Below are 121,896 nucleotides of genomic sequence, written 5' to 3'. Positions count from 1 at the left end.
ATTAATTCATGGGTTCGAATGGTTACGGGTAAGGGTCTGCTCGGCAAGGTGTTCTATAAGGGACGGCGGTTTTGGAGTAATAAACAGGCAAAGTTAATGACGAGGTCAGTTATTAAAGGACTATAATTCTGGTTGAAGTATAACATGCTAGAAAATACCGTAAAACCCCTTATTATTTCTCTGGACTACAACGATTATACGTCGTCTGACAATTCGGAACAAAAAATTTAAAATGAAGTGTTATTGCAAACAGTCGATTTTTGTAAATAACAATATTTATTACAATTTATATATTTTCATATTATTCATATTTCTATATAAGTTTTTATTTGCTTGATGTTAAACTAATTAACTTCTCTATTATCTACTCATCTCCATAATTATAATTGTGTATATCTATTATTATATTAATTATTCTAATAAATACAATTATTATTATTATTATTAAATAGACACAGCCTTTTCTAAATCAAATTTTTTTTCTCTTTCCAAATGCGCAAAATATTTTGTCCCTTTAAAATTATCCTAAACCGCGAAATTTCTCCGACGCCGCCATTAAGAAAATTAAAAGGGTTTTCATCTTGCGTCGTTTTTTTTGTCCAAAGAAACATCAGCCACCGTAACGGGGGGGGGGGGGATACATCGGGGTTGATTGAATTGATGAGAAATATACATAGTGCAAATCATAGAACCGACGGTATATTGGAAATAAGGTGTCTGACATTGATGGATTGCCTTGGTAGCGAAAACGGGGGCTCGAGTGAGTCATCCAACCCTGAGAGCGACGCTTTTTATCCCTCTTCGGGTGCTGTACGCATCAGCTGATCGTTGATAAGCCGGGTAGAGGCGGTAGTGGGGAATATTCTTATTTACATGAAGATATATTTTTAAGTTTTAGGTCTCGTTTCAAACGTGTTCCTTCTTATTGGTAGTCCTGTTTTGGTGTTTAATAAATACTTGGTTTATCAATCAAATAAACAATACCAAATCGTCTTTAATAATAAAACTCACGGCAAAAGCTAAATTCGCATATATTCGAGTCAAAATGCTAAATCATAGGTTGCTAGTCGTACTGTACATCGTACAGAATCATTACACTCATTTTAAAAATATTTACATATAACAACGACCTATCTACCGGATCAATAGTCTTTCTAAAATTACAACATATACATGCTACATACATTGCACCAAATGAGTTTTATACACAGAAGGCGTCGTCGTTTAGAGAACCAAAATGGAAAATAAAGGTGGTCTGTTTATATTTAATCTAACTTAGCTTCGAATCCTGAATCAAAATAGGCCCAAGTATTTAGTTCAGTAAACTAGAGAGCTTTCTTTCACAACAAAAACGTCTCGTAATCATCTGGTACATTTAATTTGGAAAGAGTACCAAAAGAGCACCCCCTACTTACATCACGAGGTGCAAATTTCGAATTATCTAGTCAGTGAACAGCAACCAAAACACGTCGAGGCATGACAATAAATAATACCACAACAGAAGTGTTTATCGTTGTATTCGAGTAGTTAAATAAGACGAAGGTTTCAGCCAGGGGTGCATGTTTTGGTACAATCTTTCCGCGTCGTAATCAATATTATATAACATTTATACAATACTTTCTGGCGAAATGTTTCTTTGCAATATTGGTAGGTATAATATGTAATTGATTGTAGTAACGATTGTTAATATCAATTAACGTTATGTTTGAGATTGTCTAATGAAAATGTATTATAACGTGAAAGGTTCTACGAAAACCGTGAAAAGTACTGTACGTAACAATAATAACATTAAATGTAAAAAAAGACATTAGTTTTTAACGAGATATAACTCAATAATAAAAGCAAAATTTAACAACGAAATAATTAACAATGAAGGATTAATCGCAAATTTGTTTCCAATATCGACATTGAATTTCAGTGCTATTTTTATGTTATTAATACATAGTTAAAAAATGTTATGATTCTGGATGATCACGGATGTTGTTATCTCCCAAATTATTACAAAGTTTTGAATATTAAAAAATTCAAGCTTGTCCATCATTAGCAAGCCTTTAAAACTGTAGTAACTGTACTACTTCCAGCTTGCCTGAAAAAGGTACCAATTTTTTCCGATTAGAATTTTGTTTATTTTAAAAATGATTAAATTAAGCACTCGTCATACTCAAAGAAAAAAGTGACTCAGCAAGATAAAGGAAACATATAAATGTAGTAAATTTGAGAAAGATAATTAATTCAAAATAAAAATCCGCCGATTTGAACAAAATTTCAAGTGGAATTTACGTAAAAGTAAAAAATAGGAGCTAACACCATCACACATCCAGCATAAAAAGTTTTATAGTTTTGCCGTATGCCATACACCGAATTTGCCATAACCGGCAACTGTGGGGTAACTTGCATTTACAAATCAGTATAACACAATTTATTGGTATTGGAAACAAATTGTCATTTGACAAATCGAAAATAATAACACACATTTTTCAACAAACTGCGTCAAAGTCTATTGCACTGAATCAAATTTGGTAGTATTCCGGCGTATAATCGTTTGCCAAATTACTCAAAAAGTTAAAGTCCGAGGAACTATTGCTAGTTTCGGCTGGAGGGGCCACTTGGTTACCTCCTGTTTCGTTCGAATAGAATTGGTGAAAGCTGTTGTAACTATCACCGTTATCAGCTGGTACGCTGGAAGGAGGTGTAATAATTCCTGCCGGGTGGGCGGTTCCTGTCGTGAACATCTCCGGCGTCATGCCGGGGTAAGCCGATTCACCATTAACGGGTAGCTGAGATGGATAGCTTTCATAGTATGCCATCTTGTTTGAATGTTGATATTCTTGACTCTGAGTTTGGGGCCCTTTTTGTATGTGATGAAGAGTATCGTTTGAGTAATAGTGGGTAGTATCCGGAACATTTGACATGTGATGCCCTGGTACCGAATCAACATTTTCGTTTCCGTATACGTTAGTACCAGCAGCTCCATATCCATAGTGACCATACGCATTATGTTCACCATGATATCCTTGATTATAGTTATTGTGTGCTGACAATGGATAATTGTCGGCACCATGGGCCTTATTGTAAGAAAAATATTGATGCTGATTGTACCCCGTTTGATAATTTTGCCGAGAGTTTCTGCCAGATACTCTGGTGCTGATTTCTCTGGTAGGTGCTTGTTGTGGTAAATTGGCGTGGCCTTGAGCTCGAACGTATGGTTGACCGTCATTTACTGTAGGATGATCTGGATTATACATACCTGAAACAATCACTACAATTCATCTATATAATGTGGATACTTTACACTCACCATCAGAATACATCTGGTGGTGCATTTGGTAGTGCTTATTTCTCCCATCGCTGGTATTTCTGTACTCCATCTGGTTATTCGCGGGATACTGATTGGGATAGTGGGATCCATTAGAACCTCTAGTTGCAAAATGAGGTATTGAATTTACCGGAATATTCTGTATGGTTACCGTCGCCGATGCCACTGCAGTTGCAGTTGTTGGGGACGGTCGTTGAAGATGTGGAGGGTATAACATATTTGAAGGCAGTCCTAACAATCAATTAATTGAAACAACTTAACAAAACCCTAAATACTTGCTAACCTATCGTGCTAGTGTGTACTGTCGGCGTACTCGGCATCGATGAATTTTTGGGAGACATTTTTGTGGAATTATTGCTATCTTGCTGAGCAAGCGCCACAACGTTTTCTTGATGGCTAATCCCACTAGGAGACATTTTGCTTAAAGCTATTTTTCTATCACATGAATTTGGAGAATTTCTCTTACTTTCAACCTGCAATGGAAATTGGGAATATATTAATTGCATCTACCATAATTCTATGCTACCTTAACATTAGATGTATTCGGTCCGTTACTACTACCACTGCTTCTTTTTGCTACCCTTGGCCCGCCTCCACCCCCTCCACAATCCTCGTTTGAACGGGAATCTTCCTCTAACAGTTTGTCGAAGGACCCGGCACTTCCTACGCTGCTAGCACCCGTGGAGTTGCCGCTGCTAAACGCACCAGTGCTGTTGTTGTTGGTCGCACTAGGGGTGTTGTTATTGTTACCCCTTGTAGATGCTATATCCGGTATGTCTTCATGGGAAACACATAAACCTAAACACAATAAATTGTAGTTTAAAAAACACGTAACGGTATACATAGAATTGAGGAAAGGCTTTTAAATTTCTAGGGCATTGGTACGAGTTTTAAACTTCATTTGTTTAAAGATTGTCTCTATTTAGAAGAGCATCAGAGAGATTCGGCCTAACATTTAACTTTAGATTTTAAAATTGCGCTTGGGCCGCTAGCCTAGAAATTAGATTCATTCATTAAAGTACCAGAATCAACAACTTTTTCTCGGTACTCATATTATAATATCTAAATACTGGATATTTGTAGGGCTTGAGTTTAATCAGGATTATTCTAGCTACCCGACGTACGGTTGCTAAAATTCCACCTAGGAGACTGGGGACAAAATAAGTAACTGTTTTAACAAGGTTAATTATATATAAATCTTAAGGTTGCGAAAATAATTTAAACTTTGTGAAAATTTAAGATAAATAAAATATGGATAGTCATAAAATGTCAATTACATGGCTTGGGAATTTTGGAAATGTATTATATGTTCTTGTAATGTAATTACAGCGCTGTGTCGCACTCGTGGTATTATTTATTTATTATTTATCTATTTACAACCACCCACAGGATAATCCCCATTACACAGTGTAAAACACGAAAGGAAAATGGTATTTCAAGTAGACAAGACGCAATAAATTTTAAGAAAAAAGAAATTGACCAGCAAACTGTACCAATAGATAATTTTTGATAATTTGATAATTATAGAAGTTGTTGTTGGTTGCTATTATTTGCTATTATGTTGTGGTATTGCTTACTCAAAATGAAGAAAAAGGAGAGCGATATTGTTTTTGTTTCTTGAGTTTGTGGTTAAAGTCAAATTTAAAGTCGTGATAATTAATAGCAAAACAACATAAATTTGCGGCAAAGCCAACATTTCACAAATTAAATTAGGAATATGCACTTCGAATATCAACGGTAAAGAAAATACTTTTATAAAACATAACTTATTTAAAAAACTTAAATAAATAAAAAAGCTGCTTTGGAACTTTCGTCCCATTGAGATAACATAAGAATAACCTAACAAAGCTCTAAAGATAAAAGTGCTGTATTTTAAAAACAATATTCAATGAGTTACTAAAATTGTAGAATATGGGATTCTGGTACAACAAATATAATAAAGCTATACATTGAAACATTTTCATTGCGACAGTAGATTCCATGGACAATTTCAAGGTACATAAGAATATGAAAACTAACCAGCAGATGGCATTTCGCAACCTTGACAACTTTTCTTCGACATTTCGTCATCCAAGAATTTGTCAGAAAGTTTGGCGCTTTTTCCACCTTCGCTCGTTACTGAATCTTTGTCATCTCCGTCTTCTCCTTGCTTACCAAGCGTTTGACGTTTGTGTTTCATTCTCCGATTTTGGAACCATACTTTAACCTAAACCAAAGAACAAAGCATTTTTAAATCTCAAATAATTTTTCAAAAAGAACATTATTTTGATGGTCCAAAAAAGTTGCATTTTAAGAATAAAATTTCTCAATTAAGGAAAAAAACTCTTAAGTAAAGGTAAACCGACACGAAGGAAATTAAGTTTTCCTTTTTCGTATCTACCTACTCAATTTAATTAGAATCGGGGTCTTTTTGTTCCAATTAGGCAAATGCCTGCAAGAGAATTTCCAATTATTTCCAGTTTAAGCAAAACCCACTTAATATCTTGGACGGACATTGGTTCGTCTTTAATGAATATACCGCCCTGATTAATGGTTAAATTTAAAAGCATTAGAATCATACGTAACGAGTAAATTTTTTGTTTCCTTTTGCGTTTCGATATACTAGTATACATACAGCGTAATTAAAGTCGGTAAAGGAAGGAGAATGATATAAGTAGAAGTTCAAAATAACAGGTGACTAAAGTGTTGTTTATCAAACTTCTATAATATGCTATTATTCTGTATGATTGCTTGAAGTTATTAATTTGAAAACCTTATAAAGGGACATAAGTACAGCGAGTTATTAACAAATTTTGTGTAGGATCTGAACTTCTAATACATATTATAAATATTATCTTTGACACTAAATATTTTATAATGGAAACCCGCTGCACTCGCTATACATGTTTCAGTAATAATAAAATTATAAACAAATAAAATGGTATTTGGTGCATTATTTATTACCTGTCGTTCCGTTAAATCCAAAGATGCTGCAATTTCTATCCTCCGAGGTCGGCAAAGGTACTTATTGAAATGAAACTCTTTTTCTAACTCTAAAAGTTGGGTATTGGTGTAAGCCGTTCGGAGCCTCCTTGGGAGTCCATTCTCTGAAAAAGAAAAATATTAATAACATAAAATTAAATAAATAACAATAAAGTTGTAGATACAAAAGACACCATGTGGCGTATTCATTATTTCTGTTTTATTTTATACATTATACGGAAGGCGAAACAGACCAAAGCTAAAAATTCCTTTCCAAAAATGATGTGACTAATAAAATCGTATATCATTAAAAAAAATTTTTACTCACCCAATTTTTTCATTTGAAAACAAGCAATAAATAAAAATAGCGATTATACGCATAGTGCACGACAGACAATCTATTGAATTTTGTGCTTGTGTTTGCCCACACAGCTGCGTTTTTCTGGATATTTTAGTTTTTTTATTGTATGTATTTTTTATATATTTTGTGAATTACAAATACTTAACGCTGTTGCTATACCACCCAACGAAAAGTGTGGTGTGAATTTCTGAAACATTTTCGGTGTCTCTGTCAAAGTTTTCCACACAAATTTTTCCATTTCTGATGCATAGTTTATAATTTTGCTGAGATTGGTAAATTTTCATAATTTTAAATACGTACTATGATAAATAAGCATAACCAGATATACACTAAAATACAAAAATTGAAAAATAAAATGAAGCATTTTTTTGTTAACATTATACATTTTTTCTATTAGCTTAACAAATTATAGTCAACGCAAAGGTGAAAAACAGGGTGACAAACATATTGGTCACCTTCTCTTTGTCAATAATTAAGCAGGTTTGTTCTTTTACTGTTTATAGTTACTTGTTTACGAAAAATTCGATTTTCATATATACGCGTTTGACTCTCGGCAACGGTAGGTCCTAGGGGACCCCCATTAGTACAGACATGATCAGCGTGGAATTTTTTTTTTTGTTATTTTGTATATCCGCTCTCTGTTTCTCTGTAGACGTGGCATTAATTGGCCATAACTTTCGAGCGGTCTAACTTGAAACTTGGAAAGCAAATACTGTTTGAATCCTTGACGAAACCTATTGGGTGTCTGGAGAGTAGGGAAGTATTTAAAAAAAAATAAAAATCACGTTTGCGAAGGTGTAAGAAGAAAATTATATCTCGAAAATTGCTTGCGAAATCGTAAAAATTTTTGGACGAGTAGATGCAAAATAATTTTTCGCAAAAACCGAAAAATATGTCCTATTATTATGCAGGGTGTTAAGGATATTCTGTGAAATATTCAAAAAAGTCATAAATGTTCCAAGTGGGCAGCTATCGACTTCAAATTTGGCAGGAAAGTAGTACCTACATCTAAAACGTAAAAATTGGGCAGATTCAAATATCGCAAAGCATTTTTCAAAAAATTATGAAATTGTTTTTTGGGTTATTTTGGTTACCAGAAAGAAATTATTTTCTCGAAAACTGGTAACCCAATTAGCAAAATTTGTGAACCAGGAAACGCAGGAGATCCGAGACCAAAACTTTCATTATAAACATTGTTCCGATTATATACAGAGATTTGCAATAAAATGTGAGGTGAACTATTGGAAAAATAAATAAATGTTGACATTGGTTTTGTATATTTTCAGATACTGTAAAGTTGAATTCAAAATAACTTTCAATAGAACACTTAATGGGAATTAAATATTTAGAAATCTAATTTTAAATGGCTCTCGTTTGTTAGTTATTTTGTCAGGGACGAAACAGGATCTACTCTTTATTAATAAAAAATGTTATTTCTCCCTTAAAACATTTCTATTGTTTTGTTTTCTGACTTTTTCCACGTTTCCCCAGTATTTTTTTTCTTGCCCAACTTGTTGCTTCCTTCGCGGGGTAAGCAATCTTTTGCTAGTTTGGTATCGAGTGCGTTGTTTCTTTTTATCATTTTGTAACATCATTGTTACGAAAAGTTACAACGTCCGAAGTATACAAATTTATTAAAGCACTATTTCCCTTATCCCATGCGCATTTTTGTTTTTTATTTACCATAACGAACGAAAACAAATTATATCTGTCCAAATCTACAATTTCATGCTGTTTGATTGTTTTGACCATAACAAAAAAGTTTTCCATAAAGTATAATCATCCGCTCAATTGCGGCAAAAATTGTCGTCATTATTTTAATAACACCACATGACACCGACATTGGTTCAAAGGATGCCCAGCATTGTTTAAAAAAATTTATAAGCGACACAATAAAAATCGTGGAAGTTCCTGCGCGCTGTCTACAATATTGCTGTTGCCGTTGTTTTGCCCATAACTGGTATAATTTTATTCATTTTGCAACAATGGCGGATAAAAGACATTGTTTACAAAAGAATGCATTATGGGAATTCGGATGGGTGATTTTGCTCTCACAGCCTGACTTGCTTTGACAGTTTTGTTGAAAGCTGCTACTCGCTCGTTATAGGAGTCAATGATCCATGGTGGATGTTTTATTATGAAGTTGCGCATAATTGCTGCATTTTAATGTTGTGCTGCTAATTTCCCATTTACATACGTTTAGAGGTGATTTACAAATCCTAACAATATACTCTTGAAAAGTGGTTAACGAAACATTTGATTCAACATTTTGTGAATCTTAGGACTTGGTTTTTGTCTTCGTTGTGTCTACAAAAAAAATTGACAAATATTTATGAAAATCCAATGGTTTCATTGACTAATAATAATTTCTCTAATTTTTGTTACTTTGTCCGCTTGTAGTAAAAATGGATCAGTTTTATACAGTTTGCATTAAAAAAAGTCTTCTTCTAATTGATCTTATTAGAATCTATTTAATCCAGAGCGTCTTTCGATCTTTTTCTTGGCGACCACGTCTTCTCTTTCCTAAAGGGACATTGTCATGAAATTGCCTCACCAACTGATTTTCATTCATTCTCAATACTAGGACACTCCACACTGCCCTCTTTTTTGGACCCATTAACTAACTTTCTGAATCTTATAGTTTATTCTTAATTCTGTGCATGAATCTCTTACCTGCCCTGAATATTTGTATTGACCGAACCACGCTCTTATAGATGCGGATTTTTGTTTCTTTTGGCAGAAACATGTTTGACCAGACGGTATGGCTGAGACATTCAGATACAGCGGACGCCATAAAAGTTTGAAGTCTTGATGCTTATTATTTGGATGCCGAAGTAGTTCAAGAATGGCTTGTGTTGCAAAATGAGTAAATTTCGAGTTGTTATCTTTTTAGAATTTTAAGCCGCAATTTTTCACAGTGCAGTGCAAATTAATTTCGAATTTTCTAGATAATTTCTTATGTTTCTGCAACTAGAGGTGTTTTCATCTCGAATTGAGTATCCTTAGAGTTTTGGGAGGTGTTAAGTTATTTCGTTGTATATATTGTGAATTAGTTTAATTAGACCGCCTGGTATGCGATGGTCTCTAGTATTTTTAGGACGTACTTAAATCGAATTGTATCGAAAGCTTTTTGAATGTCAATAATGCAGAAGAACACAGGTTTAATTTACTACAAGGCTTTCTCTGTTAGTTGTCTTACAATAAATATAGCATCAGGGTAGGATCGGCCACTTTTAAAGCCTTGTTTAAGACTTATCATTTAGGTGCGTTTGTTTGCTCTAATGATCGTGGTAAGTTCTAGAGTAAGTTAATATCTCTGTAGTTTTCGGAGTTGCCCTTTATACTCTTTTTAAAAATAAAATGAAGTGTATTTCACAAGTTTAGAGTTTAGATTATAAATATTATTATAATATAATATATTATAAAAAATATTTCTTAGATTTAGGCCACTAAGCATTCCTCCGTATTTTGGTTTGTGTTTTTTATAATATGGGAGGTTAAGTTTGGTAAGTTTCCAGTCAACATTCAGTGACCACTGCACGCAAAAACCTTATGGAACCGAATATTAGTCACTAAGATCAACATGCTTTTACGATCTTATCAGTATTCGTCTCGTTCAAAAAAGAACATTTTTTTTTCCATTTTTAGAAGAAAAAGTGTCCAATGTTCAGATTCGGCAAGTTTTATTTTCAACTTGCGTAGTCTAATTTTTGAAAAAAATTGTTTAGATATTTATATGCTAAGTTTAAGGCACAGAAAGAATGACGTGTATGATAAAAAGACAAAAAGAGTACATATTTCATTAATCGGTTATTTTGTAGCCGACGACTTTCTTTCAATTTTTTACAACCTTTTGCATAGTGAATATGGCTAAATAAGTAAATGTTTTTTGTTTCATTAAGGAAATTGTGTTAAGAAAAGCTATGAGCTGATAAACACTTCTTTATTTATTGATTTACAAGTTTTGAACTAACTGTGTTTATCAAATTTGTGCTATAATATGCTATTATATATTTCTATACTATATATATTAATTGCTCTATTCTACGGTTCTATAATTCATTGCTTTAAAAGATAGATTCCTGTCACGAATTCATAAAATAACGCCGAGGATAATGTTTTTCGTTGTATTTAAATTGCAGCTACTTTCGCGATGGTAAATCACATGTTTTTAAAAAAATCTGGAAAACTGTCAAATCAATTTTGCATCTTTTTGAAAGTAAGATATCATTAATAATTTATTATATGCATTATTTCATTCAAGTTCGTTTACGTTTTAATCAAAACCCGTATTTCGAATATTCATATTCATCAATTCACATGGCATTTCTAAAATTAAATATTAAAAAATCTAAAAGTTTATCAAAATAATTAAAACGATCGCGTAACTCACTGGCTGATTAGGAAGTACGCAGGACGAGAGTAAGAATACACCCCCTAAAATCCTCAAACACTCTCAAAACTTTAAAATGATCCGAATCTGTTTTAATTTAATAAATTCTGATGCGTCGAGAGCGGGAGACGTCGCATCGTCGACACTTGCTGAAGGCTGAAGGGAAACTTATCCTGCCGAACACAGAGAGATAGAACGATATTAAATTTCACCTGGTGACAGATGGCGATGTAGTTTATCACTCACAAATAGGAAACACGTCAAACTTTATTAATAATTTAACCAAGTGTTTTATTCATGATTCTTTTACTACTCGTTCAGATGCTTCTAGAGTTGGGAAAAGGCACAGAAATACTTAGGAGACCGGAGGTTTGAGGTTTTTACCCTCAAAATTGGAAGCAATTCATTGAACAAACGAAACGGGGGTTCCTTTATTAATACTATAATATCCAGTGATGTTCTGCTGTTTAAGACTATTTGCGCGACTGCCGATTAGAGATTCCTGCGGCGCGGCAGTTTAAGGCACATATTTATTATATTGACTGTTAATTCATTGTTTATTTTGGAGTCTGTTTTAGTAATTAATAGTCACCGAGGCAATTTTTTGTCATCTCTCTAGGGACTATAGCACAAGATCCAATCTATATTTTACACTTATTTTACATTCCTTCCTCTCCTATACATTGTCTTACAATCGAATTAAAATGTTTATAAATCGTTCATGCGTTCACTATCGGACATCCGGGTAACGAGTAATTTGGCAATAATAAATAATGACGACCTGTTCGTAAATAAAACGCAAATTTAGTTGCTAAATGTTACACGACTTCTGTTAAAATAGTCACGAAGTAGCTTATTAAATAAAACTCATTATTAAGGGTATCAAATATAACTGGAATATCGTTTGCCAGTAATTAATTATTTGCTAAAGAATTTTTATACCACATTTTCGTCTTAACATTAGGTGAGAACTCTCGTTCTAGCTTATATCAAACAGGTTACGAAGCACCCCGTATAATGGAATGTACCGTGTTTATATCAGAAAAAACCTATCTATCATATATGTTTTTTCTCTCTAGCAATTTCAGTTTAACATCAAAGTCAAATGTGTAACAAACGAATACAGGAATACAGTAAGTAAGGCAAGAGGGCTTCTCAAACGCACGTATTTCCTTGTCATTCAACGGAAACATGTAAAAAGTCCTAACTTTATTTTTCCAAGCAGGTGTGAAAACAGGGAGCGACTGACAATGAAAACATTGCTGGCATTATTAGCCGAAACTGTTTGAGTATACATGTCAGTCGCTTGGCAACGGTGCGCGAGGAGTTATTTCCACATTTCGAAAATAAAAAAGGTGTAATTTTTGGTCCACGCGTAAAATTAACGCCAAGGCGAAAATAGATTTTGCTTGGTTGAAAATTTAACAATAAGCGGTACTTTGTTGAATACGATGACATCTCAATTAGGCGTTAAGTTTCAAAACATTTGGATGAGTTGTAATTAGTAATAAAATTTAAACGACACCTAGTTGCTTAATCTTAAAACTCTCATAAATTTCTTTGTAAACCTTTAACGTGGCAGTTTTTTATTTTTCAATTTGGTTTATCTAATAACTGACTTCTTTATCACTAAATTAATTTGCATTGCATTTAATAAAATTATATTTACATGGATGTTTAATGTATTCTTACTCTTCTAAAATACAAATATTTTTCTTCATATATTGTTGTTGTTGTGTTGATCTGAATATAGACTCTTAATTAACATGGCCTGCTTTTCTTGAAGTTTGAGTATTTGCGACTTATTATTCTGAGCACCGAATATACGGGGTGTTTCACGGTTGGTGGTATCTTAGACTAAATTTTTATACTACGACACTGGAGCCAGTAGCAAGTAAAAATTTTGGACGTAGCTTACGGAGACACTGTAGTTCTGTATCATACAGGGTTGGTCAGTTTACACAGTATTGATTATGGTGGTAATTTTGTCGATCAAATAATGCTATTTTAATGAAGTTGAAACATGCAAAACATTTAATGAAACGAATTACCAATAACACATGACCAAGAGAAAATTTGACAGAGTTAAGAAAAGCTTGCAAACTATGGTTCGAAACTAAGGGCCAAAACGTGTTACTTCAAACGAGGAAAATGTAAAAAATACTGCTATTCAAATGGTTCGATTCGTAGCGCACCAGTTAACCGACAAAGCAAAATTTTCAGACGAGGGTATTATATAAGACGGATATTTCATGGCCACCTAGACGATGAATTATGGTAAAGTAATCCAGTTTTCAGAGAAACTTGTTTAATTTCAGAAACTAAACAGTTTAGCTACAGAGGTTTAATACATCATTCGAAAGCGAATTTAATTTGCTCTTTTAAAAAAAAATCACTTTTCAACGTTTTTGTATCTGGTAGGCAAATCATTTGATTTGACAAACCCTGTATAATGTATAAAAGTAATTTCGATATTAAAAATTTCTGATCGATACCTCTGTATCCAAAATTATAATATTTTACTGCCTCCAGCGTCGTAATAAAAATTTAATTGAAGCTATGTGTCTCGGAAAAATGAAGAAAAAAATATTTTCTTGAAAACCGAAATGGGAACGTATTATTCTAAAACAATTACAAAGTATCAGCGAATCTGAAAATGCAAGAAATACATAATGTTTCATTTAAAATCTCAATGTTGATGCTACTTTTTAGAAGAAGCGACAACGTCGCTACGTTAAATATGTTTTAGATCGATAGAGCATTTTCACATATTGGGGAAAATTACGTTGAACAATAGAATACTTTGATTTTCATTTTTTACTGATGTCGTTACCTTACTAAAATATCAAAATAATAACTTTATATTTGCAATTGCTACAGCTACCACCCTAACTACCAAATTACATATCCAGGGATATAAGCACCCAAATTTTTGAGATAGACTAGCCATTAGGCAAATGTGTATTTTGAAAATATTTTTTTTGCAAGGAAATGTCATTAAAAAGATATTATTAAAAAAGTCATAATATAAAAAGCATGAAATAATAACTCTTACACATTAAATGTTCACATGTTCACTCTTCGATACATCCAGGTCCATTGTAGTGTCTTTTTTTGTTATTATGGGTATTATGAGAAAATTGAGTTTTCACTTCAGAATAGATTTTCCACAAACCGACAACGAAATCGATTTGACTGTTTATTTGATCGAAGAGTTGTAATATAGTCTCTGCTACATTGGAAAACTCGTTTATATATGGAGTACAGTAGTGTGTGTTCTTAGCTGCTCGATTTAACTAAGCTGAACTATAAAAATATATTTTTTCGTGATAAAATTTACTATGTAGAGACTGAGAACGATACACTGAATTTTCAACAGTATTGTATGCTTATGTGGAAGCAGCTTTTAAGGGCGGGTGCTGTGTGAAGTTATTAGAAGAATATTAACAGAATCAGAAATATTCTTAAGCGTAAGAAGTCCAAGGATCGAATCCCTTTGGTAAATTTAGTGAAAAGTGTTGCTTCAACTTATAATACAAGGTAAAATTAGTGCCAAAAGATAGAGGTAGTCAACAAGTCCAGCCTTAACTAGAAAATGGAACATAAAATACAAATACAATACGAGTAAACTCCTATTCATGTCCTAGTTATCTGCGCGGCATTTAGGAGTAGACGATAAGGAGTAGGAGTACCGCGAGCTCGATTTATTGAGCTGGAAGAATTAGAAAAACTTCTCATGAAAGAAGAAATGTACTCTCTGAAGATTTACAGAGCTTTTCTATAAGTCTTACTCCCGGATGAACGAAGTCAGAGCCATGGTTGATTGGTGTTGGCTGTCTACTAACGAATGGCGGTTAGGATAAAATTTCAAAGCTTAAATGACACATGAATAAATTTGTAGGTACAGGGTTATTTTCTGTATAAGCTTACCCGCCGATAGATGTTAGCGAATGTCACTGAGAAAAACTTTTAGTACAAAAGTTGCATAATTTTTGCAGTATTATCTTTTAGATTTATAAAAGAAAACAAATGCACATCGGTAAGTTGAGAAACAGTAGTAAGTTATGACGAAAAGACTTTTTTCTCCTGATCTTAAAAATATATAGATTGTTGATATTTGGCTAAGCTGTTTTGGAAATGTTTATGTTTAAATTTTTGATTAACTAAACAGATGTTGATCGAATTGGCTAGGCGCTCAGTGCAACATATTGCAACATTCAGTTAGGAAAATGGGTTACTCAGAGGAAGAAAAGCTTCAAGTCGTTCGTCTTATCTATTCCAATAAAAATAGAATAGCTGCAGTTCAATGGCAATATCGTCAGATTAACCCTGGGCAACGGGCACCGTGAGCTGACACAATCAAACGCAATATTCCAATATTCCCAGTCTAAGTCCAAAATAGAGAACCGTTGTTAGAAATGACGATTACGACATGAATATTTTGCTCTCTTCTAAAGGCAGCTATACTTTTATGAATCATAATTAAAAATAAAATTAAATTCATGCAACTTTATAGAAAATCCCGAAAGTTCAATCTCAACTGTTGCAGCACAATTGGGAACGTTATATTACAAGATTCAGTACAATTTAAAATACTATGAGTATCACCCCTACAAATTAATTCCAGTTCAAGGCTTATCTGAAGGAAATAAGAACAACGGTTACATTATCGTCAAGAAATGTTGACGTATATGACAGAGAATCTCGATTTTATGGGAAAAAACATTTTTATTAATGCTGCAACCTTCACGGCGGCACATAAAATTAAAGCAGTAAAAATATAGCGTCGTAGATCAGTTCCTGGGCGCTGTGGTATGGTTTCCAACCAAATAATCTAACCGATTTTCTTGATGGATATTTGATGGGTGATCGATGCTTAGTTTTAATTCAAAATAGCATTGAAAATTGTTTGGAAGGCTTTCCAGTGCGCCATAAATGACAGATATGATTTGATATTTTCCTACGGGGATTTTAAAAAAACCGAGTATACAATGAGAGACCTCAAAAGCCAAAGCCAAAGAATTAAATAAGAAATATGCATGGTCAATCATCCAGACTTATTTTGAATGCGATTCATCATAAAATAAGAGATAATAGAAAATGTTTGAGAAATCATGGTGGATATATAGAAAATACAAAGCCATTTACTTCACCTTTTATTTTTTTTATTTTCATTATTGTTCCTTTACTTATCGTTTTTATTGGTTTTATTATCATTTATTGTTGTAGCTAATTCATACTTATTGAAATAAAAAAGACGAACCACTTGAATCTTTTGTTACTCATTTTCCAAACTGAAGGTTTCAATTTGCGGAACGCCTGGCCAACTTGATTAACACGTGTTCAGTTAATCAAAAATTTAAATTTAAATAACTCAAGAACTGCTTATCCAAACAATCTATATATTTTTGAAATCAGAAGGAGGAAATCTTCTTCTCTTTCTCAACTTGCGATGTAGATTTCTTTTCTTTTAGAAGTCTAAAAGATAATAATACCACACTTTCGTATTAAAATTTCTTCTCCCTTAATCCCTGTAGGTGGGTACGTAAATATTAAAAATAATCCTGCACAGTCCTCTCCTTCAGAGGGCCGATTTTTGTTGTGCCTATAACTTTCATGGTCGAAAATTACAGATGGGCTAAATATAAGTTGAGGGACTGATGACTTTTTAGCTCTAGTTAGCATTTTTACAATGTGCCTATGGGATAATTGAGGTAGTTTTGTATGATCGTTGAGGTCGGACCAGTTTTTGGCGTAGGAAACGGCAGCATCTTTTTGTTCTTTACACTGTTTCTTCCGAGCCGCGATCGAAGTTTGGATCGTAGTCCGTAGCCTTTGCAAAAGTTTCTTCTAGACCTTTTTTTATGGAATTCTACCTCCAGGTATTTGATTTTATTTTGGCTACGTTGACTGATAAAATGGGTCGATTGTTCTGCATCCTTAAGTATCTGATGGTGGCAAGAGGAGTGGGGAAGGGCGTTTGCTTGCTTGGCGGATGAATTCCAGAGATGAAAAAAGTTTCTTTGAAAAATTGACATTGAATAAAGTTATTAGGTAGGGGTAAAATTTACCTAAATCCATTTTTATACGGAAAGCAATCTGCGAGGCAGAAATAATTTTTCCATTAATTAATAAGCGTCGCGCGACTCTCGAAGAGAAGTCAAATAATGCGAAGTTATTTAAAGTGATTTAAAAACCGTTTAAACTAAAATTGAAATTCACCCTCATCCGTTCGCTGGCAACGCGCGGGGTCTTCGGTTCGGCGAAAGCGTCATCGGCAGCCAGGAGGCAGTTCACATTTCCATTTAATTTTTATACCGAGCATTAAAGCAGCAGCCAGTGGGGAATAAAAATATTCCAATACATCGGGCGGCCCCCTTGTAAGCGGACGCGGAATATTTGATTGACAGCTGCGTCTGTCCAATCAAACGGTAGCGTTTTACGCACGACGCTGACGCCGACTGGTGAAAATCGGAAATGGTTGTTGACAATGCGGAGTAATAATACTAAAAATAATGACTATAATAATAAGTTGTTGATAATTGAAACCTCTGACAGTGATGTTATATTTGAAAGGTGGCACTTTATTAACGACTAGATGTGTTTTACCTAAATTTTATACATAAGTCCTTAAATATAATGTTGGTAAGGTGGTTCGAAATATATCTCAAAACATTTCTTTACCAAACCATGCTCAGCTTTCAGGCGCTTTGTGACGTAATTGTCTAAATCCTTTGATTTTAACCTAAGGGGAATTTTTGAATCTTCTCATACATAGGTGATATTTTCTAGTAACGTTTCTAGTTGTGATACTAGTATATTATACAACGTGTTGCATACTATACTTTTTCTACGATCATTAGTTTTTCGGTACATTTTCGCAAAACAGCACGGATACATTCACTGACTGAGATGAGTGACGTAACAGTCGGAATTGACAAACATCAAAATACTATCCGTGGATAAAATCTAACGAAAACATCCAATAGCCCTCAAACCCGTGACTAAAGTACTGGAAATATGCGAAGTGACTTGCTAGGGTGAGAAACAAAGCCTTAAAGTGTCACTTTATTCGGTGCATACATGGGTACTTTAGAGCAAAGAATAGAAAAAATGGCTACGTCCTTTTTACTCGAACAACATGCTCTAATTGAATTTAATAAATTTTAAAATATCTATCTTATTATTTTCGAAAATTATTAATTATGTTTACAGAAATATTTTTCATTACTTATTTGGTGGGATTATTTATTTTTATATTCTGTTAAGCCTCTCTTACCACTTATTTACTGCTTAATTGTTCTCTGCCAGTACAAAAACTACCTTTGCCACCACTTATCAAAAATATTTATATGCTGACTTGCATCATCCGTGAATTGAAACTCAACTGGGCAGTTTGACACAAAAACAGTTCTGTATTTCACTAATATTACAGTGAATGTTTACTTGATTTTACTGTTTACTTAAACTAGCTATTATTAAAAACCTCAACCAGTTCACATCACGCTTTTAAGAAGTTGTCTTTTCTGGGTACGTGGAATGCTATGTTAAATTCCTGTTTTTGTCCCAGCATTAACTGAAAGTCATAGCCAATGTTTTCACTTTAAATTTTATATTTATTGCCTTGTAGTAAATAGATGTTTGGTTTGAAATTCTCTTTTTAACGAGAAATGTATTTTTGAAATATCGACTTCAGACTTCATTTTTAAATTCAATAACTACTACATCGCTATGCATCGCTTGCATAATTTTAATATGAATTTTGTTAGCCTTTAACTATTTATTATTTTGTTCTAAAATGCGATTAGTTAATTATTTTTAGGGTAATAAATCTATTTGGATTTACTCAATCAACAACATTGATTTTTCTATTTCAATTATATTGTATCTTACAAAATCACTGATGAAATTAAAGGGACACCCCAAATTTTGATTATTTTTGAAATAAAAAATATAAGCTAGGTAATGTTTTACGTCGTTTAACAAAAATACCCGGAATAACAACTATTTATGGAGGAAAAAAACAATTTCGCTTTCAGATCTGAGACATACCAACCGCGTATATTAACAGGCCAAAATCTTGAGAACTCAATCTAAAACAAGTACGCAAACAATCGAGGGAAAATTTCCGACCCGAAAACCCTCAAACTCCAAACTCCATACAAACTTCGGCACGGGAAAGGAACACGAAACATGTCCGATATAGAGCCGTTCAGTTCCGCGTTCTACCCTCTTCAACGGTGGGCCCCCCCTCGACCCCCAGCACTGTTCTCGCGTGATTGACGTGTTCCTCATCAGTATTCAGACCTTGCGATTGGACAAACGCAGCTGTCAATCAAAAAGTTTACGTGCAAACCCTCCGCCCTATATCGTTGCTATGGTTACCGTTTACCGTTGTTTTTGTTTGACATTTGCTTTCCAGCCGGCACGCGGCCATCGTGGCCGCGTAGTGTGGATAATTATTACTGTTTTGTTCGCATGAATGGGGGTGGAAAACGCACGAAATACATGAACGCGAGAAATAATAAATTCATTGCCGGTTAGTTCTGCTCGAATCGATTACATTTTATGTCTATTTAGAGTGTGGATATTGGAAATCCATTTTATGTGCCATAGAAATCCTTCAAACCCTAGACTCTAAAAGTGTCATTTTAAAATGTCAGCTTCGCTCGCCACCGTCATTTCCGATAATTTAGTCACCGGGTTTGGCAACCAAAACTATTTTTTTAACCTCTTATATATTTACATTTACATATTGAGAAAAAAAGCAGCCGAGTGGTTTTGCTGAAAGTAATTTCATTTCTTCAGAAGTGAAATGCACAAGCATAGGTTGCATAGGCAGTATAATGCACTGTAAAAAGAAAATTTTGTCTCAATCCAATTCCTTATACTGTATAACATGAAAAATCGTTTTCACGAAAAAACTTATGTTTCAAGTCTGTGGAAAAGTTTATTTTTAGACTTGAGTATGTTTTTTTTCCAATTTTTTCCAAAATTGGTCACACAAACGAAGCAAAGCAATGCATAGCTCGTTCACTTCTACTAGGAACAGCTATTTTTGCTTCATTTTTGATATCTCTTTATTCCTGAAGGTAGATTTACAATCACGTCAATAATAGAAATTTTATTCAAGAACGAAATTCTAAACTCAAATAAAGCTTGATTATCTAAAAGTAAGTACAATTTTTAGTCTTTGTATCTCATTTTATTGTTGAGTCTTTTCAATAAAACCCTTGGTTTTTCCAAAGCTTTCGATACGTTTGTTTGATTAATGGAATTTTCTTATGAGCTTTGCAGTATTTTAGTCTCAACAGATCGGACATTATTATTTCAGATATACAAACAACAAACATACAACAAACCGCATTGAATATCTGGTATTTTCACGAAGTTCTTGCGTCACACCCGGAATTCCTCAAGGGTGCACTCCGGACCCATTATTTTTTGTCGTATTCATCAATAGCATAATGAAAGATATTGCTGTTATACATTTTTTGAATTACTAGTAATGACTGTGTTGAACTACAACGGGCATTGCATATTATCAAACTTATCCAAATGCTTTGTAGGTTCTTTATCTCTAAAAAGGAGATTATTCATTCTGACTGTGAAGTTAATAGTAGTAGTACTGTTTCTTGGAATTAACACGTGACCTTTCATGAAAAATTGTATTTTGTGTACCATGTTTGTGGAATTGTGAGAAAAAGTTACCAAAAGTAAGGTTTAATTATCACGAATTCTTATTCTTTCAATAACATCTGACGACATGTAAACAGAAAATGGGATAACCAATCAATTGTTATGTAAAAGGTCATTAGTTTTGACGTTTGCCCAAAGCCGTAAATCGCCAGATTTCCAGTTGACGTATAAATTTGTTAATTTTTCAAATCAAAAAAATAATTTTCTTGTTGCAGATCGATGTGACATGTACATCTGCAACGCTACAAGGGCAGTGAAATTTACGTAGCGATTGGTCAGTTAGGTCAGGCTGGTTGAATATGTTCAATCGAAATAAATCTGTACAACAAAATTAGATGTGTCTGTTAATTTTATGCTAAATTTTTTGTTGTTTAGCCCTTTGCTGCCCAATTTAATTAGGGATATAATTTTGTAAATATGCTTATCATCCAGATTCTAGATTTCCAGTGGCAGGATCTATGTTCATAAATTTTAGGAGCGTTGAAATATGTTCCTTAAGATACGGACAGTTCCCAACAGGGCTTGGTTCTTCACATTCTATATATTTCGATGGCGAGCAATCTTCTTCGATTTCACATTCTTCTCGGCTTCTGTGAAACCTCAACAATGTTCGTATCGTTCTCCTCTGATGACAATGTCAGGGCGGTTTGCAGATCAACTTTGACCATATTAATAGTCGTAAACCATTGTACTTTCCTTTCGTCATTAGCTACTATTTGTTGGGCTCAGGCAATGTTTGCATCAAAGTGTACTAAGAGCATACTTTGTTATGTTATGTCTGTTAACACGTTCTTTTAAAGTAAGTATTCTGTACGCGAATTCCATTATTCCCTGATCCAAATATCTAGTACTTTCTTGCTGTTCGGCAGCAGTTAGCAGTGCTTATCAGTTTTCATAGTGGCTATCCTTAGACAAGAATGATATGACAATGCCAACTGCGATGTAGAGCTGCCCCTTGGTTTAGTTTTCCAGTTTGTCAGGGATTGGTTCAGTAGTCATTTTTAAACGAAAATTGGGCAGTTCAGGGATCAGATCTGCTTTTGCTACTTTTGTTACCCACCCTTTCATTGTGATTTTACTGTTAAGTGATTGTAAATAAAAAAATAAATTCTGTGCTTGTTAGTTAATGGAACATTTTTCTTTATCTTTCATTGCTGGTAGCTACATTATCCTTTTCTAAAGTTTTCCAGTCTGTAGAAATACGATATACGTTTGATTCCTATTTTTCATACGTATGATGCTATATTGGAATATGTTGTAAATGCGCCTTTTGAATATTTCACAATTTTCATTAACATTTGTTTTCATAATTATCCATTTAATTAATGACCGTTTTATCAACAATAACGTGGCATGTTTTCGTTTCTATACAATGTTAATAGGTTAATATATTAAAAATCAAACAATATCCTCTTTGCCCGTGGCACAGGTTTTCTTAAACCTAAATAAAGCCGCACAAATTACCCGTAGCAAATTTTTCTCCGAAAGCCTCTGTGTACCTGCGAGCTTCCGAAGCCCCTGGCCTTTTGATTCGTACAGACTGGATTAAATTAATTTTTTGGGCCCATTTGTCTTTTTATTGTCCCGCGTTAAAAAATGACGAAATACTCTTTCGCGCCGTTCTTTATTTGCTTTAAAAATATTCCATCAAAGTCACACAGGTTAAGATTTTAACGTCACGAAGGTTAATCAATCAAGTGGAATTAAATTTGGAAGTAAACGTTGTTATTAACTTTGGAATGTGTTTGAAAAACACAAAAGCATATTCTACCTTCCAAGGTTTTCCATCTCAAAAGTTGAGAAATTTAATTCATAAATGAAGGAAAATTTATAATACATTTTTTTTAAATCTTGTCATTTGAAAATGCCATATTGGTTTTAGAGATTTCAAGGAAAAAGCATCTACATTACTAGCGTCCAAACAATAGGTCAATAAATTACTAGAAAGGACTAAATATGGATGTTTAATAAAAAAAAAATAAAAGCACATACCATTAATGCTGTTTTCTTTTGCCGCCCGGTACGCTAAAAATTAAAAAGGCACATCAGAACATTTAATTTTTGATAAAATAAAATAAATAAATAAAGAACTTTTGTTGTTAGGCTTTTGAAATGGAAAATGATCACTGCGTGACTGTGTATCGTCCGTTGTATACATATACATCACAAGGAAACAAAAAACATCGATTTCCTGAGAGGAAATTAGTTTGTTATCGACTAAAACATTTATATTTTCGGTTCTGTGGTAAAAAGTTTGCCTCTGTATTGACGCATTATGAGCTCTTAGATATTTTAGGAATAAACGTTGATAAACATACAAATTCAAATCAAATAAAAAATATTATTTGGAAAACTCTTTGGGAAGGAAAAATTATGTAATAAAAACCATCGCTGCAATTTTCTTCATCATTTGATCCTATTTTAGACAAACATTAATAGAACAACAATTTTTTGCAATTTGCAATTTTTGGGCAATCAAGCGTTTGTTTGTACAGATAATTCTAGACCTTCTTAAAACGGAAATCATATAATTAACAGACTATTAATAAGCAGTACCATGCAAGAGGCAGGATGCCAGTCGCGGTATTAAGCGGTGGTGATAGCTCATGGGTAACCAAATCACTCTACAAACGAAGCGTGCGCTATGAGAATGATTCATGTTGTGTGCTCTATTAAAAGTTCTGCATATCTAAAAGAAACTTTTGCAAAATTTAAAATTATACAATATTTTATTACACAAACTACACCAAATACTAGATAACTTGTATTTAACATAAACGATATTTCCGAAATCACTTCATAAATAACGCCTAATAACATCTACCTAAATCCCTAATCAAGCCAGAAATATTATTTTTCTTCTGTCTGCTTAACAAACGAATCCATCAGTTTTCTCATGTATAAGCGGAATGCTAAATGTTTCTTTGATCCAACTGTAGCCCTAGTTATCATTAAGGGTCTCTGATCAAAATTATAAAATATAATCGGATCTGAATGCTTTACTTACATTAGTTTTTGTGATATCCAAAACTGCCATCTTAATTTACAATATTTGTGGATTAGGGGTTAGATTTTGTATCTCTTGGTTTGTTTGTGATGGGTGTTTTTTTTCGATGTATAGAACTTTAAATTGTCTGGATTTAACAGCTGTCAAGTGATTTATTCTCAGTTTGGTTTGGCAATTCATCATGAATAGACTCACGCCTGAACAACGCTTGCAAATAGTGCAATTTTATTTCAAAAATAATAGTTCTGTGCGGAATACGTATCGCGCACTTCGTCTTTTTTATCGTCGACAAAATCGTCCATCAGAGCAGTTAATTCGATTAACCATGGAACGTTTTCGCACCACATTGACTCTTATTGATAACTCGCATCCCCAGAGACGCCGTACGGTGCGTACAGAAGAAGCTATTGCTGGTGTAGAGCGTAGCATTGAGGAACACCCGAATGAGTCCATCCGCCATCGAGCACAGGAATTGGATCTGTGTCCATCCACTTTATGGAAGATTTTGCGGAAGGATCTTGGTTTACGTGCTTACAAAATCCAACTCGTGCAAGAATTGAAGCCAAACGATCACCAAGTAAGGCGTAGAATGGGCCCAAAACGAGATTGCCGTTGTTCCCGATTTTCATAAGCGAATTTTGTTTAGCGATGAAGCGCACTTCTGGTTGAATGGCTACGCATTTGGAGCGAAGCTAATCCTCAAGTGTATGTCGAAACACCAATACATCCAGAAAAACTGACTGTTTGGTGCGCTTTATGTTCTGGTGGAATCATTGGTCCTTACTTCTTCAAAAACGATGATGGCCAGAACGCTACAGTCAATGGTGATCAGTATAGAGCTATCATTACTAACTCTTTCATTCCTGAATTGAAAAGCCATGATGTCCAGGAGATGTGGTTTCAACAAGACGGGGCAACATTTCACACAGTTCGTGCCACAATCGATTTATTGAAAGACCCGTTTGGTAACCGCCTAATTTCATGTTTTGGAACTGTGAATTGGCCTCCAAGATTTTGTGATTTAACACCGCTAGACTACTTTCTGTGGGGCTAGGTAATGTGATTGGTCGTGCGGGTAAGCCACAAACGCTTGACCATTTGGAAGACAACATTCGCCGTGTTATCGCCGATATACGGCCACAAATGTTGGAAAAAGTCATGGAGAATGGGACTTCCAGATTGGACTACGTCCGCGCCAGTCGTGCCGGTCATAGGCCAGAAATCATATTTAAAATGTAATGCCACAAGATTATCTTTCGGATAAATAAAATTTATGTCAATCGAATAATCCATCGTCGTTTTATTGCAACTTAAAGTTCTATACATCGAAAAAAAACACCCCTTATTATACAACAGTCAGAACAATGACGTACGGTATTAGAGAAACGGACAGTCCTAGAAATATAAAAAAAAATAGTTGGTAAATTGATTACAAGTATAATTGCAGTATTAATTTTAATAATAATGTAAAAAAATTAAATAAAATGTAATAAAATAAAACTGCTATTTGTTTTATTTTTTAAATGAAAGTAATATTTTTCCTAACCTAAAATATGAATAAAATAACTAAATACCAAAAAAAAATTGAGTTTTGGAAATCAAAATTGACTACTACTACTAATTCATTATTTAGAATAGTAAATGACATTTCAATCGAAATTTCGTTTTTTGTCTTTATCACTTTTTCTACATTTCTTTTCAAGTTTCTAGGTATATCCGTTTCCCCAATACCGTACCTCGTCGAGCTTATTGGAACATCATAATTTCATCAACATAATTTAATTGTGTCTAGGATCAAAATTCGTAATAAAACAAATTTTAAGTACCCATTTAACAAAACTTCCAATAGGGCTCTCAAGACTAATCGTCCTACGCATACATGTTATGGTGAACTCTTTAATACTACCCTTCGTTTTGCTATTTTTTGTTATACAAAAGTCCTGGAAAAACGCGAATACAAATTGCAAAACTGACGTGGATTGGACAGAAAAAATGTTGACGTGGTGCCGATTTTTATATAAAGAAGGGCAAGCGACCGGTAAAAAGGCAGCCACGGATCTGCGAAATTCTCCCATTGTGGAAATACATTAAGTTTTTTTAATTGAACGTAAATTCTTTCATGGTTGTCTCGTACGCTGTCCGGGAGACTGATGGATGGCCAACTTCGGGTCGCCACAATGCCTTTACACGGTCTTTGTATGTCTGAGTTCATGTCGGATCAATGGGCGCGGAGCTACTGTTCAAGCGGTCCCTTGCTGAGTTATCCAAGGGAGAGCAATCTGAACCGTTTTATTCGATTTGAACGATTGCTCAATTTAAAGTGCCGCTGTATTATACTTTCCCCGAATATCTTTTTGCAAATTTTTTGGGCTCCAAAAATATTGTTGTTGTTAAGAAAATTAACAAGTTTTCTTTCTCCCTTTGTGTAGGTTTCCTAATTTGTATTTTACAGTTTTTGGTAATAGGTTCAAATGAAAGTAAGTCGACTTCGTATACTGGTACAAAATAATTTAGATTTTTCAATGTCGTAATCATACCTAACCACAACTTCAAGGCCACTCAAGGTCCAAGGTTTTTGAAATGCAAGTGTGGTTTCTTTATTATCAAAAATAAATAATACTGTTGTAGTCATTGTTTCAGGCTGCGAATTAGAGCGTTTTTACTTTTTCTAGATATAAGCTATTAACATTTTACAAGCAATATTTAGAAACGCATTTAATAATTAAATAAAAAATGTTATACTATTTACAAAACTTCTGGATTCTTCCTGCGTTGGTTGATGTCGAATGAAACTTGCTGACATTTCGTCGGTCATCCTGCTGGTTTCTTCAGTTTTAGTTAAGCTATGAAGAAGGCAACAGGGTAACGAAAGATCAGCAAGTTCCTTTAATATTAACCAACGCTGGAAGAATCCAGCAGTTTGTAAATCGTATTACGGTAGCCCGTTCTTTGAAAAATAAAAAATGTTGTTGAAAATATTTAAATAATTTAAACAAATTTTAAGTTTTGGACAATCATTTTAACCAAAAATTTGCATGAAGTTTTAAACGAAAACAAGGTTACGCATATTTGTATGTATCTGGGACTAGGCTGGCTTTATGAGTAGAAAAATTAAACTTTTTCCCGAGTTCCCTATTTTTTAATTTTGGGAAATCGAAACAACATGTGCTCAACTTGAACTCATGTACTAGGACATGAAAGTATATGACCGCACCTGACGCTCGAGAAAGTATATACATCGGAGACATTAAAATTGAAATTAAAAATTTTATTTACGCATATAGCATTTACCTTATTATTACAATATAGTACAGCCTAATAAAAATAGTAACACCAACACTTACAGTTGCTAGAGTACCAAGTTTTGATTAAAAACAGACATCTTTACTTTGCGATTAAAACTACTGAGAGAGTCGGAAAATAAATCAATATGCTCGTTATTTGTGAGTAAAATATTTGTCAGCTTGCACATTCGATTCATAGGCGAGTTAATGCCATAGTTGGTCCTGTGAAAATCAATATAAAAAAGAGCATTATTTCTAGCATTAATAGGAGAAATATGAAAACCAACAGATGCCAGAAGATCTGGTGAATCAATCAGATTATTAAGGATTTTGTATAATATAATAGCGATGTCAAAAAATATACTACTCTCCAAAGATGTCGGATTCAAAAGCTTCATAATCTCCTCGTAGTTTATATCCTCAAATGACATTCCCAACTTAAAACCTATCCCTCTACGGAACTTACGCTGCACACTCTCTATTGTTTCCTTGTGAATTGCATAGTATGGTTGGCAGACACAGCTAGCGTACTCTAAAATTGAACGCACAAGCGCACAGTACAGCTTCCTATACGTAAAAATGTTCTCAAAACCCTTCAAAGTCCGAAAAACAAACCCAAGCAGTCGAATAGCTTGGGTCATAGTCATAAAATCAATGTGATATGTAAATGTGAGCTCCGAATCGAGCCAAACTCCAAGATCTTTAACTAGGTTCTGTCTCTCGAGCGATCCAGAGTTCAAATGATAGGTGAAAGTTACTGGATTTTTGGATCTGCCAAAGCTTGCAATTTTGCACTTGTTTGTATTAAGAGTTAAATTGTTCTATCTGCACCACAAAAACAACCTATCAAGATCCTCCTGTAATCGATGACAGTCAAGAGGCGATGCTATAATTTTAAAAAGCTTTAGATCATCCGCAAATGCAAGAAATTGGCGAAAAATATTTTTTAGGTCATTAATGAAGACATTAAAAAAGAATGTGGAAAGATGTCCCCCTTGTGGTACACCCGACGTCACAACAGTCTCTAATGAAATGTAATTTTTAAGTTTAACTGATTGCTTCCGGTTAGTGATATTACTGCGAAACCATTTTAGAAGGTCTCCAAAGATTCCCATCCCTGAGAGCTTCCTTACCAGAATGCCATGGTTAACCCTGTCGAAGGCCTTGGAGAAGTCAGTATATATAGCATCTACTTGATACCCATTCTCAAAGGCCCCCAAAAGCGAACGCTCATAACTCAGGAGGTTCGAAACAGTTGACCTTCCCTTGACAAAACCATGCTGTTTGATTATAATAACGCTTTTAAAATTTTCGAAAACAAGCAGATTTTAGAGATTGGGCGATAGTTTTTTATGTTAGCCCTGTCACCATCTTTGAAAATGGGTGTAACACAACACAAGATTTTTTCCAATATGAAGGAGAAACACCGAAGCTTAGTGAAAAATTAAAAATTTTACATAAAATTTAGGATAGAACGAATTTACAATTCTGCGCCAGTATCACAGGTATACCGTCGGGTCCCGGTCCTAAGGTTTGCTTTAAAATACTTATTCTATTGAAAACATCCACAACATTTAATTTTAAAAATCCTAGACTAACCGATTTATCACAAGAAAATGATGTATTGCATTCTGCATATTCTGAATAGATTGAGGTGAAATGTTGGTTAAACATATCCGCTATTCTCTGAGTGTCGTTGGTACTTTCATCATCAAGCGACATGTATTGTGGATACTCAAGGTTTTTCTGTTAAAGTATGTTACCGTGTCGTGACGTATGTGTAGAATGCAACTACTTTAGAAGGATATTGAGCTAAATACTGTAAAGAAAGGAGATATAATAACGAATAATAAAAATTGAATACAAGGCAGACCATTTCTTATCAACAAAGATCTTAAAGAGGCGTGATATTTGATCAAATAATGTTTCATAGTTGATTTTGTATTTGGGTGAAAGAAGCTCTTGTCCGAGTCTGCTAATTTCTTGAACTTTTGAAGAAATTCTTAGAATACGCGCAGGCGTGACTCACTTCTAAGATCGCTTGTATCGATCAAAAATCAACATGCCGCTGCCAGTTGGTTAATTCGACAAGTTTTTAGTTTCGATGTGGAATTTTTTTGGGAGTATTTTCTAAAAATATGTTTAGATCCCATCCCATCCCATTTTTCTTTGTACGGCGTGAGGCGCATACTTTTTTCAAACAATAATAAAATTTAATTTGTCCGCCTCTTCAATTTTTTGGATTTTTCCAATTTCTGATACAAAACAACACAAAGACAGACAGTGGAGTTTAACTGTTTCATCGGGTCTCGTAAGTTATCACATCGGAGATCCCACAGTGATACCTAAACGGCAATTTGGGAGTTGTTAGGAGCGGTTAGTGAAGTGTCGTGAATGGCTGCGTCGGCGGCAGGCGTCGTCGGCGTCGGACGGGGTTGCGATTTATGGCACGTCGTAACTCCCGGACAACTCCCGGCAGCTACTTCGCAGCACAGCACCAAGCTCAGCGCGTGCCGCCAACAACTCCCGACAATATGTAACACGCCGGCAGGTGTTGAGCGGATTATCCAGATTTCCTTCTGTTTGTTTTACGACTCCTAAATCCTTTACGGTTGATTTTGATTTACGCACCGTCTTGTCGATGTTTAGCATATTCTTAGAGGTAGAATTTTAAGGGCAGCGGAATTGTTAGTGAAATTTAAGCGTACGCATTGGAATTTCGAATTGAAAACGCACACATTTTATCCAGAACCAGATAAAATACAATAACAAGACGACCGTAGATGTGAACTCTTATTGTGTTTCGATCAAAGTTGTATTGCGTAATTTCCAGCACAAATTCCAAATTGGGATTGGATTCGGCTGCATATTAATTGACTAATTTCTCTGATAACATTTATATTTACATATTTAACAAAAACTGTTAGTCTCTGATCGTTCCTAAACCACAGCGAAAAAAAATTTCACAGATGTCAAATTGGTTACTGTATAGGGTGGCCGGTTTATTTTGGGAGACTACCTTATCTCAGAAAATATAAGGGATGGAGCCAACAATTAAATACAAAAGTTAATTGGGGTATTACAAACCTTTAATTTATTTTAATTTTGTAAATACAGGGTGTTTCATTTTTCGTGGTCGAGTCTCAACTTTCTTATTTTAAATGGAACGCCTGGTATACTACTTCATTTTTTATTCTATACAAAATTCTTGACATATTTTGTGTATACTGTCCTATACGTAAGTCTAACCGTTTTTGACATTATTAATTTTTTATACGAAAAATGACTTAAGATATCTGTCAATTTCTTCATTCGGAAGCATTTATTGTTTCACTTGAGTAAGTTTTGTTGTCGAAGAAGGACTGCAATAGCGGATTTCGTCAGAAATTTCGATACATATTAATACAGGGTACGCGAAAAATTAGATTACAACTAAAACAAAAAAAAAAATTGCCCCAAAAACTTTTGTTTCAAATGGAACATACCTGTTTTTATAATATTGTCATATTTAGCATTAAAAATTAGGGCAATTTTATATAAGGTTGTATATGCCCATTATTTTTACTTTTTGAAATATTTCCTTTTAAACATTTGTCTATCACAAATAATATGCTGTTGCAATATAAGTTCAGTTAGTGTAAGGTAGCTATGCGCTTATGAAGATCTAAATATTACGTATGCATTATTTATACAAAATAAGACCAAGGATAAGCGATAACGAATAAGGATTTTTTTTTGTTTTTGAACGATCAATAAAAAATGAATAGCTTACAAAGTACAAAGAGTTTTTCAGGGGTCTCTGAAAAATGCAACAAAATATTAAGTTGCTCTTCATTATTCAAAATATGATCACGTCTATTTTTTTCTTTCTTCAGAGTTCCATATATTCTAAAGTATTGGAAAATCCTGTCGACGATCTTTTGTTCTGGGCGCCTCCTTAATGGAAATCTTGTAATATAATAAGTAACTTTCTAATATATCAATCTTTGCCTCTGTGGTAAACATAATACGCAAGCAGCATTCTAGCACTTGTTTTGTTTAAACGCCGTCATAGCCACCTTACACTAACTGAACTTATATGGCAGCAGCATATTATTTGTGATCAATGTTCAAAAGGAAATTATTCAAAAAGTAAAAATATTAGGCATATTTTATAAAATTGCCTTAATTTTTGATGCTAAATATGACAAGATCATAAAATAAGTAGTTTCAATAATTTTTTTTTAGTTTCATTTTTAATCTTATTTTTCGCGTATCCTGTATTATTATATATCGAAATTTATTATGAAATCCAATATTCGAGTCCTTTATACTCAAGTGAAAAAATAAAAATTTGGCCTATGTTTTAAGTCTTGCAAACGCCATTTTTCGCATAAACAATTAAAAATGTCAGAAACGGTTAGATTTAGGCATAGGACATTATACACATAATATGCCTAGAATTGTATATAGAATTATATATACTACGCGTACCATTTAAAATAAGAAAGTTGACAGTCGCCCACGAAAAATGAAACAGGCTGTGTATAAAACACAAAAAAAATTGAAGGTTTGTAATACCCCAATTATCTTTTGTATTTAACTGTTGGCTCGATTCCCTATAGTTTCTGAGATAAGGTAGTGTCCTCAGAATAAATGGACACCCTATACGTAACCTATGCTTTTCAAATTTTTGTGTTTTTTAAACTCTTGAATTCCAAGCTATTAATTAATTCATGATTTTTATTGTCAGTTTTTGTTGTTTGGCCGAAATTTTTTATTGGGAGGAACAATATGCACGAAAATAATGAACAATGAGTACCAGTCGATCTGCCTAAAAATTCAGTGTTTCACTTTCTGAATAAGAGCATGGACATGAAATGATCTGATGACTAAATTTTGAGATGAAAAGAAGATGTAGAAGATGAAGATGCAAGGTGAATGTTTGGGTTTATAGGAATAGCGTTTGATACTCCTAGTACTTACGACACCGTTTAAAGGATACATTCCTCAAAGTGGATGGTTTATTTTCCAAAAACTATTTTTCTAGTACTTTTCCTGACATAATCTCGTCGTTTGTAAATCGCCACAACTCAATATATATTATAAGAAAGTGAACTAACGTTTTCGCATTGCATTTGAAAATCAACTAGTTCCTTCCTATTCTTTTCCCTTTGGAATTATTACTAGATTTTAAGATATTAAGAATATAAGTTGCTCACCAATGGATTGCAGTTCAATATTCCACACTCGTGTGGACTTTTAGCTTGCAAACCCTTGCAAAATATAATTTTACAGACTTTTCGTTTGCAATACACAAACAGTCAAACTTTCAAAAACATTCTTTAGTATTTAACAATAATATCTGAACCACTTTTACTGAGGAAAAGTTCTTATGGCGTAGTAATCCTATATGGGGTCATAAGAACTTTTCTAGAGAAAATCTAAAATTTAGAAAAAAATCGATATATAACTACAAAAATTTTAGGAAAGCGGAGTTAAGGGGTCGTTTGCACTGTTTGCTTTAGAAAATTGAAATTATGACGGATTGATAACTTCAATTTTACATTTATTATTGGTTAAACGTTTATGTTGAGCGTCAGTACGTAATACACTGAAACAAACCCCGCAAATGATTTTTCCTTATTTACGGGTTAATGCATAGTCGGTCGGTACAAATTACATATTATTAAAATTAACTACAAACTAATTTCGCAGCATTTTCGACCGCTTTGGACAAATGCAATTTACATTAAGCATCTAATACTCAATCTGTTATTGGATAAAAACATGGCCACTGATGATTAATTTCATGAGTCACGTTTCAATGACGCTGTACGTGTAAACATTGCGGCTATATTCGAAATGCATATCGGATGGCATTACAGAATTAAAACCACTACGTATTGTCAATATCGTATCATATCGTAAATACAATAATTCGGTCTCGTTTTTCAACACGCCATTTTGAGCAAATATTTAAATAAAGGTTAATAATAGTGGCAATAAAATAAAACTGTTATTACTATCCCTTGTTTCCCTAATAGAAAGAAGATTTCAAAATTACTTACAAGATGTGAAACTAACCTAATAAACTTAGAAATCAGATAATTTTTAGTCCAGAAATTTGGTGGAGAAAAATAACAATTACATTAATTTTTTAAAGAAACTTCCACAGGCTACTGTAATACTTTTTACAAAACTTCTGGATTCCTCCTGCGTCGGTTTTTGCTTAGCCGAAATTGCTGACGTTTCGCCAAACATCCTGTTGGCTTCTTCAGAGCTTCACTTCACCGTTTCAGTGAAGCTCTGAAGAAGCCAACAGGATGATTGGCGAAACGTTAGCAATTTCGACTAAGCAAAAACAGACGCAGGAGAAACCCAGAAGTTTTGCAGAAAGCAGCAATTACATTGTTAATTCTATAGAAACGCGATTTTTTGAACAAACATTCAACAAAACACAATGCAAATAGACTTTTTTAAATATTGTGTTTTCCTTTTCCAAACACTTCAGTGCGAAAAATGGACTATTTTTTGGCATTTAAATTAAATTAAGTGTTGCTTACCAGGCTTACAGACGAATCGAAATAATTATTTTTTAAAGTAGAACAACAAATTTGTAGGCATTGCTGTTAAAAACATTTGAATTGGTCCGATATTAAGCATAATTATAATTCTAAAAAATAAAACAATTTGTTTAGAATACTTAATCTCATCTTCGGCGATAACACAAAACAGGGTGTGACTTAAATTAGCGATGTGCGGAGTTATTTCACTTTTTTAAATCAACCTATAATAATAATAATAAAATTGTATCTCCTTAAGGGGCATGAAGGTAAGTCGTGCCCAGATAGAATGAAAAATAATGTATCTCATAAACTATTTGTTGTCGAGCCTGTAAAAAAAAATTCAACAAAGAACAATTTTATGAATTGAATTTTTTTTTAATTTTAGGATAACCAAATTTCTTTTTTCGATTCTTCGTTATTGAGATGCGGTTTCTATTACAATATTTAGGTATCAATTATTTTTATAGAAAAGTCATGTCGTTGCATTTAATACACATGAAAATTGAAATGTAAAAACCACAGCTTCAGCACTGATAAATCACTAAAACAAATTAATTAAAAACATGTTAAGATCCATTCATTAACCTTGAATTTTATTAGATTTATCTACAAAATGTAATCGTCTATTCCACATGAACCAATCTCCATTCCCACAAACCCAGTTTAGTGAAGCTTTCAAACCTCAAACCCTCTCTAACTATCTTTCAGAAATTTTTTATCTTTGGTTAAATGTCTAATGTAATAAAATTGCTCAGGAAATTTTAAAACTCTCCTATATCCCCATAGTCTCACACTGAAGGTTGATCCTGGCGTGTGAAAAGTTTTTAGTAATCTTTATTTCACCTACACTATATTCTACAATTGTTGATGACAATGATGTTTCGCACCAGAAATCCGCACTAGGATTCTGTTAACAATTTAACAAGTTTTCATTGGTTTGCACCCTTCAGAGAGGAGCGTATTTAAGATTATTAAAATGGCCCGGTAAATGCTATCAGATTAGAATATCCAACATAATTTATTATTATTTTTGAAATAATTATTTAATACTTGCTGTATGTTTATTATTATGTATTCATAATTCAATTGTATTGTTTATAAATTAAATCGAATTTCTAACAGTAATAGGACAAAAAACAACTATTGTCATAGTAGCACCTGCTGTTTGCTGTTTTAATTATAAACCAAGAATTGAAACACAGGTGAGACATAGAAAAATAGGTGTTTTTAATAATAAAGCATACATAATTTTAAACATATAGGAATTAAAGGGTTTACTAATTGATGTCAACCCGCAATGTAACGCAGACTTGTAGCCAGTTGCACCAACTAAAACCAAATGCCAGAATCACATGAAGTTTCTTGTGCAATTTCTTGCTAAAATAAAACTTTTTGGAGCTTTAATGACACATGCATAGGTGCCATACTCGATATGAAGTAAGAGTAAGTAACTACTTATTCCATATTAATAATAATTCAATTTCTTTAAGTCCTTCTTTTCATAAAAATCGTGGGAATAATAAAAAAGAAGACAAGAATATTTATTTTAATTTTCTCAAAAATCTTCTTGAGTAAATTTATACCCAGTATCGATTTTATTTTTCTAAATTACTTATCGTTTGAACCGCATTCAAACTGATTAAAGCGACGGAAAAAGCGGGAAAGGAAAAAAAACAATCGGTCCAATTGCGGACCTCAAAAATGCCCGAAAGGAAGAAAGAAGCTGTAAAACTTTTAAACCATTAAAGTTCCAGAATAAGAAAAACAAATTCCCTGATAATTTGAATATGTGGCTGGAGAAGTAAATCTCGGCTACAAGATGTTTTTATCGTGCGGAGAGTCTTTTCTCGAGTTCCGTTAAGGGAGAAGAAGAAGCGAGGGTAAAAACCACCCCCGTGCATGTAGATTAAAATCCACCGCCGCAGCCGCAACCGTCGCTGAGTTAAATACTTCCCCCCTCGCGGCCTTCATCTCCCCGGTGCCGCATATAAATCTCCGACAAGTCCTACTCCTACCACGATAATATTTAACTAAATTCTTGCTCCATATAACTTGCGCTCGCCGAGGCGACCTGAATGGTTTCCGTTTTCTGCTGGAACACTCCAGGAGGAATATAGGGGATACGACACTTTTTATCTGTGCTACTTTTTTTTCTCGAAGTGGTCTAAAATTTTTTCACCCTCTATATCGACACCAATAGGACGAAGTGAAGGTATATTATGCAAGAATAGTTTCGTTAATGTCAAAGATGGAGGAATGATGATCACCTATCGCTTGTCTAAATCACGTCAGCCGCATCACCAAAACAACGGGAGTTCAGTAAAGGGGGTTAAAGGTTTTTCGCAGTTTTTTGCTGTTTTTCAGTGTTTTTGTCTTTTTTGTAATTTAGTTAAAGTATATAAGTGGCTAGATATAATAAAAAAATGTCGAGCAAGTGTGCAGTTTGCAAAAAACAGGGCGGCAAAATTGGAAATGTCACATCTTTTCCGCGGTTGTTTCCTTAGGCGCAGGTAAGAAAGGAAGACAATATCGCTTGCGTCTCTGGGTTTTGTTATGTTTCGCTTATTTCTCCATTACTTAGTTTTAAGAATCTATAATCTAAGGAGGAAATTACCAAATCATATAATGATATTAAGACATAATATTGACCACAACCAACAAGGTTAGCTTTATTCTGACTAGGTAGGAGGCAATGGAGTATTAACTTTTAAAAAGTCTTTGGCCAGGTTCAAGACACCACGTTAGACGTTACGAAATTTCGGTCTGCAGGCGATGCTTCTAGACGTTTTAAAACATGATTTGCAGGATAGGTGTATGTATGTACATGTATGTTTGTTTGTATGGATGTGACTTCTAAGGTTCCGCAGGGACGAGTTGGATCGCTTGCTCTTCGTATTTTTTTATGTAATGTAGGAATTTCTTTTCTGAACTCTAACAGTGCCCATTTATTGTATGCCGATGACTTGAAGATTTCTACTGTCGTTAATTCATATTTAGACAAAATAAAGATGTAGGAAGGCTTACACAGAGTGTCTGAGCACTGCCCTCCAAATCAACCTCCGAATTACCGAGAGTCTCCTTAATTAAATCATATTGCAATATGGTAAGAAGTGTACTGGAGTATTCGTCAATAGTTTGAACCACAATTACGTGGCTCGAATTGAGAGCATAGAAATCAAATTTATCCATTAATACTCTTAATTTTTCTTTCATTGTGCAAATACACATTCACTCTTATAATGAGAATTTATACTATTATCGCTTGCAATTACTAAGTAGTAGTAGGTAGTGTCTTAATATTTTCTTTTAATGCAAGACACTATTTTGTCCCTTTGTCATATGTAAAAATGATATTTTTTTGGCCAGAAAGAAGAAAACCGCCTTAGGGAGTCCGCATACATTCTGAAGCTTGGAAAAATCATTTTAAAGTTTAAATCGGTATTAAAACTTTAAAGACAGTTTTCACTATTAGCCCTTTTAGTGTTGTGCAGGGCTAGTCTTCGAACATCCAGTTGCCCGACTCTTCTAATAGAAAAAGTAAAAGTTCTTTTGATTCTAAGTATTTTGGCTAACCTAGAGATTTTCGAAATACGTTTTTTGCTTAGATAAAAATAGGCGTCACTGTTCTAGAAAATAACTGAAACTGAAAATAACACAATAGATATAAAATCTAACTCTAAATTAAACTAGATTAAATCTTTAGTGGAATGTTTTTAAAAGCGGTGGCGTTTTCGTCAAATGATCGACATTAAATAACAGACAAAGTGCACATAAAATCAAAAAGACACACAGGTTGGTGTTCCCTTAAAAAAAGATCGAAGCCGTTCCCCTTCGAACGACACTTTAACAAAGTGTCAAGCAGTATTTCACCCATTAAAACTGTCCGGTGACGACCTTAATAGCACGGTCAAGATAAGAGTGCGCTATCGTCCCGTAGCCCGTAGTGGCATAATAATGTGTGGAGTGCGAACTAAGGGTCAGCTACAAGAACGCTGATCTAGATTGTAGATGCTAATAGAATGACCGAAACGACCCTCGAGTTGGACACACACGGCTGCCGGCCTGTACCGGATGCAAAAACAACTAAAATGGATATATTTCCTTTTTGTCCGAGGATGTAGATGGGTCGGGAGATAGCGCAGCGCCACCTAATTAAGAAAGAGGGAATTGAATCGGACGATAAAACGCCTTCATTTATGTTGCAGGACGCAAATTTATATACAACCGGGAACATTTTTGAATTCGATGCAGAATCTGTAGAAATCTATAACTGTTGAACAGTAAATTTCGTATCATAAGCACGGATAGTGTTTTGGATGTTGAAGGTTTGTTGCTTTCCTCAATCATGCCCGTAGCAAGACCGGGCAGGTCCGGATCGTTTGTAGGGTAGCAAGCGTGCTTGTTGGATTCCTATGTTCCGGAAGTGATACGATCTAAATACTAAACCCCTGTATAATTTATATGTTGTTGGCATGATTTTGAAAAAAATGTTATCTTTGATATAGTTCAAGTTAAAAAGTGTCGCGATGTCGGTGGCTAATGCCTCTGGTAGTTCCTAACTTCCGTGGGTAAGACGTATTAAAGGAGAGGAATTTAGTGCATAGCCTGCAACAATTTTAAAAATCTATCCATAATATTTCAGTTTTATAAATAAGTTTTTAAAAAAGGGAGTTGATAATTGGAATTGGACTGTTTGGGAGAAGACGTACCAACGACCAGCAATCTTCTGGCTTCTCGCTTGATCGTGGATTATTATTGCCAAATCTTTAAGTAGTAATCATGTTTTGTAGCGTTATTCTTCGATTTGAAATACTATAGATTTCTCAGGATCGAGCAGCTTTTATAAAATATTTTTAAAATAGCAGTTTTGCAGGTACATTTTGAACTCGATGTAACCTGACTAAAGTTCATAGTGCACGTGCCATTCCGACATGACTATCCGCTCACTGGAAGTAGGTGTTCTCTCACGCACATCAGGTTTGCTCGATTTCCGTTAACTTGTTTCGAATTTATCCGAAAACCTTTCCGAAATACGTGATGATAGAAATAATAGAATATCGATCTTAGTAGTTCCCGATTAGTCCAGAGTTTATTGTATATTTCCCATGATAAATATTTTCAGTGTTCAAAAAAAAAATCCACTCGTTGTTATAGTTTTAAACTACTACTAAAGACTAGGAAATGAAAAGTGTTATTTTTATTCTCAATTCTCATACAGTTCGTCGTCTATTTAAAACGTTTTGCAAATTTCTCTCTAAATTAAAATTCCACAGAGAATTTCGTTTAAATATTAATCTTTTGGATGTAACTGCACTTATTTGGTTGTCGTTCAAACTACAAGATAGTTAATTTCTTTATAAATGCATCCTTGCTATATTCAGTGTTACATGAATACAAAATTTAAATGAATTGAATAAGATATAAATAAAAAATCTTAATAATTCCTGCAGTTCTGTGGCTATAACATTTTACAAAACTTAAAATACACCTTATTACAAGCATTATTACAAGATTTCTACGAGAACATATCTTAATGCTGATGTTTTAATAGAACGCAATCTGGAGATATATTGATCTTCAAGAAGTGGCATTGGAAGATCAGGGGATCGGCATGAATTACAAATTGAAAAGATATACGTAAAATTAAAAAACAATTGAGAATTGAGGAGTAGGAAAAAAGTATATCCAAAAAAAAATTGAAATGCATGTGCATGTAGAATCAGTACGGGAACAATATGCGTAATACTTTAGTGTTAAAGAATAGATTGCATGAAGATTGAAACATTTGCCACAATAGTAAAATAAAATTAAAAACTTTATCCGAAAGTAAAAAAAATTGGAACGTCCTTTACTCGTTTAACGTTTAATACAATAAATATCCACCATTCCCCCCTAAACATGTAAACACGACTAAAAAAGCTATAAGATATTCGAAATCTCCCGGCAACAATTTGTATATTTTTTCCATTAGCCTTTTCAGCGCCGTTGGCGAAAGGAAATCTGCGATTTTTTGCACGCCTCCAGTTACGCTAGAAAAAAGATACACACGCGGAGAGACGGGCGTGTTTTTCCTCTGCCGACGTATTCTTATCAAACATCCAAGTCACGGTTCGTAAGCATTTTCGTGTGGCTGCCGAGATCTGCAAAACCTCGACGAAGTCTGACGCGTCGCAGACAACCGTTCTCGAAGACATGGGTCTTTTATCAAAGTCTTGAATAATACCGGTTTAAAAACACTCACACAACTCAATAAATAAACGGTTATATTAAACACTTTTATATTTTTTGCATCTACGTAATACACAGATATTTATTTGCAAAATCATAACATGCTCTAATCAGTTTTTGACCATTTTCTTACTGTTGGTTACAGATTCCAACTTTCAACTTCTAATTGAATATGCTTTCAAAAATGTGACCCAAATAACCTCTCCAAATTTTTGTCCCCCCTAGAACTTTTGAGTTTCCGTAACGATATCGTCTGTTGGTTTTAGTGCGTTTTATTCTAATATTACGCAATTGTGTAATGCAAATGCGAATCAATACGCAGAAACAAATGTGAAAAGTTTGAAAATCTAAGAAAGCTTGTGTAAATTTCATAAATATTTAATAGCGAAAAGTAGTAAGAGAATTTTCATTTTTATCTACATCCAAAACATAGTTTCATAAAAATTCTTTTCTGTGTACTATTAGAGTTTACTTTTCACTCTATTGATATTATTGAAGTATATGAGAGTTTTAGTTGTTAAATCTATAAAATTTGTATGGTTATTGAATTGTTATGCATGACTATTAGTGTATCTAACCAATTATTGATATCTCGGTCTTTATAAAGGATTTAGGGTCCAATACACAAATACCAAAATCACTCCTAATAGCAAAGTCAATGATGTCAATATGATTGGCACGTCACCTTATGGCTGATGATTGATTTATGGTTAGGCACGGGGGATTAATTAACGAAGACGTAATCGAATGGGCCCGGTAGAGTCCTTTGCTGCGTCGCGTCGGTGATAAAGAAGACTGCAATATATGCGCGGCTGCCAAAAATGTAAACATTTATTTCTTGCCAGAATGTTAAATCGATACTAATTTTACACTAAAATCTATAGAATGAATCAAATGAAAGAATGCTGCAACTGTTTTATAGTAAAACATGTATGGTTTTCCGGTTTTTCTTGCAATGAATCGACGTTTTTTGATTACCGATCGCATCTAGAATTAGTGATGTTATTTTAAATACAAACACTATATGCTGCCAACTATCACCAAAGTATGGCATCTGAAGATGTCATACACATATATAAAATAAAGACGTAGGATCTTATTTTGGACGGTCAATCTTGCAAATATTATGGAAGTACACACACCTAATAATCTTCAATTACTTAAAGTTTAGTTGACTATGACGATGATTAAAATGCTTCATGGAATAAAGGTATAAAACAGAGACTTTAATGAATTTTGTTATTTGAAAAGTCAAAAAGGAATTTTAAATACAAAAGTGACTTGCATTGCAATGCATATTTTGCCGATATCGCCTTTTGCTTTAATCTGATGACCACTACAATTTTTTTGTGCCGCTTATACTTATTTTTTCAATTATCAATCAACACATTTTCCTCTTAAGAACAAAAAATCATAGTCATAGGATCAACCCAAACTAAAACATTGGTATGGATTCAAATAAATTGTATGTTAAATATTTTTTTATGAAAATAAGAAAGTGTGCTTCCCAGTATATGAATGTATTTCTTGTTCGGAGAAAGAGACATTTCAAAAATTGGTATTGATATCTTGGTTCCATTATAAAAGGATATATCAAATACTAGCTTCCATTTGCAAAAAAATGTTAATTTGGTAATTAAAAAATTTCAAAAATTAAAACATAACTTTTTTTTTTCGTATATCTGAATTAAAAATTGGCCTAACACATTAAACATTTTCGCAAAAATCGCTCGATAGGAAAGACGTTCCACATAACAAACAAAACCCACGATTACCGATCGAGAAAAACTTAACGAAGCAATGAATAACAGGGGCAACAGCGATCCCGACGGTTGCGTATTAAATTAAAAAAAAATCTGTTACGCCTTTCGGGCCTGTTTTCTTTTCTTTTTCCAAATCAAAAACAGCTATTAATTTTGTTAAGACAAAGAGCGGCTTTAAAGGATGCGACCCGACATGACTGACAGTTGATAAATAGTACTCTATAATTAATACATATCTTAAAAAATGATGAAAAAATCATCAATTTCGATGTGGGCTCGAAGCGAATGGGACGAAAGATTAAATTGGGCATACAGAGTTTTAATATTTTGTGAAATTAATAAATGGCCATATTTATTATTAAAGTCTGTCGTTGGAAAAATATATTAATGAAAGGAAATCAATCTATTTGGATACGGTAGACATCATGTCAGTAACAACAAAATTGATTGATAAAAACGCTTTATTTACCAGGCTGATAGAAAGAAAAGTTTAACATTAGGTTAAAGTTTATACTTTTTACCGGGCCAGAAGGTTTAGTTTTTGAACTAATCTTCTAAAAAAAATATTCCATTATCCTGACAGTGAGAATTGGGTTTGAAATTTACTACAACTATTGTAAGATTTAACACAATATAGAATTTAAGATTTCTGCACGACAAATTGGCAAGTTGACAATGCTCCTAATGGCAAAAAACTAAATCGCAATGCTGGGCTAACGATGTAATGCAATAACCTTGAATAAACTCACCTTCAAGGTTACATGTTTTTGGTTCATGGCGTCAATTAAGGCCTAGAAGTAGACTATACCTACTTAATTTGATAGACGGTTATAGTTAATTATTTTCTCAGTCGAAGTTCTTTTCGGAATGATTGTATATTCTCGCAGAATATCATTTCTCCAACGAGTTATGTAATTTCTATGCGATGTTTGTTATGTTTGGAAATTTTTTTGGCGGCTGCACAAAATGCTGTTAATTGTTGAGAATGAAAAGTGAAAAAGTCTCCGAAAATATGGATACAAAGCAATAATCTTGTTCTACTTCCTTCTGTAAAATACCTAATTATACACCGATCTAGCGTACGGAAAGCATCATTTTACCACGTCAGTTTCGTTTCTCAAGGATCCGAGTCTCTTCGGATATTCGGATGTTTTCGGAGATACTTCCCACGCCTTGAATTTTGACTAACGGTGGTAGAAAAAGTATAGTATGCAACACGTTCGGTAAACTTTTTATGTCACTCGTTTATTAAACACTCGCTCCGCTCGTGTCAAATAAACTCGGGAGTCAAATGCCGTTTACCGCACTTGTTGCATAACGTACCGCACGACATGCACTTTGACGTTTGTCATTTCTGACGGCCATATCAATGAATGTATTCGTGTTGTTTTGCAAAAATGTACTCAAAACAAAAAGTATTGCATGCAACACCTTTGGTAAACTTTTTATCTTTGCAAAAGTTATTGCTTTCATTGAAGACAATTCAAAATATCTAGTTAAACTAAAAAACTATTTTCCTCTGATCATATCATGTGAACAAACGAAAACGTCTTTTGAGTTTTACAACATATTTCGAATTATCTTTCTCTCCTTTTTTTAAAAAAATGGAAAACATCTATCGATAAAATACATTCTTTTAGCTTATATGTTGCATATGCAAGTTATTCAAATATCCTCCTAATTCTTTAAGGCACAGACTTTATAATGAGTTACCAATAAAATGCTCTCTAATAAACTGTATGTGTGTTGTTTTCGTATGCACGTATATTTACTACCTAATGAGTTTATCCAATGAATATCTAAATAATAATCCTTAATTCAGTCGTCGTTTTAACTAAATTTTTAGAATTTGCAGTGAAAGAGAAGTTACAGGTCCCATTTTTTATTAAAAAATTAAAATCCTACATGAATAGTATTTATGATATTATCTCATTACATTATTTCAAAAGGACAGTCCAAATTACAAATTTATTAATTGTAATTGTGAAACTATACATTAGTGCCAGAATTTTAAAAATTATAATTAATCCGCTAATTGCTATTTTTCATTCTGCTGAGATGCGTAAACATTTTAGTTTGGAACTGAAATTGCAACCTGGCATTTTCGCTTTGTTTATAATAATAATGAAATGTTTGTTACTATTAACTTAATAGCAGCATTGTATCGGTTCATATTACCAACTAATCTAAAGACATAATACGAAATAAAACAAGAAAATTAAAAAAGAAGGAGAGATAAAACTTACCGCCGAACAATAAGATCAGTGTTTATATATTTTTTAAACACTTAACATTTTAATTCTATTTACAAGAGACACAATATTATAAGACAAATTATTCTTAAATATGCCACAATTAATGAGTAAGTAAACGTAAGGAAGTGAAGATTGTATTTTACTTTATTTTGTTTTATTATGGTGGGATACAAAAATTTTAATAACCCTTTTTTCTACAAGAAGTTGTGTGCTCAGTAAATTTCATATTTTTAATCTATGACTAAGCTTGACAAATTTATAAAATGGTTGTTTATTAAATTTTTGAAAAATATTTTAAACAGCAATTTCTATTTTCAAGTGTTTTTCGATTTGTTGTGATTTTGTGATCCCGGAGAAGCGATTTGTGTTTTAATTATGGAGTGCGAAAAAGGAGATATATTTTAAATTTGAGTCAGAAATTGTTTTATATAATTGAGCTATTTAAAATCACCGAAGGTGGTTGTCATTGCGCCCCATATATATGTAACTGAGATATAACAACTATGTTCTGTTTCTTAATGCTGGTATTTCTGAATTTGTTGCCGAGAAATGGATTAATAAAACTACACTTTCGAAAAATGAGAAAATTATTTGTCTTAATGTATTTAAAGCTCTTCGCCTCAAAAACTCAATTTTCGGAGCTGCAAAATTAGTTGAAATGTGTTCTAATTTGACTGAAATCGGACTGTCAACAATGCACCGACTTCTATAACAGGATAAACGCAGAGAAGTGCAAAAAGAAATAAGGATGAAAATTAGACAAATGATACAACACTTTTACTTTAAAAAAATACCTCGCTTGGACAAAATAATGTCTGAAATAATTTGGGCCACTAAAACTCAAAACAGAAATTCACTGTTAATATAAAAAGAAGAATAACTGGCGACGATGATATTTGAGAATAGTTAGACAGTTTCGAAGGGAAAACAGGAATATATATTATCTGGACGACACTTAGGTAAATAAAAGATATACTGTTAATAAAATATGCTCGGATAAAAGCAGCCTTAGGAAAAGGTAAAAGATTAATAATTACTCCCATTGATAGCAAAAATGGATTTGTTGGTGGACTGGAGACTATCATGATATCAGACTAGATATTAATCTTCGTGGGTCTGTTTTAATCATGGATAGTCCCAGCTACTACTTTAGAAAATCTAAAAAAATACCCACACCTCTTGGAAACAATGACATTATTCATCCATCATTATAATTAATTCTTAATGATTTTTAATGATCCGTGTCATTTCAAATTTTCATTTATTTGTTTTTTTTTTTGCGTGAATCTAAATAATTCTCAAGAAAATATATTAATTGTGTGTGGGTTCCATATTATGAACGACGTGTCTAATAAACCTGACGTGGTAAAATGACATTCTGCGCACGATTGAACATTTCATTAATGAGTAATTTTGAAGTAGGTAGTAGAGGAATTAAATTAATATGCGCCTTGGCTGTTATATTTATTATATCATTCATTATATTTATCTTATCTACTTAGTTTAAATCCCGCAAATTGCGCACGTTTGAAGCTTTCAATATTGAGTATTTTAAAGTAGCGGAAAAATTAAATATATATGAGTCTTGGCTGTTATATTAATATTAAAAATGACGACCAGTTATCTACTTAGTCTCAATCCCGCAAACTGTGCACGTTGAACATTTCATTATTAAGTATTTTAAAGTACGTAGTAGAAAAATTAAATTTATGTGCGTCCTGGCTGTTGTATTGATGTTATAAATGACGAACAGTTATCTACTTACTTTAATAGAAAGTATGATCTTCGGTTCACAAGAGGGCTTCTGACATTATAAATAAAATCTTTTTTGAATAATAGAACTCAGATAGTAAAGCTGAGTGATGGAAGTTACATCTCTGAATCTAGGGCGGTTCTAAGTGATATTGTTGATATTAATCTAAACGTTATTGCTATTCTTTCTGCTACACTTATGGTATTCTTGTAGTAAGTGTGCCTTTTGGTAACTGCAGGCCCACGAAGTATATTAGTTCCTCGAAATCTTCGGTGGACATTCTAAGAAAATTCTTAGAACTTTAGCGAATGTCACCACTTATGTCCAAAGTTATCCACATGTTAAAAATGACGACCAGTTATCTACTTAGTCTCAATCCCGCAAACTGTGCACGTTGAACATTTCATTATTAAATATTTTAAAGCAGGTAGTAGAAAAATTAAATTTATGTGCGTCCTGGCTGTTATATTGATGTTATAAATGACAAACAGTTATCTACTTATTTTAAGTCCCTCAAATTGCGCACGTTTGAACATTTCATTTCTGAGCATTTTAAAGTAGCTAGTAGAAAAATTAAATTTATGTGCGTCCTGGCTGTTATATTGATGTTATAAATGACGAACAGTTATCTACTTACTTTAAGTCCCTCAAATTGCGTACGTTTGAACATTTCATTTCTGAGCATTTCAAAGTATTTAGTAGAAAAATTAAATTTATATGCGTCTTGGCTGTTATATTGATGTTATAAATGACGAACAGTTATATACTTAGTTTAAATCCCGAAAACTTAATCTTCTTCACGAATAATAAAACAAATGTAAAAGTTGCAAAAAACTTGGAACAGTAGCCGGTGTAGGTATCACTGTTGGCGGCAAAGTATCATTTTTCAAAGCTGTAATCGGTATTTGTAGGGGGTGTCCGTGTGTGAGAGTGTGTTTGTGAGGAAAGCCCAGGATGACGGTGCAAGTTTGCTCCCTCGATCCGGAGGGTAATGAATTGATCCACGTTCCAAATTCACGTAGTATAAGAACCGCCGCCGTTACTGGGACTGACCACCACAGATGCAGTCCGGCGGGGAGCCTTTCGGCAGAAATTAAACCGGAGATTAATAATACTATAAGGCTCAATCGTTGTCGTGATAATTGTGTCGTGGTGGTACTATGGAACGCGTCTTTTGTAGCATTAGACTTTTTAATGATGCTGAAGGAGATGCCATAAGCTTAAGATTATGTAAATTGAGTTTTCACGCTCGGTGTTTCAGGTGCCTCGAGCTGGTTTATAATAGATGAACCATTAAACTAAAACATTTTTTGAGTTAGCTGTTGCTTATTAACGATTGTAACAGCGTTTAATGAAAATGTTAATTTAACAAATCCGAAAATAAGAAACGGGAATACTAATAAATTGTAGTACTTATAAATTTAGAAAATTTTATTCGAAAAACATCATTGACTCGTTTTTTTGTAAACGTTATCATGCACCAAATCTATTGAAGGGTACAAACAACAGAGATGGAATGTACCAAAATCGAATTATCTTTTCAACATATTGTTTCTAATTTCAATTTCTAATTGCAAATTAATAAAATAAAACAACCAAGTCAGAGAAACGCTAGAAAAGATATTAACGAAATACTGTAAAGAAAAATCCAACTCAGTTAATCTCCGATTCTGTGGGTTTTGGTTTTGTTTGGAGTCATTTTATGTAAAGTGCTGTTGTTGGTGATGTTGGTGATGAATATATTCTCTTAACGATGAAAATTTCAGCATTATGGGCCTGACGGAATAGATTTCTAAATAAATGCCTATGTAGTTTAAACTGGGATCTATTTTGAACGTGATTATTTTCACCTTTTTCAAATACGAGCACGTGTATATTTTTTTCATCAATAAATGCAAAAGTACATTACGTATATTAGCAACGTGGAATTATCCTTGCAGTATGCTGTAAATGATCCACAGCGTATGAGAAATTAGTCACAGTCAGATTCCGACGTGTTTTGGTAAACTATCGACTCACGAATTTAAACGAAACGCGCTGGTAATATTAGGAGCTGTAGCAAATCAAGAACCAAGTTCTTGGTTCTTTTGTTTATATTGTTTTCCTGATAACGGAAGGCTGATGTCACATCACGAACCAAATTTTTTCCATTATTTGTTTTTGTTGGTATTTTTTTTTGTAAATCATGAACTTGTGATCCTGTAGTTTCAGATAATCGTCGTGGACAAGCATCACAAGTCTGGATTCATAATGCGAAAAAAAATCACCACTAAAAAAAATGTTCGATTTGTTTTTTTCAAAGTAAACAGCGTTTTGCAAAGAGCCTACGCGAAACGTGGAGGAGCAACGGCAGCCAATGAGTAGTCGAAACTGAGGGATTACCGGGGTGTTATCTCTAATTTGAGACGGATTTAGTGTCCCGAGAATCTCCTAAATTGGATCTCTCTCCAACACAGCCGCCGCTCAGAGTGCGGGGAGTAACAATTTCGTGCGTCCAAATCGAATTTTAAATCAGTTTTTGTTCGGCCGGATAAAAATTTTCGGGAAAAACGTCGATTTAAATTAGTTTCTATGATGAAAATCCCGAAGTTGCGAAATCTGCATTATCGAAAACGGCTTTTGTTTACATATTCTAATCTCTTGAAATTAGCTTTTTCGGTCAAATAAATGACGTTTATAAATCGTGTTAGGAAAATGGTCAATTCTTCATAAAATTTCGGCTTGAAAAAGGCATCACTAAGGTAACATGCTAGGTAAGACAGAAGTTGATTCGGCTGACGTGTATCCAAAGAAAGCGATTCTTCCAACTTTTCGTTCTCACTCCTAATTTCTCTCTATTCTTCGACGTTGAAATTAATCAGTTTTAATATTTCACTGTGACGGACGCTTTGCCGCATCTTTGAAGACGTAATTTTTCCCTGGAAGGGATGCCATAAAGCGGCGCCCGTGATTGATGATTCGATCCGTATAGTCCACACAACAATATAGAGACGATCTCCCTTTTTTGTTTTAGAAAATTACCAAACTTCGTCGTTCTCTAATTGTAACACGCGACGACTAATTTTTATCTCGAGCCTGCTGTTAGTCCTCGGTTCTCTGAAGATTATTGGTTTTTATCTTGGATTTTGTGACTGATGCACAATAGACAGGGTCCATATTAAATGTTGAACATGAGGCTGAATTTTTTTGTGGGAAAATTGGAAACTGAATACCGAAAACTGATTTTTATAAAATAAAAATATTTTTTTGTTCTTTTTACCGAGGTTTAAAATAAACTATTTTCAAAAAGATAAAATCGTTTAAAAATATTTCCGAAATTTGAGATTTTTTATTGCCCAAGCTACAGTAGGTTTTTTAAAAATTATAATTTTTTTTAATCCAACTCATTTTTGGTTAATGTATTTTTAATGAAATTTTGTATGTACATCTAATAAATCCCCCATTATATATTTCATGTTTCGAATCTTTATATATAGATCTAAAAGAAACAAAAATCATAATTTTGTTAGTTATTGTACTGAAACGGCAAAAACGTGTTTAATTATATGGCTGATTCTTTACCTGAGCTACCGTTTACAAAAGCTAATTACACATTATTCAGATCGTAAGTGTGCTAACAATAAATATGTTTTTACAGCCTTTTACTTGCTTCCGATCTTATAGTTACTAGGGACTGGTTAATTTTGTCTTCAAAAAAGCGATATTAGAAGTATTTTTATTATTATAATTATAATTAAATGTTAAAAATTAAAACAATATTGTATAGACAGTATTTAATTATAGAAGAGTTATACTGGGTTGACAATAAGTATTTTGGAAGAGTTTATAGATAGCTGACAAATCTTAGCATTTCGATTTTATATGCTTTTTCCTACCATATAATAATATAATACATTTTAAGAAATGAAAAACTATTTTTGTAAAAAAAATCTGTAAACTTTTTATATGAACACTTTATTTTACATTAGCCCGAGGTGCGTTGTTTGCCATTCTGACAAATCAATACAATTCGCGGCTGGTTCCTTTGCGAAGGTGCAAATTATTCTCCTTCTGGTTCTTTATTCGTTCAAACGTTAGCATTGAATGATATTCAGCTTTCCGAGAAGTCTAATAAACAAATTACAAAAAATGGATAATACATAACATTATTTAAAAAAATAACTTATAATTCAGTTTATAGTTTTCCAACAATGTGCTATAGCCGCTATATTGATTTGGCTCTATCTATTCTTGCTGACGATATACGATTCTTCATTCTACGTGAAGGAGAAAGTTGAAATGACATTCTTCAAACTAATTTACCTGGCTCGGTGAATTGTGTAATATACTGTGATGGATTTTTCGTACTGAATAGGTGCAAATAATCTGCAAAAACTTTTACTGAATTGTATTACGACATAAAGTGTGCTCCGGAATCTCCCTTTCTCAAATATTCAATACGGCTTTCGTAAAAAGTGTTCAAATATCAAGCAAAACTTTGACTCTATAGATATGTTCTTCTCAATTTAGACAAAAATAGAAAGTATGATCTTCGGTTTACAAGAGGGCTTCTGACAATATAAATGGAATCTTTTTTGAATAATAGAACTCAGATAGTAAAGCTGAGTGATGGAAGTTACATCTCTGAATCTAGGGCGGTTCTAAGTGAGGTTCTTTTTGCTGGCAGTTTCCTCTCTATTCTCGTTGACGATACTCTTTTTGCTTCTGTTAGCAACATTTTGAACAATATTGATAGAATGCAAGCTTGCTGTCAGTATAACACCCTAAAGTAGAATGCCGATGAAACGGAGTTACCGATATTTTCTCATAAGGAAAAAAAAATCGATTTTAGTGCAACTCGGAGTTCATTTTGTCACAGTGGTGTAGTTAAATTTCTAGGGGTTTATTTTGCGTTTATATGATTTTGCATATTTTGGATTCAAACAAAAACATTCATGTTTCGCGACAAAATGGCAACAAATTCCATATAATTCTGCAACTTTTTTTTTCATGTTAGTTATGTTTCAAATTTCGGAGACTTTTCCAAGTTGACTAGCCAGTGTGGACGATGCATCCTGAGAGGAAAAGCAGATCAATGAGTCAGTGAAAAATTACGGAAATTTAGTTCTGTTGTGTTCTCGCAAAAAGTGTAAGAGAGTATCTATGTTGGTGATTGAAGAAAATGTATTTAGAATGGAATAAAAACTCAGTGTGAGAGAGAAAGGTGAAACTATCAGAAAGTGAAAAAATCGGAGGCAGGTGTTTCGATATGCATTATGCTGTGATAACAACCGTTGATATTAATCTAAACGTTATTGCTATCCTTTCTGCTACACTTATGGTATTCTTGTAGTAAGTGTGCCTTTTGGTAACTGCAGGCCCCCAAAGTATATCAGTGCCTCGAAATCTTCGGTGGACGTTCTAAGAAAATTCTTAGAACTTTAGCGAATGTCACCACTTAAGTCCAAAGTTATCCACCTGTCTCCACCATGAAAAGGAGAGAAAGGCAACAACTGGTGGGTAGAAATAAAAAAAATAAATTTATTTTAACACTTTTCCTCTTGACAGAAACGCTACATGGTTAAATAACTGAACTTGCACATTTTTGGTGTGCATACCCAAAACTTTGTCCCAATTTCGTCGTGTTTTTATCTGAAAATCGTGTTTACTTTTTATTTTCTTGCTCTGAACCAGGCATTCGAACAATCATTTTTAAATCTCCTTAGTGTATGTGTGTGTGTGTGTGTGTGTGTGTGTGTGTGTGTGTGTGTGTGTGTGTGTGTGTGTGTGTGTGTGTGTGTGTGTTCCATTTGAAATAAAGTTGATGTCACAGGGTACATTTTTGGGACACCCTGTATAAACAAAATTATAATATTTTAAATCTTTAGGAGAGTGGAAGAAGCTTTTGTACGAAACTTTTTTTCGTATCTCCTATGGGCTTCCAGATCGTATAGTGGGCCGTTTTATTTGACGCACGGTGTACCTCATAAAGGATATTTTCCTATAGACATTTATGAAAACGGAAATTTGAAAATTGGATTCATTTAATAGTTTAGTCATATATTTGGTACTTTCAATATTGGATAATGTATAAAATTTAAAATTCCATTCCGATTACATATAGCAATTTTTTTGTCGAAATGTTTTTTAAAATTTAATACTACGACTACAATATTGAATTTTATGTCTTCTATACGTTGTTTTCTCAATTTTCTCATATGTGATTTCTTATGTGATAAGAATAACATCTAATAAAATAAATATAATTATAATATACATTTTAGGTGGGACAAATTATTTATTAAAATTATGTTGAACTTAAAACTTAAAAAAATATATCAGGAATTACCTACAATTTTATGAAATTCTTTTGAATGAAATAAAAGTAGAATGATAATATTTCCGATTCAGGTACCCGATTTGGGCAGCGGTTTACCCCGCGTGTTTAGTAAACCTATTAAAAACAATCCGCAATATCAAGCGAAAGTCAGATAAACGCAAACTTCCCTATATCAATACAATCTAGCAAATATCAAACTACGGCCAAACTACACCCTGAAATATCGAAATTTGATGCAAATCCAAGATATCCCCCTCTCTGAAAGTGACTCGCGGTTTAACGATGACATGAAAATTTCTGCTGCTTGGGGTATCGATCAAAGGGAAAACAACGACAACGAAGTGACGTAGGATGACTTGCACATTTCCGAGCAGACACCACTATTAATAATACTATCATCTCGCGTTAAAACATCTATGTTCATCGCATCGACGGAAGAACGGATCTGAGCCAGTGCTAAGCAAATTGCACGGCCACAGTTTCACTATTAATCATTTGACTTTCTTGCGTTTGCTTTTGGGTGAACACTTGTAAGGATTTGGTTAATTGAATTAAACGATGTTTTAAACGTCAGCTGGGAAGTTTCCGTTTCATTTTCGGGAGGATTTTGTGCCTATCTTTGTTTTTAAATAGTATTTTAGTTATTGACAACGCTCTACGTCTAGATGCATTTATACTGGGCGATTCATTAAAAATTAGAAAATTAACATTTAATCGGAATCAAGTTAAAGTAAATATTTGTTTTGCCCATTACTTTAAAACTATTTTACGTATCCACGTCATACTTGGGGGAAGTATGGGTACCATGTAGCTAACAGAGGTAAACAAACCCTGCCTATGCCGGTAATACGGGAATTTATGAGCACAACTAAGAAAAAAAATTTGAGAGGGTTAATTCAAGATGCGCATGCGCAGGAATTATATTCTCATTTATAACCAAATTAGTGTTGTGTCAATCTTTCATTTTAACGAGGACCGAATCAATCAGTGACCAATTTAGAAAAGGACCGTATTATTTCAATCAATCGTTCATTTCAATACTTTTTGTTGCCAACATAATAGTCACTGCATAATCACGGCAGTAGTCACTGAATCCGAACAATCCGAACGACCGAATCAGATTCATTTGAATTATTATTATTGCCTCTGTATGTTATGTTTTCTGTTCTAGTTAGTATAATATTTAGCTGTGTTCTGCTTTTTATTGAATCATGCTTTTATCAAAATTGGTGCTAACAGTTGTACCAGTAATACATTAATTTGTTTAAATTAAAGACCTGTGTGGAAATAGATATCTTATTCAATATTCAATTCAATACATAAGCAAATCTACAAATCGATGTGGCAACACAATACTATAGAATAATTATAACAATACTCCCATTCCTTTTCCGTGGCCTGACTCAACTCTTAAACCATTCAAATGACTCGTATTCCGCAAGGCAAATTTGATTTGTTTTGGTACCGTCGGTCGATCGCTCGGTGGTCCTGTATTCGGTCACTTCAGACCGGTGAGGGCGTCACGAACAAGTGGGATTCGGTCGTTCGATCCTATGAAGTGATTGAATCAAAGTGACTCGATTGACACAACTCTAAACTAAATGGCCTTGAGGCATTCAACAACTAACATGATCGCTGACTGATCGTCAATAAGTTTGGTTGCGGCGGCATTTTTGCGGCAGTATTCTCTCAAAATATGCTTAGATCCCGTTAAATGTTCTGGGAAAAGGAGTTGGAGTGTGTGGAAATCGTCGTTTAGTATATACTGGATTATACTAAATAAAATTCTTCTATATATCAATAATAAAAAAAAGCAAAACATTGATTCTTCCTACACAATTGACAATAAACCATTAACAAGAAAGCATGAGTGCAAAGATTTGGAATTGACGTTGGACGACAAACTTAATTTTGAGCGACATATAATCATTATAGTGAATAGCGCATATAGAATGTTAGGATTTATAATTGGAAACTCGCTGAGGTTTACCAATATGAAAACACTAGAAATACTGGCTTTTACCAGGGGCTTACCACAGAAGCAAGTGGGTGTTTGACCCTTCTAAAATTGTATAACATTGGCGCAATTACCATTTTAGTTCAATATCTTCATTTCATACTTTCGTATTAACGTTAATAGTGTATAGTGTATTAACAAAAACAACACATTTTACCTGGTTAAGTTCGAACATTTTTATCTCAGGATTCTATAGTTATAATATTTTCAATTATAAATTAATCACCCTATATACATTAAATAATTAATCAACTGTTTTTCTGTTGCAGGTTAAAAGTCCTTGGAATATGGAAATATCCTCAACTGATCGGTCTTCTAACTGCATTCGGAATAAAATTCAAGTACAAATCGAGCTCAATTAACGAATAACAATCAATAGTTAATTAAAAAGTCTTGTCCTCACGTAACAACTGTTTCCGAAAAAAGATGAGGGCCTCCATTTTCGTTTTATATTTCAAGTTTACGTCGCCAAAAAAAGTTCTTGTGTAATTATAAGCGACAAACAACATTTTTTATATTCATTTTTAAATATGGAACTCATTAAATATTGAACTTGATGCAAAAAGAATTTCAACTTGATATTGAAGTTTTGAACAAATAACGTCCTTATATTTTGAAAAGTCAATAGTTAAACATTAATACATTACAGTAGTAATGGTAATTTAACATGGACATAAAAAACAATCAACTAGTCCCGATAGCATTTTTTGAAAAATGTTTCTAACAATTTCTGGGTTACAAATTGAGAAAGTCTAGTTTGAAAAATAACGCATATACATATTTGATTTCACATAACAAATTAATATAAAAATATATATCGACCGACACATTAACGACTTAGTTAACCTCGATTCACTAAAGGAACACTTAAGTTTTGACCCTAAAATAATGGATGCCATTAAAAGTTTGCAGTAATATGATATTAAAATTAAGAAAACTGCTTACGGTGGCATTTGGTGGCAAAATTATTTTAGAAATTAAGGAAATGGCAAACTTTTTATGTTAATGTTAACGATTTAGTGGATTTGCATGCCCATCTGGATTCACAAAAGAACTGTTTAACTTTTTACCCTAAGTTGAAAATTATTGTTAATGTTAATGGACGTTTGCGCGAATTCAACATAATTAAGATGCTTTGAAAGCCCCGACAAGAATTTCCAATCTCAAAAATATCTAATTTCGTAAAAATCGCATTAAAGTGTATTGGAAGACAGCGGTTCCCCTCGCTTATTTTTTCAAGCGAAAATCTTCGGCACAATCCCCCTTCTAAAGCCCCAACCCAACGGTTGGGATATGGTAAAATATTAATTTCGCAAGTTTTTAATTTTTATGGCCCTCAAAAGACCGTTTGATCATTTTCAGTAGACATTGTGTGCGATCTGGCTCCTTTTTCGGTTGAAGGACGCTGTCTTTTTATTGGTTCGCTGACATTTTTCCGGTCTTAAAAATGCAGCGGTTAATTACCCATCACGCTAAAATCCCGAGCCACGAGCTGCTGGCAGCGAATACGATTTCCTGTTAACTGACGATACGAGCGAGCTAAAGTTTTCTTTGTTTTCTTCCGGCAATAAATAAGAAAAAATTCAAATGAGATAATTCAAATGTTCCAGGCGTTGAATGAATTTGTCCCGAAGTATCGGTATCGTCCTAAATAAATAATAAAAAATTATATTTCTGTCTTCATTATTAGTTTGGTAAAGCATATCTCAACAATCGTGTTCGCAGGTGACAGCCTTTTATGCATTACTTTTTGACTAAAATATTATTTTGTTGCAACAGATAAAAAAATGACTTTGCCCGGTTTTTTAATCCACTAGTATGAGAGATCCTTGAACTAAGGTACAATTTTTTACATCCGAAATTGGTACATATGAATTCATACTGTGGTAGTAATATTTTCTACTTAAAAAACACGTCTCGTCAATATTGATATTCCAAAACATTAGAGATTCTATATACGTGGTGTGCTCAAAAAGAAAGGTGAATTTTGTTATCATACTGGCTACGTACATTCGATCTTCGATATATTTGTTTGTTATGTTGGTACATATGTCACCAACATATGTTCACAATTTCAGCCAGTCTGCGCGTTTACTTCTTTTTTGAGACAGAAGACAGAAGACGAGGCTAAACGTAGTTTGCGTGCTCGGCAATTTTCTGGTGTCAAAAAAAATGGAACCAAGGATTTGCATAAAATTCTGTGTAAAAAATGGAATACAGGCTGCAAAACACTTGAAATGTTGACAACAGCATATGGTGAATCCACTTTGAGTAAAAAAAATGTTTATCAGTGGTACAAGCTGTTCCAAGATGGCCGAGAAAACGCGAAGAAAAGGTCGTCGTAACTGATAACGAGTCATGGGTATATGGTTATGACGTCGAAACCAAAGCCCAGTCGGTCCAGTAGAAGAACCCAGAATCGCCAAGACCAAAAACAGCAAGTCAAGTTCGATCAAATGTCAAGGTTTTGCTTACTGTTTTTTTGAAGTTATGCGCCGTTTGCGACAAGCAATACGAAGAAAACGTTTGGAATTGTGGGAAAAGAATTCATGAATTTTGCATCACGATAATGCACCTGCTCACTCATCGTTGCTTGTGTCTAACTTTTTATTTAGATATTGCCCCCTGTGACTTTTTCCAGTTCCCAAAACTCAAGAAACCTATGAAATGAAGGAGGTTTGAAACGAATGAGGAGAAAAAATAGCTGAAAGGACTTAAGGCTATATAAGAAAGTGCTTACCAGAAGTGCTGCGAGGATTGCAAAAAACGTTCGCATAAGTGTGATGTATTCATTTCATTTATACGTTTTGATAAAACCTAAAAGTCACACCTCGTATATGATAAGGTAAACATGTATTTCAGAAAATGTGGTATTGTTGCAACTATTATCGTCATTCATCGATCGATTCATCGATATAGAAAAAAAAGGTCATTTTAATAGACACAACTTTTGTAATTATTTTTTTTGTAACCCTCGTAGGTTTCGAGATAAGGTATAGGCCCCGATTAAACGGACAACCTTGTACATAGGCCATTATAATCTCCACCCAACTCCAGGTTGCCTTCAAAACAATACGAAGTAGCTTGACGCGTAAATAACTGACCTAAAATAGTCTGCTCTGAAATAAAACCTTTATTGTGGATAAATTTGAAATTTGCGTTCTTCCCGTAAAAGTTGGTGACAATTTTATAAGTGGAATTTTTAAATTTTCTTAATACTCTCAAATTCCCAATTATGCACTGATCAGGTGCGCGCAAAGTGTCACTTGAACACATCCATTTCGCCACGCTCGTTCTAGATTAAACACATGACTAACATGACATTTATCCAGCTTGTAATGTAAGTGTAATGAAAAATTATAATCATTTTTCCTTAGTTTCGATTTGCGATATATTTATATCATTGCTTCAATTATGCACACAGTGCGCACATAAATCCGTTCAACATTTTGCTATGGAGCGTGAAATAAATCGTAAATACGGCAGTCTCTTTCACTATCCCGAAACTCTACAGGTTTTCCCCTTGTCGGTTTCGCACGATAGCACTAAACACAAATTCGCGGCAAGCAGCATGAGTTATGGCCTCCGCTCGCAATCCGACACTCTATTTACAGATCATTCTGGTGAGCCGCTGCCCCTTTAGCCACTCTATCTTTTGCCGCCGGTGCTGGGTTAACTAAGTGGTGAATACTTTGTCAAAGTATTATGAACTAATTTATATCCAAACATATCAATTATTATTTCTTGTAGTTTTCTGTCACAGCATGGTATTTAACAGACTGGAATGTCAACCTACTAGATATATATTTGGCCCATTGGAAGGTTTTCCTTTCTGAATAATATAGATCTTATGACAATTATTTTAAAAATTCAATGAATATTCAAACTTCCAAATATCGATTTCGTTTTCAACTCAACAAGCTGAAAGGCGAACTCGAGCAGCCACCGCAGTGGCGGCACATTCGTAAAAAGTATTGTAAAAAGCTCTGAATGGGAGCCGTGAAAACGAATTAGTCGGAGGATGCGACTTAATAGAAGCTGTCATAAAGCTGGGCTAATGATACAAACGGTGGCGCAGCGGGGGGCAATATTATTCAATTAGCATCTTCCATAATGGGCTGTTGACGGTTAACGGTGTTGCTGAATTAATAATCTACAAATCCACAGGTCCATTTATATTGTTTTGTCGCCATTCTGCAATTTTGGAAAGCTCACAAAATTAATAGCTGCACTGAACAAACACTCGGGCTGGGATTATGCACTCGTTTTCTTTTATTCCGATACATGGTATTCGCAATTCAGGAAAACAGTACTTGTAGCCATTTTTGTTGTACTTTTACTGTTATCAAAGCCTAAATTTGATTTCTATGGTTATTATACACTTTATTTACAACCGACATATCTTGCAATTATTATTCTCCTAAACGACCTCGCCATTAAAAAAAAAAAACAATAATTAAAAACGTTGTCGTAATTTAATTATTATGCAAATTTCTTTCTTCGAGTTACACAATGCATAGCAATATATCCAGTAAATTTTAAGATAACCTGTCCCCATCAACTGTTTTCACCAAGTTGTTTCGCTCCTCTAAGTCTTTCTTATTAATTACTTCTATCATATTGTGCATTGTTTTCCTCTGCCCCTAATTTTTTTACGTTAATTATAACCTAAATAACCATTTAGTACGACGACTGTCCATCTTAGGCATTTTAAGAATGTGAGTTAAAAGCGATCTATTTTAAAGTTATTTTTTAATCCTTGAAAATTATTTTCTTAGGGGTTTGTGTCTAGAAAAATGTAGGACACTGTATGGGTACGATATCGTGTTTCCAAATATCTTAGTTTATCCATCCATTCTGTTCATACTTCTGTTCTTGCTCGCGGTAATTAAGAAATTCCAGAGAACAAGCCACGAGGCAAACCATGATACGAGAACTGTGTGCCTTGCGACTTAGAGGATCCACTCAGTCGCATCATTGGGATTATTTAATGGACTCTGGTAATTATATCAGAATATTTTTGATGATTTTCAGCAATATAGTAGCACCATTTTGCTTTTGGTCCGCACTATTCTGCATCAAATGCCTGTCCTGAAGGCCATAAAATTGCTGAAAATATCGATCACATCAGAATTTCATTTTTGATAAACCCAGCCCAAAACCCGTCAATTTTTTAATATCAAAACAAAGGCTGTTAAGTTTTTATTTTATACTCCACATAACACCATTGGTTTTAATATGACTGTAAGGTTGACATTTATTTATTATTATTATGTGTTAAATATTATTTAGAAATACAAAACTTATCGTGTTCACTTAACTGGATACAAATAGTATATTACATTGCATTATATTCGATTCAATTCAATTTAATTCAATTATGTAGACGAAATAAAGTGGTTTTAGCCATTTTTGGACGTCAATGTTTTATCCAACTTATTTGAAATACTAAGCTTTCAGATACTTGATAAAAAAACTAAAAATAATAGAAATAAATTAAAAAAAATAATCGCAACTAGTATTGGAAATGCAGGAACAGAATTCATGTTCTTTTAGAATATTCCAAATACTAACTGGTAAAGTCTGTTCATAGATGTAAGAAAGTGACCAACTGATACTTTGCTTAGAATTTAATTATTTGGGGTTTTGTTAGGAAAGATACTAAACAATATTTATTTATGTATGTATATATGTTTAAATCTCAAATAAAATTACAAAATATTTCTATTACCTACTTAAATTACTTAAAATTATTCACATAATATATCAGTATCACTATCGCTATCATCGCCTGTTCTAATTACTATTTGTTCTATATTATTTGCAATATGGATATACGATTGTTCTGCTTATTCTATATGTTTAACTGAATTTGCCCAACTTTGTGGAGGGATGTTAAAAAACTTCGGTTTCTATAAGTTTGAGGACATTGGAGTTAACACGGGGAAAACATTGTTACGACGAATGGCAGATTTCAGTTGGTGCCAAACATGTTCAATGGGATTAAATATACAGTGGTAAGGTGGAAGCCTTAAAACTGTATGCCCTGGATTTTTTGCATAATTATCACAGATGTATTCCTTTTGTAGGTTCAAGCTTTGTAGAACCTCAATTAATTGCTTTTTGGTACAGTCTTCGTGAAAATAAATGTTGTTATTATACACGTAGTTTTGGATTGTTGCTTTTGTGTTACATGAAAAAGAGGTTTTAGTCAACTGTCGTGTCCATTACATTACATTACGCTGTTAGGAGGAATGTTGGAACTAGTTTGTTTTTAAACCAACTTTCAAATAAATCAGCGGTGGTGTCTTAATGGTAATCCAGAGAAGAATCTTTAATATTTTTCGCAGACAGAGAAAGTCCATTTGGAATCCAACCATCTTTAGAGCCAGCATGCAAAATAGTTATTCTTTTACCTCTTTTTGATGGCGCGTTTGTTTTACACTTATCAGTTTAGTCAACCCAACCCAACCCTTTTCAGGGGTATCGAACCAGGTTTCATCCAAATAATTAGCCTTTGTTGTTCTCTGTAAATCCTAATTTCTTTTGTCAATTTTTTTTAAATGTAAAACTCATGAGTTGAATAAACTTCCATAAGATAGTTCTGCCACATTTAACACCGGTTTCATCTTTTTCAAGCCTCCTAATTAATGTAGTAGTATGTAGTAGTAGTAGTAATGTAGGCACGCTTTGTTCTTCGTATATCTGGTAAATTTTACGCCATATTATATCTTGATCACTTTCATCTACATTCGAGCAAATGTCAGCATCGCTTCGTTTTTTCCTCGCTGAAATGGGATTGTTAACAATTTTCCATACAGTTGATATTGGAATTTTCGTCTATGTGGCCGTGTCTTCTAAAGGTGCTTGCTTGCTGGCACTACGTTCAATGAGAGTCAAATAAACATTGTTTATAACTTCCTTAGTCTTAATAAAATAGTGTTTTCTACATTTGGGCGGGAGCATCTCCTGAGATCCACTAGACTCGCACATATTTTGCATAATTTGCACACGATTCAACACACGATGTATTACGCACGAAATAAGAATGATTACTGATAAACGTATACTAAGTAGTATACCAAACCAAAGCATATTAAACACAGGTAGGTATAAAAATTTTTTCTATTACGGGCCACAATTTTACCTGAATTTAAATTCCGAAACTTTAGGTTTGTTGCATTGTATGTTAATGACCTTTGACCCTTGAATAATCCCATTCAAAAGCAATTGGCCACTTTCTTATATCTATGAACAGACCATATCAATGCTACCGATTTTGAGTCAGCCGTGATAAGAAACATAAAGACAGATTGTCCATAAATATTTGAGCGTGTTTAGCTGCAAGAATATTTGATGAACAGCGTCCACCCTTTCGAATATATTTGCAATTGGAAGAAAAATAGTAGCCCTCTACAAATCGCGAGGTTGAGTTATGGCGGCCGTTTGTCGCTCGATCGAAACCACTGGAGAGATGCATCGGAAATTGGTTAGATAAATAGGCTATCGTTTGTCCAAACACCGAAGAATGTGTGCCAATAAATAAACCAATTGAGTCGGTTTTGCTAACAAATGGGCTAACTGTGCAACATCGCAAAATAAATGAATTTATAGAAGTTTATAAGCATAGGGCGCTTTAAGAATACTAAATTTTCGATATCATAGAAACAGAAGGATAGCATGAATTATATTAGGGAAATATTTGTAGCTAGAAAATAATTATTAGCTTGTGTTACATATCTTGAATCAAGTTTATTTAATACTTGAAAGCTTTTAAAAAAAATACTCTAGCAAATTGATTTTTTTGCTGTCGTATTCAATAAATGTTGAATGAAAAACACATGTGTCTTTAAAATAAAGTATCTAGAAATAAGCTCTTAAAATGTTCAAACAATTTGTTTAAGTTAGAAACTTTGGGAATCAAAATTATCTGATTAAATTAGTGAAAATAATGGTACTGAGCCAAATACGTCTTAGTGAAAGGTAGATGATAGGGCGTCAGTTCTCTACAGATGCAGCTCTGTGAGATATCGATATAAAGATGTAGTCGGGGGTTTTCATATTTTTTCGTATAACACCAGTTAAATGAGTTATTATACCACAACTTTCTTGTCGATATCCTTTCATTACTTTGCTTGTATTAAATAGAATTTTATTGTAAGTCAAATTGAGCTCCATTTGATTCAAGATTCTGTTTGGGAGAGCTAGCAATTAGAAAGTCACTGCAACCCAGAATCCATTGTGACTCTCGCTATAACTTCATAGCTTTATCTGGATTCGCGTTTCTCATTAGACTCCACAGCTTCCATAGTGAGTTCTTGGTGGAGCTTGTTGCGCCTGGTTTGCACTTTTCGATATGGTACTTGAGTATATGTGTTTATGTCAGGTATATTGACAAGAACTTAACACCATGATTCAATTAACGAGAAGCCCGGAATTTCATTCATTTTAACTTTTGTGAGGTTTACATTTAAAGACACGTTATTTGATCCATCTTTCCATAATATCCAAAGATGGTTCTCATTATACTCATCTTTGAGCTGCAGAGGTTGTTAAAAAAGTCGTTATGAAAATTCATTTTTAGTAAATTTTCATATTTTCTGTAAATCACATAGGAAAAATCTAAACTGAAACCGAGAATTTCAAAACATAATTAGTGGGCCTTGCTGATAAGTTAATAAAATATTGTAAATTATAGCCGCAATCAGTCAATTTTAAGTCGAAACTTTATTGCTGAAATTGAACAAATTTTAAGAAAATTTTATCAAGCTATATTTGTCTCAATAATATTATTTTGACTACCTTATGTTCGGATGTTCGACGCATTTATAACATGCCATACAAAACAAAGGCACATTTTGTAAATAGCTTTATTTCAAGAAACAAAACAACAAGTTTAAATAAGTTTCTTTAATCGATTTATAAATGCATACGATCGCTTCTTCCGTCAATAATTTCATAGAAAGCAATGAGTCAATCCGCGTTCTCAAACTTTCATAAAAATTGCTTTTCTTAATGCATATAGACAACACAAAAAGCGTTCGTGATGAACCTTTGCCCGACAGTTGTTGGGAATCATGCTGCAAGACATTAAAATGATATTGCTTGGTAACACGCGAACGATGGTAGGCGTTGACATATATGCACGCAGACTGTCGGTTCTTTCTAAGAACGTAAAGCCTTTTATTTGTTCCCCTTTGTATCTGTTTATTATAAATAAAGAATTGCATAAAATTTAGTGTTAGAGGTTTCTAACGCAAGTAAACATGAATGATATAGAAGATTTTCCTCTTATTGGGACAATTACCTTGTTGGCTATTTTTCCGGGTCGTTTTCTTTTCCTTCATCCACGGATACTCTGGAACGTTGACTCCAGGCGAACCCATGCCATGAGGTACGTCCATCGAAAATCCTCCCGGAGGTGTATGTTGGGGACTCATGGGAGGACCGTGGGGAGGCAATTCAGCCGACAGATGTGGTAGAGCGGTCATGAACTGAAAAAAGAGGTTTAATGCATTTTAACGCAGAAATAAAAGGCAAAAATTCTGTTATAAAATCGTAAAACCATACCCCAAATTTTTGGTCTTTAGTACAGCAAAATTATTGACTTCCTTATAAATTATTAATTATTCCCAATAATTCTGACAAATAATTTAGTTTTAAAAGTTTCTGTTTGTACTTTTGTTTATCTGAATAATAAATTTTGAGCAGTGACGCATCTCTCACCAATATAATACAAGATGTAATAATAATAATGATAATTGACTAATATCTTGCCTTGTACATAAGACCAACACTTTGTATTAACCAACACAAATTAAAAATTCATATATAGATTTATTTAATAAAAACAAAAAATCTTTAACTTATTTTAATTAGATAGCTATTTTATCTTAGATGTTATAAGCACGCATATTTATAAATTCATAATTACTGTTACTTCCCCGCTTATTTTATTTTTATGTCTTTTATTTCTATAATTGTGACAATTCCTGCCAAACTCGATTGCTTGCACATAATTTGCAACATAACATCATATCTAGACGCCATTAGTGTACCATTGCAAAAGGCCGACCATACTTGTACTTTAGGATATCTCATGAAAATGTTTTTATAGTAAAAAAATCAGATCTTCACTAAATAGTTCATCATTTTCTTCTGATCATGGTCCTAAAGTGATCCTACGATATTCTCAGTTCTCAGTGGATGAAAGTTCGAATGAACGAATAGCCACTGGGGTTATTATTATCTTTTGACTCTTGGTACAAAAGCTGATAAAAATAGTTCAAATGGTTTAGAAATTCTTTCTCTATAATTTTTACGATGTATTGTATTGAATAATCCAGTTTCATTGAGCTCCGTAACTTCTTGTAAAGGTATAGGGATAAAGAAACATTCCATTTGTAAATTAAAAACCAGTAATTTTCCTTTGAATTTTCACGCAGACTGAACGGGACTGCGACTTCATTTTTTTAAAGTAATATTTATTACTGGTTGTTTATTCAGTTCAAACAAAAAGACCATCTATTCAGGAGAATAGTGAAATTATGTTGGCAATTAGCTAAAAAAATAAGCGAAGAATCGAAGCTTTGTCGACAAATTTTGCTAATAAAAAGAATAGCATGACGGTCAGACTAATGATTATTTGGTCCCAGACAGACCTTGAGACATCCTCAATAAAAACGACTTAGAGGTCATGCAGTATTGTAGTCAGTGTTTGCCAAAGTGTTTCAATCTTGAACGTATTTTTTTTTGCAATATACGCTTACTAATAAGTCTTAGATGGAAAACGTCTGATTTGAGGCATTTAATGCAAAATACGAAAACTCTAAATAATATCTCAATATGTTTTTCAAAATCGCTTTTTAATAAATATTTATTTAAAACACTGATTATTTACAATGGCGGCGTAGCAGTTTGTTGATGGGTATACCAAATATCAAAGTGATTTTTTAAATCAATTTATTTTTAACTTAGCATAACTAAAAAAAAACAAACAAGCCCATAAATTTGCATGTAGGTTTAAATAATTATGCTTTGATTTGAATTACTGAAGACTCATTAAATCAGATCATGGGCTTCGCTGGACGGAATCGAGAGTGTTATTGTTAAACGACTGGCTTCAGACTAGCAGAGAGTTGTTTATTAGTTCACAGATACAATTCGATTCAATCTTCCGATAAGACAAAATATGAATTGGTTGGACGTCAAATACTTGCTTTCATTTTTTATGGTTCATAGCAGACATTTTGTGGATGGGAATATAAATTTTGCCCATTAACGCTGCGGTTCCAAGTTTTTGAAAAAATCGATAACTAATATTCTATATTAAAAATTGAAGATATTTAAAAAATAGGCTCTGGGTCTGCATTTTAGCAAGCAAGGAGCAAAAAACAAATTAAGTAATAACTTCAAAATTAAAAATTATATACAGAAAATTTGGACGCCAATTCCTTTTTCACGCGGTATTTGTTACAATATCTGCTTTACTTTAACTTTGTTTCAAAACAAAAAAAAAACTTAAATTTAATCTGGCAAATCCAAATAGAATTAATAGACATTTTGCTCATTATTGTGGAAATGTTTTAGTTAAGTCTAATGATCAAACAATGCCCATTTATTGGCCTCTACTATATAGACAGCTGTATTGAACAAAACTACTTTTCTCAAAGCTGGAAGACTGAAATCAGAAATCCTTTACTCAAACACCAACAACCCCGAACGATTTGCGCATTATAGTCATCCTGCCAGAAATTTCGAAAACTCTGGAAAAAATCTTACACTCTAAAGTATACTTACATTTTATTAACAACAAAATTATTCAGGTTGTGCAGAACGGGTTTCGTAAAGGATTTAGCTCATCTTCAGCCCTTGTATTGGTTACTGATTATACTATTGAGGCACATTATTATTCAAACTTAGGTGTTATGGGTTTGAGTATGGGATCATTAAATCTTGTCAGATTTTATTTTTGTAAAAGGTTGTGGTGGATGGTGTTTTTTCAGAGATCAGGATTGTGCTTTCTGGGGTGCCCTAAGACTCTATACTTCTATACTTCTATATACACTTCTATGCAGAGGTTCTTAAACGTACTACCTCAGGCAAGGTGAAAGTTTTTGCACTAAAACTGAATGCCTCCATTTAACAAAAAGAGAAATAGAGATTTTTTAATGTCAAATTTGATTATTCAGTATTTACAGCCACAATTTAACATTTAGTGAAATGGTACACAACCTTGGTGTCCTGCTTGACTCCAATTTACCCTTACACAAAGGGTACAAATCTCACTTAAGTTACTTAAGTCTCATTAAGTTACTCTAGTCGTCATTTTCTAAAAACCAAAATGAAAGTTACATTGTGCGAGGTACTAGTGCTCCCTTTCTCTGTCTTGGGTTGTCGGAGCAATATCGCATTCAAAATGTTCAGAATAGTTGCTGTCGTTTGATATTTAACCTAAGAGGATCGGATCATATAACGCTTAAACTTCAGTGGTTGAACATATTTAATCGAAGGACTAATCATTTGCGTTGTTTTGTACATGGTTTAGCAAAAAGTTCTTTTCTTTAGAAAGTCTTAAATTCTAGCTGAGCTCTAATATGCATAGCGGAGGTATAAGAAATAAATTGAAATATTTAATACCGAACCACAGAACAGCTGCATGCAAAAAAGGTTTACTTATATTAGCATTAAACTTTATAATTATTTTCCATATTTCATGAAAGCCCTTTTTAAGATTTATTTAATTAACAAGCAGGTAGAGACTTGTGGCTTATTGCATGGGTAGTACTAACTCACTAATTCAACTTTCTTTGTTCTATTTATCTATTGGTTTCTGTTCCTACGCATAAATTTGTTGTTATAGTTATTGCATTGGGGACAGTAGATAATGATGTGCTTATTTTCTTTTCAGCACACAAATTATCTTCATTGGGGTATTTATAAGCGCAATCTACATAAACTAGGTTTTAGTTTGGTCTACCAGAGTTGGGTTGAATACAATATTGCAATATATTACATACAATAATACAATATACAAAATATCCGGTAAATAAAAATGTTTAAATGCAAGAGAATAAAATTGGTATCAAACAACTCGTTAGTTTCTAGATTCTAGATTATCGGACATTTTGTTCTGATTGTACATTAATGTATTTTTTTTCGAACAAGTTTTCAAAATAATTGAAAAAGGAACTCGTTAAGAGCAGTTTCAACGAACCTAGAGGAACCGCTGTATTGAACTCCTATTCATTCAGGTCTTTTTTGTAAGCAAATTTTGAAACAAAAATAAAAAGAATAATTAGACTTCACCTCTGCCATTGACGGCTGACTGTTGATAAACCCTGTTTCACCACATCCTTCTAAGGGATGGTGAGTAGGTGCCCCTGGTGCCCCAGTTCCCGGCGTCCCTGCGGGAATCCAATAGGGGCCGCCCCCCGCTGCGCCTGCAGCGGCGACGGCCCCTTCAGGAGTGTTGGACCGCGTCTTAACTGCTACGAAATCGACGTCGTCTTCAAGCTGGCCCGTCGGCATCCGTATGCCGTGATGCTTGATTCTGAAACCAAAAAAACCCAGTTGTTTGTTTCTCTAACCCCCACGTTTTGAAGCGGCCAGTTTCAGAGTACTTCGATTCGATATAGAATACGCAGTAATTGGATATCGGAGAAAAAGTTACACAGTTAATCTGGTGACCACCTTTTAAATTAGCTACCTGTCGAATTTTGTAACTTAATTCAGTAACCAGATACGTTAACCGTTGAAATCCTATATTGGAACGTCAATTTTACAAGGATATCACATAAATTTTGAATTGTTTGTTACGAAAAATAGTAAAAAAGTTTTCAACAATATTCTTGAACCTAATTTATTCTGCTTGACTAAAGAGCATCTTCAATTTTTGTGGGAATATAAACTGCTAAAATTGGTTCCAAGATTTATAATTTATGTTGTTGTTTGTAAGGAAGAAATCTGAAGGGTTTGGTTCGGTAGGTAGGTAGATTTGTTTATTACCCTTCACATAATACGTTGCTAAGATTGGTCTTTAACAATAATGGAAATGGAAGAGATTGCGAAAGCATAAGATCAAGGATGATAACTTAATGACTTGTAATTTAATTAACCAGTATGTCAGTACCGGGCCTCATAATGTAAGTAAAACTATAATTTTCAATATGGGATGGGATCAAATGATAAAGCGTCATTAAAAATATAAGGATCCAAGCAGCATGTGTTTTTCTTTGACTTACACATGTGTGTTAAATACCACAATTACTCCACAACTAATCTATTGGTTTGATTTTTTGAATCAGCACAAGGTCAAAAAGTCATATTAGGTGTGGTGTAATTGTAATCAACTAAGTATTTAATTTCGCATCCACCCCAGATTTCACTTAGACTGATGGGTTAGTTTTTTTGCGATAGATTTTCATCAACTGGCCTGAGTTGCTGTTATTATTTCTTTGTAATTAACAACTAAGGTCATTTAGGATAAATGAATATATATGTATATTTATTGCAGTTAGGCGGTAACTTAACAAAATTAATTGTTGCTACTATTTACTACTGGTTTTTGGTGTCTCTATTTTCTTTTCTTCCTTATTGCGGTAACTTTTTCTTGTGCGATAAATGAAAAATCTATTTTTAACTGTGTCAGAGCATGCGTCAAATTGTTGAAACATATACAACAAATTTTTATTTCATCTATTCAATATTATCACAATTTACCTCATCGACCACCGGCGGTCCTGAGACGACACCCACCGTCCATGCACGTCACCATCACTAAATCAAGTCACAAATCCTTACAAATTCAAATCCCAAAATCCCACCGAACGAAACACGCGCGTAACCGTCCTTTGCAGCGCTCAAAACGTGCAAGCGTATCGTCCTTCAGACGGCGCGGATGATGCAGTACGCGCCGCAATCCTGCAAAACTTCCCGCGAAAATCCTGCTACGATCGGTCGACGAGACGAGAAATAGAAAACGATTGTTACGTGTGCGTCCGTAGTTACTGTTAGTGACGCTTGTTTTTGTTTCTTTCTCAATGAGGAGGATGATGGCCGGTCACGTGGCACAACCGTCCGCCAATAGGGGTCCGGAACTGTGCCGGAGTGGGAGGAGTTGCGGGTCCGGGAGGCGGGTGTACGCCTGGCGTGTCGACCTCGGGCTGCAATTACCAGGTAAAATTATATAAAAAAATTCCGATTTCACATGAACACGTCTTTCTCCCTCGAATAAAATTACTATTCTCGATGTACCTTTGATATTCTTATTACTTTAAACACGGACGGGTTTCACTCACGCAAGCCTATTTTCCACGAGTGCTTTTTAACTTTATACAAATTATATACAGAGTGATCCTCTGGCTACGTACGCCGCCCGTTGGAACATGAACATTTTTTCTGGGCTCGGAATTGTGTTGTTGCAAATCGCCTTTGGAAGTCGTCGGCATGCGCGGCTTCTCTGAGCGCCGGTAACACGGAGGTACCCAGGTAAATGAGGTGTTTTAATATTTTTTTAGAGAACTGGAAATTTTTAAGATCAATTATCCACCGCAAATTAAATTTAGAAATTAGTTAACTTTTTTGTCTCATTGTTTGTATGTTGTTACTGTAATGAAACATCAACTACTAAGGAGGATAAATTTCAAAAAGAAAACGCCCAAATCCATGAAAATGACAATAAAAATAACAGATACGTGTATGTTTTAGAACTGTATTGGTTTTCTGATATATCCAATAACCAATTTTTTATTTAGTTATTTTCTGTTCTGCGCTGTACAGTTCGGGCTTTTTCTTGCATGTTTTAAATCCAATCCAAATATAATACAATAAGTTTTATTAATAATTAATAATTAATAATTTATATATATATATATATATATATATATATATATATATATATATATATATATATATATATATATATATATATATATATGTATATTCTTTCTTTTTTTTTCAATTTCTCTTGGGTATTCGGTCTCTCGAAAACAATTAATGTGATTCTTCTAAATATTTATTAACGTTTCGATCGTAATTTCGATCTTTTTCAAAATATTCTATTTTGTATAGGTGACATATATAACAATTAATGACTTTAGACGTTGTGTTAATATATAAAAAATAAAAATAATTTGTCAGTGAATATTTTATACGGATTGGAATGGCACGCAAAACAGGTACGGATGTTTTTTTATTATTTTTTATTTTATTGGATAATTTAATGTTGTTAGTTTAAAATTGAATGATATATTTTGTTAAGGTTTTTAGAATCGGTTTTGTAATTAATTGAATTTTTGTTTTTTTGGATTTCTATACTTTCATAAAGTTCTCTTTTTTTGGTGTTAGGTTCTGTTAGTAGGACTTTAACTTTTTGAAAATTAAATGTCTGTTTGGTGTTTTCGCAATGGGTATGAAGAGCTGCTTTGTTTTTTTTGTCATACTTATGTCCGTTGATTCTATTTTTTAAATATTGGCTTGTTTGTCCTATATATATATATATATATATATATATATATATATATATATATATATATATATATATTGTCGCAATTAGAGCATGGAATTTTATATACTATATTGCTTCTGTGAAGAGATATGTTTTTGTAAATTATAACTTTATATATATACATATATATATATATATATATATATATATATATATATATTATATATATATATATATATATATATATATATATATATATATATATATATATATGTATATATGTATATATATATATATATATATATATATATATATATATATATATATATATATATATATATATATATATATATATATATATATATATTCTCACGTATTGATTCACGGATGGAAAAATGTGATGACACTATACTCCGGGATATCATCCGTTCTCACTTGGCATCTTCAATGCTCGCGCTCCGAAAACACTTCGAACACTGTGTTTGTTTGCAGGATTCCAGTCGGATGCAGGATTCCAGTTCAACGAGCGAACGGATGATATCCCGGAGTATAGTGTCATCATATATATATATATATATATATATATATATATATATATATATATATATATATATATATATATATATATATATATATATATATATATATATATATATATATATATATATATATATATATATATATATATATATATATAAGTGAAATAGAAACGCATCTCGGAAGTTTACTAGGTAGCTAAATCAAAATCTTTTACGTGAAAATTACCACTTAATATAGGTCACACAAAATATTATTTTCGAAAAGTGATACATAGACATAAATATAATTTGACACAAAATTATAGCCCTACGACATTGAGTAATCATTCTTGTGAATATTGTGAATTCTTGACCTACGTCTTTTTTTAGTTCATACCACTCCTACCGATGTTTTAATTTCACGTTATTTCATATTGTTCCCTCCATTTTACGATTTTACTGGAATCATATATAAAGGCATTATAAGTTAACCTTTCAAATAAGTAGTAAATTAAAAGCGAATTTTTCCAAAAGCAAATGAAATTCTTATACCAATAAAGTAATTATTTTTAAAAATTTTAATGACAAAGTAAACAATATTTTAGCGTCTGCGTCGGTATTTGCTGTTTAAAATATGATTAGGTAGTTAAATCTGCTAATGTTATGTGAAACACTTCTACATTTATTGGTAGCCATGTTATAAGTACAGAATAAAAATATTTGAGAACTTCTAAATTTAACCTAACTTACTTAAGCAAAGTATAAAACGATTTATTCTATATCATAATACTTGCCTTTCAATTATAATTTCAATAATCTTGTCTTGTTTTGAGCACAGTTTCCTACTTGATATTTATTATTAAAAAAAAGGAAACAAATACACACATTCTATCTCCATTTGATGTGCTAAACATCTTGATCCAAACTTGAAATTTTGATAGACGATGGATTATGGATTAGTGGTATGTTAATATTCTATTGTTGTCTCTGACCTGGCTTATATTTACACACAGGAGATGTCTAAATCTACTCTACAAAATACTTTACTGTATAAATCTGCCTCTACATAGTCCAGAATTTCAGATTTTACACTAATCACACTACTGTTTTCTGAGACTAAGATAAAACCCCAAATGCGGTTGGAATCCAAATTTTGGCATAGACTGCTTTCATTCATACTCACCTATTGCAGCAAAACTCTCAAAACTTGCTTGCGACTTGCCTCTAGAGTTCAGCATAGATGGAAAACTATTGTGCGTGAGTGAGTGATTGAATACAAAGAATAACTTTTATATTGCAAGAAAATTTTGAAAATCTCATTGTCTGAGTATACAGTTTCAGTATAAATATAGTTGAACTTGGGTTGGCAACACTTTAGATAAGACAATATTTACTCTCTAAGATTAATTTTTTATTAAATATTCTCTACTGATATGCAGAAAAGAAAAAAAAAACAAAAAATTTTATCATTTCAGGACTAAACATGACGTAAACCCTTACCCTCAAAAAATAGCAAGGAAAAATTGCAAATTTAATAAAAAAATAACTAATTAAAATTGAAATATTTGTGAAACCAAAAATTATAATATTGATTAAGGTGATAGGGTTTGATAATATCTTCCAAATATAGAGGCAACGTCCAAATGAAAGAGTTCGATATAAATATATTACAATTATTTTTAAACCTGGTAGAACAAAATCGATTTTCAAAAACATGACTGCTTTTATTACGATTAATTTTTGTCTTTTATCGTTCCAATATTTCAAGTTTATTACAATTCATATAATAATACTGAATAACGTGATCAATTGAAACAAAAAAAAAACACAATTTCCTAAAAGTATTTAAATGTACATATCAAGAATTAAAACAGTAAATTCATTGAAAACATTTTAGAATCGAAATGCACATCAGCGATTGAAAGTTCTTATTTTTTAACCATGCTTGTAGATCCGCATTTGTTAATTCTGTCATAGCGTTAAAGTTCTAATCGCCAAATGCTATTGTAAGCCTACTTAAATCTAAAGAGGTTGTGCAACTGTTGGTTAAATTCTCAGCATTTGCCTAATCATAAATATCTGATGCTATGGTTGACCTGTATCTTCTAAAACCTAATTCATAACCAACCAACAGAGGTGTTAGTGTTAGTTGTTAGTGAGGGACATAAACACCGTCTCGGATGACTGATTCCCAAATTGGTGACAGGTAGAGACCTGAGTGGCGGTTAAGATTGTTAGGTTGTTTATAGATTTCTATAGACTCTCTTATTTTTCGTTGGTAGAAGAACTGATTACATGCAAGAATTTTAGTTTTGTCTAATAAAATTTTATGTCCGGTTTCACGAGTGTATTCGGCAACAGCTGATGAGTTTATTTGTCTTAGTCGTAAGGCTCTTTCGTGTTCTTTGAGCCTAGTTCATATTTTTCGTCCGGTCTCTCCAATGTATTTTTTGCCGCTCTGCATGGAATGCTGTAAACTGGCATCTCAAATGAACTTTTGTTTTTGACAGACCGAAGATGTTGAGAGATTTTTGGACAATGGTTAAATCTGGCTTTGATGTTATACTTCTTTAGAACTTTTGATATGATGTTTTGAATGTAAGGAAGGACCACAGTGGCAAATGTAGGATTTCTTTCGGCCTCGTTGCTATTGGAAGTTTGTGGTGAAGTGTATTTTTGAAGGAACGCTTAATATCTTTAATTTGAAAATTATTAGACAGAAGAGCAGAGGAATCCAGAGTACCGTTGTCATATTTTTTAAAGATTTCCGCATTATCACATACTAATGCGTGTGAATAGCCGAGGAGCTGTGTCGTATTTTCTGATATCAATATTATAAGCAATATAAGCAGGTAGTTCCGAGAGTAATTACAATTTAAAATAAAACAATTCGAATCAGCCTGCCATGTTGCTCGTTTTGCTAGGTTTCACTCACTGGATTTTAAAACTCCCAATGTACATTTTTATTGCATAAGGAGTGTTAAAATAACGAATTCAGACTTGCACAGCGTCTGCTGACTTCGCGCACCTTTACCTATCAATCTCGGTCCAACAAATCAAAAAGTCATAATAATTTGCCATCCTATTCAATAATTAAGAAGCCGATTGTTAACAAATAACCAGTAGCACCGCTTCGAAATCATTTTGACACTGACGCAGCGAAATCCTTTCTTCGAAAACCCAAGGCACTTGTTAATCGTTAGGGGTACTGCCTGTTAAATGCATTCAAGAACTATGCGCGGCTGTACTGAACGTGTTCACATTTGCGGTTCTATAGGACGTACCCATCATGGCTGGTGGGCTGTCTTGTGTTATTGTCAATTTGGAGTCGTCGAATTTCGGTGATTAATTGTTTCTTCATTCGCCCGAATGGTCTGCGTGTCTTATTTTACTATTTTTTCAGTTACAAAGAACTTTACATAGCCGAAAAAGGCACATGGGATTCGGAAAATTAATGAATGAAAACATGTGGTAATGACCTCCCGGGCCCACTAAATTGTTTGAATATGAAGCATTTTTCATTGCGTTCTAGCTTCTGTTAGAATTTGAGTGATTTGGACGGAAATGAACAATAAATCATTAACGCGATTGTTAATCTGGTACCCCGTATAATTTCCACGAAAACATAGAGAGCGTAACTAAATTTATTAGAGAGATTGAACGTCTAAAGACCCAAAATTGTACATAAATTTAAGTTTATTTAATTTGATACATCTCATACTCCAAATGTAACTTTACACAAAAATTTTGAAAAAAAAAAAACAAATCTACAACATGATTGAGGTTTAAGTAATAATAATAATTATAATAATTTAGTTCGTGTACATTTAATTTTAAAGAAGACAATTGAATTATTACAATACTTTTACCGAAAAGAAAATTTTTTACTCTTCTTCTGAATACGAACTGGAGGCAACGCGAGCAACACAAGGGCAATTCATTCAAAAGTCTGACCTTGGCACCTGTTCTCTATGGGGGTGTCATATATGGTGTATGCTGTTAATAATCATCGCCTTTGAATCCATTGAATTGACACTATGACCCCAAACTAAAATTCCATAAAATGTATTCGAGCTCAATCTTAACACCAAATAGGACTTGGAGACTAAACCCAAATAAGAGACAGGCTGTTTAACCTAGTTTTCAGCAATAATCTTGATTAGTTACGATAGTATTGATCAGTTGATGGACAATATATATCGGCACAAACATGCGGGATGGTCTTATGGCTCAATGAATTTTGCTTTAAGGTTCTTTTTAATTTAATTTTATGATGCCTAAGCCAACCTTACCTAACAAAATAACATTTGGCAACATCAATCTCGGTAATAGGCATTCGGAATGTATATGTGTATAAAGATATATTTCTAGCTACGTTCTGAATTTATTATAACAGCAAATTTATGAATAAATGTAGAAAAACACTGGAAATGTAATCTGATCTACTTGCCATTTTTAAATTTGAAATTATGATTTCTATGTAAAAGCTTATTGACGCCTATCAAATGTCAAATTACGAGGCTATATTGCCTTTTTAGGAACAGACGATCAGCTGAAAGTTCCTAGAACTTTTTATTTTTGAACTCAGAATGGAAAAAGCAAAATATTCAGACGTTTGTGTCCAAGAAAAATCCAGTATGGCCCCGTATTTTTGAGATTTGGTAGCTGTAACTACTTTATAGTGTTTAAATCGACTTCATCGGCTTATTATTATTATTATACACTATGTATCACATTAAGTGCACACAATTGCAATCTTTGTATATTTTTCATTATTAAAAAGCAAATTTCCCATCGACGTTTAGAAGTTTCTATGCAATATTAGACTGAAATAAAAAATAATGGAATGATTAAGATATTTTTCTTTTTTTCTTTGGCGTTGTACGTACAAAATAAAATTCGATGCGTCAGAAGATTGTTCTGTTGTGGATGTATTGAAATTAGAGTTAAAATTATAAATATTATAAAATGGCGGTCTAAAGAAGTCAATATTAGATTCTATATAGTGTCAGGAAAATTTTTTAATAACTTAACATATGGAAATATACATTAAAACTGCAGTTGACTACTTAAAAACGCAATTTCTTGGATTGATTGTAGGTTTTTCTTCCTCAATTCAAACAGATCCCAGTCAAAATCGGCTCTTCCGACATATATCTCATCTAAATCCGCATCAAAACAGCAGATATCAGCTTATACTATCATCCACCCACCCAAATCTACCTTCGAAAAGCAGATATGTACACCCCTCTTTTTGGGACAAATAAATGGTTTTCGCTCTTGATTTCGAGTAGATTATAGTCAAAACCTGCATTTTCATAACTTAGCAGACTGAAATATACATTAAAACTGCAGATAAATACTTAAAAATCCACTTTTTTGGATTGATAGTTGGTTTTTCTTCCTTTATTCAAACAGAATTATAAAATGACGTTTTAAAGGCTTAATGTGTTTTCAAAACTGCCCAAAAATATTTTCAAAGCCTTTCAGTATTTACTCAAGTTTGTATTTTAAGACTGGATGTTATTTCATAAAATGACATATGGTAAGTAAATTCGGTCAATTTTGGGCGAAAAATATGTATTTTTAAAAATTATAAATTTAATTGTTTTCCAGCATTACCATGAAAAATACTGCCAATTTGACTGGGTTCGTATCTCTAATAATAAAAACGTTACCAATAGTGCCCATTTAATACTCTAATTCTATTCGATTCCTATTTTATCTAAAATTGGAAGTATATTTGATTCTATGTTCTTCACTTCGGATTCTCTACTTTCATAAAGTTATGTTAAGTTAAAACTGACCGATTCTGCAAACTGTCCAATACTAAATATTGTAATGTAACCTGTTGTCTGCCTTACATCAAGACAAAGACTCAAAGACAAATTCGGCATCTTTAGAATGCATTTCTTAGATTTTCTTATAATGATCCTAACTTTGACTTTAGATGAAGAGTTTACACTGCAGTTCTCTATTTTCATTTAGTTAATACTTGCCATAAGGAATTGTTTGTTGTTTCCAAGCACAATTCAGCCCAATTTAAGCGAGGCCTTTGAACGCTTCCATCACAAAATACACTTCACCACAACCTTCCAATAGCAATGAAACCGAAAGCCTTATATTCAAAACATCGCTGACCACATATCAAAAGTTCTAAAGAAGTATAATGTCAAAACCAAATTTAAAGAATACATTGGAGAGACCGGACGAAAAATATTAACTAGGCTCAAAGAACATAAAAGAGCATTAAGACTAAGACAAATAAACTCAACAGCAGTTGCCGAATACAGTCACGAAACCGGACATAAAAATTCTTCTACTAACGAAAAATCCAAGAGTCTATAGAAATCTATAAGCAACCTAACAATCTTATCCGCGACTTAGGCCTCTACCTGCCACCAATATGGGAATCAGTCATCCGAGACGGTGTTTAGCGCCGCGCACTTCTAACAATATAGAAGCAGGTACAGCGAGCCAGTTTTAGTCAAGCTCTGAAGAAGCCAAAAGGATGATTGGCGAAACGTTAGCTGCTTCGACTCAACAAAAACCGACGCAGGAGGAATCCAGAAGTTTTATAAAAAGTATTATAATTATTATTTTACTCCAATAGTACAGTACCCTTTCTTTTTTTTAATCGCTGTTTATTACTATTATTATTATATTATTATATATAAGCGGATCTTTTTAGTTTTGATCAATGTATGCGTCGACTGTGATGTAACAATTCAAAGGCTCAAGGATGGTGTCAAAACAGTAATGATCAAACAACGTATTAAATATATAAGTATATAAGTCGATTCATGGAGACGAGGCACATTTGACTAATTTGTCATTTGAAAACGCTTCCGGAACAAAAATAACGAGATTTATATGCAAGTGCTGTAACTGCCGTACTCGACCACTTAACCCATTAAACGACGCTATGGCGAGGCATGTGTCTTAAGACTTGGGTACGGTGCCTTCGCAAACATTGTCCGAGTCAAGTATGTAAAGTGCCGCATTTCGACCAGAAGGGCCGAAGGGTTGACTCATTTCCTGACCAACGGTTTGATTAATGATGCCTAATAACTACGTTCCGTCGGGCAGGCACGGCTAAAGTCACAGGATTGGCCTTTGACTGAGCTCGAAAGCGCTGTTGTTTTGTTAAAAAACAGCGTGCGGAATAGTTTCGCTTAACTTGAGATTCTCAAGTTGAGAGTTTCGAGCAAAAAGCTCGCTTTACAGCTTAGTATTTTCGGGGAATTTTTGAGGGTCGAACCACAGTAGTAGCTGGCTTAAACGACCCGTTACGGTCGGCACATTTTGTTGCTTGGGAGCTTTCTTGCTGCGAGTTGTTGCTGTTGGAACTGTTCGCTATATTGCCACATCCTAAGGAACAAAATTCAGGAGTCGAAGCATAACAAAAATTTAAATAACTATTTACTTGGATTGTAAATTACATGTTTTTTGGTGTTTTGAGGCTATGATTGCATTTTTATTGGTCTTGTTGTTTAGGGTGGGGAAATATGACAGACCTCTGGGATTCAGATAAAGTTTCTTTAATTTTTTTCTGACGGCTCTAGGCTACGGATATACGATTCCCTAAATAGCGCAGCTGGAATCTTTTTTATAACTTTTAAAGTACTTGATTTAATTTAGAAAAAAAAAGTTTTCAAATATGATGGTTATTTAACTAACAATTTAATTTTCCAAAATTAATTTAATGAGTTGTTTGCAAGTTTGTTTCAACGTTTTGGTTTCCGAAATTTGATATACCTGCAACAATGTCCGTATGCAGTACTAATGCATTTTTTATATTTCACTATAAGTCCTCTAAATTTGCAATGCAATGCAATTCAAAAAGATAGTATAAAACGAAACCTCTCTTCTAATATGCCCAGTAAAGACAAAATATTATTTACAAGCCCCTATTTTATTTATATGATTTATTAATTTAAATAGAAAATTGAAAAGTAAAGTTTATATTTCAACCTTAACTGTCAGAATTGTCGAAGAAAAATCATGATACCGATTATCAACGTTGTTTTTATTTTGGAGAGTTTATTTTGGACTTTGATTCCAGGATTCCATACTATTTGTAATCAATCAAGTTAGTTTAATTAGTATTATCATAATCTCACAAAATTAATTACAATTAAGCACGTATTTGATTGTTTATTTCAATCCAGAATTTTTCAATTGGAAATAAAGATGCCTATAACAGTTGTTTAATAAATTCCTATTATTGAACCCTCATATAATGTCGGATTTACGATCCGTAAGAGCAAGAATAAGTAATAGAAGAAATAAAGTTATTTTTCTTTATTCTATAGATTCGTCATTAATGATGATTATGATTCTCCATAGTTGATTTTGACAAATTTAATCCCAATCCATTTTATTGCATGTTTGGCATCTTTTTAGCCTATAATATTTATCAACCTTGTTTAGTCTTGCAAAAATTCTTGCAGAATGTAAATGGTCCTACAAATTAACTGTCCAATGTAGGACTTTTCCACTAGGGGCTGATTAGAAATTTAAGTTTAGTTTTATTGCGTTTTCGTAGCAGACACTTCACATTAAGAGCATTTAGGATACAAATCATTAAAAAAACGTTAATCCTGGTCAAGAATTAACTGCGGTGGTATGAACGAATGAACGACTTGGACTTACATCAACAAAAACGCATTAGTGCTGCGGGCGGGAGCGACGAACAGCAGAGGAAATATAATTTTGTTTAAAAGGGTTTCTAAATTAGCAGTTGATGATGGCACTAGCATTAGTGGTGTTCAGTCATTGTTCGTCACTCATACGTGTTTGTGTACCAATGTTGTTTACAAAATGGTTGAAAATATTGTGTTTGTTGATTTCTGGATACCTTATAAGTGATAACATTTGCAGGGATATTTTTTTTGGTTGTTACCTTTACATACAAGGGGTAAGTGTTATCTATTTATTTCAATAAGGTTTTTGAATTACATTACGAAAAGCACTAATACAGAAATATTAACAGCCCACACCAGTATCAAAAAGAAATGCTAGTAAGTTGGCGTTAAATTGAAAAGTCTTTTGCTACCAAAACGATTGAGAAACCCCCAACTTTTAATTCAGCAAGGACTCCGAAGTCAACGCCATTCTTTTTGAATTTATATATTCGAAAAAATACTAATCTAACCATTAATTTTTAATATATAAACTACTTGAATCAAAAGCATATCAAAGGAAGATTGAATTTATGCAGATACATAAATATTTTCGTTGAACTCTGAAATAAATACAAAAGAAGTCATTATGAATATTACTCATTTTTAGTATGAATAGCAGACTTCAAATTTGAAATAGCCTTTATATGTACCAACAAGAGTAATTCATAACCAATTGTTCTCTATAAACCATGACAGTTTGTTATTTTTAAAATTTCGCTGAAAATTAGTAGATTATGTTGAAAAACACCGTGGGTCCGTTCAAGACCGGTATTCAAAGAAATTCAAAATTCAAGAAAATTCGATTAACCTTTTGGCACCCTATGGCACCCATAGTCATAGTAATTTTACATTCTAGCACCAAGTTCATAACTTAAAGAGCTATGGCGGCTATAGCGGTAGGTTCCGGAATGTTTTATCCATTTTTCTCTTAATATATATTAGTGAATAAACTTTTAGCGCCCAGTATTTTAATAGCCCTTACTTACTGTACATTGGGCTAAAATTTTAAAAGTAAAATATACCTATAAAAGTGTGAAATTTTTAGAGCGAAGCTGACTTGGTGAACGTCCGCGATACATTTTTCTGAGCATATACTGTTTTATATATATTAACAGATAGCACATTTCTTCCGTTACGTCCATTGCACGCGCCCTCATGGGAATTGGGGAAAGCTCGTCGTCACTGTAAAACCAGTGTCGAAGGGTTGAGTATAGAGGTCGAATCGTAAGGCCAGCCACCTTATATTCGGAAAAATTTCAAGACGCTAAAAATCCCAGTAGAAATATGTCTCGGATATTCGACGGCTATATTAGGAAACGAATACGGCAAGGAAAATTGACTGTAAACATGGAGGGAAATAGGAACAAACACACAATGTTATAGAGGCGCATTTTCTTAAATTATATCATATACACACATTCTTATCTTGAGACCGAATAATTATTAGTTCAAAATGATTAAAAGAAAAACAGGGTAGATATTTGCAAATATTGTAGCAACCGTTCAAAATCATGACTGCAAGATTGATAGACCTTAATTTTTTTAGATGAGAAAAACTAATGTGGCAAGTATAATTGTAGCTTGTCAAGGATAAACAATACCTAAAAGTTTTTTGTTAACTATTTTACATTTACCAACAGGCAGTTCATGTTATAATGAAAATGTTACTAATCAAAACTGACAGTTGAATTATTGCATGCACTGTGCCATTAAGTTTATTTCAAAATTTAATGAATTTTCCACTTGTAAAATTACTTACTGGTGGAGAAAACGTAAATGTGTTTTTCTCAAAAACGGAAAATTTTACAGTAATTGGAAAAAAGTTTTATAAAATGTTTCTATTGAACACTTTTTAAAATAACATTTAATACTAAACATAGGAAAATTGAATTATTTTATCATAAAAATAGGCTGTTAACGTATTGCCTATTTGTCACCATATGTCTTGTAGTACATAGGCCATGGGAATAGGCCAACCTATGATATGTAAATATATTTTTGCAACATTTTATGTTGGTTATTTCAAGCTTTTTGTCAATTCAAATTACCATATGATAAAAAAATAGAATTTATCCAGCACACAACTCTCCACGTTGAGAAACGAATTCTGGCAGTCGTTTTACCACAAGTACTGTATAAATACGTAGGTAAATCGTGCTAGTACTGTTTTTGTTACTAAAAGTTTGTTAGTTAGTAAATATTTCGAGGAGAAGAACGGGGGAATTTCATTAATCTCGCTGGGTAAAAACTTACTCCAACTCCCCGGGGGTGTTGTATTAGCTCCGGAAGGTGGTGCTGGTTAATGCTTGGTGCTAAAATTGCCCATGAATACCACAACGCGGCGCAATCATTACATGTGACCGCCCTCCTCTCGGTAAAAATATGATCTAACTCTTCAGAGGATGTCATGCTAGTAAGTTTAGTGTCATCTGTAAGTTGGGCGTTGGGTGCTATGTGGGTGCCGTAGGGTGCTAAAACATTATTGCATTCGAATACCGAGGCGTGTACCGAATCCTTAAAAACGCCACCTTTGTGTCAGTGTACCTTTGTGCTTGTGTTAGAAGTTCACCACTTTGGAAAAATCGTCTCTAGTACACAGGATATCTTTTACTCACTTGTAGGTAGTCGGTATTAATAAGAACAGTTATTATTTCAATTTTTAAATTGAGAGATATAACTAGATGCGGGTAAATTTATTGCAATATAATTTTTAAGTGGCAAGTTTTCCGTCTATAATAATGGGGTAAGCAAAATAAAACTATATAAGTATGTATACCGTAAATAATATGGGAACCTTAAAAAGGTTTTTTTTCAAATATACTTCGAAAAAAGGACGACTCGTAATACGTTAACATTAATCCATCACTCGCGTCTTCGCATTAGCGGGTCGCACGCTCCTCAAACAAATTTGAGCGTGCATAAATACACACATGCACACAAGGTTTATTAGGTCATTGTGCTTATAATTTTTTTGCCCATTGACAGATGCATATACGTCAAGTCGATTGACATTTTGCCTAATATTTGATCGATGGTGAGAAGGGCCCTTTTAAAATGTTCAGTAGCGAGTAAGTAGACGAATTGCAAAAAATAAAAATTTTGCCTATAGATATGACACTGAACGACGAAGACAATTTGTAATTTTCAAATTAGTAAAATAGGTAGTTCATAACAATACACGTTAGTTTTAAAATAAGAAAAATAAAAAATTAACATTTTTCTACTTCCTATGTCAGTTCATTAAACACTGTCATGGAATTTTGACATTTACTGATTCTCATGGCCAGACCACACATCAGTCAGTGGTTGAATTCGTGCTGTTAGGCAAAAATATACCCAAAAATTAAGACTGGTGAAATAAGAATATTATGAGTTTGCCTGTTTATAAAATTTTATGATTAAAACTGCAAAGATTTCTATTTCAAAAAGAAAACCTCGACATGTTTCGCATTACGTTTAGAGAAAGGAACAAAAGAATAGAAGATAGAATTATAAAAAAAAATAAATTGAAACAATTACATTCTAACGGGTAATTTCATCCATCATCAGCAATTTATATTGGCGATATGCTTTGCCTCTCATATTTTAGCTTTAAGTTATAATTTTAGATTTAGGTCACATTAAAAGTTAAATTTTTTTATTAGTTTGGCACGCTATAACTCCGATAAAAAATCTAGTTTTTGTGTTTAAAGAATATTTAGAATTATATGCTTCCATTTAGTAGATTTAAGTTGTTTTCTGATCGATTTATTTAGATTTTGGTCTCAACCAACCATAACTCGAATTTTAATAATAACAAGGCTTTTTTGTTTTTTGTTAATTTTGTTGATAACTGGAAAAAACTGAATAATGGCTATAATCAAAAATTCCCTTGAGCAAGCACGCATCTTATATTTCGATAAGAATCTGATAATTGCATGAAAACGAAATAAATCTTGTGGGAATCACGAGTCAGCAGGCAAAGCAGTATCCCCCACGTTCTACGCGGTAAAATTATGCAGTTAATTGCTCGTGTTTCGTGGAGCGTTAAATCCCACAACATGAACTTAGGTATTTCCATTGTTACCTCCGCCATCAGCCTCAAACTTGTAGCTTCCGTAAACCTTTTAAAGGTCCGTACAAAAGAAATGCAATGCAATTTTAGCCTTTATATCAGAATTTAATTTTGGTGGTTCGTATTTTCGAAAATATGCGGAAGGTGCCCGTTACCTTCTATAATACCCAAGAGTGTCTTTTTAATAAGGCTTTCGACGTGCTTAGCTGGGGACATTTCAGCTAACGGCGGTTGACTTTCGTTAACATTATAATTACGGAAGGCTAATATTGCCGATACCATTGTGATTTTGACTTGATACAAAGTTATCAACTGCTTAATATAGTCAGGCCACACATGGGACTTCGAATCTTTAGATAATCTTTTAACGATGCATTGGACCAATCTTACAGTTCAGTCTATTATTGATCGATGGCGTTTGTCAGATCAGTTATGGAGTCCCTGCATAAAAGTGACCATCCCTAATAGATTTATAATAACACGATATCGGTAATAACACGTTGGAAGTTTTAAATACGCTCATTGAACCGGAGAGGCAGTCATGTGTGCTTGTTCTTATTTTCATTCAGGTATAAAAAACCATGCACGATTTCCTGTTGGTAATTCGTTTTAAATTGTAAGGAATGCATGTGTCAGACTCTGTGGTTAAGTCAGATAATTTTCAATGACAAAATACCGTTGGTTTCTGCAAGATGGACAATAATTGAATTAATTCGTGTTATTAAATTTAGAAGAAAAGGTGTCAAATGATTCTGCTAGGTGTGAAATATTGTATGCCGAGGAGTACTTGCTTAACTGTTACTCTTCATACTAAAAATTTCTGTCAGGCAGTAATCTGAAAACTGTTTTGTAACAAAATTAACAAATTTTAGTTTAAGAACATTTGCATATATAATATTACTTAATCATTTAATAGTAATCAATGGAGAATTTGTATGGAGATATATATGAAACAAATTTTTGTTTTGTTTGGATAATATTACCGCCTTACCATTTGCATCTAAAACTAGTAACTAACTCAACTTACTAAATTTTTGCGGTTTGCTTCGTTTCTTTTTCTTAAATAGGATCTATTAAGTGACTATCATTATTAGGGTGTTAATTATACTTCATCGTTAAGTCCAAGTGAACGATTTATAAACTCGTACCATGCATAACATCATATTGGTGTTCGATTGAAAACAAAAGTCTATTAAATTTCTTCAGATCGACAAACTCTCAGTTTCAAGAAGTTGAATAGTCGCTGGGTGATTTTGTAAGTGCACCATTCTTATCAAGTTTTATTACAAAACTTCTAGCGGAGCATCTGATTGTGTAAACAAATCTTCAGCAAACCTCATTTATAACTCAAATATTGCAGTCATAGATGAACATTTGCAATGGCAATATTAGTTGTAGCTACACGAGTGTTGTTTTTAGTTAAATGGATCTACTAATTTTGTAGTAAACCTGGAAAACAAGACAATATAACATACATATAAAGGAACTAAACATCAAGCTTTAAAAGTTAAAGCAACATATTTATCATTCTTTCTTAATTATATATTACTAGTTACAAACATAGACAGACATAGACTCAGTTGACACCAGCGCAGAAACCTGTGTTGTGTTTAGAATTTAATCAGATTCCTGCTGGTGCATCTCAACATACAAAATATTCCTTTCATAAATCAAATAAAATAATAGTATTACTATTATATCTACGATTATTATACATTTTCTTATAAAACTAAAATAACCGACCCCATATATGAAAAGAATTGAAAATAAACCTAAATTAAATTAAAATCATTTTCAAATTTACAGCAAAATTAAGAATGTATATTATAATAGATTAATTAATACATTTCAAATATGTATTGTCAGTCATAGCGTCATGCTTATGTTTTGAGAAAAGTTGTTCTTGTTGTATGTGTTAGTGGATGTGGGGATGTTTCTATACGAGCTATGATATTTTCAAATTTCTTAGGGTTAGCAATTTTTTTGTGGTTTAAAATGATACTGCAAGGATATACTGCTTCAATCCTGTATAGGTGGGACAACGATTACCCTGATTCCGATACACAAATAAGTACGTCCTTGTATCCTTTGTCCAAGATGCTATTTCGAAATGGGTATTATCTCTGGGACTTACCTACACCCCCAGAACGCAAATCACAATGATTGCATTTACCCATTGAGGCAACCTCTCGAAAAAAGATATTCCCTTATTCGCGAAACCGAAACCAAACAAAAACCCTGATTTACAACGACGGCTTACCGCTCGCTGCTTAAAAATAAAAGTCACCTAAATCGCCTATTATTTCTCCGCTTACTAAGTCCCCCCAATTCTTAATTGCTCACCGAAGCAGCAGTTAATTTAATTTATATTTGGCTGAGCAATAAAATCGGGGGGTAGCTTAAGGGAGGGCAAGTTGTGGTGGGTTGGCTAGCGGTCGCCCACAATGATCTACTGCTGGACGGCCGCGGTCTAAAGACGCGGTCACCCCGCAAGACATTAATATTCCCGCGTAAAGCCACTTGCTGCATGTGTTGCTACCGTTGCCGCTGGACAAGGGTTGGCTCCGTATACACATGCAACCTAGAAGCTCTTTTAAAAAATGCAAATGCCGCTGTGAAAGCAACTACCAGAATTTATATGCGCCATGGAAAAATTACTCTGATTTCGCTGCTTAACCTTTTTAGAATACACCAAACTTGATGTACACTCCTTAAATCCGAAAGACTATAGATAGGATTACACAACGCTAGGATGCGTAAGCAGTAAATATTGGGCTTGGGTCAGGGTATTTGACTAGAGAAGGGTGGTTTATATTACAACCATGCTGGTAACGAGAGATTAAGATGTAACTTTCAAAGTTCAAAATGTTTAATAACAAACTCGTAAAAATATTACCTTTGATTGAATCTATTATCAGTCCCAAGCGCATTCAATCCAAAAATGACACCTTCTTAAAGTAAGCAACATCTGTAATTGCTACTATGGTGCCTCTATGATTTATACCATTTGAAAGCGATAAGTATAGTTTGCCTTTTTGCCTTACAGTTTTATTTTTCTTAGAGTTCAGCAAAAACGACTTCTGGAATGTCAAGTAAAATCAGTTTGCTGTCAAGATGCGTATTTTTTTTTCAGATTTTGGAAATAACACAGATTTTAAGCAAGGCTCCAAACCAATTTCTGTTTATAGTATACGCAGCAATGGAATGGAATGGTCGTTTTGCTGTAAAATGGCCTAGCATTGGCCTAAAATGGAATTTCTTTCGCCTTTTTAAGGAAGGTAATACAGTTTACTGCTGTACAAAATGAGAAACAAATCACATAACCTCCAAAAATGGTTCTGAGCATTAATGCGCAATTGAGTATCTAGAATACCAAATTGCTCTGTGAAATACCGGCGCTTATATTTACACGCAATTATCGACTTGCTGGAAGCAAACCTCCAAAATTTAACAATTTTTTTAAAGCAGAGATTTGAATTTGACATTTTTCCCGTAGCTACCTAACAATAAAGTCTATTTGTCAACAGGACTTTGTTTTGTGGAGAGCGGTTAAGACACTAGTCACAACTGAAATGAATGGTTTATTGGTTTATAGCATACTAGAAAATATTAGATTAGCGCAGGGAGTATGTGACACCTTTTCTTCAGATTTTCTTTAACTTCTGGTAATATTTTCTACACTTTCCAGTGCATATTACATCACACGCAGGAGCAAGTTTTCCAATAAGAATATGTTATTTATGAAAACAAGGGCAATGTTCATTAGTCATCGATGTAAGTCCTTATGGATCAAGCTCGTTTAATTTTATACTATTCAGCTATCTAAAGTCAATTTCCTTCAAACCCTTCCAATTTATTGCGCCTAACAACTAAATGGGATTTATCTCCTTTTATAAATTTTGTTATAATTTGAAAACCTTATTGCAAAAAATGAATTGATACAGCAGAAATCTATTACAATTAGATCAACATTAACTCTATCTCTAAAGACATGTAACCACAGGGAATTTTATTTAGATGTTGAAAAATCTCCGCAACCAATTTTGAAAAACTCCATGTAGCTATTTCCTTCGAGGTCAGTCCCGTCTAATACCAAACGATCCAAACGTGAAAATACCGATGGTCAATAACACTGGCAACAAAACAGAAGCAGGTCGGCGTGTTCCTTTTTGTCGGTAAACTACATCATTAATAAAATTATCACCGATAAAGCGTATCGATGGGTCCGGGTCCATAATTAATGAAGCCGTTAATAGTTCGGACGACGTTAAAAATTAAATACCTTGTGAAATTTATATCGGATCCAGATAAGTCTTTTGTGGGCGCCTGTTAATTATATTATCGACTATGGTGTGAAAGGATTGGTAAAGGAACGCATTCACCCCGCTGGAGGTATTCGTTAATAACGCGCGACATGGATGGAATTGTTACTTTGAAAGAAAAACTCTTTCCTTTGTTCTAATTTTGGAGCAGCCAAAAAAATCCTACTAGGATTGCCAATTCTAGCACATTAAAAAAAAAGAGTATCGGAAAATACGATAAAACTCATACTTCATTAATAAGATTAAAATAAAATTAAAGTTAAAAATGACTAAAGGTGAATTCAACCAATATTGTGAAATACTAAGAATATTAAAAAAATATTCACGGTTTTGAATAAAATGCAGGATGGTCAGTTTGCTAAGCGGTAAGGAACTTCAGTGCCGTTTCGAGCGCTAACATCCGAATATCTTTTTGGCTACTAGTCGTTGAACCCACCACATTAGGACGTTTCAGAAGATGTTTAAGAAATTGTCAGATTTTTTTTTTATTAAAATACCGGTGTATGAAGCAAGCAAGTAAATGTCAAGGAGATTCCTGTCGTATAAATGATGGAGAGGTATAGTCATTATTATTTAGATAGATAACATACAATTAAGGACACCATGTTGTATTGTACTTATTCGGTCAAATCAGAGATTAAGTGCGCATGTTCAATACTATCAAAGTAGCAGGAGCTGAGAAATGGGGCAAGAATAAAATGATTTGACCTCGCCGCTAGTGGAAAGATTGTTTCTGATGTTTTAAATTTTATTTAACATGCTTTGGACTACCAAAAACTAATAAAAAAAAATTGTGAGGGAGAAAACGTGACACTGATAGTTACGAAGCCAAAGAAAAATTTAAAAAAATAGATTATGTAACGAATTTTAATGATCACTTTTGCCACGAGTGATTTAAAAATCTACCGAAAAAATTAGATCGCTTCCAATCCGCGACTAAGGCAACTAATACTGCTATGGTAAAATCAGGTATTGGCAAAAACGTGTTCCGAGAATATTGACCTAAAACAATTTTTTTGCTTTTTTTTTCGGGATTATTGTTCCGATTAGGTTGAATTAGTAAAGTAAAAGGAAATTTATTGGAATGTTAAAAGTTTTCATTCTTGCAATAAATTTCCCAAATAAATTAAATACATTGTTTTATCGTTGTAAATATTTATTTGAAGAAATATTTCAATTTTAAGAGTGAGGTCAATACCATAATAAACGATGTATTGTCAAATATCTTTTAGTAGAAAAATTGCATAAACATAAACTAAAAACTCTAAAAAAAAGTAAATAGTTTACAAAATATTCAAATTTGTTCGGCACATTAGAATTATCAGCTTAATTTACGCAAAATGTTCTTCGGAAAAATTTAATTTTCGACACTAAATGCTCTACAATTTCTACTATTCCTTTATGGTTCCTATATATACAATTAGTTCCAACCAAAACTAACCATCCAAAATACAAATAAACACACTTTACACAAAATAAACTTCAGAAATAGGTAGTAATCAAACAGTATTACATAATAACTTATACACAACACAATATGTCATTTACCGTTTTTTGCCACTGTATATTAGTTGAATACATACACTGTTGCACAGGATATAGCTAAGGAAATACAAGACATATTACCCTGGAAAATGGAGATATCAATAGGTCTTTTAAAAAAGTAAATATTGCTTTTTTTGTGAATACATTATTTTACTATAACAGGGTACTATTACGAGGCAGAAAAATATGTAGATATATGTAATAATGAAGGCAAAATTGACTAATATGCTCTCCCTTTTCTGTTTACAATTTAAACGCAGAATTGTTCCTGCCCATTCCCTGGCAAGTGTATTCCATCACTCGTTACGTTGTATTAAAATGGACAACGGGGATGTCCCCGAAGGACTTTTTCATTCTCGTTGCATGGGTAATTTTAGTTTTACGTGTTTGACTCAACTGCATTATCAATCTCGGCTTGTTGTTCGAAGTGGATCACCCACGTAATTTGAAGTGACGTGTCTAACATATTGTGCCCTACAGTTTTAATAAAACGTCCATTTCCCGATAGCTTAGTACATTTTGCTAGTGGTATTACGTTCCTCCATTTTGGAGTCGGTAAATGTCGCCTATCAATATTTATCGGTATTTCTTTCGTGAAAATAAGTTGACAAAAACTTTCAGTGGAGTGGTATCTAGAAGCGGAGCTCGCTTGTCTTTCAGTTTAACCCCTCATTCACCCTACCTACACACTCGCATCCATTTATAAAAAAGGTAAATTCGCATAGCAGCCGGGCTATCTCATTAGCAAATAGGCTTTCCTCCCGTCCTGGCGTATTAATTTCCTTATCGGAATTAAGTGTATTATTATCGGGGCTCTTAGTCAAATCAAACGACGACGCCTTAGAAGTTCACACTGGGAAACTTCGCGGTGTTAATAAATTAACTCCATATGGGAGGGGCTCCGATTCTGGACTTGAATCCATATCTACTTAAAGCACCGTCCCAGAGCTGATTGCAGAAAACCTGTCAGACTGGGTTATCTGTTGTCATTACCAGTACCAGTTATTTTAAATGCCACAACGTTTTAGTGCGTATTATTTTTCTTTTGGAATATGACGACTGTACTTTTATTAAGAACACTAAAATGTCTTACTTGTCTTTCTTGGTTATTTATATAAATGGAAGATTGGGGCGTTCTCACTATTCGTTTACCGATATATCTAATTTCGTAAAAAATATGATGATATATTTGAAATTCAAAATATTTTAGTATTTTCTGACTTTTGAAAAATACCATTGGTTAGAAAATAACAGTACTTATTTTTTCAGGGTTTGTCACAAATAAATCATCAGGTAAAAATTATAAAATACTGATTTATTTTTTATTTGTAAACAATACGCAAAGCTAACAAAAATAAATTGAAATATATTTATTAATTCAAAGTGTAGATGAATGAAACAATTTCTCAAAGTCCATGTCAACAAATTATTTACTTCAAAAAAATACTAGTAAAAAAATTGAGAAATAATATAAGGAAATTTGTCACACAAAATCCATATTGACTGTATTGTCAATAATTTGCAATCTAATAATTTGCTACCTTATTATTGTAATCAATCTTCTCTTTAATAACGGTGCTTCATACCAAAATTGGTCAGAAAAATATGAGGGGTTATTTTCGAATTTTTTTGGGATAATAGGTCTTCATTAGAACTTTGCATCACTATAAATGTTACGACAAAACCTATTTATTATGTTTAATTAGGTATTACTTGCGTTTTTCTCTTAAGCGTAATTTTGTGGGAAATCAGCAAAACACTTTCTCTCAACTGAGACTTGGTTAACTTTATACAAATTTGGGTTCAGAGCTTCTGCAGTTTACTATTTCAAATTTTTTATCGAGTAAACGAACCATAAGCTAGGTATTTGCTGGAATCAAAAATAGTGCTTCTTAGATGAACACAATATGACTTACATATCAGAAGTTGACTTTCCGAACGTGGTTAGTTTCTAAGGTTGTTAATAGTTAATTGTCAGTAGTTCAGAGCATCAAAAATTGATGTTTATAAACGCCCCAACGTACTAATTATAGCATATAGCACTATAGCATCAAAAAAATTAACCAAAAATACATTTCCCATAAACTGTAACTATGTTTTATTTTATTATAAATGTTTAGGAAAATTAAATTACATTAAAATTTTTTCTATATACCTTACTACCCTAACATTCTTCCTCTCCTACATTTTGCAAATCTCCTCCTATCAAAATTAAACCTCGACCATATCGACTGCTTGATGTTTTCATATCGCTTCATATCGCGGTAAACACTGAACTCTAGCCTTGAAAGACTCGACTCAATTTTAAGTTTAATTTGTAATCCTTGTAAGATAATTCGGGTAGATATTTTTTCCCTTTGCTTAAATTTGCACAAAGACAACGCTTATTATGTTTTCACACATTGCACTGCACACGTACGGGTTATAAAAAGAAATCGAACGGAACTGAAATCGCAAAACAGGTATACATGCCAGAATAAACAGCGAGGAAATGATTAATGACTTGACGTTTGCATTGTATCAAAATATTTTGCCATCTGGAAAGCTAAGATAAAAAAAGTGTGCGCCCATTCAGTTTCTAGATGTATGTATTGCATACCGAGTTCTGGTCGTTTGACGTGGGCTTATAACAAGAGTAAATTCGATGTTGGCTGCGTAATTTGCGTAATGGAGAGTAATAGATAAACAAATTAGATTTTTTTCATTAAACCGTAAGTTTAATTCAAAAGAAAGGTCTTCAAAATATTCGGTAATATTTGTTGCCTATGTGTGTGGATAACAATGGATGGATGGTGTTGATCAAAAAAAAAAATTTCTTTTCTTCGATGGATCTAGTCCGCCATAAGGTTTTTAACTCTTTTTTATGCTTTTCCTACAAATGATACGTCAAATGTCCCTTCCCTACAAACAAAAAAAAAAACAAAATTCACCACGTTTAACTTAAAAATTCATTACACCCTCGGAAAAAAAAGCAGCAAGACTTCCCTTTGTACCCGTACAATATTAAGCACAATAAATTTGTACGAATTGTGGTCCCTCTTGTAAAATCCCGCCATCGTATATTCAGCGCTGGGTCTGAGATAATTGCGAAACTATAGTGCAACATGTGGGGACATTTGTAAGTGGAAGTGTACGACTGCGAAACCAGGTAGAATCGCCGCAGTTGTAATACTGTCGCTACAGTGTCGGCGAATTGAGAATTGCACTTTTTCAGAGCGAATCCCTGATTCTGATAATAAGCAAGAATTTCAATGATTTGTGTTCTATTTTTTCAATTGATTCATTTTTCAGAATGACCAAATTATCAGTGTTACAATATTTCTGCAAATCTCTCAAGCGTGGAAATTATTAGATCAGATTTTATATGTTTTACTTCCCGTTTGATACTCGAATCAGCAGAATTATCTCATCTTAGAAAACATTTGAAGATGTTCTATCCTCATAAGAGTGTTCTGAGCACAAATATTCACTTAAAATGAACAGAGAGTCTCGTTTTAAATCATTTCTATTACGCTGATACTGTTTACTAACCATGTGCATATCAGGAGGACGTTAACAGATTGAAAAATAGGTGTCAGCTTTGTGCAGTGTATCTCCACCACAAAATTGTTCGGAATGAGTGCCCACAGCACTTGCATCAGAGGATTTCCTATAGAACCGATGTACATAATTTAAATATAAGATTTAGTTGTTTTATATTCTATCCTCACCACAAGAACAAACTGTTTCAAAGATTATACCTTCAACACACATGAAAATTATAATCCCGTACCTAACATCTTAAAATGTGCAAGTGTTCAAACATTCAAAAACAAGTACAGGTAACTATTGCTAAGAATTTTATAAACTTGTAGTAATATAGTAATTTAATAGTATGTTCATATTAATTTTGCAGTACTTCTTTTCAATGGTTTAATTATTAAGATCCAGTATTTTATTTATTTACCCAACCGGGACCTTTATTTCTGTATGTTACTTTCGGAGACTGAGACGCACAAACCTATAAGATTACTAAGATTGGTGAGATCAAAACGTCTAGCACCAGCACTACTCCAGACTAATAAATATTATTGGGGAACGGGTTGGGCAAGCTACTCGAATTACCTAGGCTGGCAGGAAATCCATCAGAGGTCTCGTATAAAATTTACTTATCGCACGCCTCTGAAGTCCAGATTGACGCTTCAAATAATGAAATAAGTTAAATAAATTTGCGAAATGCGCCAAATTTCCTTTGGTAAAATAAATGCAACCTGCAGAGATTCGACTGGATCACCAATGCACGATTTCTGGTTTAATTTTACACAATCAGGTGGTTAATATGCTCGTATTATGTTAAAAATTACATTCGCTAATACGAAATCGCTAGATGACTACAATCAATCATGGGATTACAGCTAATAAAAACATTTCTCGCGTTTCAGTCGGTGACTGTTGGCACGGCATCGTTGCCAAGCCGCGCTACCATCATCCCTCCACGCCGAAACATCTGCCGCCGACCGCCACCGCTTGATGTATATTTTTCATCCTCCTCGTTTGACTTCACTGTATTTCAATTCATTTTTTACCGACGGCGAAATTGCCGTCACATTTCCCAGAGACATCCCAAATTTTATATTTAAACTTGGGTTATTTATGCGATTTGCAACTTCGTTTCCGTATGTGTAGAAACTTATTCATAAACCAACCAGTATTGCAGGACTAACCAACAATAAAAAATAAAAATATGAAAAAATAAAATTTATGCAAATATATAATTAACACCTACACTTCAAATTTAGCATACTACGGAATCAGCACTACAACAATAGTTACATCTAAAATGAAATTTTCCTTAAATAGATTCCGAGATAAAATGTGCTGTATTTGCTAATATCTTGATAAAAATTAATTAGACTAAGTTTGGTTAGTTCGTGACTACGAAATAATTGGCGTCAAATTCTTATATTTAAAGTATGGACGTTTCATCTATTCGAAAAACAATTTTGTTGTTAAGATACGTAGGATTTTTAGTCCATAAAACCTTGTGATAAAACAAAGCACCTTCTAATATCAAATATGCATCTAAGGCAATTTTGTATTCTTTGTACTCGCTGAGCTGAGTTACAACCTCACAATAATTAAAAATTGTTAAGACTAAAGAGTCACAAAACAAGTTTTAAACTAAGAACATCGTTTGAATATATAGTGATTTGCGAATAACTAGTGCGGATTTTAAAGATGATAGTCTGGTTAATTCATTCATAAGATCATATTAAACTTCTTCACTGAGAAATACACGATTAGCTTCTATTCCATTCAAACAAATCCTCTCTTTCAATAAAATGGTCAAAATTTCCAAATTGCATTACCATAGTAAAAACATCAATACACTTAAACCTCGGTTTCTAACTCCCCAGAAGAGGACTGACTCCATATGGCATTAATAGTTTCTTCCCCCGATAGTTGAAAAATGATTATTAACTACTTGACTACCAAAAAAAAAAATACCTGGAATATAAAAATATTGCAATAGAATAGTCACATTGTTTTACTATTTTGTGGTCGGAAACAATTTGGTTGTATGTGTATGCGGCATCGAAATTGAGTAAAGGGTTAGGATTGTATGGTGGTTGATAAACAGTGTATTGAGGCTTAAAGAAAAGATATATTAAACAAAAAAGTTGTGGTAAATCTAAAAAATCTGCAACAAGTGTTACTGCGACATTAAATTTTCGAATCAATTTTTTCAAGCTTTTCTCAAGAAAAATTGAAAAATAAATCTACATTAAATGCGAATCATTCTATGCCCATAAAATATAAAACCACAATTAAATATTTGGGGATTATACTTGATCCGCATTTAAAGTGGGGCGAACACGTAAAATATACAAGTGACCGCTTAAGATCTTTAATCAGAAAATTAAAAAAATTGAAAACATATTTTGAAATGTCGTACTTGAGAACCTTATATTTCGTACTTGTTTAACCACATTTAACTTGTGGAATAATAGTTTGGAGGGGAGTGCTGGATGCTCATCTTAGAACGCTAGAAGTCACTCAAAAGTGGATATTAAAAATAATTTATGGCAATAATAAACTATATCCAAGTAATAAGTTATTCCGAGAGAGTGAAATTTTAGATATTCGTCAACTTTTTGTGCAAAGTATAGCAACGCGACAATAAAAGAAAAAAGACACGTTACAAACCATAAAGCGTAATCATAACACCAGGCACAAAATAGTAACAGGTTACCTTCCTCAAACCAAGACCTCACTAGTACAAAGATTCGTTTGTACTTAAGCCAAAATATCCACAGTGAGCTACCGATTGAAATCAAAAATATAAATTCTTTAATGGCTTTTACTTGATGAAAATCCATTTATCAAAATAAATAAGAACTAAAAGTTCCCACTTCTACTATACAATCTTTTGTTTTATTTCATTTTTTTAACGTTTATTTTTATGGTTATGTATTTACGGGAATTAGTATGAATAGCGTTATATTGTAGTCGTGATATCGTGGCTTGTATTGATTGATAAATAAACGTATTATTATTATTATTAATCTTAATTTCAAGTGCATGTAATTCAAAATTTTTCCAACAAGCATGTTGAGTGTTTGAAGTGGATGAAGAATGAGTTCGTTGCGAGAATTTGACTGTTTCAAAAACTGTTACACTGTTAAAAATGAAGTGTCGACTTTCGAATGATACGCATAAAGTTTTATTTTAATAAGGGAGCGAGTAATTACTTAAAACTGGTTTAAAGATTAACAAAAAATAATTGGTTATTTAATGGGGATGTAAAGATTATCCCAGAATATGGTGTGCGTCTCTTTAACGTGCACCACCTCGGCATACTAATTTGCTATGCAAATGCCTCTCGAAGAAGTTTCATCGAGACCGAGCTAGACACAACAGCTGGCCAGGATGAAGTATAAAGAGTTTCGACTTCGAAACTAAAGAGACTGTACTCCCGTAGAGTTCTTCACTGAATTTCGTTTGAGAGTTGTTTAATTAAATATTTTATCTCTTCGGAAAGTTAGTTTAAGGGATTTTATCACTTAGAAGCAATTTGAATATGGGTCCGCGTTCTAGCGAATTAGAATTAATCCATTTTGACTAAATTTTGAATATTTGGAGAGATATTTTATTCGCTTCGGAAACGAAAAATATCTTACGCGAATTACATTAGCTTAGTGACTCTCATCTATCGGTTTTCATTCTATTTCACCATAAACCCTGAAAATTTGGGTTCGATAAATATCGAACACATTGAAACACACATTGTTTGTTATTGTTTCTATTAATTTGCAACCTCGTAGTTGCTTATCCCTTTTCGAAGTTCCAACTAAGCAAGATAGGTTAGAACAGAACATATCTTAGTTATTCCTTACAACACCTATAACTAAAATTGTTCTAATCATTTTAATTTAGTAAGATTTATGTTGTTTATTTTTAATTTATTTTTATGTTTATCAATTAAATTGCTTTCATGATTTAATCTTTGTTAGGAGAGATTTCTCTATGTTTTCTTTAGTTTTAAAGCACCATATATATTTATTAAAGCTGACTTTCTAAAGCTCCACTTTAGAGAAAATGATGATTTTGATGTTTTCATCACCAAGGGCTGTTCAGTGACAAAAATGGGTCATCTGTATATTGAAAATGAAATAAATAAATTAATCAATGAAACAATTTACAATTTATAAAACTTTCATTAAAAGCAAATATTAAAATGGACTGCCACAAAATAATTAATCCCTGTAAAAAAGTGACTTCTCTTGTCTTGTTAATAATCGTTTGCCATCGGAAAAAATGTCTTCTAGTGTGTTTGATTGACAGGTTTATACGTCGACCACTTGTTATCAAACTTTTTAGTTTATCAGCACAACGACATATGTGCGGAAAACCGAAACCGACTTAACTAAAAAGAAATAAAACACGTCCCTCACAGTATGCATGTAAATAACGGGGGCTGTAAAAGTTCGTCCTCCGCCAATAAGTTAAGTTAAATTTCATGCGGTTTAGTCCTACAAAATAACCACGAAGACAAGTTGGAGGCATTCGAATTGCAAATATAACGGCGAAGAGCTGCGCGCTTATCGTCGTCTCAAAACCAAACGGGAAGAAAAATTGCCCCGCCGCCATTTTTTGCCGTACGGCAAGCGGTTTTAATAACTTTAGGGAAGCGCTTTAAACACAGAATAAGTATTAATCGGAGTTATAGGTTTGCAAAGGACCATTTGAAAAATGCAAAAATTATTTTCATCTCGAACTGTCGGAGTATTCAAATCTGATATTTATCCGAAAGAAGAAAATTCTTTTATAAAAAAAACCTTTCCGGGGAATTTCTGCATCGTAAAACGGGAGCCCTATAGAAATCCTGATGCGTACCGAACAAGCCCGCATCGTAACATCCTGCTTTGGCCGAAGAACTATTTGAAAAATGATCCACCTCACGTCAGTCTCGTCTTGTCCCGAACGGACGTGGAATTTTTTGCGTGCGGGTTCTTTCCCCAAAACGATGTTACTCTCCAACGTAATGTCGGAAGGGATAGACTGACTCGGATTGAAATTAAAGTTAGTCAAAGACACGTAATAGTCCGCAGTACAGGGGCCATTTTTGATTTCCGATTATTGACGAGCTTAAAGTGAAAGGGGTCGTAGAACTTGTAAAGCGGATAATTTTTACATAAGTAAGAAAAACCACAAAAATCTGAATGAAATGAAAATTGATAACAATCAAAAATGTTTTGAGAGAGTAGTTCGCTCCGCCATATATTAACCGTTCAAAAATAACATAGATCATCGCCAATATGGATTTATGAAATATTTAGATCTGCTTTTTCCAATTTGATCATGCTTTTCTATGATTTGACCGTCTGTATCAAAATACTGGGCAACTGGGGACAAAATGTATCTTTTTCTCAGAGTATGAAACATCTATAACCAAGTTCAGGATCAAGGTGACATTTTCAACTGCAGTAAAACAAACTAAAAACGCCTTACTTGAACCAAAAATCTGTTACTTTTTTGTATAATCATTGTTATTGCACTTCCTCTGCGCACTGATTTAGTAATAGTATAATATTTTTGTAATATACTTTTTCTAATTCCGTTTGTAAAATACCTAATTATTCACCGATCTAGCATGCGGGAAACATCACTTGACCACTTTACTTTTTCTAATTCCGTTTGTAAAATACCTAATTATTCACCGATCTAGCATGCGGGAAACATCACTTTACCACGTCAGTTTCGTTTCCCACCGATCCGAGCCACTTCGGACATTTACGGGATATTACGGCACCGGTTTGGCAGCAATCGGAGGTTTTCGGAGATATTTCTCACGCTTTGAATTTTGACATTTGTCAATTGTGACCGTCATGTCAATGAATGTATTAGTGTTGTTTTGCGAAAATGTACCGAAAAACTAACGGTCGTAGAGAAAGTATAGTATGCAAGACGTTCGGTAAACTTTTTAAGTCACTCGTTTATTAAACACTCGCCCCGCTCGTGTCAAATAAACTCGTGAGTCAAATGCCTTTTACCGCACTTCCCACTTACTATTTGATGTCAGTAAAATAAAATAAAATAATTAAATATATAAATAATTATATTATGTCTTAATAAATAATCCAATAAAAATTAAGAACAAATGTGAAGTAACTATTTCTGGCATTGATTCTTAAAAACCAATAGACAATTAAATTATTGGCGGTTTCCTTATAAATTTTGATATTATTAATACGCGAATAGAAAATTGCGTTAATTTATTTGTATTTTTTTTGTTAACTAATAAAAATATCAAAACAAATTTGTATGTCTGAAAAAAACGTTTGTCCTAAAAAATCGAAAGTTTGAAGAGGGTTCTTCATCGAAACTTAACCATCGGGATGAAGTAAAAAAGTGATACTTAACGCGCTGCGGTTACATAAATGCTTTAAGTGAACTTTTCCTTAGTGGTCCATAAATTGAATGACAAATTCTACAATTCTATTTAGTTTACTCACAACTAGTAATAACTAATAATGATTTGTTGAAGCTCAATAGTTAATTAACACTCTGTATATTATTTCTCTACATTTTTCTGAATTATTCTGAATTAAGTCAATCTTTTTGGGTATGATATTATTCCAAAATCTCTAAACAACTAAACTCAAATTATATCAAAACTAAATCTGTTTTAAACCTCTTCTCTCCATTTGTTGCAACTAGTTTAAGTGTATAGTGACTTGTATTTACTATATTTATAAAATATTAGTTAGAATATATAATAGACTTTGAAAGTAGAGTTATTCTAGAAATCACTAATCCGAGCAGCCATAAGCATGTCTTAATCTATTTTGTAGGACGGACCACATTCTCTTGAGAGCTGTGAGAGTAATATGGCACGATTTAACTTGCCGTCAAAATTCAAGATCCATAAAACTTTTAACTTAGCGTATAAGCTCTGAAGTAGTATTGAAATTCCTACAACAATCAGACACCGCCAGCAAGTAATCATAAAGTTCTTATTATTGGTATTTTGTGGATCTCAGGGACAAATAGTTGTGTTTTGACGGAATTTAAGAGCACGTGCTCTAGAAAGTTGAGATATCATGTGATTATTAATTTTATTAGACGCATTATGAACGTCATATGGCCGAAAGGAAAACTAAATTTATTGACCATCAGCAAACTGATGGGACATATAATTAATTATCTATTAGATATCGCAAGATATTGTTTATTTCCACAACACCACATTGGTTGAATCGTCGGGTTACAAAAGAAGTTATTGCTTTTTGTGCTTTTAGGAAATAGGAAAATTTATTTAGCAAAACTTATTTAATTTTCCCGGACAATACAAAGCCCCGAACGCTCCTATTGTATAAAACTAACAAACAATTAATTTAAATAAACGGTTATGTTGGAACATAATGGGTACACCCGTTAATCTGTCAATCATAAAGCTGAACAAAACTGAGCAGGAATCAAAGAATTTTCAGCATGAACTTGCTTATTCTTTTGTTGCAGGAATGTATTTTGGTTTACGGAACTTTGGCAGCGCAACCGGCAAGATGTTTGAGAGCGAACAAAATAATTGTCGCTTGCTGCGCAAAGAAACTGTGGATTGAGCGTATATAAAATAAATGAAACCGAATTGGTCCCGAAGGCAAATAGAAAGTGCTTTGAAACACGACGCATACTCCAGAATATATTTATAAATTTCTATAACATATCAGCGACATCTTTCGTGACGAAGGCTTTTATCGGCATTTAGAATCGCAGCTACAAATTCAGTAATTACCCCAGACGTGTTTTCCAACACGTAAAATTGGCTTTAGGCGCGGTAAATTGTATTAGGGCGAAATAACACGCGATCTTTTTTCCTAGTGTGTATAGTTTGCATGCTAAAAAATAATTGCAACATTAACGGACTTTAAAAAAACCGTTATTCAAAATGTCGCTGCCATAGATCATTCAGGTGTACAGGGCTTTGCCATATATTTCTGCACCCTACCAACAGGTTGACCCTTAAATACGAAAGTTTCTGGTTGTTTAAAAGTCCTGAACATTTTTGCCGAAAATATAAAATTTTGACAGTTTGTTGATTTTTCAAAAACTGTGTGTATTAATCTATGATCTTATTTAGTCTATAGTGTGGGGTTCTTTTTCTGATTAGTTCTACTAAAAAATCGGCATAAGAAATATTTTTTTTCTAATCCCGTCAGTAAAATACCTAATTACGCACTGATCTAGCGTGCGGGAAGCGTCACTTTACCACGTCAGTTTGGGTTCCCACGAATTCGAGCCATTTCGGACATTTCCGAGATTTTACCGCACGGATTTGGGAGCGATCGGATGTTTTCGGAGATATTTTCTACGCCTTGAATTTTGACGTTTGTCAATTCTGATGGTCATGTCAGTTAATGTATTTGCCTTGTTTTGCGAAAATGTACCCAAAAACTAACGGTTGTAGAAAAAGTACAGTATGCAACACGTTCGGTACACTTTTTAACTCACTCGTTTATTAAAAACTCGCTCCGCTGCGCTCTTTTCGTGTCAAATAAACTCGTGAGTCAAATGCCGTTTACCGCACTTGTTGCATAATACACTATAAACGGCGTAAAATTTGTAGTATCTTATTTAAAAAAAGATAAAACCACCTATATTCAACATTGCTGCTGCTACAGCATCTACACTTCAGAAACAGATTGTGGATGACATTTGTGCTAAATTTGCTAATGCGCTAATTTTAAGAAGATAAAAATATTATGGGAAGATCTCCAAAATTTACAGGCTTCATTCTTGATCGTCATTTATGAATCACCCTGAACATTCATTTATAAGCACCACGGGGCTTCCTCACTTGGGCCACTACTATTTATCCCAGTTATTAATGATTTTCCAGAGACGAAACATAGAGAAAATTTAAATAGACTTCTGGAAAGCTCTAACAGAATTAAATGGAAATTTAATATTTATAAGTGCCGCGCTTTAGTCGGAAAAGGAATGCGACAACCTTTAAGTAAAACTATATCTAAGATTCCGTTTTAACACGAGCAGGTAAAATGCAAAATCTTGAAGAAATTTTGACACAGAAAAAGCTCCCACCATGTACCGTGCGGTCAATTTATCCTGATAACATTTTAATTGGCTGTAACTTTTTTGTTTTTTTATATCAAAGTAAACAAAAAAGCAAAAATGTAGGGTTAGCAACTAAGTTTTCTTCTCTATATTATTTATATGTTTAATAGAATATCTTATTACAATTATTACAATGATATAACACACTTTATATTTAAGCCCACCCGTTTTTGACAAATCAGCAGAAGTAGGATATTTTTATACAATTTCAAAGAGTGCCGTTACTGACCCCAACAATAATAATTATTTACAAATTATAGTAGAACAAAAACACTAAAAATGACAAGACACACTAAAGTAAAAAGTTTTTTAACTATTCTAAATACTGCTGCAGTATGTGACCACCACTTTCCTGAGCACATTTCTCATACACTCTAATTGCATGATATCTTGCATTTAGTAAAGTTTCCGGATTGTCTCTTAACTGATTGAATACCTCTGAAATCCTTTGCTAAAGTTCCACGACATTATTACAAGGAGTTCTGTGCACGTGATTTTTTATGTGTCCCCAAAGAAAAAATCCATTAAAGTTAAGTCGGGGCTGTTGGCTGGTCGATCCATAGTTCCGCCGTTCCCTAGCCAACCCATGTTAAGAAAATTTTTAACTTGCACAACATTGTGAGGAGGGTCTTGCTGCCATATAATCGGTGCTGATATATTTAAGGGCAAATCTTCTATATATTGTTCTATTTGGTGTTTTAAGAGTTGCAAGTAATGATCTCCAGTTAACTTTTCATCTATATATTCGAACTCAAAATATTCCCATCTATGACACCATACATTAATTGATTGGTACCCCTGGGTTATTATTAATGTATTTGTCTACGATTATTTAAAGACTAATATCGCATATTTTCTCTATTACAACCCTCTCTTGTCTCTTATCAGTCGAATGTCCAATCAGTGAAATGTTTTTTAAAAAATTATTATTCTCATTATGTCCATTTAAAAAATCCGAACAAAACTGTACTTTTTGAGTTTCAGGAAATTTTATAATTATATTCTTTCAAAACTAAGTGGATTGATCTCCGAGAAATACCTGTCTCTTCATATACTCTAGTAATAGAAGGAACTGGATGTGCTTCGTAGATAACTAATATTTTTGCCTTATTTTCTTTATTTAAAATATTATGCTTTCGGCATACCGTTCTGCAAATTTCTTTGCCACTCTTTGAAATATCGGTTTTGAAGGAGCTCGGCGCTCTGGATAAAGTCTAATATACTGACCACGAGCTGCAGTTGCACTTTTATTATTCAGAAAGTATACTTGAAGCATATCAATCTTCTTACGGGTGCTGAATTCGCGATAACCATTTTTTCTACTCCCGTCTGTAAAATGCCTTATTACACACCGATCTAGCGTGCGGGAAAGGCCACTTTACCACGTCAGTTTCGTTTCCCACGAACCCGAGCCACTTCGGACATTTCCGGGATTTTATTACACGAGTTTGGGAGCAATCGAATGTTTTCGGAGATATTTCCCACGCCTTGAATTTTGAAGTGTGTCAATTCAGTGAATGCATTCCTGTTGTCTTAAGAAAATGTACCCAAAAACTACCGGTCGTAGAAAAAGTATAGTATGCAACATGTTCGGTAAACTTTTTAAATCACTCGTTTATTAAAAACTCGCTCCGCTGCGTTCCGCTCGTGTCAAATAAACTCGTGAGTACAAATACCGTTTACCGCACTTATTGCATAATATACTATTACCAATAGTGACTTAGACAATAATTCAACCATCAACGTTGTTTACTAATATGTCAAACATAAACATATTTTTCTTTGTCAGTCAGGGCACTGTTTGAAATTATATAAAATATTTGCTATTTTGCAATATACAGGGTGTTCCATTAAAAATATATGATGTAGGCTTATATGTCAGCAAATTGATAATGTTTTGTTTTATACGTCACTTGGAAAAAAACTTGGCTACTAACCCTACATTTCATTTTTTTTTACCTTGATATATCTAAAAACAAAAAAGTTACAGCCAATTAAAATGTTATCAAAACAAAGTGAACGCACGGTACAGGTTTGATATTAAAGTATGCCAGCGTAATATGTAGTCCATATTATGAGTGCGCCCTTCAAAGTGTAATAAATTGAATAATTTTTTGAAATATCTAATATTTCATTTACAAAACAATTCCTAGTAGACATAATGCCATGATTTACGAAATTAACCCTGGAACTGACTATTGTAGCAATGCAACAATTAATATAATGTGTAGATCAGCTAATGAAAAGCTGAACATTTTTATTGTGATTAAGTCCATGACAACTGTGTAAAATTTCTTCAAGACGTACTAACCAATAATTTATTAGTAACGAACTTTGTTTTATTTTATTTTGATCTTTTATTCATTTGCATTTGTTTGATTAAGTAAGTGGTTTGCTTAATAATCGTATCATTCTAGAACCTTTGAAAAAATAAAATAGAGATGTATTACGCAACACGAAAATATATTAAGTAAGCTAATACACTAAAAAATGTGTTTTGTTTTACAAGCCACTTGTCCATTCTTTTTTTATATTCATATGTTAATATACATCAGCTAGGTTTACAATAAATCATATTTTACAAATATATTGCAACATTATTGGATTCGCACAACATTTTACTTTCGCTTTCAACTAATTTTATGGATTTACCTATCGGCTAGACACTGTCCAACGAAATACCTGTGGAGATTTGCACAATCTGCAGCATTGTTACGTAACCACACCCCCCACGTATCCGAAAACATAACATTGCCATTTTTCTTGTGGTCTGGCGGGTCTCCCGAGTGCGTTTAAAGAGACTGAACTTTAAACGCCTATTACGTCGGCGTACAGTCAAACGACTTTACCAATTTGATATATGGTTTCGCCAGACACGATTTCATCCCTATGGCGAGGGTGCAACACAATGTTCCTTAAAAGCGAAGCAAATAACACTTTGTCAAGGTTAAGATCGAAGAATTTTACCAGATTGTTCTATTTGAGAAAATCGGTTTTTGTAGGAGCATGCAAAAAATTGCTATTGATATTTGATACTTGCTGTATACTTCGTTTGTTACTACGTAGTTTAGTACATTTTTGTTTGGTAAATCTTAATATTTTCTTTTTGCATTTTTGAGTCATAGTAATCGGCAACCCAATTTCAAATTGATATTGACTACCAAAATTTACTGATATTTTTTTGACGACTCCCTGTATATTAGTGTGGCATTGTGTGACAATTTAATTCTACAATGATTGGCTATGCAACTTTCATTCTATTTACTTTCATTAAACAAGATAAGAACCTCTGGTACTGAGCTCCCAAATGCCTTGATTTGATGATTAAATTTTGAATGAAGTAACATTATTGGCAACACTGTTCCATTTAACTAACAGTTGTGAACGGTTGCTGTTGGTAAAGGCCTATACAGTAGACGAAAACCCAAATATTTGTTCAAAGAAACTTCTCCAGGCTACTGTAATACAATATTTACAAATCTTCTGGATTCGATTGTTGATGAACAAGTAAGTTCGATGCATCAACAACTGACGCAGGAGGAACCAGAAGATTTGTAAATATTATTGAAGAATAATTGATCTGCACTCATCGATTAGGCCTTTTCTTATTATTCCATATTTTGTATTTAAATTTCAATGTTGGACACTAATTAGAACATAATTGAAAGCAGCAAAATTTTGACACAAGAAACAAGATCTGCAGAATGTAGGTACACGAAATCTACCTTGGAATATTCATCCGCTGTATGGAATCCACTCTGTCGCAAGTATATCGATCAGATAAAGAGTGTCCAAAAAAAGCTTTTTAGAAACCTTAATTTTAGATATAACAGAGACAAACACTATTTTTCGCATGAAAATGATCCACAGTGTTATAAATTGATGTCGCTTGAAACACGCAATTTTTCTTTATGAAACTGTCACCAATCTGAAGTCACTTATCTTATCGAGTGCTCACTAGGCTAAGTTTTTCTTTAGAAAGAAAGTTGTTTGCTTCATAACTAATAGCCGGTTAAAGCAAACAAAACGGAGGGAGATATGGAGGTTGTCGCAAAATCGATAGTTTTGGATTTGGACTTGTATCTCAAAAACCAACGGGGCGTGATAATTTTGTGGACAGCATCTTTAATTTCACAAAAAGTAACTGAGCTATCTTTAAAAACAAAATGAGATGCGCTGTGTTTTTCTGAACAACGGAAAATCAAGCCTAAATAATATTATGTTCAATATGTGCTGTGATGTAATTGGACAGCCTCCTCTGCCTATTGGTCAGGCCTACACCATTAAGATTAGTAAAGGCATCGTCATAACAACTCATAATAAAACCAACAGTATGCCAAAAATTGTCAAAAATAAAGCTAAGCAGAAAGAAAATTTTGATTTGATTAACTATTAATACAAAATATGAAATTACAAGAAACCCGGTTTAAATAGATACTGGAAAACGCAAGCACACTACACCATACCATAATATTCGGGATGTATTTGAAAAAAACAAAGTTTTACAGTTTTCAAAATGATGAATGGTATAATTGAAAAATGTTTACCCCGCTGTAAACAATATTAGTTTTGAAATAATGGTTATTGTCTTTTTGGTTGCCATACAAGCGATTACCATGAACCAAAAATGGTGTGGCAGTGTTCAATACTGCATCCATGCGACAGCGTTGTCTTCTATGTTTCCAAAATGTATTCAGGGCACTCCGCTTAACAAACTGAAATTCCTATCTGGTTTGAGTAGACATAGCATCGCTGCATCCTCACAAATATATTAAAATGGGGATAGCGTTCTATATCTTTTCCTTAAGAAGTTCACAAGGAAATTCATTTAATTATTCATGGTTCATTATTAAATTAAATAAAAATTGATGGAACCTGCAATAAATGATCCAAAGTGGACTGGCAAAGACGTAAAACAAAATCAATAAAACTCGGCAAGTTCTAGTCACCGATACAGTGTCATTGTTTCATAATATGGTTTCCAGTCGGCGGCGGCGGTAGAGATGAGAGGCAGGCGAGCAGACGGTTGCGGCGGCAATATTTATCCTGGGGATCCGGATTTCACTCAAACTTCTGCCAACTACTTAAAACTCTTTCGTCTTTCCATTTTCCATGACAGGCTGTCGCTCAAATCGCTTCCAAAGGTGGCACTTCCATGCCTCCACGAAGCATTTACTAAATTGGTTGAAATTTTAAAGGGAAAACGCATTACGGTTACACGTTTCACTCCGTTTTATTACTCGCAAAATTTTAATTTGTTTTATTATCGCCAAATAAGAGTAATTCCGTGTGCGATAATGATTTACTTTGGGTTATGAAATAAATTTGACAAAATTTTATCGAAAATTTGGAGGTTGCATCGAGATACAGAACAAACGAAAATCGATTGCATAGAGCAGGAAATTTTGGTCTATTAAATTTTATCGCTATTTCATATACTATTTTGAAGAAGACAGCGCGATGCTTTTTTAAAAATTCTCAGATACGTATGCGAATTTGATTGAACTAAACGGCTAGTGTGAAGCAACCACTTACTCTTAACGCATTTTCCCAGAAAACTTAACGAGATCTGGGCATATTTTGACAAAATACTGCTGTAAACATGCTGTATCTAAAGTGAAACCTGTTGGTATAATAATAATTTCATCGAGAGCTCTGCAGCTAGTTCTTTTTTTTTAATGAATTGAATAGGCAGAACAAAAATTTACATAGCAAGATTATAAAAAAAATTGGAATCTGAAAACAAGATCAGTAATTTTGTGGTTCTGCTTTTGTATTGTTGTTCAATGAGGAAAATGCATTTTATCTAGCTAATAAACGCTAAAGATGTGTCTTCAATTTGAAATTCTTATCGATTTCTCCATCTGAAACTTGTCATATCCTGTGAATCCTTTTGCATAAGAGCCGTGATATATGCTGCAAATGTTGATGCATGTACTGCCGCATAAAAGTGGACAATACTTGCAATGTGGAAATTATTTCGGAACTGGAACTAACCAGGTGAAGAAAATTCTTCGAAGTAAATGACTATACTTATACTGTTAGTAACTATATCGTTCGTATGCTTCATAATTGGGCACCATACTTCGATGTAAATATATAGTTATATAGTTGCAATAGTATCTAATTTTTATTTATACTTTTTTTTTCAAATTGCAAGTCAAAATGAATCAGCGAATAAACGTTCGTGTCTTGCACTGTACGTGTGTGTCTGTCGAAGGATAATCGTTTCCTTTTAGATTCGGGTTAATAAATCTTAAGAAAACAAACAAGGTGAAGCAGAACATCTAAAAAATGATGTAGGGTCGTGTATTCTGCCACTCGCTCCTAACTGATTGACAAATATTGTTAAGAAAGAATTATGTTTCGATAAATTTCGTTAAATACCGGGTTTTACGGGAATCTCTGTCAATATCTCGGGGCAATAAATTTAGAGAAAGCTACTCGACTAACTCGACCGAAAGCACGACGATTCTTTTCGGGAGGTTTTTTGATTTACTGGCCGCATATACCGTTTAAATCGCCGTAAATCTTTCCGGTTTCTGTATTTTGACAAGATACTCCATTCGCATGGTTTTACATTTGATGACTAGGCTGTTATCGTATACTTACAATTAATTGCCCCAAATATACAATGAATTCAGTAAATCACAATATAAGATAATTGGTTCAAAATTTAAGAGAATTTGATCGTAGAGTGTATAAAAACTTTTTGGGTTTCCGATAATGCATTTTTTTTAACAATATTTACCAAAATAATAATACTCAATTTCTTTGAAGATTGCGCTGAAGTGCAGAAAGCATATAGAAAAGTTTTGACATATGAAATAATTTTAATAATAATAAATATGTATCCTTTTTGCTAAAGCTAATATTACATCGGGTATGTCCTATGGAGCTACATACTGTACTTTACAATAAAAAAGCAAAAATTGGTAAACAAAGGCACCACTAATTTAAAAAAACAAAACTGAAAGTACGAAATAAATTACTCGCATACAGAATGTAAAGTATAATAATATTGATTGTGGTTCACCAAAGGCAATTCATAATCACATAGGGATGAAACTGGGTGATGTGTGTCATTAAATATTTAAAAAACGTGGAGAACTTTTCCGAATTTGATATACCATTATAATAGATTCATTCGAGCAGAGCCTAGTACTAATTTTGAATTGTACTATGCGCTTTAACAAAATTAACGGTCCACTAAAATTTATTTTGAGTTTGAAAAGGTTCAGAACATGCAGTTTGGTATTTTGACAGTGCTACAGGATTATTTTCGACCAGTTCTAGAATAGTGAAAATAATTTTATAATTTTTTGAGACTTTTAAGTTAGCAAATGCGCTAAAACCAATTTTCCAGTTCATGTCAAGTAACAGTTGTCTCTGATCAGGTGTTTTAATGTTAACCTCTTCTAAATTATTATGTTTTTGTTTGAGTTTTGAAATTTTAAAAACTGGAAAGTGTTGAATTGAATTGAAATACCAAAATATCAGGAAGACATCTACATATATACATAGAAACTTCCACATATTTGATTACCGCAATTGAACAACATAACTCGAGGGCGTCTGAATAAGCACAGTTGTTTTGATCAAATTTTGTCCAATGAGAATTTTGGAAAAGTGTGACTGACACTGTGTTGCCAGATGATAGGCAAAAATCCTAACTAACTAATGACAGAAACTAGAGTTCTTTGGATCCGTTTTTATTTGTTATTCTCAATTTGTTGACAGTACCTTTGAAAACGTATCATTGTTTAAGTAAATCGGATAATTTATAAATATTACGCATTTACCAAGTCCTGGTTGAGTCCAATTGCGAAGATAATCCGATTTTCCAAAATTATATTCATTTTTTTTTGGTCCTTCTAATTATTCTTCTGATATAAATTAATTTGATTTATTTAATTCAAATTTGTCAATAATTTTAGCCAGATCGCTAATCCATGATTTTCTAAATTTTTTAAAAATTGTTTTTTCAAATTAGTCATACAAAAATAAGTTGGTAGATAAACGCGATATATTTTTTGGTTATCCTTCATTTTCTAAATCTACTCGCCTCCTGTATAAAAGTTACAAATAATGTATATCGCTTCGCCGTAGTATTTTGGTGCTGCAAGATTCGAGAACCAGAAAAGATAAGTTTATTGTTGGCGAGAACGCATACACTCACTTCATTTCCCTGCACCGCTCTCTTTATCTCACCGCCGAGTTTATCCATTTCCTTTCTGACGCTCAGCACATCCCACAAACCACCCCGTTGCCGAGGGTGTCATGTCTTAGGGGGCCGTGTTTGGGGACTTCCCGCTCTTATTTTAAAGTTTTCCATTTAGATACACTGGGATATTTCGTTTTGTTCTTAATTGCCTTTTTCACGTCTAGAAAATTCGGATTCTCGTTCTTAATATATTTTTTAATTTTCAATAGTTTGGATTTGAAACCATCAAAGGTAACGTAAGAATTGCATAAAGTCTACTCGAATAATAGTATAAAGACAAAGAATAATTAATTAATAATGTTAAAATATAAAGATTTTGGAGGACATTATGTCTTTTTTAAATAAATAATTAATTTAAATTTGATTTGATTTGATTGGCACGGAATAAAGCATTATACATTTGCTTTGCTTTACGTTTTAGTTATAATTTGACCAATTTAGTGGAATAATATTATTCATACGTTATCCAGACAGCTGAGATAAATTGGGCGTTTTTTTAATTTGCGGTATTTTTTCTCACACCTTGGCCATGCTTCTAGTCATAGTCGTATTTTTTTTTGCAGTGTAGTTAGGTTAGTTGAATATTATTGTGACGGTAGTTTTCGTCGTGGAAAACGAATTTGATTTTTTAAGAAACTTTATTCAAGCGAGATGACAAAATAGCTAGCGATGTGGTTCGCACCGTGGTTTTATATAGACAAATTGCTGACACTTTGAGAAACAAGTAATATAATATGTATGGGAACCTTTACTCAGCAGTTTACAGTATCAAAGCGTTTATAACTCCTCCGCCCTTAGATAAAAGCACGGGTACAAGTGCTTTTAAATAACAATATTTTCTTTTTGTTTATTAATTTTAGATTTAAATGGAAAATATTTATATAATAAATAAATCAAGATTAATATAATTATTACGTATAACAAAATTGTCCAAACACTAATTCTTGTAGAATATATACGTGATGACATCTTTCCAAGGTTTTCTTTTGCTTCGTCCATTTGGATTTGCAGCTCCTTTATTTCTTTTAGGTTGATCGTGTCCAATGTGAGTTCTGGTGGATCGAAGATTGTTTTCTGTTTATGTAGTAGTGAGAGATTCACTTCCGGTAGACGAGTGTCATCAAATCTCAATCGATTAGGGGTATAGGTTCTTAGTTCAGTTTTTCCAATTTGTACTTTGCAAATTGGGGAGGATTCGATAAGGTGGGATCCAAATAATGGAACAGTATTAATGTCGTCATTACATTGTACTGTTGCTATTATCTTCTTAGGTGTCACAATAATCCATTTTCCATTTTGGATTTTAAAAATTTTTATTTCTTGAAGTTGGATTTTAACTGGCTTACAGTTTGTTATATTAGTCTTGTGAGTTATTATTTCCACTGAACAAGGCGGGTGTTCCTTCATATAGGTAATATGTATATTTTTACACATGAACTCATTTTTTAGTAGCTTTACACATTCAGAGTCCATAAATGAGTACATATTTCCACTCAATGCAAGATATGGTTTGATCGGTATATTAACGTAATATTGCAGTTCTTGTTCACTATTAACTGGTAGCGGATACAACTGGTAATATTGATAAATTTCTGATTCTAGTAGCGGTAGTTCCAAAATAAATGTTATTATTAGTCCTCTAGAGTAGCTTTTTATTTCTATAATTTTTTCAAAATTTAATATATTTTCGATAGATAACTCGAACGGCAGTTGATTTTCCTTTAATTCTTTTTTAATGTTTTTAATTTCTTCGAATAGATCAGACGGATCAATTATCGAATTATGTAAAGTGTTTAATTTGGCAAAACTAATTGCGGTTTCAATTTTCTCAAAAATGTTATATATTAAATTATACATAAAGGTAATTTGATTCATTACTACATGTATTTGGAAATGCTCATAGTCATTCGTTTGTTCAATGGTTATCTTTTTAATTACTTGATCAATTTGTAATATTTTAGATTTAAGGATGAGTTGGTTATGAGAAATATTTGATATCGAATTTTTAAATGAGTTGATTGTTTTTTCTAACAGTTTTATTTGATTGATTGAATTGGTTCTTAAATTATTTTGGTTTTCTTGCAGTTGTTTGATTTCTACATCGTATTTTTCCGCGTCAGACTGGTCTAAGTTTCTAGTAATACATTTAATAATAGAACCGATTGGGTTTAATAGGCCTCTTTTACTTCTTATAGATAATGGACTGAATCGACTAATTTGATTTTCAATGCGTTTTTCTAATGTTACAAGAGGGATGACTGAATTAGAATATTCGTGAAAATAATTAGTATTATTTTTAATCTGACTAATTAATATTTTTACTTGGTTATAGATTACATAGAATTCAGCAACAGCTGGGTTTAAATCAAAAATTTGTATAAAGGAGAAATGGTTGGAGGTTATTTTTGCGGTACCTAGTTTATAAGGAAGGATTCCTGGATAGTTGTTCAGGTTGTGGATTTTTACTTCGTTTGCTCCGATGTTTGCGAGCCATCTGGAACAATGTTCATTATTTTAGTTTCGTTAACGTGAGTTATTTCTTTTTGAGTTTTCTATTTCAATTTTATTATTATCTAGGATTTTTGTTAATATGAATGGTCCAGAAAATTTTTTGTTTAATTTACCTTTTCGGCTTTCGGTGCGCTTATACACTGTTGCGCCAATTTTTAGTTCTACTGGAGTTTTGTTTTTGTTAATTTTATCGATCGTTTTTTGTTTTTTTAAAAGGGAATCATTATGTACCTTTTCGTAAAGAAGCTTAGTATTTGTTTGATGGTTATTTACGTATTCACAATATATTTGACAAGGAATTAGGTTCATAGGGTCACGTGTATCAGTGTGTCCTAGTGTTAATTCAAAAGGCGTAAAATTAGTATTTGAGTGTATAGTACTATTATATGCAATGATCGCATAGGGCATAAGTGAAATAATATCGGAATTTTTATCTATTTCCTTCAATAGGCGTAAGTGTTCGATGAGGGTTGAGTGAAAACGTTCAATAGGTGAATTGGATTCGTGGTGACTCGGCGTTGTGAAATGGATTTTAATTTTATGTATTTTTAATAAAGAGTCTAGAACGTCATTTTTAAATTCTGTTCCGTTGTCAGAAACAGTTTGTTTTGGTATTCCATAGAATGAAAAGAAAGGTACTAATTGTTGGCATGCTGAAATCGCAGTTCCAAAATAGGGCAATGCCTGTCCAAACTTAGAGAATTTGTCAATTATAGTTAAGAATTTTTGTCCACCGGCAATAAAGGTATCGACGTGTATAATTTCAAATGGTTTAGAGGGTGTTTCAGTTAACATTAAAGGTTGATCTGGTGGTTTTCGTTGATATTTTGCTCGCTGGCAAATTTCACATTCGTTAATATATTTTGTAACATCTGACTTTAAGGATTTCCAGTAATAATTATTTTTTAAAAATTTACAAGTTTCTTCTATGCCTCTGTGATTAGTTTTACCTTCATGTTTATATTTAATTAATATATTTCGTTCTTCCGGTTCAACATTATTTATTAATTTTGTGCATTCGATTCTTTCTTCTTCTTCTTTTTGGCACTACAACTCTGGGTGAGTCTTGGCCGCATACACTATTGTCCTCCAGCTCTGTCTATCCTGAGCTTCCAATTCCCAAAGGGTTATACCCATTTTCCTCGCGTCCTCCGTAACTGCGTCTTTCCACCTCCTTCTAGGTCGGCCAACAGATCGCTTTCCTTCTGGCCTTTCACAGTATATGATATTTAAGAGTCTCTGATCATTGCTCCTAACAACATGCCCTGCCCATCTCAGTCGACCAGATTTAATACATCTTACTATGTTTTCCACACCATATAGTTGTTCAAGTTCATTATTATTTCGACGTCTCCATTCTCCTGTTACAATATCCCTGGTTGATCCAAAAATCGCTCGTAGTATTTTTCTTTCGAAGACCAGAAGCTTGTCGGTTTCTCTTTTGTTTAGGACCCACGTTTCGCTACCGTATGATAAAACAGGGCGTATTATGGTCTTATATATTTTTATCTTAGTTCCTCTTGTAAGTATTTTGGATCTAAGGAATCCTGATAGCGCATAGAAAGCCCTATTTGCCGATGCAATACGTGCGGCTACCTCTTTTTCGTTCCTGTTGTCATCTGTTATTGTCGCTCCTAGGTATTTGAACTCTTTTACGACTTCAAAATTGTAGTTATCTATTGTAATATTTTGCCGTATTCTTTGCCTGGGGTTCTTAGACGTTATCATATATTTAGTTTTAGCTTCGTTGATCCTTAATCCCATTCTTTGAGCATGATTTTCAAAAGAGGAGAATATTTCTCTAACATCTATAGTATTATGTGCCACAGCATCTATGTCATCGGCAAAGGCTAACATAAGTTTCGTACCATCCGTTGCGAAACCCGGTGTTATTTGGGGAGAGATTTTCTTCATGGCCCAGTCCAGAGCCAGGTTAAAAAGCAAAGGGGATAGAGGGTCTCCCTGTCGCAGGCCTGTATGTATTTCAAATATTTCTGACGTAGTCTCACCAATTCGTACTTTTGCTTTGGAGCCCCCTACGCACATTCTAGTTAAACTTATTAATTTTAATGGGATTCCCAATTCCCTCATTGCATACCATAGCTGATCCCGGTTGACTGAGTCGTAGGCCTGCTGGAAATCCAAGAATATTTGGTGTATGTCTTTATTGAATTCCCAGCATTTCTCCATAATCTGGCGGACTATAAAGATTTGATCCGTCGTAGACCTCCCCGGTCGGAATCCACATTGGTAATCTCCTAATATTTCCTCGGCATATGGTGTTAGTTTCTGCACAAGGATCAATGTCACTATCTTATAGGTGGTATTTACCAATGATATTCCTCTATGGTTACGACAGTCCGCTTTCTTTCCCTTTTTATGGATTGGTATTATTATGCTACTGTTCCACTCATCTGGCATCTTTTCGCGTTTCCATATAGTTGATATGATCTGGTGTATCATTTGGTGTAGTTCATTTCCTCCGTTCTTTACGAGTTCTGCATTAATTTCGTCTTCCCCTGGGGATTTGTAGTTCTTTAATTTGTTGATAGCCTTCTTAACGTCATCTAGTGTAGGCGGTTCCAATTCCAATTCTGCAGTATAGAAGTGCGTGTCTTTGTCACTTCCATCTACTTGTCTATTAAGCAGTTCAGAGAAATATTGCCCCCATCTTTGAATTATATCATCCTCCGACGTCAGTAGTCTTCCGGTGCTATCTTCTACAAAATTTAGTTCTCTTATCGTCTGTCCTGTTTTTCCGATTCTTATTCCTCTATAAAATTCTCTTACTTGGTTGTTCGTGTTGTTTTCCTCTATTCTTCTTACTCTTTCCTCCAAATGTTCCTTTTTCTTCTTTCTCAGTAGTCTTCTGGCTTTGGCACGTGCTATATTAAATATCTCCTTGTTTTCATTCGTGGGGTTCTCCAAAAAAGTCATTCTTTTTCTAGTCTTCTCATCCAATATATTTTTACATTCTTGGTCGTACCATCCATTTTTCTGACTCCCTGTTGTTGTTCCTATAGTTTCACTAGCTGCTTCTCTTACTATCGTCTTTAATTGTTGCCATTCGACTTCAACATTTTCTTCAGTAGTTTCAGTTTGTAGCATTTGCATTTTGTTCCTAATTGCTTCTTTATATTCTTGTACCTTTTGAAGTCTTGTAAATTTGTTTATGTCCCATTTTTTCCTCGTTTCTTTCGTGCTTGATCTTTTGGTGGACAGTTTCTCTTTCAATTTGGATCTTACTAAGAAATGATCTGAGTCACTATCTGCCCCCCGCATGCTTCTGACATCTTCAATATTACTGGAGAAACGACCATCTATCAGGACGTGGTCAATTTGGTTTTGCGTTACTCCATCGTTGGATACCCATGTTATTTTATGGATGTTCTTTCTTTGGAATTGAGTGCTCCTAACCGACATGTTCATTGCTATTGCGAAGTCTGCCAATCTGTCCCCATTATCGTTTGTTACGTTGTGTAAACTATGTCTTCCCACTACACATCTCAGATGGTCTTCCTTTCCTAGCTGGGCGTTGAGGTCCCCCATTATGATTTTTATGTCGTTCCTGGGAGCTGCTCGATATTCCTGTTCTAACATCTCGTAGAATTCGTCTTTCTTTTCACCTTCTGCTTCATTCGTCGGGGCATGTACTGAGAACATAGTTACGTTGTGCCACCTTCCTTTCACTCTGAGTTTGCATATTCTGTTGTTCACCGGCTTAAATGCTATAATAGCCGTTCGATATTTTTTGCTTACAACAAAACCACATCCGAATTCATGTATATTTTCAGACCCTGACCAAAACACTAAAGAGTTCTGCATTTGTACACTGCCTGTGCCTAGCCATCTAATCTCCTGAATGGCAGTAATGTCCATCCGGTACCTTTCCAATTGATCGATCGCTCTTGTAGCTATTCCTGGTCTAAACCAGCTTAAAACGTTCCATGTGCCTAATAGAATATCCTTATTTCGTAGCCTAGGTCGATTATCCTGGTTATCCGTCCGTCTCCGAGGCAAAAGTGTTTGATTCGCAGCGTATAAAGTTTTTCCATATGTAGGTTGCTGGCCTACAGTACAACCCCCAACCTGGAGGACCAGGTCTCAGAATTTATGACCCCCTGAGACAGGGTGGCTCGATTTTACCCCCCAGGCACCGGGTTGGCTGTTTGCAGAGGTGGCCCTCTGGGCGGTGGGGTCGCCACATCCCTACGCCATTGTGCATTCGATTAGTTTATAATTTTGAAAATGTTGGGCGATTACTTTTTGTACAATTGGTCTTAGTTGTTGAGATAAAAAGTGAATATACGTCTTTTTGTTATTTAAATGTTCTTTGAAGAATTTTGTTAAACTAATTTCTTCTTCTGGAATTGTTGCATGTAATATATTATGACTGTCGAAGTTTTTAAAGTTACATTTAACATAAGTAGAATACGGAGATTTCTGAAGTATTATCTGATTTGGTTTGTTGTTAATAATTTCATTTAATATAGGTATTCCTTGTAAAGATTCGTCAGTATTTGTACTATGTATTGTGTTTTCAAAAGCCGGTCTTAAAAGTTTGTTTTCGAGAATGATTATTTTTGGGCTCCTAGGACGTTTATTTTCTATTTCTTCGAGTGTTTTCGAAATTTCATTTGAGTCTAATTAATTCGGATCGAAATCGTTGTCTAGAAATTTGTTAATATCAAAATCAATATCTCCAGGATTATTATAAATAGAGTCGGTTTCTAAAGCATTTAATTTTATTCGTGACAAGGCGTCCGCATTTGTGTTTTGTTTACCATTTTTATAAAGAATTTCGTAATCAAATTCTTCTAGTTTAAGTCTCCATTTCATAAGTTTTGAATTTGGTTCTTTTAGGTTAAATAACCAGACTAATGGTCTGTGGTCCGTAAAAATTTGGAATTTTCTACCGAAAAGATACGGTCTAAAATATTTACAGGCCCATACTATGGCAAGTAATTCCTTTTCCGTTGTAGAGTATTTTTGCTCGGTGTCATTAAGTGTGCGAGACGCGTATGCGACTGGGTTATCGTTTGGTGGTGTGCCTTGTGATAATACGGCACCTAACGCGTAATTTGATGCGTCTGTAGTTAACACGAATTGTTTTGAAAAATCTGGATATTTTAATATTGGGGCATTTATTAATAATTGTTTTAAATGGTTGAAAGCTGTAATAAATTCGGGGCTGTGTTCTACTTTAGATTTTTTCTTTAGACATAAGGTCATTGGTTTTGTGATTTTAGCAAAATCTTTAATGAATCTTCTGTAGTATCCTGCCAATCCTAGAAATGACTTAATTTCTTTTTGTGTTTGGGGGAGAGGAAAATTTTTTACTACTTTTATCTTGTCAGGATTTGGACTAACGCCTTCTTTAGTGATTTTATGACCTAAATACGCTACTTCTTTATGTAGAAATTCTGATTTATCTAATTTAATTTTAAAGTTTGCCTTCCTTAGTCTCTGAAAAATTTTTCTTAATCGATCAATATGTTCCTGTAGGGATGTGGAAAAAATTATAATATCATCTAAATATACTAAACAGATTTCGTTTTGGAAGCCTCTTAGCACATTATTCATAACACGTTGGAACGTCGAGGGTGAGTTTTTTAATCCGAAAGGCATGCGTTTAAATTCAAAAAGTCCGGGACCAGTAGAAAAGGCTGTCTTTGGGATGTCATCGGGATGCATTTCTATCTGATGAAAACCGTTAGCTAGATCCAGAGTTGAAAAATACTGAGCTTTACCGAGTTTATCAAGAATATCTGAAATATTAGGCAAGAGAAATTTATCATCAATTGTTTTTTCATTAAGTTTCCGGTAATCTATGACAACGCGCCATTTACGTTTATTTGATGCATCTAATTTTTTTGGTACGATCCATATAAGACTACTCCATGGGGAATCTGAGGGTTGAATTATATTATTTTTTAGCATTTCGTCTATTTGTCTATTTACTTCGGCTTTATGTATTTCGGGATAACGGTAATTTTTTGTGTAAACGGGGGTTTCGTCAGTTAGATTAATTTTGTGTTTAATTTGATTCGTGAAAGATAATGGCACTTTATCTCAATAAAATATGTCTCGATATTCGTAACACAACTTCCTAATTACTTTATATTCTTCTTTATTACAGTGATTCAGTCTTAAATTATTTAGATTTTCTTTTTGCAAATTGTCGAAATTACTTATTGGACGTTCGATTAAATTTTCATTGTTATCTTCTAATTTTTTTATGAAATTAGTTTCACATTCATTTATTAATTCTATTTCTAGAGGTTTAATAAATTGTGTACTAACAGGATTTTCAGATGTGTTAGTAATGGTTGTTAACGCGAATGAATCGACAATTTTTACTAAAGCTTCGGGCATTTCAGCATTTACGAATTTTTCATATTTTAAGATTCCTATACCATTTTGTTCTGTCACGGGTATTTTAACTTTATGTGTTGTTCTTGGTTGAATAATAATTTAATCGAATTTAAATTTGGGTTTGTCAAAATTCTTATTTATTTTTGGATCCGCTGGGGTGTTTTTAATATTATGTTGGTAATACAGTGGAATTATTACATTCGGTGTTTCCAGTGTAGACTCGCTAATATTTATTTTTGATTTTATTTGTTTCAAAAGATCTACTCCTATAAGTCCATCAAATTTTGGGGAAAAGTTAAAAAGATAGAATTTATGTTGTTGATGAGGACAATTAAAAGAAGGAAATAATGGTATTGTCATTACTTCATTATGAACAGATGTTGCATGAGCTGATATTACTGAAAAATTTTCAATATTTATAAAGTCTGGGTAATATTTGTAAGCTAACTGTGGATTTATAAAACTTTTCGCGCTACCCGTATCTAATAGAAATTGAGCATCAAGTTCAGGAAAATAAACTATAATAACTAAACTAAAAATAAAATTTTGCGTTAAGTTTGGTTGCTTGTATTTGGAGTTTCCTGAAAATTTCCGTCCTGTTCATTATAACAGTGGTTATATTCGTCTAATTGATATATTTGATCGGAAAATTCTTGTGTATCATAATTTGTGTTGTAGGTGTATTGTTCTTCAAAGATGGGATATTCGTGATAATAAAAATCATAAGAATTTTCACTTTCAAAATTTGATATTTCGTTGTTTGAATTAGCTTGGGGGGTTGTGGATTGATTGTCAATCTCTTTTGCTAGATAGTAATTTTTATTTGGTTGAATTTGATTTATACGGGTATTGCCTGATGAAGTATCCATAGGTTCCGGTTTGTCAAATTTTGGGGTTGGATTTTGGTTATATTGATTAAACATCGGTCTTGTAATTGAATGCATAAATGGGTAAGGTCTTGGATTAAATTGATGTCTTTGGATCATCGGGTTAATTCTTTGAATATTCGGGAAGTTTTGTCTTTGATTATTTTGGAAATTTGGTCTTGGAATATTCTGAAAATAAGGTCTTGTTTGGAAATTATTTTGAAATCTCGGGGGGTTAAAATTATTAAAACTTGGTCGAATTGTTGGCGGTTGAAATAGGCTAGTAAAATTTTGTGAAGCTAATGGGTAATTAATTGGGTATTGACCTAATAGAGGTTTTGGTTTATTTTGCATTGCAACAGGTGTAGTTTTGGTTGAAATATCAACACGATTTTTATAAGCGATAAAATTTTCTTCTTCTAACGAGAACGACATGGCTTCTTCGAGAGATTTTGGATTTCTTAAACGTACAACTAACTGCATATGGTAATTAAGACCGTTTATAAAAGTTTTTAAAATTAGATCTTCAAATTGGATAATTTTTAGAGTTTTTATATTGATATCTTCGCATGTAGGGTTAATTTTTGAAAATAAAGTACTACGGGCATCTTGCAAGCGTAAACCAAAATTATGCGCACTCTCGCTACTATTGGGTTTCATTGAAATTATATCCTGTAAAAGACAATCAACTGATCTTTGATCGGAGAACGTTGCCAGAAGGGCTGTTTTAATTTTTAACCAACTATCGAGTTCAGAACGAGAAGCTATTAAATCAGCTGCTCTACCAATTAATTTACTAATTATTGTATCGATTAAACAAACATTTCTTGGAGCATTTGGGTTATTTACATTTTTATGATTAGTTAGAAAATTTTCGCAGATTCTAATAAAACGATTTATTTGTTTAGGATTGCCGTCGAAATGAGGGATGTTATCCGCTTGGCACCTAACTAATTGAAGATTCACCGTATCCGGCATTGTGTTTAAATTAATGTCAGAATCGGAATCGGAAGCAGATGATGTATTAAAATTATCGACAGAAGCTACTCTAGGTTTTAACTCTAATGTTTCAAAACGAGAAATTAATCTTTTCAGTTTGAATCAGAAAAATATTTACAAAAGAAAAACTTACATTAACAGTGAGAGAACGACGATTTTCATTCCTGGTTGTTTCGTTTCTTAATCTAGTTTTCCAATAGGATGAGCGATGCTTGTCTCTTCTCTGGGCTACGTATTAAATTCGGACGATTTTTGTTCCTTATTTCGCACCAATAGGGTTGTGGACGATGCTTGTTCCTTCCCCTGGCCAATTGAGCACTTTGCACCCACTTGAACAGTTTTTTGTGTTGTTCGAATTTCGCGAATAAACTCTTGAGAGAGACCAAACAGTGTCGATTTTGGAATGCTTGTTTCACGGAAATCCTACCGACTGCTCCAGTTTTCGTCGTGGAAAACGAATTTGATTTTTTAAAAAACTTTTTTTATATAGACAAATTGCTGACACTTTGAGAAACAAGTAATATAATATGTATGGGAACCTTTACTCAGCAGTTTACAGTATCAAAGCGTTTATAACTCGGTGTTCAATCGAAATAGAGGCTGTTACACAAGAACATATAAGAATTATGTGTTATTTACTAAGACTGGATTTATAGTACGCACTCTAATACCAGTAAATAGCTAACATTATAAGGTTCCATTAAAATTAATAATTGAACTGAGGTGGCTTTTACTTGATGAAACATTTGATAAAGACACGGTGTTGTCGAATGAATTGTCATGTCATAATATATAATTTCGTGAAAATCTGAACTTTCAGTTCTTATTT

General features: G+C 33.4%; 1 protein-coding gene across 2 annotated transcripts; it reads right to left on the bottom strand.

The window, feature by feature from the left end:
* Window positions 1-1,041: 1,041 nt before the first annotated feature.
* On the bottom strand, window positions 1,042-68,835 carry LOC132700625 (homeotic protein proboscipedia). 2 transcript variants are annotated; one of them, XM_060668060.1, is made up of 9 exons: window positions 68,626-68,835; window positions 67,213-67,456; window positions 63,212-63,398; window positions 6,260-6,402; window positions 5,336-5,522; window positions 3,843-4,114; window positions 3,600-3,789; window positions 3,299-3,547; window positions 1,042-3,247 (listed from the first exon to the last, which is right to left on the bottom strand). In XM_060668060.1, exons 1-9 carry the CDS (start codon window positions 68,628-68,630, stop codon window positions 2,511-2,513), a joined length of 2,214 nt encoding a protein of 737 aa, XP_060524043.1. In that variant the 5' UTR covers window positions 68,631-68,835; the 3' UTR covers window positions 1,042-2,510. The 2 variants fall into 2 exon arrangements, with proteins under 2 accessions (XP_060524043.1, XP_060524044.1); XM_060668061.1 differs by lacking the exons at window positions 63,212-63,398; window positions 67,213-67,456; window positions 68,626-68,835 and adding an exon at window positions 6,606-6,668.
* Between the last annotated feature and the right edge of the window lie 53,061 nt (window positions 68,836-121,896).

This window comes from Cylas formicarius, unplaced genomic scaffold (assembly GCF_029955315.1).
Source record: "Cylas formicarius isolate icCylForm1 unplaced genomic scaffold, icCylForm1.1 PGA_scaffold_4__25_contigs__length_36172078, whole genome shotgun sequence".
NCBI lineage: Eukaryota > Metazoa > Arthropoda > Insecta > Coleoptera > Brentidae > Cylas > Cylas formicarius.
This window is presented reverse-complemented; position numbering and strand designations above follow the sequence as displayed.

Excerpts from the sequence above, each read along its gene's own strand:
- LOC132700625 (XM_060668060.1), bottom strand. Across the intron at positions 4,115-5,335 it reads TTGCGAAATGCCATCTGCTG|GTTTATGTGTTTCCCATGAA; the intron begins GTTAGTTTTCAT and ends TATTGTGTTTAG. Across the intron at positions 3,548-3,599 it reads AGTACACACTAGCACGATAG|GACTGCCTTCAAATATGTTA; the intron begins GTTAGCAAGTAT and ends ATTGATTGTTAG.